Source organism: Kogia breviceps, chromosome 11 (assembly GCF_026419965.1).
Source record: "Kogia breviceps isolate mKogBre1 chromosome 11, mKogBre1 haplotype 1, whole genome shotgun sequence".
NCBI lineage: Eukaryota > Metazoa > Chordata > Mammalia > Artiodactyla > Physeteridae > Kogia > Kogia breviceps.
Genome location: NC_081320.1, coordinates 39,704,896 through 39,849,074, shown reverse-complemented (window position 1 = coordinate 39,849,074; position 144,179 = coordinate 39,704,896).

The following is a 144,179-nucleotide window of genomic DNA, read 5'->3' as shown; positions in this document are numbered from 1 at the left end:
CCCCCTCCTAGCCATTCTCTTACACTAGCCAGTATGGTGTCTGAAAAAGGCATCTCTCCCAACCCCACTTCTCTCTTTATACCCTGCAATGGCTTCCCACCAAGTTTAGGATCAATCCCAAACAGATGATGGACTGCAGGCTGAAAGACAACAAGGAGGTAGGGAGGGTGTCAGGTTAGAAAGAGGGATGAAGGGTCTGGACGAACAGCGAAAAGGGCTGAAAAGAAAATGATCAGCACTTGCACAACAGTCCTGATGCAGGCAGGAAAAATGCAGCAATAGTGAAGGCATACCAATAGCCTCTTTTGATTTCTGCAATGCCCTTTGCAGTTCCCCACGTGCTTCATTGATAACTGTGATTCTCAAACCTAGCTGTACATTAGAATCATCTGGGGACATTTGAAAAACTACCAATGGCCAGGCCTCACCCTAAGCCAATTACATCACAATATACAGTTCACTGGGGCAGGAATTTTGTCGGTGTCGTTCACTGGACATATGAAAAGTAAGTGGCACATACATGCTGCTCAGAAAATAGTTCCTGAATGAATGAAGGAAGGAAGGAAGGAAGGAATGCACCACTATCACCTGAGATCCAAGGAAGAATTCTTTTCAAACCTTAGGGAGTCACCAGGCAAGGACAGTTACCATGGCAGCCGTGGGAAACACAATACCAAGTGACACTAACACTCCCAGGAGCCCACACTGGTTTCCACAGTAAGTAAACCTTTCTCGTTTCTAAAGGACTATACTGGGAAATACGCATCTCAGTAACAGCTAGAGGTTACTCAATGTCTGCTGGGAGCAGGAGGAAAAGACAAGGGCCTTACACACTATCGAAAGCCACGACAGGAAGAAACTAGGGGCCACGGGCAGAGACAGACAGGCTCCGACAGGCTCCAATCCCTGTGACATTCCTAGGTGATCCCATTGGAAGGGCTCGAGCACGAGAAAGCAGCCACTAACCAGCTACCCTGTCTCAGATATTTGGAGAAAGTCAATGCAAATACATACCTATGCATTATTCCTTTCTGATCATTCTTTCAGTGTATCCTTTCGGGCTTTGTGCAAAGCGATTCTTTGTTTGGTACCTGAAAAAGGAGTGGCACGTGCCAACGGATGAAACATGTCAGAGCAGACCTCCAAGGAGCTCTGCAGCTCAAGAACGAGGAGCTCCGAGTCCTGGGAAAGAATCGTGAAAGTAGTGTAGAATCACAAGATCTTAGAGCATCCTTTATATCAGCCCCCCCCCATCATATCACCAATCAGTGGGCATCAGCCTATACAGGAACTCTTGAACTCTGCAGTGACAGACAACCCAGCACTCTCTAGACAGGTCAAGGCATTGCTCGTTGCTACAGCAGTCTATATCAAATTCACAATCTGACTCCCCGGCACGCATCACTCCCAGGCTGCCTTCTGGAATGGGACACCCCAGGGCACACCTCATCTCTTTTCCATCTGGCACATTTCCCAAACACATGAGGACAATGTTGTTCTTCCTAAAGTTCTCTTTAGGAAGAGAACGTTAGGGCTCCCACGTCACCCTCCTAAATCACTCCTTCCTGTGTTTAGGACTTTCAGGAGCCCCCAAGGGTTTCGCACCCCAAGGACATGACAAGCATTGGCATCAACGTGCCTGCTACAGATTCTGGGAAAGGGGCAGGGCCACACAACAGTCTGGCAAATGTGACTGACTACCTGACGTGAGAGTACATCGGACAACCTCAGCCTCTCTTCAGTCCTCAGCCTCTATCCAAGGTTTCTCCATAGCACACTATTGACATTTTGGGCCAGCTCATTCTTTTGGGGTGGTGGGGAAAGGCTGTCCTGTGCCTTGTACGATATGTGGTACCATCCTGGCTTCTACTCACTAGATGCCTGCAGCACCGCCCCGACCAGATGTGAACCAAGGAAAATGTCTCCAGCCATTGTCAAACGTGCTGGGGGATGGGTGAGGGCAAAATCACCCTCACTCAAGAGCCACTGCTCTATCCCATGGCGCTGTTCACCCATGAGTACTCAAAACGCTCTCCTCTGCTGGCTTAACAGCTAACCCTCCAGAAAGTCTATCGTGTATCAAAATGCTATAGGAAATTGAATAGTATTTATCTCTATAACGGTATCTCCTGACACCAAAGGAATACTCTTTCTCCAGAGGTTAAGAACCTCCCAGGTGCTTAATCCGCATTTACCTTATCTCCTACCCCAGGCACTGGAAATGACAGAAATGATCTGACACCCATTTTCGGGATCCGTTCAAGAAGTACCAGTAGTGTAAGGCTTTCTGGCAACCTGAACAACCGAACTCACGTAGAATATCCTGCCTGACCCTGGCTTTGTGAGACAAGCCGCAAACCTGTAGCAGGACCCTCCTCGCTGCTATTTACGGAATCGAGGTAGCTGACTGGAAAGCCGGTGGAGGTGAACAAGCCAAGAAAGCAGTGGGCTCAGCATGAGAAGCTGGAAAGGGTGACAAGGGAGGGGAGAATGAGCCTCAGCTGAAAAGAAAGGGGAAAAGTACCAAGCGATGAGTTCTCTTGACTGAAGAGAAGATACGCTGAAGGCCATCAGCTTGCCCTCGGGGACGCCCTCAGCTCTCTGGGGAGCTCTAAGGGAAGGGTGAGCCTGGATCTAGGACTCCGGACTCCTGGTGTCGGCCCCCAGGCCTGACCATTCACTCAGACTCTCAATAAATAACTTGTATTCAAAGACCTTGCACGGGGACCCCATCTGGGAAAACATCGCCACACCCTCATAAGTTACAGGGGGAGACCCGAACTGGCCAAGCCATGACAGGAGCTGTGAGGGTGACAAAAGAGCATTGCAGGGATCCGACATCGGATCACCACAAGCCCTCCGCCCTCCTGGCTCCTAATGCCAGGGCCCCATCACCGCGTATCCTCAGACCCCCGTCCTGCCTCCATCGCGCAACCCTTCCCCAAGGTTGGCCGGGGCCTGGAGTCACCAGCCCCTGTTCGGAACTACCCACCTCGCCGCTGCTGAGCTCTACACATCCCGCTCCTTCCACACGCTTCGCCAATTCCGCGGCCCTGACTGAGCCGCGCCAGCCACCGACCGCCAGAACTTGGCGCGCCCGTGAAGTCACTGTCGTGTGCCTCTCCCGCAGCAAGGGGAATAGGGCTCTGGCACCCCGGCTGCGGCTCTTGTCGCTCGTGGCTCGGTTGCTTCTGGCGCTTCGCCGGGACCTCACGGTCCGCGGTCCCAACGAGCCCCGGCCCGTGGTGCGCATCCCGCGGGCTCTACAGTGGCGGCAGGAAGAGCGGCAGAGCGGGCAGCGGAGCCCCCCGCGACCGGTGCTGGTGCGACCCGGGCCGCTGCTGATCTCCGCGTGGTGGCCCGAGTTGAACCAGCCGGTACGCCTCATGCTGGGCCCTTGTCAGCCCGCGCCACTGGCTTCGCGCGGCTGGAAGAATCGCCGCGCCCACGAGGACCAATTCTCAACATGTAGAAAACAAAAATAAAGCCTTGATCTTCCCTCCTAAGCCTTGTCCTCTGTCTCCAATTAGGGATTCAACAGACACTTACTGAGCCCCTAAGATATGCCAAGCACTGGCAGGCACTGGAGATAAAATGATGAGGCAGGAGGGAAAGGATTAGTAGAACAGAGGGTTATAAAAAGGGAACTTACAAATGTCTGTGAAATTAAAACTGTGTATGGTGCTCGGAAGGAGCAGTTACGTAAGGCCGTGGGAGTCTGTGTCAGCAGGGAAGAGACTGGTGGGGCTTGAGGAGGGCCTCCCTTAAGAAATAATCTCTGGGGACTTCCCTGGTGGTGCAGTGGTTCAGAATCCGCCTGCCAGCACAATTTACAGTAGCCAGGACCGGGAAGCAACCTAAGTGTCCATCGACAGACGAATAGATAAAGAAGATGTGACACATACATACCATAGAATATGACTCAGCCATAAAAGAAATGAAACTGAGCTATTTGTAGTGAGGTGGATAGACCTCGAGTCTGTCATACAGACTGAAGTCAGTCAGGAAGAGAAAAAACAAATATCGCATGCTACCACATATATATATATATATATATATATATATATATATATATATATATATATATATGTATATAAATGTTCTCATGAACCTAAGGGCAGGGCAGGAATAAAGATGCAGATAGAAAATGAACTTGAGGACACGGGGAGGGGGAAGGGTAAGCTGGGACGAAAGAACAGTAGCATTGACATATATACAATACCAAATGTAAAATACCTAGCTAGCGGGAAGCAGCTGCACAGCACAGGGAGTTCAGCTCAGTGCCTTACGACCACCTAGAGGGTTGGGCACAGGAGGGTGAGAGAGAGAGACGCAGGAGGGAGGGGATATGGGGATATAGGCATGCATAGAGCTGATTCACTTTGTTACACAGCAGAAACTGACACACCAGGGTAAAGCAATTACACTCCAACAAAGATGTTTAAAAACAAAAACAAAAACAAACAATCCGCCTGCCAAGGCAGGGGACACGGGTTTGCACCCTGGTCCGGGAAGGCCCCACATGCCGCGGAGCCAGTAAGCCTGCGCGCCACCTCTACCGAGCCCACGCGCCAGAACTACTGAGGACCGCGTGCATCATAGAGCCCATGCTCCGCAACATGAGAAGCCACTGCACTGAGAAGCCCAGGCACCGCAACGAAGAGTAGCCCCTGCTCGCCGCAACTACCGAAAGCCCACGCGCGGCAATGAAGAACCAATGCGACCCAAAATTCATTCATTCATTCATTCATTAACCAATTAATCAAAACTTATATTAAAAAAAGAAAGAAACGAAAAGTAAAAATCTCTGCTGGGAATTCCCCGGTGGTCCAGTGGTTAGGACCCCGTGCCTCCACTTCAGGGGGCCCGGGTTCAATCCCTGGTTGGGGAACTGAGATCCTGCTAGCTGGCATCGCAGCCCAATTTAAAATGCAATAAAATAAAATATAACTAAATAAAACAAGAAAACATCTCTGATTCAAGGTCTAAAGGGTGAGAAGGTGTTTATCGGGCCAGTATGTGGGCAGAAAACGTTTCCCATTTCAGTAAGTAGCACCTCCATTTACCCAATTACACACCCTTGACCCACATTCCCCACATCCAATTCATCACTAACTCCTATTCACCTCCAAGCCATCACTAACCTTCCAAATAGGACTCTAACCTGCCTGCTTTACTCCACCTCCAAGGCCACCACTGTGCACAAAGCCAGTCTCCTAATGAGTCTCCCCAAATCTACTCCTGCCCTCTCCTAGCCATTCTCTTACAGTAGCCAGTGCGGTGTCTGAAAAAGGCATCTCTGCCAAAACCACTTCTCTCTTTATAACCTGCAATGGCTTCCCACCAAGTGTAGGATCAATCCCAAACTGATGATGGACTGGAGGCTGAAAGACAAGAAGGAGGTAGGGAGGGTGTCAGGTTCGAAAGAGGGATGAACGGTCGAGGCAAACAGCGAAAAGGGCTGAAAAGAAAATGATCAGCACTTGCACAACAGTCCTGATGCAGGCAGGAAAGAAAATGCAGGAAGAGTGAAGGAATACCAATAGCCACTTTTTATTTCTGCAATGCCTTTGCAATTCCCAAAGTGCTTCATCGATAACTGTGATTCTCAATCCTCGCTGTACATGAGAATCATCTGGAGAGATTTTAAACGCTACCAATGGCCAGGCCTCACCCCAAGCCAATTAAATCAGCATAGACATTTCACTGTATTACATTTTATTCCCTGCCCCCAAACATCCATTTAGACCCAGGAGAAGGAAAAGGGGATGTGACTAGCAATAGCGAGAAATTTTCTGCACAACAATGGCCATGGCAAGCTTAGGCGCTTTGGGTGAAATCTCTCTGGGAAGTACTGGCAGTGGAAGAAAAAGCCAAACTGACACACAAGTATTGCCTGGTGTGCATTTCCAGCCTCTGCCTTCTTTCTCATCTCTTGGTGGCAGGTGGAGGAAGTGGAGAAAAGGTGAAACTTCTTTATAAACCGGCAGAAGGTTATAGCATCCTCTCACTATCTCTGCATAGGTTCTAGTCTCTGCAGCACTACAGAAGCTTTGCCCAAAGTAATGAACAGTTGAAAGTCAAATGTAATACTTCATCAGACGACTTAAAAATGCTTGCACACTGGAAAGAATTGCAGAGAACACAAATGGACCCAGAGCAACCTTTGCCAAAAGAGAATAGTGTGCTCAATGTACAGCCATAGCTCTTTTCCACATGAGCAAACAGTCAGGAGGATAAAAGAACTTGGTCAAACTCACACAAGTAAGTAGGACAGAATCTGGTCTGTCTGTCCTAAGCGTTGTGTTCTTTAACCACCAGGCTAGCTTTTCTCAGATCTGATTCATGCATACTGTAACCATATACCTCTGTTTGCCTCGAATCTTCCCTGTTTATACGTATGCCTGCTGCCGTTTTAAGTACGGCCCACTTGGACTCCCCAAAGCAACCGAGAAGACACAATCATTTGGTCACTCTATACATGGACCACTGTGGTGGGGCTGCCCAGGAAGCTTATTTAAAAAGTGCAGCTTAGGGCTTCCCTGGTGGCGCAGTGGTTCAGAGTCTGCCTGCCGATGCAGGGCACACGGGTTCATGCCCCGGTCCGGGAAGATCCCACATGCCGCGGAGCAGCTGGCTCCGTGGGCCATGGCCGCTGAGCCTGCACTCCGCAACACACACACACACACACAAGTTGCAGCTTCCTGAGCCCTACTCCACATCTAGATAAGTTTTCTGAGGGTTATCTCAAGAATCCAGGTACAAGTCTTTTTAAGTGCTTTTGTGGAACTCCCCAGGTGAGTCTCTCACTCTCCTAAGTTAAGAAACCGTTTATTCGGCCTCCCCCAGATGCCCAGCCAGGTCCTGTTAAGGTTGGAGTCCCCGCACCACATCACAGGGATGCTCCCAGCCAAGTCATCTCTGGAGCCTTGGAGAAGCTGAATGGTCTCATGCTGGCCCACCTGCCACGACAAACCTCCTCCAGAGCATTCCCCTTCACACTTCACCTTCTACCACTCCCAAAGGCAGTCTGCTCCAATGAGGCCTGACTTCGTCTGTCCTAACGGGTACCCGCTGATTCAAGCACTTTAGGAGAACAAGGTGCTGTGCTTCTCAACCAGGGTGGCCCAACCTCTAAAATGGTAGTCCAAGCAGTCTCTACCTCCTGGGCACATCCCCTCTGCAACAGCCCAAGTACACGAATGTCCCATCTTTGCTTTCTCAAGGTCGGCAACAGGGAGTCCCCTCCTAAAGAAGGTTCTCTCTCATTGCCACACTATCCAAGGCTGCCCTAAATGTGCTTCCTCCCTGTGGGCCTGCTCAGGCTAAGGGCAGAGTCATCTCTTTCGTCTCTGAGTCGGACCAAATCGTCTTAGTAACACCTCTTCACGGTGTTGACCATGTCTTTCATGGGGGCTGCTGCTGAGCCTTTCTCTCATCCTTTCATGGTGGAGAGAGAGAGGGGATTCTAATGATTCTTACCTCTAGGGGAGAGGGCGAGTGTCATGATTATGTGATCATTCGGTACGATGTCCTTTCGACAGGAATTTGTTTTGACTTTCACGTTCAAGTGGGCCCACCATTCCCACTTTGTGAGGTCATTCAGCACCCTCATTTTGCACCTTTAACATCTCTCTCAGTATCACCTTGGAAATGTTTGAAACGGCATGAGTTTGTCCTCACGTTCCTATCAGCTGGGAATCCGGGGCCCCAACATGAACCTAACCATTGAGCGCAACACCTCTCCACGACCTGTGTAACACTGGGTAGGCCCCTTCACCTCTCGGGTTTTTGAAGCCCTCGGGTGTAAAAATGGGAGGGTTCTATGAATCTATATTTGGGGCAGGACAAGGTCGAGAAGAGTGTGTCTCTGCTTTTATTCTTCCAAAATGCAATGTCTGCCCTCTCTTCCCCATGGGTCCACATGTCACTTGTCTTTCAGGCCCACTGCCAAGGAGCCTTCCCTGATTCCCCAGTCCACACAAATCTCTGCCTCTTAGGGTCAGGGCCGTACAACATAGCTGCCTCCTAACGTTCATCTTGCCTCTCAAGCCGATCTCAGGATGTGGGTCTCTCTTGCCCTCCTGTGGCCCCTGGGGCTGTGCCAGCCCACCGGCACGCCCCACGTGGGGTGTCTACTAGACTAGGGCATGGGTGGGGAGGCCCCGGTGTGAGGGCCCAGGCAGAGTACCTCTGCCTCCACCCTGCTCTCCTCCACAGAACTGCCCCTCCTCCTCAAGCCTGACCCCCAAGTCACAGGTTCCATACGATGACCTCACTGGCTAGTGAGCACCTCACCGGCATTCCACAGTTTCCATGGCAGTGTAACTGTGCAAACAAAGTTTGCTGCCCTCAGAGAAACTTCCCTACTGGTTCTCCACCAGAGACCAATCTCTTTGGTTGTCTGAGACAGAATGTGTGACCGGATCCTCTACACATATTCCAACCTGTGCTCTGTTCCCTGGCTGGGCGGTGCAGGAGGAACAGCGAGACCGGGCATCTGCGGAACAGGCGTGGGGTACACACAACCTCACCTGGCTGCCACGTGTTTCTGTGGCTCTTGCCCACTACGTACACCCGAGTCCTTTCCCAGATGTAAGTAATACCAGTGACCCGGGACACCTTCAGGGTCCCACAGTGCTCACTGCTGAGGACAAGTGAAAGGTCAGCCCCGGACTAGTGTGCAGGAAGCTTCTGATCTTTATAAATATAGCCTTCCGCTTTGGGCTACAGGATGCTTCCATTCAGACCCTTTCCTGATGGGCCTCTTAGCAAAAGACAAGTGCGTTGTTGTGGGAAAGTGGTAAATGGAGCAGTTTGAGGAAGAGGGCCACTCCTGAACCACACCTTCAAACCCAGGCACCTCTGTGCTGGCACGGAGACATCGAGATCGGTCCCCTCAGACACATCCCATACTGAGCTGCTGAGTACTAGGGGAGAGGGTGGTGCCATAGTCATGGGAAGGACGGAAGAACCAAGGGGCGGGGGGTGATGAAGTGCTAGTGAGACCGGAGGGCTGAGGAGATGGTGCCCCAGGAGGCTGGGTTGATGTGAGCCTAGATATGGTACCCAGAAGCCGGGTTCTGAGTCTCCTGTTCACTCTGCCTCAGTAGTGGACCTCGTGCTACTCTAGAGACAAGGATCCCAGGGCGAGAGTTCAGTGTGTTTGAAACAGGCAGTATACATGGGGCCCAAGAGGGGTGGCCAAGGTGGGAGTGGTCCTGAACCAAGTTATATTAGATGATTGTTTTCGAAATCTTGAAAGGCATTTCCATGAAAGCCTCAGAAATGACAGACAGCAAGAAATGGTTGGTTTCTCTGTTGTGGAAGGGACAGATGGAGAGGATCATGAGTGCAATGACTTTCGGGTTCTACTGTTTTCCCTGGAAACGGTGAAGACACTTCCTCATGTGCTGCAGCCGTAGGCTCCAGGAATTGCCTTTGCAGCCAGTTTCCCTTCTCCAGGGACTCAGAGAGGTGATGGGCCAAGGCTGTGTTTTGGATGTCCAGTAGATGAAAGGTCTTCGGCCAGAAACTGGGAGAGACTTGAGAGAGGGAAATCCTGCCAGGAGACTGTGTACAGCCGAAGGGACTGATCACTTCTGATTTTCTTTGCAGCAGCAGCGGCTCCCGTTTCTCCTCCGACACCTGGTCACTACCACGTCCTCTACCGGGGATGTGAAGAAACGCAGTTGGGCTGGCACGGGGAGACCTACTGCCTGGCCGGTGGCTACCGGGCCTACGGGGACGTTCCTTTGGCCACACCAGCAAAGGTGGAAGCCGAGAAGCCAGTCCCCAGACGAGCTCTGAAGAGAAAGCGTGCTCCGGAGGAGTTGGACGAAGATCTCCGCTGCTCCAGACCAAAAATCCGGCGATTGCAGGAGTCAAGCAGCTTACTAGGATTACGAGGTGCTGTGATTCTCAAGCAGAGTGGCCCCACCTCTGGGCACATCCCCTCTGCAACAGCCCAAGTACACGAATGTCCCATTTTGGCTTTTGCAAGGTTGGCAACAGGGAGTCCCTTCCTAAAGAAGGTTCTCTCTCATTGCCACACTATCCAAGGCTGCCCCAATTGTGCTTCCTTCCTGTGGGCCTGCTCAGGCTAAGGGCAGACTCATCTCTTTCCTTCTCTGAGTCGGACCAAATCGTCTTAGTAACACCTCTTCACGGTGTTGACCATGTCTTTCACGGGGGCTGCTGCTGAGCCTTTCTCTCATCCTTTCATGGTGGAGAGAGGGAGAGAGAGGATTCTAATGATATTTACCTCTAGGGGAGAGGGCGAGTGTCATGATTATGTGATCATTCGGTATGATGTCCTTTCGACAGGAATTTGTTTGGACTTTCACGTTAAAGTGGGCCCACCATTCCCACTTGGTGGGGTCATTCAGCACCCTCATTTTGCACCTTTAACATCTCTCTCAGTATCACCTTGGAAATGTTTGAAATGGCATGAGCTCTTCCTCACGTTCCTATCAGCTGTGAATCCGGGGGCCCAACATGAACCTAACCATTGAGTGCAACACCTCTCCACGACCTGTGTTAACACTGGGGAGGCCCCTTCACCTCTAGGGTTTTTGAAGCCCTCGGGTGTTAAAATGGGAGAGTTCTATGAATTTATATTTGGGGCAGGACAAGGTCGAGAAGAGTGTGTCTCTGCTATACTTCTTCCAAAATGGAATGTCTGCCCTCTCTTCCCCATGGGTTCACATGTCACTTGTCCTTCAGGCCCACTGCCAAGGAGCCTTCCCTGATTCCCCAGTCCACACAAATCTCTGCCTCTTAGGGTCAGGGCCGTACAACCTAGCTGCCTCCTAACGTTCATCTTGCCTCTCAAGCCGATCTCAGGATGTGGGTCTCTCTTGCCCTCCTGTGGCCCCTGGGGCTGTGCCAGCCCACTGGCACGCCCCACGTGGGGTGTCTACTAGACTAGGGCATGGGTGGGGAGGCCCCGGTGTGAGGGCCCAGGCAGAGTACCACTGCCTCCACCCTGCTCTCCTCCACAGAACTGCCCCTCCTCCTGAAGCCTGCCCCTCAACTCACACGTTCCTTATAGGACCTCACTGGCTAGTGATGACCTCACAGGCCTTCTCACAGTTTCCATGGCAGGGTAACGATGCAAACGTGCTGCTGCCCTCAGAGATACTTCCCTACCGGTTCTCCACCAGAGACCGATCTCTTTGGTTGTCTGAGAGAGAATCCCTCACCAGACCTTCTGCATTTACTCTAACCTGTCCTACGTTCCCTGAGAGGGCAGTGCACGAGGTACACCGAGACCGGGCATCTGTCCAAGAGGCATGCTGTACGCACAACTTCCCCTGGCTGCCACATGTTCCCTGGGGCTTGCCCAGCACATACACCTGAGCACTTTCCCAGCTGTAACGAATACCAGTGACCCGCGGCACCTTCAAGGACCCACAGTGCTCACTGCTGAGGACAAGTGAAAGGTCATCCCTGGACAAGTGTGCGGGAAGGTTCTGATCTTTATCAAAGGAGCCTTCCCCTTTGGGCTACAGGATGCTTCCATTCAGACCCTTTCCTGATGGGCCTCTTAGCAAAAGACAAGTGCGTTGTTGTTGGCGAATGGTCAATGGAGCAGTTTGAGGAAGAGGGCCACCCTTGAACCGCACCTTCAAACCCAGGCACCTCTGTGCTGTCGTGTAGACATCTAGATCGGTCCCGTCAGACACATCCCATACTGAGCGGCTGAGTACTAGGGCCCACGGTGGTGCCCTATTGATGGCAGGAGCGGAAGAACCAAGGGGGTGTGATGAAGTGCTAGTGAGACCGGAGGGCTGAGGAGATGGTGTCCCAGGAGGCTGGGATGATGTGAGCCTAGACATGGTACTCAGAACCCGGTTCTGAGTCTCCCGATCACTCTGCCTCAGTATGTGGCCTGTTCTAATCGAGATAAAAGGATCAGAGGACTAGAGTTCCGTGTGGTTGAAACAGGCACTGTAAAAATGGGACCCAAGAGGGGTTGCCAAGGTGGGAGGGGTTCTGAACCAACTTATATTAGATTACCTTTTTCCAAAACTTGAACGGTATTTCCATTAAAGCCTCACAAGTGACAGACTGCAAGAAATGTTTTCTCTGTTGTGGAAGGGAGAGATGGAGAGGATCATGCTTGCAATGACTTTCGGGTTCTACTGTTTTCCCTGGAAACGGTGAAGGGACTCCCTCATCTGCTGCAGCCGTAGGCCCTAGGAATCGCTTTTGCAGCCAGGGTCCCTTCTCCAGGGACTCAGAGAGGTGATGGGCCAAGGCTGTGTTTTGGATGTCCAGTAGATGAAAGGTCTCTGGCCAGAAACTGGGAGAGACATGAGAGAGGGAGATTCGGCCAGGAGACTGTGCACAGCAGAAGGGACTGATCACTTTTGATTTTCTTTGCAGCAGCAGCGGCTCCCGTTTCTCCTCGTACAGCTGGTCACTGCCACGTCCTCAACCGAGGGTGTGGGGAAACGCAGTTGGGCTGCCATGGGGAGACATACTGCCAGGCTGGTGGCTACCGGGCCTACGGGGATGTTCCTTCGGCCACGCCAGCAAAGGTGGAAGTGGAGCAGGAGCCAGTCGCCAGACGTGCGCCCAAGAGAAAGCGCGCTCCGCAAGAGTCAGACGAAGATCTTTGCTCCCGACCCCAAATCCGGCGATTGTAGCATGGTGCCAGGAGGCGGACTCCACAGAATCTTGCTGGCTGAGCCATTCTCAAGAGAGGGCCATGGCAAAGCTCACAAGGTTCCCACCCGACCCCCCGCCACAGCCCCCCATTCCCTGCTCCCCGAAGCAAGAACAGGATGGAGAGTCAAGCAGCACGCACCCTGCCCCGAGGTTCACATGCTCCTTTATTCCCAGCCCCTTCTGTCCCCAGTGGCGTTCCCTACTGCTCGGCAAAGTGTTTTTCTGTTACAGATTTCTAAAGGTCGCCACAGCTCAGACTTAGGTCACTACCCATGTGCTAGGCACTCCTGCCACCCGGGAAAGGTTCCAAAGGTGGAGCAGCTCCAGGGGGTGCCAGGGATCAGAGCAAAAACTTGAGAGGCTGGGGATGAAGGAGTTTGGGCACAGTCCCTAAAGCATCTCAGTGGTTGAGCTTCTGTGAGAAGGCACATCCCCACTGTGTGGGGAGGTGGTGGGGGGAAGGGGTCCCTAGAGGAGGCAGCTAGGGGGAGGGCCTGAGGCTGGAAATGGGGAATGGCGTGCGGCCTCTGAGCGAGCACAGGCACTTAGCCCTTGAGGTTTCTGGGAAAGCTAGAGCCACAAGGGCCACGACAGAAGGCAAGTGGAGCAGCAGAAGCCAGGTGCCAGATCTCTCCTCAGAACCTATACTTCTCCACGAGGCCGGGCCTTCCACACTGAGGTAGGAGCGATCCTGGCCAGAAGGACAGCCAGCGGCAGCTCTGGGAGGAAGGGTGCTGAACTGGGGGCTCTGCTGCCATGGAAATGACTTCATTTCCTTCCACTCAAATACCGTATGGACTGGGTTCCTGCTCTGGTGAGTACAAGGGTCGCTGACTCTCCCCAGAAGGTTGTTCAGTTCACATCCCCAAAGTCCCTCTATTCGGGCCCTGGGGGGCGTGTAGCAACTCCTGAGGGCGCTCTTTCCTGAGGCTGGCTGACCGAAGTGGGGGAGGTTCCTGATAGGTCCCAGGTGCTGGTTGAAGTCCCCAGAGAATGGTCATGAAGGCTGGAGAGTCAAGTAGGTGGAGAGAGAAGGCCGGGGGCAGAGGGCCCCTACCTGAATCCAGAGCTCACAAGGTTATTACCCCCCACCATTTCCAGAAACTATCTCTTCCCCCATAGCAGACCCAATGGCCCGGTACCGGGAAACCGGGAGCCCAGAGCACTTGTGGCCACAGAGACACTCGCACGCAGCCCTCGGCGTGGGCTGGGCCTGCTGCAGGCGGATGGGGATGAGGTGTGCTCCCGGGAGGCCTCAGGCTGAAGGTGGCCCCCTGAGAGAAGCACCCCAGCTTGGACAGGAAGTTTAGAGGCGGGGGAGAGCAACCTAGGGCGCCCCCTCAGAGCAGTGGGAGTGGGAAGAGGGCCGGGGGCAGAGGGCACCCGCGATGGGAGGCCAGTGGGCTCTCAGGAGAGGCCAGCTGAGCCCGCGGGACCTGCCTCTGAGCAGCGGCCGGGAGGGCAGTGCTGCCCTGTGGCTTCCGGGCTTCGTGGATCACGGCTCTCCGCACACAGGTCGTAGGGTCCTCTGACCCTGTATTGCCTCCCTCACCGAGGGCCCCTCACGAGGCCGCGCCGCCGGGTGGCCTGCGTCGACGGGCACAACCCCATCACCCGCCCCTCTCAGACCCGCCGCCTCTGCCCGCCTGCCTGGCCCTGTGCAGCTTGCGACCCGGGGGGCCTCGAGGGTCCCCGCGCACTCAGCCAGCGAACTCTGCTGGGTCTGCTGCTGCGGCCGGTAGCCCGTGTGCACACCACGCCGGCCACCTCCAGCACGCCAAGTCCGCGGGAGCGCACGCGGGCCCTGATGCGGGACTTCCCGCTTGTGGACGGGTGGCTGCAGTGTGTGAGGGCTGCTTGGGGCCGTTGGGGGCCCAGCCTGGCCCTGGGCAGCAGAGGAGGTCCGGAAGTGCCCACACAAGCGTGGTGTGAGGCTACCTCAGGCTGCCCCAGGCCAGGCAATGTATCCTGCCTGATCCCAAGACCTAAGGGGCCCACCCACTTGCCTTGACCTCCCTCCAGCCACAACGAAATGCCCCTGATCCTGAGCCAGTTGCACCACAATGGGCTCCAGGCTGTTAATCTGCGCAAGTTCAGCCACGGCCACACCAGCTTGGACGGGCTGAAAGACGGTCTCGTGGGTGCACAGGCACCAAGGGGACACACAAGGTGTCCCCGTGGCTGCTGGGGAATAGTGGGGTAGTTTGGGGGCCTCCGAGACCACAGGTTAGTCACATTGGAACTATGTTACCATAGTGACCTAGAAAGTGCCATGCCATGGATGCTGGGGGCTACAGGGGTCACTGTGAGCCACCCTGACGGGCATCCAAGTACCACAGACAAAAACAATGCGTTACAGGTGACTTCTGGGCACAGTGAGCGCTGTGCCAGCTGAGGAGGCGATGAGAAGCCCAAGGAGTTCCAAGCCCCAAACCAAGCCCTGGCCTTCCCTCACTTCTGGTCAGCCTACGTCCCACGCCAGACCCACCAACGGGATGCCGTGTGCCTCACCCCGGAGCAAATCGACCTCATCCGCCTCACGTGTGTCTCCTGTTCTGCGCTGGAGCTTGTGACCTCAGTTAAAGGTACACGGGGGACTTCCCTGGTAGTCCAGAGGTTAGGACTCCACGCTTCCACTGCAGGGGGCTCGGGTTGGATCCCCGCTCACCGGGGAAGAGGCTCAGGTTCAAGGGCTCCTGCTTTGAACCATCTTCTACTCAACATGTAGAAAACAAAGCCTTGATCTGCCCTCCTAAGCCTTGTCCTCTCTCTCCAATTATGGAGTCAACAGACACTTACTGAGCCCCTAAGATATGTCAAGCACTGGTAGGCACTGGACATAACCTGATGAGACAGGAGGGAAAGGTTCAGTAGAACACAGGGTTATAGAAAAGGCACTTAAAAATATGTGAGAAATTCAAACTGTGTATGGTGCTATGAAGGAGCAGTTATGTAAGGCTGTGGGAGTCTACATCAGCAGGAAAGAGATGGATGCGGCTTGAGGAGGGCTTCCCTTAAGAAATAAACTCTGGGGACTACCCTGGTGGTGCAGTGGTACAGAATCCGCCTGCCAACACTATTTACGGTGGCCAGGACAGGGAAGCAACTGAAGTGTCCATCGAGAGACGAACAGATAAAGAAGATGTGGCACATATATACAATGGACTCTTACTCCGCCATAAAAGGAAATGAAACTGAGTTATTTGTAGTGAGGTGGATAGACCCAGAGTCTGTCATACAGAGTGAAGTAAGTCACAAAGAGGAAATCAAATACCGTATGCTAATACATATATATGGAATCTAAAAAAAAAAAAAAAAGGTTCTAATGAACCTAGGGGCAGGGCAAGAATAAAGACGCAGACATAGAGAATGGACTTGAGGACTCGGGGAAGGGGAAGGGTAAGCTGGGAGGCAGTAAGAGAGTAGCATTGACAAATATACAATATCAAATGTAAAATACCTGGCTAGTGGGAAGCAGCTGCACAGCACAGGAAGATCAGCTCAGTGCCTTGCAACCACCTAGAGGGGTGGGATCAGGAGGGTGGGAGGGAGATGCAGGAGGGAGGGGATGTGGGGATATATGTATGCATGCAGCTGATTCCCTTTGTTATACAGCAGAAACTGACACACCAGCGTAGAGCAATTATACTCCAACAAAGACATTTAAAAACAAAAACAAAAAAACAATCCGCCTGCCAAGGCAGGGGACACGGGTCGGCTCCCTGGTCCAGGAAGCTCCCACATGCCGCGGAGCCAGTAAGCCCGCGAGCCACCACTACCGAGTCCACGTGCCACAATTAGTGAAGACCGCGTGCTCAGAGCCCGTGCTCCGCAACATGAGAAGCCACTGCACTGAGAAGCCCGTGCACCGCAAAGAAGAGTAGCCCCGGCTCGCCGCAACTACAGAAAGCCCGCGCCCGGCAACGAAAACCCAACGCAACGAAAAATAAATAAATAAATAAATTCATTCATTAAACAAATAATCAAAAGTTATATTAAAAGAAAGAAAGAGACGAAAAGCAAAAATCTCTGCTGGGAATTTCCCGGTGCTCCGGTGGTCTAGTGGTTAGGACCCCTGGCCTCCACTTCAGGGGGCCCGGGTTCAATCCCTGGTTGGGGAACTGAGATCCTGCAAGCTGGCATCGCAGCCCAATTAAAAATGCAATAAAATAAAATATAACTAAATAAAACAAGAAAGCATCTCTGATTCAAGGTCTAAAGGGTGAGAAGGTGTTTATCGGGCCAGTATGTGGGCAGAAAACGTTTCCCATTTCAGTAAGTAGCACCTCCATTTACCCAATTACACACCCTTAACCCACATTCCCCCCATCCAATTCATCACTAACTCCTATTCACCTCCAAGCCATCACTAACCTTCCAAATAGGACTCTAACCTGCCTGCTTTACTCCACCTCCAAGGCCACCACTGTGCACAAAGCCAGTCTCCTAATGAGTCTCCCCAAATCCAGTCCTGCCCCCTCCTAGCCATTCTCTTACACTAGCCAGTATGGTGTCTGAAAAAGGCATCTCTCCCAACCCCACTTCTCTCTTTATACCCTGCAATGGCTTCCCACCAAGTTTAGGATCAATCCCAAACAGATGATGGACTGCAGGCTGAAAGACAACAAGGAGGTAGGGAGGGTGTCAGGTTAGAAAGAGGGATGAAGGGTCTGGACGAACAGCGAAAAGGGCTGAAAAGAAAATGATCAGCACTTGCACAACAGTCCTGATGCAGGCAGGAAAAATGCAGCAATAGTGAAGGCATACCAATAGCCTCTTTTGATTTCTGCAATGCCCTTTGCAGTTCCCCACGTGCTTCATTGATAACTGTGATTCTCAAACCTAGCTGTACATTAGAATCATCTGGGGACATTTGAAAAACTACCAATGGCCAGGCCTCACCCTAAGCCAATTACATCACAATATACAGTTCACTGGGGCAGGAATTTTGTCGGTGTCGTTCACTGGACATATGAAAAGTAAGTGGCACATACATGCTGCTCAGAAAATAGTTCCTGAATGAATGAAGGAAGGAAGGAAGGAAGGAATGCACCACTATCACCTGAGATCCAAGGAAGAATTCTTTTCAAACCTTAGGGAGTCACCAGTCAAGGACAGTTACCATGGCAGCCGTGGGAAACACAATACCAAGTGACACTAACACTCCCAGGAGCCCACACTGGTTTCCACAGTAAGTAAACCTTTCTCGTTTCTAAAGGACTATACTGGGAAATACGCATCTCAGTAACAGCTAGAGGTTACTCAATGTCTGCTGGGAGCAGGAGGAAAAGACAAGGGCCTTACACACTATCGAAAGCCACGACAGGAAGAAACTAGGGGCCACGGGCAGAGACAGACAGGCTCCGACAGGCTCCAATCCCTGTGACATTCCTAGGTGATCCCATTGGAAGGGCTCGAGCACGAGAAAGCAGCCACTAACCAGCTACCCTGTCTCAGATATTTGGAGAAAGTCAATGCAAATACATACCTATGCATTATTCCTTTCTGATCATTCTTTCAGTGTATCCTTTCGGGCTTTGTGCAAAGCGATTCTTTGTTTGGTACCTGAAAAAGGAGTGGCACGTGCCAACGGATGAAACATGTCAGAGCAGACCTCCAAGGAGCTCTGCAGCTCAAGAACGAGGAGCTCCGAGTCCTGGGAAAGAATCGTGAAAGTAGTGTAGAATCACAAGATCTTAGAGCATCCTTTATATCAGCCCCCCCCCATCATATCACCAATCAGTGGGCATCAGCCTATACAGGAACTCTTGAACTCTGCAGTGACAGACAACCCAGCACTCTCTAGACAGGTCAAGGCATTGCTCGTTGCTACAGCAGTCTATATCAAATTCACAATCTGACTCCCTGGCACGCATCACTCCCAGGCTGCCTTCTGGAATGGGACACCCCAGGGCACACCTCATCTCTTTTCCATCTGGCACATTTCCCAAACACATGAGGACAATGTTGTTCTTCCTAAAGTTCTCTTTAGGAAGAGAACGTTAGGGCTCCCACGTCACCCTCCTAAATCACTCCTTCCTGTGTTTAGGACTTTCAGGAGCCCCCAAGGGTTTCGCACCCCAAGGACATGACAAGCATTGGCATCAACGTGCCTGCTACAGATTCTGGGAAAGGGGCAGGGCCACACAACAGTCTGGCAAATGTGACTGACTACCTGACGTGAGAGTACATTGGACAACCTCAGCCTCTCTTCAGTCCTCAGCCTCTATCCAAGGTTTCTCCATAGCACACTATTGACATTTTGGGCCAGCTCATTCTTTTGGGGTGGTGGGGAAAGGCTGTCCTGTGCCTTGTACGATATGTGGTACCATCCTGGCTTCTACCCACTAGATGCCTGCAGCACCGCCCCGACCAGATGTGAACCAAGGAAAATGTCTCCAGCCATTGTCAAACGTGCTGGGGGATGGGTGAGGGCAAAATCACCCTCACTCAAGAGCCACTGCTCTATCCCATGGCGCTGTTCACCCATGAGTACTCAAAACGCTCTCCTCTGCTGGCTTAACAGCTAACCCTCCAGAAAGTCTATCGTGTATCAAAATGCTATAGGAAATTGAATAGTATTTATCTCTATAACGGTATCTCCTGACACCAAAGGAATACTCTTTCTCCAGAGGTTAAGAACCTCCCAGGTGCTTAATCCGCATTTACCTTATCTCCTACCCCAGGCACTGGAAATGACAGAAATGATCTGACACCCATTTTCGGGATCCGTTCAAGAAGTACCAGTAGTGTAAGGCTTTCTGGCAACCTGAACAACCGAACTCACGTAGAATATCCTGCCTGACCCTGGCTTTGTGAGACAAGCCGCAAACCTGTAGCAGGACCCTCCTCGCTGCTATTTACGGAATCGAGGTAGCTGACTGGAAAGCCGGTGGAGGTGAACAAGCCAAGAAAGCAGTGGGCTCAGCATGAGAAGCTGGAAAGGGTGACAAGGGAGGGGAGAATGAGCCTCAGCTGAAAAGAAAGGGGAAAAGTACCAAGCGATGAGTTCTCTTGACTGAAGAGAAGATACGCTGAAGGCCATCAGCTTGCCCTCGGGGACGCCCTCAGCTCTCTGGGGAGCTCTAAGGGAAGGGTGAGCCTGGATCTAGGACTCCGGACTCCTGGTGTCGGCCCCCAGGCCTGACCATTCACTCAGACTCTCAATAAATAACTTGTATTCAAAGACCTTGCACGGGGACCCCATCTGGGAAAACATCGCCACACCCTCATAAGTTACAGGGGGAGACCCGAACTGGCCAAGCCATGACAGGAGCTGTGAGGGTGACAAAAGAGCATTGCAGGGATCCGACATCGGATCACCACAAGCCCTCCGCCCTCCTGGCTCCTAATGCCAGGGCCCCATCACCGCGTATCCTCAGACCCCCGTCCTGCCTCCATCGCGCAACCCTTCCCCAAGGTTGGCCGGGGCCTGGAGTCACCAGCCCCTGTTCGGAACTACCCACCTCGCCGCTGCTGAGCTCTACACATCCCGCTCCTTCCACACGCTTCGCCAATTCCGCGGCCCTGACTGAGCCGCGCCAGCCACCGACCGCCAGAACTTGGCGCGCCCGTGAAGTCACTGTCGTGCGCCTCTCCCGCAGCAAGGGGAATAGGGCTCTGGCACCCCGGCTGCGGCTCTTGTCGCTCGTGGCTCGGTTGCTTCTGGCGCTTCGCCGGGACCTCACGGTCCGCGGTCCCAACGAGCCCCGGCCCGTGGTGCGCATCCCGCGGGCTCTACAGTGGCGCCAGGAAGAGCGGCAGAGCGGGCAGCGGAGCCCCCCGCGACCGGTGCTGGTGCGACCCGGGCCGCTGCTGATCTCCGCGTGGTGGCCCGAGTTGAACCAGCCGGTACGCCTCATGCTGGGCCCTTGTCAGCCCGCGCCACTGGCTTCGCGCGGCTGGAAGAATCGCCGCGCCCACGAGGACCAATTCTCAACATGTAGAAAACAAAAATAAAGCCTTGATCTTCCCTCCTAAGCCTTGTCCTCTGTCTCCAATTAGGGATTCAACAGACACTTACTGAGCCCCTAAGATATGCCAAGCACTGGCAGGCACTGGAGATAAAATGATGAGGCAGGAGGGAAAGGATTAGTAGAACAGAGGGTTATAAAAAGGGAACTTACAAATGTCTGTGAAATTAAAACTGTGTATGGTGCTCGGAAGGAGCAGTTACGTAAGGCCGTGGGAGTCTGTGTCAGCAGGGAAGAGACTGGTGGGGCTTGAGGAGGGCCTCCCTTAAGAAATAATCTCTGGGGACTTCCCTGGTGGTGCAGTGGTTCAGAATCCGCCTGCCAGCACAATTTACAGTAGCCAGGACCGGGAAGCAACCTAAGTGTCCATCGACAGACGAATAGATAAAGAAGATGTGACACATACATACCATAGAATATGACTCAGCCATAAAAGAAATGAAACTGAGCTATTTGTAGTGAGGTGGATAGACCTCGAGTCTGTCATACAGACTGAAGTCAGTCAGGAAGAGAAAAAACAAATATCGCATGCTACCACATATATATATATATATATATATATGTATATAAATGTTCTCATGAACCTAAGGGCAGGGCAGGAATAAAGATGCAGATAGAAAATGAACTTGAGGACACGGGGAGGGGGAAGGGTAAGCTGGGACGAAAGAACAGTAGCATTGACATATATACAATACCAAATGTAAAATACCTAGCTAGCGGGAAGCAGCTGCACAGCACAGGGAGTTCAGCTCAGTGCCTTACGACCACCTAGAGGGTTGGGCACAGGAGGGTGAGAGAGAGAGACGCAGGAGGGAGGGGATATGGGGATATCGGCATGCATAGAGCTGATTCACTTTGTTACACAGCAGAAACTGACACACCAGGGTAAAGCAATTACACTCCAACAAAGATGTTTAAAAACAAAAACAAAAACAAACAATCCGCCTGCCAAGGCAGGGGACACGGGTTTGCACCCTGGTCTGGGAAGGCCCCACATGCCGCGGAGCCAGTAAGCCTGCGCGCCACCTCTACCGAGCCCACGCGCCAGAACTACTGAGGACCGCGTGCATCATAGAGCCCATGCTCTGCAACATGAGAAGCCACTGCACTGAGAAGCCCGGGCACCGCAACGAAGAGTAGCCCCTGCTCGCCGCAACTACCGAAAGCCCACGCGCGGCAATGAAGAACCAATGCGACCCAAAATTCATTCATTCATTCATTCATTAACCAATTAATCAAAACTTATATTAAAAAAAGAAAGAAACGAAAAGTAAAAATCTCTGCTGGGAATTCCCCGGTGGTCCAGTGGTTAGGACCCCGTGCCTCCACTTCAGGGGGCCCGGGTTCAATCCCTGGTTGGGGAACTGAGATCCTGCTAGCTGGCATCGCAGCCCAATTAAAAATGCAATAAAATAAAATATAACTAAATAAAACAAGAAAGCATCTCTGATTCAAGGTCTAAAGGGTGAGAAGGTGTTTATCGGGCCAGTATGTGGGCAGAAAACGTTTCCCATTTCAGTAAGTAGCACCTCCATTTACCCAATTACACACCCTTGACCCACATTCCCCACATCCAATTCATCACTAACTCCTATTCACCTCCAAGCCATCACTAACCTTCCAAATAGGACTCTAACCTGCCTGCTTTACTCCACCTCCAAGGCCACCACTGTGCACAAAGCCAGTCTCCTAATGAGTCTCCCCAAATCTACTCCTGCCCTCTCCTAGCCATTCTCTTACAGTAGCCAGTGCGGTGTCTGAAAAAGGCATCTCTGCCAAAACCACTTCTCTCTTTATAACCTGCAATGGCTTCCCACCAAGTGTAGGATCAATCCCAAACTGATGATGGACTGGAGGCTGAAAGACAAGAAGGAGGTAGGGAGGGTGTCAGGTTCGAAAGAGGGATGAACGGTCGAGGCAAACAGCGAAAAGGGCTGAAAAGAAAATGATCAGCACTTGCACAACAGTCCTGATGCAGGCAGGAAAGAAAATGCAGGAAGAGTGAAGGAATACCAATAGCCACTTTTTATTTCTGCAATGCCTTTGCACTTCCCAAAGTGCTTCATCGATAACTGTGATTCTCAAACCTCGCTGTACATGAGAATCATCTGGAGAGATTTTAAACGCTACCAATGGCCAGGCCTCACCCCAAGCCAATTAAATCAGCATAGACATTTCACTGTATTACATTTTATTCCCTGCCCCCAAACATCCATTTAGACCCAGGAGAAGGAAAAGGGGATGTGACTAGCAATAGCGAGAAATTTTCTGCACAACAATGGCCATGGCAAGCTTAGGCGCTTTGGGTGAAATCTCTCTGGGAAGTACTGGCAGTGGAAGAAAAAGCCAAACTGACACACAAGTATTGCCTGGTGTGCATTTCCAGCCTCTGCCTTCTTTCTCATCTCTTGGTGGCAGGTGGAGGAAGTGGAGAAAAGGTGAAACTTCTTTATAAACCGGCAGAAGGTTATAGCATCCTCTCACTATCTCTGCATAGGTTCTAGTCTCTGCAGCACTACAGATGCTTTGCCCAAAGTAATGAACAGTTGAAAGTCAAATGTAATACTTCATCAGACGACTTAAAAATGCTTGCACACTGGAAAGAATTGCAGAGAACACAAATGGACCCAGAGCAACCTTTGCCAAAAGAGAATAGTGTGCTCAATGTACAGCCATAGCTCTTTTCCACATGAGCAAACAGTCAGGAGGATAAAAGAACTTGGTCAAACTCACACAAGTAAGTAGGACAGAATCTGGTCTGTCTGTCCTAAGCGTTGTGTTCTTTAACCACCAGGCTAGCTTTTCTCAGATCTGATTCATGCATACTGTAACCATATACCTCTGTTTGCCTCGAATCTTCCCTGTTTATACGTATGCCTGCTGCCGTTTTAAGTACGGCCCACTTGGACTCCCCAAAGCAACCGAGAAGACACAATCATTTGGTCACTCTATACATGGACCACTGTGGTGGGGCTGCCCAGGAAGCTTATTTAAAAAGTGCAGCTTAGGGCTTCCCTGGTGGCGCAGTGGTTCAGAGTCTGCCTGCCGATGCAGGGCACACGGGTTCATGCCCCGGTCCGGGAAGATCCCACATGCCGCGGAGCAGCTGGCTCCGTGGGCCATGGCCGCTGAGCCTGCACTCCGCAACACACACACACACACACAAGTTGCAGCTTCCTGAGCCCTACTCCACATCTAGATAAGTTTTCTGAGGGTTATCTCAAGAATCCAGGTACAAGTCTTTTTAAGTGCTTTTGTGGAACTCCCCAGGTGAGTCTCTCACTCTCCTAAGTTAAGAAACCGTTTATTCGGCCTCCCCCAGATGCCCAGCCAGGTCCTGTTAAGGTTGGAGTCCCCGCACCACATCACAGGGATGCTCCCAGCCAAGTCATCTCTGGAGCCTTGGAGAAGCTGAATGGTCTCATGCTGGCCCACCTGCCACGACAAACCTCCTCCAGAGCATTCCCCTTCACACTTCACCTTCTACCACTCCCAAAGGCAGTCTGCTCCAATGAGGCCTGACTTCGTCTGTCCTAACGGGTACCCGCTGATTCAAGCACTTTAGGAGAACAAGGTGCTGTGCTTCTCAACCAGGGTGGCCCAACCTCTAAAATGGTAGTCCAAGCAGTCTCTACCTCCTGGGCACATCCCCTATGCAACAGCCCAAGTACACGAATGTCCCATCTTTGCTTTCTCAAGGTCGGCAACAGGGAGTCCCCTCCTAAAGAAGGTTCTCTCTCATTGCCACACTATCCAAGGCTGCCCTAAATGTGCTTCCTCCCTGTGGGCCTGCTCAGGCTAAGGGCAGAGTCATCTCTTTCGTCTCTGAGTCGGACCAAATCGTCTTAGTAACACCTCTTCACGGTGTTGACCATGTCTTTCATGGGGGCTGCTGCTGAGCCTTTCTCTCATCCTTTCATGGTGGAGAGAGAGAGGGGATTCTAATGATTCTTACCTCTAGGGGAGAGGGCGAGTGTCATGATTATGTGATCATTCGGTACGATGTCCTTTCGACAGGAATTTGTTTTGACTTTCACGTTCAAGTGGGCCCACCATTCCCACTTTGTGAGGTCATTCAGCACCCTCATTTTGCACCTTTAACATCTCTCTCAGTATCACCTTGGAAATGTTTGAAACGGCATGAGTTTGTCCTCACGTTCCTATCAGCTGGGAATCCGGGGCCCCAACATGAACCTAACCATTGAGCGCAACACCTCTCCACGACCTGTGTAACACTGGGTAGGCCCCTTCACCTCTCGGGTTTTTGAAGCCCTCGGGTGTAAAAATGGGAGGGTTCTATGAATCTATATTTGGGGCAGGACAAGGTCGAGAAGAGTGTGTCTCTGCTTTTATTCTTCCAAAATGCAATGTCTGCCCTCTCTTCCCCATGGGTCCACATGTCACTTGTCTTTCAGGCCCACTGCCAAGGAGCCTTCCCTGATTCCCCAGTCCACACAAATCTCTGCCTCTTAGGGTCAGGGCCGTACAACCTAGCTGCCTCCTAACGTTCATCTTGCCTCTCAAGCCGATCTCAGGATGTGGGTCTCTCTTGCCCTCCTGTGGCCCCTGGGGCTGTGCCAGCCCACCGGCACGCCCCACGTGGGGTGTCTACTAGACTAGGGCATGGGTGGGGAGGCCCCGGTGTGAGGGCCCAGGCAGAGTACCTCTGCCTCCACCCTGCTCTCCTCCACAGAACTGCCCCTCCTCCTCAAGCCTGACCCCCAAGTCACAGGTTCCATACGATGACCTCACTGGCTAGTGAGCACCTCACCGGCATTCCACAGTTTCCATGGCAGTGTAACTGTGCAAACAAAGTTTGCTGCCCTCAGAGAAACTTCCCTACTGGTTCTCCACCAGAGACCAATCTCTTTGGTTGTCTGAGAGAGAATGTGTGACCGGATCCTCTACACATATTCCAACCTGTGCTCTGTTCCCTGGCTGGGCGGTGCAGGAGGAACAGCGAGACCGGGCATCTGCGGAACAGGCCTGGGGTACACACAACCTCACCTGGCTGCCACGTGTTTCTGTGGCTCTTGCCCACTACGTACACCCGAGTCCTTTCCCAGATGTAAGTAATACCAGTGACCTGGGACACCTTCAGGGTCCCACAGTGCTCACTGCTGAGGACAAGTGAAAGGTCAGCCCCGGACTAGTGTGCAGGAAGCTTCTGATCTTTATAAATATAGCCTTCCGCTTTGGGCTACAGGATGCTTCCATTCAGACCCTTTCCTGATGGGCCTCTTAGCAAAAGACAAGTGCGTTGTTGTGGGAAAGTGGTAAATGGAGCAGTTTGAGGAAGAGGGCCACTCCTGAACCACACCTTCATACCCAGGCACCTCTGAGCTGGCACGGAGACATCGAGATCGGTCCCCTCAGACACATCCCATACTGAGCTGCTGAGTACTAGGGGAGAGGGTGGTGCCATAGTCATGGGAAGAACGGAAGAACCAAGGGGCGGGGGGTGATGAAGTGCTAGTGAGACCGGAGGGCTGAGGAGATGGTGCCCCAGGAGGCTGGGTTGATGTGAGCCTAGATATGGTACCCAGAAGCCGGGTTCTGAGTCTCCTGTTCACTCTGCCTCAGTAGTGGACCTCGTGCTACTCTAGAGACAAGGATCCCAGGGCGAGAGTTCAGTGTGTTTGAAACAGGCAGTATACATGGGGCCCAAGAGGGGTGGCCAAGGTGGGAGTGGTCCTGAACCAAGTTATATTAGATGATTGTTTTCGAAATCTTGAAAGGCATTTCCATGAAAGCCTCAGAAATGACAGACAGCAAGAAATGGTTGGTTTCTCTGTTGTGGAAGGGACAGATGGAGAGGATCATGAGTGCAATGACTTTCGGGTTCTACTGTTTTCCCTGGAAACGGTGAAGACACTTCCTCATGTGCTGCAGCCGTAGGCTCCAGGAATTGCCTTTGCAGCCAGTTTCCCTTCTCCAGGGACTCAGAGAGGTGATGGGCCAAGGCTGTGTTTTGGATGTCCAGTAGATGAAAGGTCTTCGGCCAGAAACTGGGAGAGACTTGAGAGAGGGAAATCCTGCCAGGAGACTGTGTACAGCCGAAGGGACTGATCACTTCTGATTTTCTTTGCAGCAGCAGCGGCTCCCGTTTCTCCTCCGACACCTGGTCACTACCACGTCCTCTACCGGGGATGTGAAGAAACGCAGTTGGGCTGGCACGGGGAGACCTACTGCCTGGCCGGTGGCTACCGGGCCTACGGGGACGTTCCTTTGGCCACACCAGCAAAGGTGGAAGCCGAGAAGCCAGTCCCCAGACGAGCTCTGAAGAGAAAGCGTGCTCCGGAGGAGTTGGACGAAGATCTCCGCTGCTCCAGACCAAAAATCCGGCGATTGCAGGAGTCAAGCAGCTTACTAGGATTACAAGGTGCTGTGATTCTCAAGCAGAGTGGCCCCACCTCTGGGCACATCCCCTCTGCAACAGCCCAAGTACACGAATGTCCCATTTTGGCTTTTGCAAGGTCGGCAACAGGGAGTCCCTTCCTAAAGAAGGTTCTCTCTCATTGCCACACTATCCAAGGCTGCCCCAATTGTGCTTCCTTCCTGTGGGCCTGCTCAGGCTAAGGGCAGACTCATCTCTTTCCTTCTCTGAGTCGGACCAAATCGTCTTAGTAACACCTCTTCACGGTGTTGACCATGTCTTTCACGGGGGCTGCTGCTGAGCCTTTCTCTCATCCTTTCATGGTGGAGAGAGGGAGAGAGAGGATTCTAATGATATTTACCTCTAGGGGAGAGGGCGAGTGTCATGATTATGTGATCATTCGGTATGATGTCCTTTCGACAGGAATTTGTTTGGACTTTCACGTTAAAGTGGGCCCACCATTCCCACTTGGTGGGGTCATTCAGCACCCTCATTTTGCACCTTTAACATCTCTCTCAGTATCACCTTGGAAATGTTTGAAATGGCATGAGCTCTTCCTCACGTTCCTATCAGCTGTGAATCCGGGGGCCCAACATGAACCTAACCATTGAGTGCAACACCTCTCCACGACCTGTGTTAACACTGGGGAGGCCCCTTCACCTCTAGGGTTTTTGAAGCCCTCGGGTGTTAAAATGGGAGAGTTCTATGAATTTATATTTGGGGCAGGACAAGGTCGAGAAGAGTGTGTCTCTGCTATACTTCTTCCAAAATGGAATGTCTGCCCTCTCTTCCCCATGGGTTCACATGTCACTTGTCCTTCAGGCCCACTGCCAAGGAGCCTTCCCTGATTCCCCAGTCCACACAAATCTCTGCCTCTTAGGGTCAGGGCCGTACAACCTAGCTGCCTCCTAACGTTCATCTTGCCTCTCAAGCCGATCTCAGGATGTGGGTCTCTCTTGCCCTCCTGTGGCCCCTGGGGCTGTGCCAGCCCACTGGCACGCCCCACGTGGGGTGTCTACTAGACTAGGGCATGGGTGGGGAGGCCCCGGTGTGAGGGCCCAGGCAGAGTACCACTGCCTCCACCCTGCTCTCCTCCACAGAACTGCCCCTCCTCCTGAAGCCTGCCCCTCAACTCACACGTTCCTTATAGGACCTCACTGGCTAGTGATGACCTCACAGGCCTTCTCACAGTTTCCATGGCAGGGTAACGATGCAAACGTGCTGCTGCCCTCAGAGATACTTCCCTACCGGTTCTCCACCAGAGACCGATCTCTTTGGTTGTCTGAGAGAGAATCCCTCACCAGACCTTCTGCATTTACTCTAACCTGTCCTACGTTCCCTGAGAGGGCAGTGCACGAGGTACACCGAGACCGGGCATCTGTCCAAGAGGCATGCTGTACGCACAACTTCCCCTGGCTGCCACATGTTCCCTGGGGCTTGCCCAGCACATACACCTGAGCACTTTCCCAGCTGTAACGAATACCAGTGACCCGCGGCACCTTCAAGGACCCACAGTGCTCACTGCTGAGGACAAGTGAAAGGTCATCCCTGGACAAGTGTGCGGGAAGGTTCTGATCTTTATCAAAGGAGCCTTCCCCTTTGGGCTACAGGATGCTTCCATTCAGACCCTTTCCTGATGGGCCTCTTAGCAAAAGACAAGTGCGTTGTTGTTGGCGAATGGTCAATGGAGCAGTTTGAGGAAGAGGGCCACCCTTGAACCGCACCTTCAAACCCAGGCACCTCTGTGCTGTCGTGTAGACATCTAGATCGGTCCCGTCAGACACATCCCATACTGAGCGGCTGAGTACTAGGGCCCACGGTGGTGCCCTATTGATGGCAGGAGCGGAAGAACCAAGGGGGCGTGATGAAGTGCTAGTGAGACCGGAGGGCTGAGGAGATGGTGTCCCAGGAGGCTGGGATGATGTGAGCCTAGACATGGTACTCAGAACCCGGTTCTGAGTCTCCCGATCACTCTGCCTCAGTATGTGGCCTGTTCTAATCGAGATAAAAGGATCAGAGGACTAGAGTTCCGTGTGGTTGAAACAGGCACTGTAAAAATGGGACCCAAGAGGGGTTGCCAAGGTGGGAGGGGTTCTGAACCAACTTATATTAGATTACCTTTTTCCAAAACTTGAACGATATTTCCATTAAAGCCTCACAAGTGACAGACTGCAAGAAATGTTTTCTCTGTTGTGGAAGGGCGAGATGGAGAGGATCATGCTTGCAATGACTTTCGGGTTCTACTGTTTTCCCTGGAAACGGTGAAGGGACTCCCTCATCTGCTGCAGCCGTAGGCCCTAGGAATCGCTTTTGCAGCCAGGGTCCCTTCTCCAGGGACTCAGAGAGGTGATGGGCCAAGGCTGTGTTTTGGATGTCCAGTAGATGAAAGGTCTCTGGCCAGAAACTGGGAGAGACATGAGAGAGGGAGATTCGGCCAGGAGACTGTGCACAGCAGAAGGGACTGATCACTTTTGATTTTCTTTGCAGCAGCAGCGGCTCCCGTTTCTCCTCGTACAGCTGGTCACTGCCACGTCCTCAACCGAGGGTGTGGGGAAACGCAGTTGGGCTGCCATGGGGAGACATACTGCCAGGCTGGTGGCTACCGGGCCTACGGGGATGTTCCTTCGGCCACGCCAGCAAAGGTGGAAGTGGAGCAGGAGCCAGTCGCCAGACGTGCGCCCAAGAGAAAGCGCGCTCCGCAAGAGTCGGACGAAGATCTTTGCTCCCGACCCCAAATCCGGCGATTGTAGCATGGTGCCAGGAGGCGGACTCCACAGAATCTTGCTGGCTGAGCCATTCTCAAGAGAGGGCCATGGCAAAGCTCACAAGGTTCCCACCCGACCCCCCCCACAACCCCCCATTTCCTGCTCCCCGAAGCAAGAACAGGATGGAGAGTCAAGCAGCACGCACCCTGCCCCGAGGTTCACATGCTCCTTTATTCCCAGCCCCTTCTGTCCCCAGTGGTGTTCCCTACTGCTCGGCAAAGTGTTTTTCTGTTACAGATTTCTAAAGGTCGCCACAGCTCAGACTTAGGTCACTACCCCTGTGCTAGGCACTCCTGCCACCCGGGAAAGGTTCCAAAGGTGGAGCAGCTCCAGGGGGTGCCAGGGATCAGAGCAAAAACTTGAGAGGCTGGGGATGAAGGAGTTTGGGCACAGTCCCTAAAGCATCTCAGTGGTTGAGCTTCTGTGAGAAGGCACATCCCCACTGTGTGGGGAGGTGGTGGGGGGAAGGGGTCCCTAGAGGAGGCAGCTAGGGGGAGGGCCTGAGGCTGGAAATGGGGAATGGCGTGCGGCCTCTGAGCGAGCACAGGCACTTAGCCCTTGAGGTTTCTGGGAAAGCTAGAGCCACAAGGGCCACGACAGAAGGCAAGTGGAGCAGCAGAAGCCAGGTGCCAGATCTCTCCTCAGAACCTATACTTCTCCACGAGGCCGGGCCTTCCACACTGAGGTAGGAGCGATCCTGGCCAGAAGGACAGCCAGCGGCAGCTCTGGGAGGAAGGGTGCTGCACTGGGGGCTCTGCTGCCATGGAAATGACTTCATTTCCTTCCACTCAAATACCGTATGGACTGGGTTCCTGCTCTGGTGAGTAAAAGGGTCGCTGACTCTCCCCAGAAGGTTGTTCAGTTCACATCCCCAAAGTCCCTCTATTCGGGCCCTGGGGGGCGTGTAGCAACTCCTGAGGGCGCTCTTTCCTGAGGCTGGCTGACCGAAGTGGGGGAGGTTCCTGATAGGTCCCAGGTGCTGGTTGAAGTCCCCAGAGAATGGTCATGAAGGCTGGAGAGTCAAGTAGGTGGAGAGAGAAGGCCGGGGGCAGAGGGCCCCTACCTGAATCCAGAGCTCACAAGGTTATTACCCCCCACCATTTCCAGAAACTATCTCTTCCCCCATACCAGCCCCAATGGCCCGGTACCGGGAAACCGGGAGCCCAGAGCACTTGTGGCCACAGAGACACTCGCACGCAGCCCTCGGCGTGGGCTGGGCCTGCTGCAGGCGGATGGGGACGAGGTGTGCTCCCGGGAGGCCTCGGGCTGAAGGTGGGCCCCTGAGAGAAGCACCCCAGCTTGGACAGGAAGTTTAGAGGCGGGGGAGAGCAACCTAGGGCGCCCCCTCAGAGCAGTGGGAGTGGGAAGAGGGCCGGGGGCAGAGGGCACCCGCGATGGGAGGCCAGTGGGCTCTCAGGAGAGGCCAGCTGAGCCCGCGGGACCAGCCTCTGAGCAGGGGCCGGGAGGGCAGTGCTGCCCTGTGGCTTCCGGGCTTCGTGGATCACGGCTCTCCGCACACGGGTCGTAGGGTCCTCTGACCCTGTATTGCCTCCCTCACCGAGGGCCCCTCACAAGGCCGCGCCGCCGGGTGGCCTGCGTCGACGGGCACAACCCCATCACCCGCCCCTCTCAGACCCGCCGCCTCTGCCCGCCTGCCTGGCCCTGTGCAGCTTGCGACCCGGGGGGCCTCGAGGGTCCCCGCGCACTCAGCCAGCGGCCTCTGCTGGGTCTGCTGCTGCAGCCGGTAGCCCGTGTGCACACCACGCCGGCCACCTCCAGCACGCCAAGTCCGCGGGAGCGCACGCGGGCCCTGATGCGGGACTTCCCGCTTGTGGACGGGTGGCTGCAGTGTGTGAGGGCTGCTTGGGGCCGTTGGGGGCCCAGCCTGGCCCTGGGCAGCAGAGGAGGTCCGGAAGTGCCCACACAAGCGTGGTGTGAGGCTACCTCAGGCTGCCCCAGGCCAGGCAATGTATCCTGCCTGATCGCAAGACCTAAGGGGCCCACCCACTTGCCTTGACCTCCCTCCAGCCACAACGAAATGCCCCTGATCCTGAGCCAGTTGCACCACAATGGGCTCCAGGCTGTTAATCTGCGCAAGTTCAGCCACGGCCACACCAGCTTGGACGGGCTGAAAGACGGTCTCGTGGGTGCGCAGGCACCAAGGGGACACACAAGGTGTCCCCGTGGCTGCTGGGGAATAGTGGGGTAGTTTGGGGGCCTCCGAGACCACAGGTTAGTCACATTGGAACTATGTTACCATAGTGACCTAGAAAGTGCCATGCCATGGATGCTGGGGGCTACAGGGGTCACCGTGAGCCACCCTGACGGGCATCCAAGTACCACAGACAAACACAATGCGTTACAGGTGACTTCTGGGCACAGTGAGCGCTGTGCCAGCTGAGGAGGCGATGAGAAGCCCAAGGAGTTCCAAGCCCCAAACCAAGCCCTGGCCTTCCCTCACTTCTGGTCAGCCTACGTCCCACGCCAGACCCACCAACGGGATGCCGTGCGCCTCACCCCGGAGCAAATCGACCTCATCCGCCTCACGTGTGTCTCCTGTTCTGCGCTGGAGCTTGTGACCTCAGTTAAAGGTACACGGGGGACTTCCCTGGTAGTCCAGAGGTTAGGACTCCACGCTTCCACTGCAGGGGGCTCGGGTTGGATCCCCGCTCACCGGGGAAGAGGCTCAGGTTCAAGGGCTCCTGCTTTGAACCATCTTCTACTCAACATGTAGAAAACAAAGCCTTGATCTGCCCTCCTAAGCCTTGTCCTCTCTCTCCAATTATGGAGTCAACAGACACTTACTGAGCCCCTAAGATATGTCAAGCACTGGTAGGCACTGGACATAACCTGATGAGACAGGAGGGAAAGGTTCAGTAGAACACAGGGTTATAGAAAAGGCACTAAAAAATATGTGAGAAATTCAAACTGTGTATGGTGCTATGAAGGAGCCGTTATGTAAGGCTGTGGGAGTCTACATCAGCAGGAAAGACATGGATGCGGCTTGAGGAGGGCTTCCCTTAAGAAATAAACTCTGGGGACTACCCTGGTGGTGCAGTGGTACAGAATCCGCCTGCCAACACTATTTACGGTGGCCAGGACAGGGAAGCAACTGAAGTGTCCATCGAGAGACGAACAGATAAAGAAGATGTGGCACATATATACAATGGACTCTTACTCCGCCATAAAAGGAAATGAAACTGAGTTATTTGTAGTGAGGTGGATAGACCCAGAGTCTGTCATACAGAGTGAAGTAAGTCACAAGAGGAAATCAAATACCGTATGCTAATACATATATATGGAATCTAAAAAAAAAAAAAAAAGGTTCTAATGAACCTAGGGGCAGGGCAAGAATAAAGACGCAGACATAGAGAATGGACTTGAGGACTCGGGGAAGGGGAAGGGTAAGCTGGGAGGCAGTAAGAGAGTAGCATTGACAAATATACAATACCAAATGTAAAATACCTGGCTAGTGGGAAGCAGCTGCACAGCACAGGAAGATCAGCTCAGTGCCTTGCAACCACCTAGAGGGGTGGGATCAGGAGGGTGGGAGGGAGATGCAGGAGGGAGGGGATGTGGGGATATATGTATGCATGCAGCTGATTCCCTTTGTTATACAGCAGAAACTGACACACCAGCGTAGAGCAATTATACTCCAACAAAGACATTTAAAAACAAAAACAAAAAAACAATCCGCCTGCCAAGGCAGGGGACACGGGTCGGCTCCCTGGTCCAGGAAGCTCCCACATGCCGCGGAGCCAGTAAGCCCGCGAGCCACCACTACCGAGTCCACGTGCCACAATTAGTGAAGACCGCGTGCTCAGAGCCCGTGCTCCGCAACATGAGAAGCCACTGCACTGAGAAGCCCGTGCACCGCAAAGAAGAGTAGCCCCGGCTCGCCGCAACTACAGAAAGCCCGCGCCCGGCAACGAAAACCCAACGCAACGAAAAATAAATAAATAAATAAATTCATTCATTAAACAAATAATCAAAAGTTATATTAAAAGAAAGAAAGAGACGAAAAGCAAAAATCTCTGCTGGGAATTTCCCGGTGCTCCGGTGGTCTAGTGGTTAGGACCCCGGGCCTCCACTTCAGGGGGCCCGGGTTCAATCCCTGGTTGGGGAACTGAGATCCTGCTAGCTGGCATCGCAGCCCAATTAAAAATGCAATAAAATAAAATATAACTAAATAAAACAAGAAAGCATCTCTGATTCAAGGTCTAAAGGGTGAGAAGGTGTTTATCGGGCCAGTATGTGGGCAGAAAACGTTTCCCATTTCAGTAAGTAGCACCTCCATTTACCCAATTACACACCCTTGACCCACATTCCCCCCATCCAATTCATCACTAACTCCTATTCACCTCCAAGCCATCACTAACCTTCCAAATAGGACTCTAACCTGCCTGCTTTACTCCACCTCCAAGGCCACCACTGTGCACAAAGCCAGTCTCCTAATGAGTCTCCCCAAATCCAGTCCTGCCCCCTCCTAGCCATTCTCTTACACTAGCCAGTATGGTGTCTGAAAAAGGCATCTCTCCCAACCCCACTTCTCTCTTTATACCCTGCAATGGCTTCCCACCAAGTTTAGGATCAATCCCAAACAGATGATGGACTGCAGGCTGAAAGACAACAAGGAGGTAGGGAGGGTGTCAGGTTAGAAAGAGGGATGAAGGGTCTGGACGAACAGCGAAAAGGGCTGAAAAGAAAATGATCAGCACTTGCACAACAGTCCTGATGCAGGCAGGAAAAATGCAGCAATAGTGAAGGCATACCAATAGCCTCTTTTGATTTCTGCAATGCCCTTTGCAGTTCCCCACGTGCTTCATTGATAACTGTGATTCTCAAACCTAGCTGTACATTAGAATCATCTGGGGACATTTGAAAAACTACCAATGGCCAGGCCTCACCCTAAGCCAATTACATCACAATATACAGTTCACTGGGGCAGGAATTTTGTCGGTGTCGTTCACTGGACATATGAAAAGTAAGTGGCACATACATGCTGCTCAGAAAATAGTTCCTGAATGAATGAAGGAAGGAAGGAAGGAAGGAATGCACCACTATCACCTGAGATCCAAGGAAGAATTCTTTTCAAACCTTAGGGAGTCACCAGGCAAGGACAGTTACCATGGCAGCCGTGGGAAACACAATACCAAGTGACACTAACACTCCCAGGAGCCCACACTGGTTTCCACAGTAAGTAAACCTTTCTCGTTTCTAAAGGACTATACTGGGAAATACGCATCTCAGTAACAGCTAGAGGTTACTCAATGTCTGCTGGGAGCAGGAGGAAAAGACAAGGGCCTTACACACTATCGAAAGCCACGACAGGAAGAAACTAGGGGCCACGGGCAGAGACAGACAGGCTCCGACAGGCTCCAATCCCTGTGACATTCCTAGGTGATCCCATTGGAAGGGCTCGAGCACGAGAAAGCAGCCACTAACCAGCTACCCTGTCTCAGATATTTGGAGAAAGTCAATGCAAATACATACCTATGCATTATTCCTTTCTGATCATTCTTTCAGTGTATCCTTTCGGGCTTTGTGCAAAGCGATTCTTTGTTTGGTACCTGAAAAAGGAGTGGCACGTGCCAACGGATGAAACATGTCAGAGCAGACCTCCAAGGAGCTCTGCAGCTCAAGAACGAGGAGCTCCGAGTCCTGGGAAAGAATCGTGAAAGTAGTGTAGAATCACAAGATCTTAGAGCATCCTTTATATCAGCCCCCCCCCATCATATCACCAATCAGTGGGCATCAGCCTATACAGGAACTCTTGAACTCTGCAGTGACAGACAACCCAGCACTCTCTAGACAGGTCAAGGCATTGCTCGTTGCTACAGCAGTCTATATCAAATTCACAATCTGACTCCCCGGCACGCATCACTCCCAGGCTGCCTTCTGGAATGGGACACCCCAGGGCACACCTCATCTCTTTTCCATCTGGCACATTTCCCAAACACATGAGGACAATGTTGTTCTTCCTAAAGTTCTCTTTAGGAAGAGAACGTTAGGGCTCCCACGTCACCCTCCTAAATCACTCCTTCCTGTGTTTAGGACTTTCAGGAGCCCCCAAGGGTTTCGCACCCCAAGGACATGACAAGCATTGGCATCAACGTGCCTGCTACAGATTCTGGGAAAGGGGCAGGGCCACACAACAGTCTGGCAAATGTGACTGACTACCTGACGTGAGAGTACATCGGACAACCTCAGCCTCTCTTCAGTCCTCAGCCTCTATCCAAGGTTTCTCCATAGCACACTATTGACATTTTGGGCCAGCTCATTCTTTTGGGGTGGTGGGGAAAGGCTGTCCTGTGCCTTGTACGATATGTGGTACCATCCTGGCTTCTACCCACTAGATGCCTGCAGCACCGCCCCGACCAGATGTGAACCAAGGAAAATGTCTCCAGCCATTGTCAAACGTGCTGGGGGATGGGTGAGGGCAAAATCACCCTCACTCAAGAGCCACTGCTCTATCCCATGGCGCTGTTCACCCATGAGTACTCAAAACGCTCTCCTCTGCTGGCTTAACAGCTAACCCTCCAGAAAGTCTATCGTGTATCAAAATGCTATAGGAAATTGAATAGTATTTATCTCTATAACGGTATCTCCTGACACCAAAGGAATACTCTTTCTCCAGAGGTTAAGAACCTCCCAGGTGCTTAATCCGCATTTACCTTATCTCCTACCCCAGGCACTGGAAATGACAGAAATGATCTGACACCCATTTTCGGGATCCGTTCAAGAAGTACCAGTAGTGTAAGGCTTTCTGGCAACCTGAACAACCGAACTCACGTAGAATATCCTGCCTGACCCTGGCTTTGTGAGACAAGCCGCAAACCTGTAGCAGGACCCTCCTCGCTGCTATTTACGGAATCGAGGTAGCTGACTGGAAAGCCGGTGGAGGTGAACAAGCCAAGAAAGCAGTGGGCTCAGCATGAGAAGCTGGAAAGGGTGACAAGGGAGGGGAGAATGAGCCTCAGCTGAAAAGAAAGGGGAAAAGTACCAAGCGATGAGTTCTCTTGACTGAAGAGAAGATACGCTGAAGGCCATCAGCTTGCCCTCGGGGACGCCCTCAGCTCTCTGGGGAGCTCTAAGGGAAGGGTGAGCCTGGATCTAGGACTCCGGACTCCTGGTGTCGGCCCCCAGGCCTGACCATTCACTCAGACTCTCAATAAATAACTTGTATTCAAAGACCTTGCACGGGGACCCCATCTGGGAAAACATCGCCACACCCTCATAAGTTACAGGGGGAGACCCGAACTGGCCAAGCCATGACAGGAGCTGTGAGGGTGACAAAAGAGCATTGCAGGGATCCGACATCGGATCACCACAAGCCCTCCGCCCTCCTGGCTCCTAATGCCAGGGCCCCATCACCGCGTATCCTCAGACCCCCGTCCTGCCTCCATCGCGCAACCCTTCCCCAAGGTTGGCCGGGGCCTGGAGTCACCAGCCCCTGTTCGGAACTACCCACCTCGCCGCTGCTGAGCTCTACACATCCCGCTCCTTCCACACGCTTCGCCAATTCCGCGGCCCTGACTGAGCCGCGCCAGCCACCGACCGCCAGAACTTGGCGCGCCCGTGAAGTGACTGTCGTGTGCCTCTCCCGCAGCAAGGGGAATAGGGCTCTGGCACCCTGGCTGCGGCTCTTGTCGCTCGTGGCTCGGTTGCTTCTGGCGCTTCGCCGGGACCTCACGGTCCGCGGTCCCAACGAGCCCCGGCCCGTGGTGCGCATCCCGCGGGCTCTACAGTGGCGGCAGGAAGAGCGGCAGAGCGGGCAGCGGAGCCCCCCGCGACCGGTGCTGGTGCGACCCGGGCCGCTGCTGATCTCCGCGTGGTGGCCCGAGTTGAACCAGCCGGTACGCCTCATGCTGGGCCCTTGTCAGCCCGCGCCACTGGCTTCGCGCGGCTGGAAGAATCGCCGCGCCCACGAGGACCAATTCTCAACATGTAGAAAACAAAAATAAAGCCTTGATCTTCCCTCCTAAGCCTTGTCCTCTGTCTCCAATTAGGGATTCAACAGACACTTACTGAGCCCCTAAGATATGCCAAGCACTGGCAGGCACTGGAGATAAAATGATGAGGCAGGAGGGAAAGGATTAGTAGAACAGAGGGTTATAAAAAGGGAACTTACAAATGTCTGTGAAATTAAAACTGTGTATGGTGCTCGGAAGGAGCAGTTACGTAAGGCCGTGGGAGTCTGTGTCAGCAGGGAAGAGACTGGTGGGGCTTGAGGAGGGCCTCCCTTAAGAAATAATCTCTGGGGACTTCCCTGGTGGTGCAGTGGTTCAGAATCCGCCTGCCAGCACAATTTACAGTAGCCAGGACCGGGAAGCAACCTAAGTGTCCATCGACAGACGAATAGATAAAGAAGATGTGACACATACATACCATAGAATATGACTCAGCCATAAAAGAAATGAAACTGAGCTATTTGTAGTGAGGTGGATAGACCTCGAGTCTGTCATACAGACTGAAGTCAGTCAGGAAGAGAAAAAACAAATATCGCATGCTACCACATATATATATATATATATATATATATATATATATATATGTATATAAATGTTCTCATGAACCTAAGGGCAGGGCAGGAATAAAGATGCAGATAGAAAATGAACTTGAGGACACGGGGAGGGGGAAGGGTAAGCTGGGACGAAAGAACAGTAGCATTGACATATATACAATACCAAATGTAAAATACCTAGCTAGCGGGAAGCAGCTGCACAGCACAGGGAGTTCAGCTCAGTGCCTTACGACCACCTAGAGGGTTGGGCACAGGAGGGTGAGAGAGAGAGACGCAGGAGGGAGGGGATATGGGGATATCGGCATGCATAGAGCTGATTCACTTTGTTACACAGCAGAAACTGACACACCAGGGTAAAGCAATTACACTCCAACAAAGATGTTTAAAAACAAAAACAAAAACAAACAATCCGCCTGCCAAGGCAGGGGACACGGGTTTGCACCCTGGTCCGGGAAGGCCCCACATGCCGCGGAGCCAGTAAGCCTGCGCGCCACCTCTACCGAGCCCACGCGCCAGAACTACTGAGGACCGCGTGCATCATAGAGCCCATGCTCCGCAACATGAGAAGCCACTGCACTGAGAAGCCCGGGCACCGCAACGAAGAGTAGCCCCTGCTCGCCACAACTACCGAAAGCCCACGCGCGGCAATGAAGAACCAATGCGACCCAAAATTCATTCATTCATTCATTCATTAACCAATTAATCAAAACTTATATTAAAAAAAGAAAGAAACGAAAAGTAAAAATCTCTGCTGGGAATTCCCCGGTGGTCCAGTGGTTAGGACCCCGTGCCTCCACTTCAGGGGGCCCGGGTTCAATCCCTGGTTGGGGAACTGAGATCCTGCTAGCTGGCATCGCAGCCCAATTAAAAATGCAATAAAATAAAATATAACTAAATAAAACAAGAAAGCATCTCTGATTCAAGGTCTAAAGGGTGAGAAGGTGTTTATCGGGCCAGTATGTGGGCAGAAAACGTTTCCCATTTCAGTAAGTAGCACCTCCATTTACCCAATTACACACCCTTGACCCACATTCCCCCCATCCAATTCATCACTAACTCCTATTCACCTCCAAGCCATCACTAACCTTCCAAATAGGACTCTAACCTGCCTGCTTTACTCCACCTCCAAGGCCACCACTGTGCACAAAGCCAGTCTCCTAATGAGTCTCCCCAAATCTACTCCTGCCCTCTCCTAGCCATTCTCTTACAGTAGCCAGTGCGGTGTCTGAAAAAGGCATCTCTGCCAACACCACTTCTCTCTTTATACCCTGCAATGGCTTCCCACCAAGTGTAGGATCAATCCCAAACTGATGATGGACTGGAGGCTGAAAGACAAGAAGGAGGTAGGGAGGGTGTCAGGTTCGAAAGAGGGATGAACGGTCGAGGCAAACAGCGAAAAGGGCTGAAAAGAAAATGATCAGCACTTGCACAACAGTCCTGATGCAGGCAGGAAAGAAAATGCAGGAAGAGTGAAGGAATACCAATAGCCACTTTTTATTTCTGCAATGCCTTTGCAATTCCCAAAGTGCTTCATCGATAACTGTGATTCTCAATCCTCGCTGTACATGAGAATCATCTGGAGAGATTTTAAACGCTACCAATGGCCAGGCCTCACCCCAAGCCAATTAAATCAGCATAGACATTTCACTGTATTACATTTTATTCCCTGCCCCCAAACATCCATTTAGACCCAGGAGAAGGAAAAGGGGATGTGACTAGCAATAGCGAGAAATTTTCTGCACAACAATGGCCATGGCAAGCTTAGGCGCTTTGGGTGAAATCTCTCTGGGAAGTACTGGCAGTGGAAGAAAAAGCCAAACTGACACACAAGTATTGCCTGGTGTGCATTTCCAGCCTCTGCCTTCTTTCTCATCTCTTGGTGGCAGGTGGAGGAAGTGGAGAAAAGGTGAAACTTCTTTATAAACCGGCAGAAGGTTATAGCATCCTCTCACTATCTCTGCATAGGTTCTAGTCTCTGCAGCACTACAGAAGCTTTGCCCAAAGTAATGAACAGTTGAAAGTCAAATGTAATACTTCATCAGACGACTTAAAAATGCTTGCACACTGGAAAGAATTGCAGAGAACACAAATGGACCCAGAGCAACCTTTGCCAAAAGAGAATAGTGTGCTCAATGTACAGCCATAGCTCTTTTCCACATGAGCAAACAGTCAGGAGGATAAAAGAACTTGGTCAAACTCACACAAGTAAGTAGGACAGAATCTGGTCTGTCTGTCCTAAGCGTTGTGTTCTTTAACCACCAGGCTAGCTTTTCTCAGATCTGATTCATGCATACTGTAACCATATACCTCTGTTTGCCTCGAATCTTCCCTGTTTATACGTATGCCTGCTGCCGTTTTAAGTACGGCCCACTTGGACTCCCCAAAGCAACTGAGAAGACACAATCATTTGGTCACTCTATACATGGACCACTGTGGTGGGGCTGCCCAGGAAGCTTATTTAAAAAGTGCAGCTTAGGGCTTCCCTGGTGGCGCAGTGGTTCAGAGTCTGCCTGCCGATGCAGGGCACACGGGTTCATGCCCCGGTCCGGGAAGATCCCACATGCCGCGGAGCAGCTGGCTCCGTGGGCCATGGCCGCTGAGCCTGCACTCCGCAACACACACACACACACACACACAAGTTGCAGCTTCCTGAGCCCTACTCCACATCTAGATAAGTTTTCTGAGGGTTATCTCAAGAATCCAGGTACAAGTCTTTTTAAGTGCTTTTGTGGAACTCCCCAGGTGAGTCTCTCACTCTCCTAAGTTAAGAAACCGTTTATTCGGCCTCCCCCAGATGCCCAGCCAGGTCCTGTTAAGGTTGGAGTCCCCGCACCACATCACAGGGATGCTCCCAGCCAAGTCATCTCTGGAGCCTTGGAGAAGCTGAATGGTCTCATGCTGGCCCACCTGCCACGACAAACCTCCTCCAGAGCATTCCCCTTCACACTTCACCTTCTACCACTCCCAAAGGCAGTCTGCTCCAATGAGGCCTGACTTCGTCTGTCCTAACGGGTACCCGCTGATTCAAGCACTTTAGGAGAACAAGGTGCTGTGCTTCTCAACCAGGGTGGCCCAACCTCTAAAATGGTAGTCCAAGCAGTCTCTACCTCCTGGGCACATCCCCTCTGCAACAGCCCAAGTACACGAATGTCCCATCTTTGCTTTCTCAAGGTCGGCAACAGGGAGTCCCCTCCTAAAGAAGGTTCTCTCTCATTGCCACACTATCCAAGGCTGCCCCAAATGTGCTTCCTCCCTGTGGGCCTGCTCAGGCTAAGGGCAGAGTCATCTCTTTCGTCTCTGAGTCGGACCAAATCGTCTTAGTAACACCTCTTCACGGTGTTGACCATGTCTTTCACGGGGGCTGCTGCTGAGCCTTTCTCTCATCCTTTCATGGTGGAGAGAGAGAGGGGATTCTAATGATTCTTACCTCTAGGGGAGAGGGCGAGTGTCATGATTATGTGATCATTCGGTACGATGTCCTTTCGACAGGAATTTGTTTGGACTTTCACGTTCAAGTGGGCCCACCATTCCCACTTTGTGAGGTCATTCAGCACCCTCATTTTGCACCTTTAACATCTCTCTCAGTATCACCTTGGAAATGTTTGAAACGGCATGAGTTTGTCCTCACGTTCCTATCAGCTGGGAATCCGGGGCCCCAACATGAACCTAACCATTGAGCGCAACACCTCTCCACGACCTGTGTAACACTGGGTAGGCCCCTTCACCTCTCGGGTTTTTGAAGCCTTCGGGTGTAAAAATGGGAGGGTTCTATGAATCTATATTTGGGGCAGGACAAGGTCGAGAAGAGTGTGTCTCTGCTTTTATTCTTCCAAAATGGAATGTCTGCCCTCTCTTCCCCATGGGTCCACATGTCACTTGTCTTTCAGGCCCACTGCCAAGGAGCCTTCCCTGATTCCCCAGTCCACACAAATCTCTGCCTCTTAGGGTCAGGGCCGTACAACCTAGCTGCCTCCTAACGTTCATCTTGCCTCTCAAGCCGATCTCAGGATGTGGGTCTCTCTTGCCCTCCTGTGGCCCCTGGGGCTGTGCCAGCCCACCGGCACGCCCCACGTGGGGTGTCTACTAGACTAGGGCATGGGTGGCGAGGCCCCGGTGTGAGGGCCCAGGCAGAGTACCTCTGCCTCCACCCTGCTCTCCTCCACAGAACTGCCCCTCCTCCTCAAGCCTGACCCCCAAGTCACAGGTTCCATACGATGACCTCACTGGCTAGTGAGCACCTCACCGGCATTCCACAGTTTCCATGGCAGTGTAACTGTGCAAACAAAGTTTGCTGCCCTCAGAGAAACTTCCCTACTGGTTCTCCACCAGAGACCAATCTCTTTGGTTGTCTGAGAGAGAATGTGTGACCGGATCCTCTACACATATTCCAACCTGTGCTCTGTTCCCTGGCTGGGCGGTGCAGGAGGAACAGCGAGACCGGGGATCTGCGGAACAGGCGTGGGGTACACACAACCTCACCTGGCTGCCACGTGTTTCTGTGGCTCTTGCCCACTACGTACACCCGAGTCCTTTCCCAGATGTAAGTAATACCAGTGACCCGGGACACCTTCAGGGTCCCACAGTGCTCACTGCTGAGGACAAGTGAAAGGTCAGCCCCGGACTAGTGTGCAGGAAGCTTCTGATCTTTATAAATATAGCCTTCCGCTTTGGGCTACAGGATGCTTCCATTCAGACCCTTTCCTGATGGGCCTCTTAGCAAAAGACAAGTGCGTTGTTGTGGGAAAGTGGTAAATGGAGCAGTTTGAGGAAGAGGGCCACTCCTGAACCACACCTTCAAACCCAGGCACCTCTGTGCTGGCACGGAGACATCGAGATCGGTCCCCTCAGACACATCCCATACTGAGCTGCTGAGTACTAGGGGAGAGGGTGGTGCCATAGTCATGGGAAGGACGGAAGAACCAAGGGGCGGGGGGTGATGAAGTGCTAGTGAGACCGGAGGGCTGAGGAGATGGTGCCCCAGGAGGCTGGGTTGATGTGAGCCTAGATATGGTACCCAGAAGCCGGGTTCTGAGTCTCCTGTTCACTCTGCCTCAGTAGTGGACCTCGTGCTACTCTAGAGACAAGGATCCCAGGGCGAGAGTTCAGTGTGTTTGAAACAGGCAGTATACATGGGGCCCAAGAGGGGTGGCCAAGGTGGGAGTGGTCCTGAACCAAGTTATATTAGATGATTGTTTTCGAAATCTTGAAAGGCATTTCCATGAAAGCCTCAGAAATGACAGACAGCAAGAAATGGTTGGTTTCTCTGTTGTGGAAGGGACAGATGGAGAGGATCATGAGTGCAATGACTTTCGGGTTCTACTGTTTTCCCTGGAAACGGTGAAGACACTTCCTCATGTGCTGCAGCCGTAGGCTCCAGGAATTGCCTTTGCAGCCAGTTTCCCTTCTCCAGGGACTCAGAGAGGTGATGGGCCAAGGCTGTGTTTTGGATGTCCAGTAGATGAAAGGTCTTCGGCCAGAAACTGGGAGAGACTTGAGAGAGGGAAATCCTGCCAGGAGACTGTGTACAGCCGAAGGGACTGATCACTTCTGATTTTCTTTGCAGCAGCAGCGGCTCCCGTTTCTCCTCCGACACCTGGTCACTACCACGTCCTCTACCGGGGATGTGAAGAAACGCAGTTGGGCTGGCACGGGGAGACCTACTGCCTGGCCGGTGGCTACCGGGCCTACGGGGACGTTCCTTTGGCCACACCAGCAAAGGTGGAAGCCGAGAAGCCAGTCCCCAGACGAGCTCTGAAGAGAAAGCGTGCTCCGGAGGAGTTGGACGAAGATCTCCGCTGCTCCAGACCAAAAATCCGGCGATTGCAGGAGTCAAGCAGCTTACTAGGATTACGAGGTGCTGTGATTCTCAAGCAGAGTGGCCCCACCTCTGGGCACATCCCCTCTGCAACAGCCCAAGTACACGAATGTCCCATTTTGGCTTTTGCAAGGTCGGCAACAGGGAGTCCCTTCCTAAAGAAGGTTCTCTCTCATTGCCACACTATCCAAGGCTGCCCCAATTGTGCTTCCTTCCTGTGGGCCTGCTCAGGCTAAGGGCAGACTCATCTCTTTCCTTCTCTGAGTCGGACCAAATCGTCTTAGTAACACCGCTTCACGGTGTTGACCATGTCTTTCACGGGGGCTGCTGCTGAGCCTTTCTCTCATCCTTTCATGGTGGAGAGAGGGAGAGAGAGGATTCTAATGATATTTACCTCTAGGGGAGAGGGCGAGTGTCATGATTATGTGATCATTCGGTATGATGTCCTTTCGACAGGAATTTGTTTGGACTTTCACGTTAAAGTGGGCCCACCATTCCCACTTGGTGGGGTCATTCAGCACCCTCATTTTGCACCTTTAACATCTCTCTCAGTATCACCTTGGAAATGTTTGAAATGGCATGAGCTCTTCCTCACGTTCCTATCAGCTGTGAATCCGGGGGCCCAACATGAACCTAACCATTGAGTGCAACACCTCTCCACGACCTGTGTTAACACTGGGGAGGCCCCTTCACCTCTAGGGTTTTTGAAGCCCTCGGGTGTTAAAATGGGAGAGTTCTATGAATTTATATTTGGGGCAGGACAAGGTCGAGAAGAGTGTGTCTCTGCTATACTTCTTCCAAAATGGAATGTCTGCCCTCTCTTCCCCATGGGTTCACATGTCACTTGTCCTTCAGGCCCACTGCCAAGGAGCCTTCCCTGATTCCCCAGTCCACACAAATCTCTGCCTCTTAGGGTCAGGGCCGTACAACCTAGCTGCCTCCTAACGTTCATCTTGCCTCTCAAGCCGATCTCAGGATGTGGGTCTCTCTTGCCCTCCTGTGGCCCCTGGGGCTGTGCCAGCCCACTGGCACGCCCCACGTGGGGTGTCTACTAGACTAGGGCATGGGTGGGGAGGCCCCGGTGTGAGGGCCCAGGCAGAGTACCACTGCCTCCACCCTGCTCTCCTCCACAGAACTGCCCCTCCTCCTGAAGCCTGCCCCTCAACTCACACGTTCCTTATAGCACCTCACTGGCTAGTGATGACCTCACAGGCCTTCTCACAGTTTCCATGGCAGGGTAATGATGCAAACGTGCTGCTGCCCTCAGAGATACTTCCCTACCGGTTCTCCACCAGAGACCGATCTCTTTGGTTGTCTGAGAGAGAATCCCTCACCAGACCTTCTGCATTTACTCTAACCTGTCCTACGTTCCCTGAGAGGGCAGTGCACGAGGTACACCGAGACCGGGCATCTGTCCAAGAGGCATGCTGTACGCACAACTTCCCCTGGCTGCCACATGTTCCCTGGGGCTTGCCCAGCACATACACCTGAGCACTTTCCCAGCTGTAACGAATACCAGTGACCCGCGGCACCTTCAAGGACCCACAGTGCTCACTGCTGAGGACAAGTGAAAGGTCATCCCTGGACAAGTGTGCGGGAAGGTTCTGATCTTTATCAAAGGAGCCTTCCCCTTTGGGCTACAGGATGCTTCCATTCAGACCCTTTCCTGATGGGCCTCTTAGCAAAAGACAAGTGCGTTGTTGTTGGCGAATGGTCAATGGAGCAGTTTGAGGAAGAGGGCCACCCTTGAACCGCACCTTCAAACCCAGGCACCTCTGTGCTGTCGTGTAGACATCTAGATCGGTCCCGTCAGACACATCCCATACTGAGCGGCTGAGTACTAGGGCCCACGGTGGTGCCCTATTGATGGCAGGAGCGGAAGAACCAAGGGGGGCGTGATGAAGTGCTAGTGAGACCGGAGGGCTGAGGAGATGGTGTCCCAGGAGGCTGGGATGATGTGAGCCTAGACATGGTACTCAGAACCCGGTTCTGAGTCTCCCGATCACTCTGCCTCAGTATGTGGCCTGTTCTAATCGAGATAAAAGGATCAGAGGACTAGAGTTCCGTGTGGTTGAAACAGGCACTGTAAAAATGGGACCCAAGAGGGGTTGCCAAGGTGGGAGGGGTTCTGAACCAACTTATATTAGATTACCTTTTTCCAAAACTTGAACGGTATTTCCATTAAAGCCTCACAAGTGACAGACTGCAAGAAATGTTTTCTCTGTTGTGGAAGGGAGAGATGGAGAGGATCATGCTTGCAATGACTTTCGGGTTCTACTGTTTTCCCTGGAAACGGTGAAGGGACTCCCTCATCTGCTGCAGCCGTAGGCCCTAGGAATCGCTTTTGCAGCCAGGGTCCCTTCTCCAGGGACTCAGAGAGGTGATGGGCCAAGGCTGTGTTTTGGATGTCCAGTAGATGAAAGGTCTCTGGCCAGAAACTGGGAGAGACATGAGAGAGGGAGATTCGGCCAGGAGACTGTGCACAGCAGAAGGGACTGATCACTTTTGATTTTCTTTGCAGCAGCAGCGGCTCCCGTTTCTCCTCGTACAGCTGGTCACTGCCACGTCCTCAACCGAGGGTGTGGGGAAACGCAGTTGGGCTGCCATGGGGAGACATACTGCCAGGCTGGTGGCTACCGGGCCTACGGGGATGTTCCTTCGGCCACGCCAGCAAAGGTGGAAGTGGAGCAGGAGCCAGTCGCCAGACGTGCGCCCAAGAGAAAGCGCGCTCCGCAAGAGTCGGACGAAGATCTTTGCTCCCGACCCCAAATCCGGCGATTGTAGCATGGTGCCAGGAGGCGGACTCCACAGAATCTTGCTGGCTGAGCCATTCTCAAGAGAGGGCCATGGCAAAGCTCACAAGGTTCCCACCCGACCCCCCGCCACAACCCCCCATTCCCTGCTCCCCGAAGCAAGAACAGGATGGAGAGTCAAGCAGCACGCACCCTGCCCCGAGGTTCACATGCTCCTTTATTCCCAGCCCCTTCTGTCCCCAGTGGCGTTCCCTACTGCTCGGCAAAGTGTTTTTCTGTTACAGATTTCTAAAGGTCGCCACAGCTCAGACTTAGGTCACTACCCCTGTGCTAGGCACTCCTGCCACCCGGGAAAGGTTCCAAAGGTGGAGCAGCTCCAGGGGGTGCCAGGGATCAGAGCAAAAACTTGAGAGGCTGGGGATGAAGGAGTTTGGGCACAGTCCCTAAAGCATCTCAGTGGTTGAGCTTCTGTGAGAAGGCACATCCCCACTGTGTGGGGAGGTGGTGGGGGGAAGGGGTCCCTAGAGGAGGCAGCTAGGGGGAGGGCCTGAGGCTGGAAATGGGGAATGGCGTGCGGCCTCTGAGCGAGCACAGGCACTTAGCCCTTGAGGTTTCTGGGAAAGCTAGAGCCACAAGGGCCACGAGAGAAGGCAAGTGGAGCAGCAGAAGCCAGGTGCCAGATCTCTCCTCAGAACCTATACTTTTCCACGAGGCCGGGCCTTCCACACTGAGGTAGGAGCGATCCTGGCCAGAAGGACAGCCAGCGGCAGCTCTGGGAGGAAGGGTGCTGCACTGGGGGCTCTGCTGCCATGGAAATGACTTCATTTCCTTCCACTCAAATACCGTATGGACTGGGTTCCTGCTCTGGTGAGTACAAGGGTCGCTGACTCTCCCCAGAAGGTTGTTCAGTTCACATCCCCAAAGTCCCTCTATTCGGGCCCTGGGGGGCGTGTAGCAACTCCTGAGGGCGCTCTTTCCTGAGGCTGGCTGACCGAAGTGGGGGAGGTTCCTGATAGGTCCCAGGTGCTGGTTGAAGTCCCCAGAGAATGGTCATGAAGGCTGGAGAGTCAAGTAGGTGGAGAGAGAAGGCCGGGGGCAGAGGGCCCCTACCTGAATCCAGAGCTCACAAGGTTATTACCCCCCACCATTTCCAGAAACTATCTCTTCCCCCATAGCAGACCCAATGGCCCGGTACCGGGAAACCGGGAGCCCAGAGCACTTGTGGCCACAGAGACACTCGCACGCAGCCCTCGGCGTGGGCTGGGCCTGCTGCAGGCGGATGGGGATGAGGTGTGCTCCCGGGAGGCCTCAGGCTGAAGGTGGCCCCCTGAGAGAAGCACCCCAGCTTGGACAGGAAGTTTAGAGGCGGGGGAGAGCAACCTAGGGCGCCCCCTCAGAGCAGTGGGAGTGGGAAGAGGGCCGGGGGCAGAGGGCACCCGCGATGGGAGGCCAGTGGGCTCTCAGGAGAGGCCAGCTGAGCCCGCGGGACCAGCCTCTGAGCAGGGGTCGGGTGGGCAGTGCTGCCCTGTGGCTTCCGGGCTTCGTGGATCACGGCTCTCCGCACACAGGTCGTAGGGTCCTCTGACCCTGTATTGCCTCCCTCACCGAGGGCCCCTCACGAGGCCGCGCCGCCGGGTGGCCTGCGTCGACGGGCACAACCCCATCACCCGCCCCTCTCAGACCCGCCGCCTCTGCCCGCCTGCCTGGCCCTGTGCAGCTTGCGACCCGGGGGGCCTCGAGGGTCCCCGCGCACTCAGCCAGCGGCCTCTGCTGGGTCTGCTGCTGCGGCCGGTAGCCCGTGTGCACACCACGCCGGCCACCTCCAGCACGCCAAGTCCGCGGGAGCGCACGCGGGCCCTGATGCGGGACTTCCCGCTTGTGGACGGGTGGCTGCAGTGTGTGAGGGCTGCTTGGGGCCGTTGGGGGCCCAGCCTGGCCCTGGGCAGCAGAGGAGGTCCGGAAGTGCCCACACAAGCGTGGTGTGAGGCTACCTCAGGCTGCCCCAGGCCAGGCAATGTATCCTGCCTGATCCCAAGACCTAAGGGGCCCACCCACTTGCCTTGACCTCCCTCCAGCCACAACGAAATGCCCCTGATCCTGAGCCAGTTGCACCACAATGGGCTCCAGGCTGTTAATCTGCGCAAGTTCAGCCACGGCCACACCAGCTTGGACGGGCTGAAAGACGGTCTCGTGGGTGCGCAGGCACCAAGGGGACACACAAGGTGTCCCCGTGGCTGCTGGGGAATAGTGGGGTAGTTTGGGGGCCTCCGAGACCACAGGTTAGTCACATTGGAACTATGTTACCATAGTGACCTAGAAAGTGCCATGCCATGGATGCTGGGGGCTACAGGGGTCACCGTGAGCCACCCTGACGGGCATCCAAGTACCACAGACAAAAACAATGCGTTACAGGTGACTTCTGGGCACAGTGAGCTCTGTGCCAGCTGAGGAGGCGATGAGAAGCCCAAGGAGTTCCAAGCCCCAAACCAAGCCCTGGCCTTCCCTCACTTCTGGTCAGCCTACGTCCCACGCCAGACCCACCAACGGGATGCCGTGTGCCTCACCCCGGAGCAAATCGACCTCATCCGCCTCACGTGTGTCTCCTGTTCTGCGCTGGAGCTTGTGACCTCAGTTAAAGGTACACGGGGGACTTCCCTGGTAGTCCAGAGGTTAGGACTCCACGCTTCCACTGCAGGGGGCTCGGGTTGGATCCCCGCTCACCGGGGAAGAGGCTCGGGTTCAAGGGCTCCTGCTTTGAACCATCTTCTACTCAACATGTAGAAAACAAAGCCTTGATCTGCCCTCCTAAGCCTTGTCCTCTCTCTCCAATTATGGAGTCAACAGACACTTACTGAGCCCCTAAGATATGTCAAGCACTGGTAGGCACTGGACATAACCTGATGAGACAGGAGGGAAAGGTTCAGTAGAACACAGGGTTATAGAAAAGGCACTTAAAAATATGTGAGAAATTCAAACTGTGTATGGTGCTATGAAGGAGCAGTTATGTAAGGCTGTGGGAGTCTACATCAGCAGGAAAGAGATGGATGCGGCTTGAGGAGGGCTTCCCTTAAGAAATAAACTCTGGGGACTACCCTGGTGGTGCAGTGGTACAGAATCCGCCTGCCAACACTATTTACGGTGGCCAGGACAGGGAAGCAACCGAAGTGTCCATCGAGAGACGAACAGATAAAGAAGATGTGGCACATATATACAATGGACTCTTACTCCGCCATAAAAGGAAATGAAACTGAGTTATTTGTAGTGAGGTGGATAGACCCAGAGTCTGTCATACAGAGTGAAGTAAGTCACAAAGAGGAAATCAAATACCGTATGCTAATACATATATATGGAATCTAAAAAAAAAAAAAAAAGGTTCTAATGAACCTAGGGGCAGGGCAAGAATAAAGACGCAGACATAGAGAATGGACTTGAGGACTCGGGGAAGGGGAAGGGTAAGCTGGGAGGCAGTAAGAGAGTAGCATTGACAAATATACAATACCAAATGTAAAATACCTGGCTAGTGGGAAGCAGCTGCACAGCACAGGAAGATCAGCTCAGTGCCTTGCAACCACCTAGAGGGGTGGGATCAGGAGGGTGGGAGGGAGATGCAGGAGGGAGGGGATGTGGGGATATATGTATGCATGCAGCTGATTCCCTTTGTTATACAGCAGAAACTGACACACCAGCGTAGAGCAATTATACTCCAACAAAGACATTTAAAAACAAAAACAAAAAAACAATCCGCCTGCCAAGGCAGGGGACACGGGTCGGCTCCCTGGTCCAGGAAGCTCCCACATGCCGCGGAGCCAGTAAGCCCGCGAGCCACCACTACCGAGTCCACGTGCCACAATTAGTGAAGACCGCGTGCTCAGAGCCCGTGCTCCGCAACATGAGAAGCCACTGCACTGAGAAGCCCGTGCACCGCAAAGAAGAGTAGCCCCGGCTCGCCGCAACTACAGAAAGCCCGCGCCCGGCAACGAAAACCCAACGCAACGAAAAATAAATAAATAAATAAATTCATTCATTAAACAAATAATCAAAAGTTATATTAAAAGAAAGAAAGAGACGAAAAGCAAAAATCTCTGCTGGGAATTTCCCGGTGCTCCGGTGGTCTAGTGGTTAGGACCCCGGGCCTCCACTTCAGGGGGCCCGGGTTCAATCCCTGGTTGGGGAACTGAGATCCTGCAAGCTGGCATCGCAGCCCAATTAAAAATGCAATAAAATAAAATATAACTAAATAAAACAAGAAAGCATCTCTGATTCAAGGTCTAAAGGGTGAGAAGGTGTTTATCGGGCCAGTATGTGGGCAGAAAACGTTTCCCATTTCAGTAAGTAGCACCTCCATTTACCCAATTACACACCCTTGACCCACATTCCCCCCATCCAATTCATCACTAACTCCTATTCACCTCCAAGCCATCACTAACCTTCCAAATAGGACTCTAACCTGCCTGCTTTACTCCACCTCCAAGGCCACCACTGTGCACAAAGCCAGTCTCCTAATGAGTCTCCCCAAATCCAGTCCTGCCCCCTCCTAGCCATTCTCTTACACTAGCCAGTATGGTGTCTGAAAAAGGCATCTCTCCCAACCCCACTTCTCTCTTTATACCCTGCAATGGCTTCCCACCAAGTTTAGGATCAATCCCAAACAGATGATGGACTGCAGGCTGAAAGACAACAAGGAGGTAGGGAGGGTGTCAGGTTAGAAAGAGGGATGAAGGGTCTGGACGAACAGCGAAAAGGGCTGAAAAGAAAATGATCAGCACTTGCACAACAGTCCTGATGCAGGCAGGAAAAATGCAGCAATAGTGAAGGCATACCAATAGCCTCTTTTGATTTCTGCAATGCCCTTTGCAGTTCCCCACGTGCTTCATTGATAACTGTGATTCTCAAACCTAGCTGTACATTAGAATCATCTGGGGACATTTGAAAAACTACCAATGGCCAGGCCTCACCCTAAGCCAATTACATCACAATATACAGTTCACTGGGGCAGGAATTTTGTCGGTGTCGTTCACTGGACATATGAAAAGTAAGTGGCACATACATGCTGCTCAGAAAATAGTTCCTGAATGAATGAAGGAAGGAAGGAAGGAAGGAATGCACCACTATCACCTGAGATCCAAGGAAGAATTCTTTTCAAACCTTAGGGAGTCACCAGGCAAGGACAGTTACCATGGCAGCCGTGGGAAACACAATACCAAGTGACACTAACACTCCCAGGAGCCCACACTGGTTTCCACAGTAAGTAAACCTTTCTCGTTTCTAAAGGACTATACGGGGAAATACGCATCTCAGTAACAGCTAGAGGTTACTCAATGTCTGCTGGGAGCAGGAGGAAAAGACAAGGGCCTTACACACTATCGAAAGCCACGACAGGAAGAAACTAGGGGCCACGGGCAGAGACAGACAGGCTCCGACAGGCTCCAATCCCTGTGACATTCCGAGGTGATCCCATTGGAAGGGCTCGAGCACGAGAAAGCAGCCACTAACCAGCTACCCTGTCTCAGATATTTGGAGAAAGTCAATGCAAATACATACCTATGCATTATTCCTTTCTGATCATTCTTTCAGTGTATCCTTTCGGGCTTTGTGCAAAGCGATTCTTTGTTTGGTACCTGAAAAAGGAGTGGCACGTGCCAACGGATGAAACATGTGAGAGCAGACCTCCAAGGAGCTCTGCAGCTCAAGAACGAGGAGCTCCGAGTCCTGGGAAAGAATCGTGAAAGTAGTGTAGAATCACAAGATCTTAGAGCATCCTTTATATCAGCCCCCCCCCCATCATATCACCAATCAGTGGGCATCAGCCTATACAGGAACTCTTGAACTCTGCAGTGACAGACAACCCAGCACTCTCTAGACAGGTCAAGGCATTGCTCGTTGCTACAGCAGTCTATATCAAATTCACAATCTGACTCCCCGGCACGCATCACTCCCAGGCTGCCTTCTGGAATGGGACACCCCAGGGCACACCTCATCTCTTTTCCATCTGGCACATTTCCCAAACACATGAGGACAATGTTGTTCTTCCTAAAGTTCTCTTTAGGAAGAGAACGTTAGGGCTCCCACGTCACCCTCCTAAATCACTCCTTCCTGTGTTTAGGACTTTCAGGAGCCCCCAAGGGTTTCGCACCCCAAGGACATGACAAGCATTGGCATCAACGTGCCTGCTACAGATTCTGGGAAAGGGGCAGGGCCACACAACAGTCTGGCAAATGTGACTGACTACCTGACGTGAGAGTACATCGGACAACCTCAGCCTCTCTTCAGTCCTCAGCCTCTATCCAAGGTTTCTCCATAGCACACTATTGACATTTTGGGCCAGCTCATTCTTTTGGGGTGGTGGGGAAAGGCTGTCCTGTGCCTTGTACGATATGTGGTACCATCCTGGCTTCTACCCACTAGATGCCTGCAGCACCGCCCCGACCAGATGTGAACCAAGGAAAATGTCTCCAGCCATTGTCAAACGTGCTGGGGGATGGGTGAGGGCAAAATCACCCTCACTCAAGAGCCACTGCTCTATCCCATGGCGCTGTTCACCCATGAGTACTCAAAACGCTCTCCTCTGCTGGCTTAACAGCTAACCCTCCAGAAAGTCTATCGTGTATCAAAATGCTATAGGAAATTGAATAGTATTTATCTCTATAACGGTATCTCCTGACACCAAAGGAATACTCTTTCTCCAGAGGTTAAGAACCTCCCAGGTGCTTAATCCGCATTTACCTTATCTCCTACCCCAGGCACTGGAAATGACAGAAATGATCTGACACCCATTTTCGGGATCCGTTCAAGAAGTACCAGTAGTGTAAGGCTTTCTGGCAACCTGAACAACCGAACTCACGTAGAATATCCTGCCTGACCCTGGCTTTGTGAGACAAGCCGCAAACCTGTAGCAGGACCCTCCTCGCTGCTATTTACGGAATCGAGGTAGCTGACTGGAAAGCCGGTGGAGGTGAACAAGCCAAGAAAGCAGTGGGCTCAGCATGAGAAGCTGGAAAGGGTGACAAGGGAGGGGAGAATGAGCCTCAGCTGAAAAGAAAGGGGAAAAGTACCAAGCGATGAGTTCTCTTGACTGAAGAGAAGATACGCTGAAGGCCATCAGCTTGCCCTCGGGGACGCCCTCAGCTCTCTGGGGAGCTCTAAGGGAAGGGTGAGCCTGGATCTAGGACTCCGGACTCCTGGTGTCGGCCCCCAGGCCTGACCATTCACTCAGACTCTCAATAAATAACTTGTATTCAAAGACCTTGCACGGGGACCCCATCTGGGAAAACATCGCCACACCCTCATAAGTTACAGGGGGAGACCCGAACTGGCCAAGCCATGACAGGAGCTGTGAGGGTGACAAAAGAGCATTGCAGGGATCCGACATCGGATCACCACAAGCCCTCCGCCCTCCTGGCTCCTAATGCCAGGGCCCCATCACCGCGTATCCTCAGACCCCCGTCCTGCCTCCATCGCGCAACCCTTCCCCAAGGTTGGCCGGGGCCTGGAGTCACCAGCCCCTGTTCGGAACTACCCACCTCGCCGCTGCTGAGCTCTACACATCCCGCTCCTTCCACACGCTTCGCCAATTCCGCGGCCCTGACTGAGCCGCGCCAGCCACCGACCGCCAGAACTTGGCGCGCCCGTGAAGTGACTGTCGTGTGCCTCTCCCGCAGCAAGGGGAATAGGGCTCTGGCACCCTGGCTGCGGCTCTTGTCGCTCGTGGCTCGGTTGCTTCTGGCGCTTCGCCGGGACCTCACGGTCCGCGGTCCCAACGAGCCCCGGCCCGTGGTGCGCATCCCGCGGGCTCTACAGTGGCGGCAGGAAGAGCGGCAGAGCGGGCAGCGGAGCCCCCCGCGACCGGTGCTGGTGCGACCCGGGCCGCTGCTGATCTCCGCGTGGTGGCCCGAGTTGAACCAGCCGGTACGCCTCATGCTGGGCCCTTGTCAGCCCGCGCCACTGGCTTCGCGCGGCTGGAAGAATCGCCGCGCCCACGAGGACCAATTCTCAACATGTAGAAAACAAAAATAAAGCCTTGATCTTCCCTCCTAAGCCTTGTCCTCTGTCTCCAATTAGGGATTCAACAGACACTTACTGAGCCCCTAAGATATGCCAAGCACTGGCAGGCACTGGAGATAAAATGATGAGGCAGGAGGGAAAGGATTAGTAGAACAGAGGGTTATAAAAAGGGAACTTACAAATGTCTGTGAAATTAAAACTGTGTATGGTGCTCGGAAGGAGCAGTTACGTAAGGCCGTGGGAGTCTGTGTCAGCAGGGAAGAGACTGGTGGGGCTTGAGGAGGGCCTCCCTTAAGAAATAATCTCTGGGGACTTCCCTGGTGGTGCAGTGGTTCAGAATCCGCCTGCCAGCACAATTTACAGTAGCCAGGACCGGGAAGCAACCTAAGTGTCCATCGACAGACGAATAGATAAAGAAGATGTGACACATACATACCATAGAATATGACTCAGCCATAAAAGAAATGAAACTGAGCTATTTGTAGTGAGGTGGATAGACCTCGAGTCTGTCATACAGACTGAAGTCAGTCAGGAAGAGAAAAAACAAATATCGCATGCTACCACATATATATATATATATATATATATATATATATATATATATGTATATAAATGTTCTCATGAACCTAAGGGCAGGGCAGGAATAAAGATGCAGATAGAAAATGAACTTGAGGACACGGGGAGGGGGAAGGGTAAGCTGGGACGAAAGAACAGTAGCATTGACATATATACAATACCAAATGTAAAATACCTAGCTAGCGGGAAGCAGCTGCACAGCACAGGGAGTTCAGCTCAGTGCCTTACGACCACCTAGAGGGTTGGGCACAGGAGGGTGAGAGAGAGAGACGCAGGAGGGAGGGGATATGGGGATATCGGCATGCATAGAGCTGATTCACTTTGTTACACAGCAGAAACTGACACACCAGGGTAAAGCAATTACACTCCAACAAAGATGTTTAAAAACAAAAACAAAAACAAACAATCCGCCTGCCAAGGCAGGGGACACGGGTTTGCACCCTGGTCCGGGAAGGCCCCACATGCCGCGGAGCCAGTAAGCCTGCGCGCCACCTCTACCGAGCCCACGCGCCAGAACTACTGAGGACCGCGTGCATCATAGAGCCCATGCTCCGCAACATGAGAAGCCACTGCACTGAGAAGCCCGGGCACCGCAACGAAGAGTAGCCCCTGCTCGCCACAACTACCGAAAGCCCACGCGCGGCAATGAAGAACCAATGCGACCCAAAATTCATTCATTCATTCATTCATTAACCAATTAATCAAAACTTATATTAAAAAAAGAAAGAAACGAAAAGTAAAAATCTCTGCTGGGAATTCCCCGGTGGTCCAGTGGTTAGGACCCCGTGCCTCCACTTCAGGGGGCCCGGGTTCAATCCCTGGTTGGGGAACTGAGATCCTGCTAGCTGGCATCGCAGCCCAATTAAAAATGCAATAAAATAAAATATAACTAAATAAAACAAGAAAGCATCTCTGATTCAAGGTCTAAAGGGTGAGAAGGTGTTTATCGGGCCAGTATGTGGGCAGAAAACGTTTCCCATTTCAGTAAGTAGCACCTCCATTTACCCAATTACACACCCTTGACCCACATTCCCCCCATCCAATTCATCACTAACTCCTATTCACCTCCAAGCCATCACTAACCTTCCAAATAGGACTCTAACCTGCCTGCTTTACTCCACCTCCAAGGCCACCACTGTGCACAAAGCCAGTCTCCTAATGAGTCTCCCCAAATCTACTCCTGCCCTCTCCTAGCCATTCTCTTACAGTAGCCAGTGCGGTGTCTGAAAAAGGCATCTCTGCCAACACCACTTCTCTCTTTATACCCTGCAATGGCTTCCCACCAAGTGTAGGATCAATCCCAAACTGATGATGGACTGGAGGCTGAAAGACAAGAAGGAGGTAGGGAGGGTGTCAGGTTCGAAAGAGGGATGAACGGTCGAGGCAAACAGCGAAAAGGGCTGAAAAGAAAATGATCAGCACTTGCACAACAGTCCTGATGCAGGCAGGAAAGAAAATGCAGGAAGAGTGAAGGAATACCAATAGCCACTTTTTATTTCTGCAATGCCTTTGCAATTCCCAAAGTGCTTCATCGATAACTGTGATTCTCAATCCTCGCTGTACATGAGAATCATCTGGAGAGATTTTAAACGCTACCAATGGCCAGGCCTCACCCCAAGCCAATTAAATCAGCATAGACATTTCACTGTATTACATTTTATTCCCTGCCCCCAAACATCCATTTAGACCCAGGAGAAGGAAAAGGGGATGTGACTAGCAATAGCGAGAAATTTTCTGCACAACAATGGCCATGGCAAGCTTAGGCGCTTTGGGTGAAATCTCTCTGGGAAGTACTGGCAGTGGAAGAAAAAGCCAAACTGACACACAAGTATTGCCTGGTGTGCATTTCCAGCCTCTGCCTTCTTTCTCATCTCTTGGTGGCAGGTGGAGGAAGTGGAGAAAAGGTGAAACTTCTTTATAAACCGGCAGAAGGTTATAGCATCCTCTCACTATCTCTGCATAGGTTCTAGTCTCTGCAGCACTACAGAAGCTTTGCCCAAAGTAATGAACAGTTGAAAGTCAAATGTAATACTTCATCAGACGACTTAAAAATGCTTGCACACTGGAAAGAATTGCAGAGAACACAAATGGACCCAGAGCAACCTTTGCCAAAAGAGAATAGTGTGCTCAATGTACAGCCATAGCTCTTTTCCACATGAGCAAACAGTCAGGAGGATAAAAGAACTTGGTCAAACTCACACAAGTAAGTAGGACAGAATCTGGTCTGTCTGTCCTAAGCGTTGTGTTCTTTAACCACCAGGCTAGCTTTTCTCAGATCTGATTCATGCATACTGTAACCATATACCTCTGTTTGCCTCGAATCTTCCCTGTTTATACGTATGCCTGCTGCCGTTTTAAGTACGGCCCACTTGGACTCCCCAAAGCAACTGAGAAGACACAATCATTTGGTCACTCTATACATGGACCACTGTGGTGGGGCTGCCCAGGAAGCTTATTTAAAAAGTGCAGCTTAGGGCTTCCCTGGTGGCGCAGTGGTTCAGAGTCTGCCTGCCGATGCAGGGCACACGGGTTCATGCCCCGGTCCGGGAAGATCCCACATGCCGCGGAGCAGCTGGCTCCGTGGGCCATGGCCGCTGAGCCTGCACTCCGCAACACACACACACACACACACACAAGTTGCAGCTTCCTGAGCCCTACTCCACATCTAGATAAGTTTTCTGAGGGTTATCTCAAGAATCCAGGTACAAGTCTTTTTAAGTGCTTTTGTGGAACTCCCCAGGTGAGTCTCTCACTCTCCTAAGTTAAGAAACCGTTTATTCGGCCTCCCCCAGATGCCCAGCCAGGTCCTGTTAAGGTTGGAGTCCCCGCACCACATCACAGGGATGCTCCCAGCCAAGTCATCTCTGGAGCCTTGGAGAAGCTGAATGGTCTCATGCTGGCCCACCTGCCACGACAAACCTCCTCCAGAGCATTCCCCTTCACACTTCACCTTCTACCACTCCCAAAGGCAGTCTGCTCCAATGAGGCCTGACTTCGTCTGTCCTAACGGGTACCCGCTGATTCAAGCACTTTAGGAGAACAAGGTGCTGTGCTTCTCAACCAGGGTGGCCCAACCTCTAAAATGGTAGTCCAAGCAGTCTCTACCTCCTGGGCACATCCCCTCTGCAACAGCCCAAGTACACGAATGTCCCATCTTTGCTTTCTCAAGGTCGGCAACAGGGAGTCCCCTCCTAAAGAAGGTTCTCTCTCATTGCCACACTATCCAAGGCTGCCCCAAATGTGCTTCCTCCCTGTGGGCCTGCTCAGGCTAAGGGCAGAGTCATCTCTTTCGTCTCTGAGTCGGACCAAATCGTCTTAGTAACACCTCTTCACGGTGTTGACCATGTCTTTCACGGGGGCTGCTGCTGAGCCTTTCTCTCATCCTTTCATGGTGGAGAGAGAGAGGGGATTCTAATGATTCTTACCTCTAGGGGAGAGGGCGAGTGTCATGATTATGTGATCATTCGGTACGATGTCCTTTCGACAGGAATTTGTTTGGACTTTCACGTTCAAGTGGGCCCACCATTCCCACTTTGTGAGGTCATTCAGCACCCTCATTTTGCACCTTTAACATCTCTCTCAGTATCACCTTGGAAATGTTTGAAACGGCATGAGTTTGTCCTCACGTTCCTATCAGCTGGGAATCCGGGGCCCCAACATGAACCTAACCATTGAGCGCAACACCTCTCCACGACCTGTGTAACACTGGGTAGGCCCCTTCACCTCTCGGGTTTTTGAAGCCTTCGGGTGTAAAAATGGGAGGGTTCTATGAATCTATATTTGGGGCAGGACAAGGTCGAGAAGAGTGTGTCTCTGCTTTTATTCTTCCAAAATGGAATGTCTGCCCTCTCTTCCCCATGGGTCCACATGTCACTTGTCTTTCAGGCCCACTGCCAAGGAGCCTTCCCTGATTCCCCAGTCCACACAAATCTCTGCCTCTTAGGGTCAGGGCCGTACAACCTAGCTGCCTCCTAACGTTCATCTTGCCTCTCAAGCCGATCTCAGGATGTGGGTCTCTCTTGCCCTCCTGTGGCCCCTGGGGCTGTGCCAGCCCACCGGCACGCCCCACGTGGGGTGTCTACTAGACTAGGGCATGGGTGGCGAGGCCCCGGTGTGAGGGCCCAGGCAGAGTACCTCTGCCTCCACCCTGCTCTCCTCCACAGAACTGCCCCTCCTCCTCAAGCCTGACCCCCAAGTCACAGGTTCCATACGATGACCTCACTGGCTAGTGAGCACCTCACCGGCATTCCACAGTTTCCATGGCAGTGTAACTGTGCAAACAAAGTTTGCTGCCCTCAGAGAAACTTCCCTACTGGTTCTCCACCAGAGACCAATCTCTTTGGTTGTCTGAGAGAGAATGTGTGACCGGATCCTCTACACATATTCCAACCTGTGCTCTGTTCCCTGGCTGGGCGGTGCAGGAGGAACAGCGAGACCGGGGATCTGCGGAACAGGCGTGGGGTACACACAACCTCACCTGGCTGCCACGTGTTTCTGTGGCTCTTGCCCACTACGTACACCCGAGTCCTTTCCCAGATGTAAGTAATACCAGTGACCCGGGACACCTTCAGGGTCCCACAGTGCTCACTGCTGAGGACAAGTGAAAGGTCAGCCCCGGACTAGTGTGCAGGAAGCTTCTGATCTTTATAAATATAGCCTTCCGCTTTGGGCTACAGGATGCTTCCATTCAGACCCTTTCCTGATGGGCCTCTTAGCAAAAGACAAGTGCGTTGTTGTGGGAAAGTGGTAAATGGAGCAGTTTGAGGAAGAGGGCCACTCCTGAACCACACCTTCAAACCCAGGCACCTCTGTGCTGGCACGGAGACATCGAGATCGGTCCCCTCAGACACATCCCATACTGAGCTGCTGAGTACTAGGGGAGAGGGTGGTGCCATAGTCATGGGAAGGACGGAAGAACCAAGGGGCGGGGGGTGATGAAGTGCTAGTGAGACCGGAGGGCTGAGGAGATGGTGCCCCAGGAGGCTGGGTTGATGTGAGCCTAGATATGGTACCCAGAAGCCGGGTTCTGAGTCTCCTGTTCACTCTGCCTCAGTAGTGGACCTCGTGCTACTCTAGAGACAAGGATCCCAGGGCGAGAGTTCAGTGTGTTTGAAACAGGCAGTATACATGGGGCCCAAGAGGGGTGGCCAAGGTGGGAGTGGTCCTGAACCAAGTTATATTAGATGATTGTTTTCGAAATCTTGAAAGGCATTTCCATGAAAGCCTCAGAAATGACAGACAGCAAGAAATGGTTGGTTTCTCTGTTGTGGAAGGGACAGATGGAGAGGATCATGAGTGCAATGACTTTCGGGTTCTACTGTTTTCCCTGGAAACGGTGAAGACACTTCCTCATGTGCTGCAGCCGTAGGCTCCAGGAATTGCCTTTGCAGCCAGTTTCCCTTCTCCAGGGACTCAGAGAGGTGATGGGCCAAGGCTGTGTTTTGGATGTCCAGTAGATGAAAGGTCTTCGGCCAGAAACTGGGAGAGACTTGAGAGAGGGAAATCCTGCCAGGAGACTGTGTACAGCCGAAGGGACTGATCACTTCTGATTTTCTTTGCAGCAGCAGCGGCTCCCGTTTCTCCTCCGACACCTGGTCACTACCACGTCCTCTACCGGGGATGTGAAGAAACGCAGTTGGGCTGGCACGGGGAGACCTACTGCCTGGCCGGTGGCTACCGGGCCTACGGGGACGTTCCTTTGGCCACACCAGCAAAGGTGGAAGCCGAGAAGCCAGTCCCCAGACGAGCTCTGAAGAGAAAGCGTGCTCCGGAGGAGTTGGACGAAGATCTCCGCTGCTCCAGACCAAAAATCCGGCGATTGCAGGAGTCAAGCAGCTTACTAGGATTACGAGGTGCTGTGATTCTCAAGCAGAGTGGCCCCACCTCTGGGCACATCCCCTCTGCAACAGCCCAAGTACACGAATGTCCCATTTTGGCTTTTGCAAGGTCGGCAACAGGGAGTCCCTTCCTAAAGAAGGTTCTCTCTCATTGCCACACTATCCAAGGCTGCCCCAATTGTGCTTCCTTCCTGTGGGCCTGCTCAGGCTAAGGGCAGACTCATCTCTTTCCTTCTCTGAGTCGGACCAAATCGTCTTAGTAACACCGCTTCACGGTGTTGACCATGTCTTTCACGGGGGCTGCTGCTGAGCCTTTCTCTCATCCTTTCATGGTGGAGAGAGGGAGAGAGAGGATTCTAATGATATTTACCTCTAGGGGAGAGGGCGAGTGTCATGATTATGTGATCATTCGGTATGATGTCCTTTCGACAGGAATTTGTTTGGACTTTCACGTTAAAGTGGGCCCACCATTCCCACTTGGTGGGGTCATTCAGCACCCTCATTTTGCACCTTTAACATCTCTCTCAGTATCACCTTGGAAATGTTTGAAATGGCATGAGCTCTTCCTCACGTTCCTATCAGCTGTGAATCCGGGGGCCCAACATGAACCTAACCATTGAGTGCAACACCTCTCCACGACCTGTGTTAACACTGGGGAGGCCCCTTCACCTCTAGGGTTTTTGAAGCCCTCGGGTGTTAAAATGGGAGAGTTCTATGAATTTATATTTGGGGCAGGACAAGGTCGAGAAGAGTGTGTCTCTGCTATACTTCTTCCAAAATGGAATGTCTGCCCTCTCTTCCCCATGGGTTCACATGTCACTTGTCCTTCAGGCCCACTGCCAAGGAGCCTTCCCTGATTCCCCAGTCCACACAAATCTCTGCCTCTTAGGGTCAGGGCCGTACAACCTAGCTGCCTCCTAACGTTCATCTTGCCTCTCAAGCCGATCTCAGGATGTGGGTCTCTCTTGCCCTCCTGTGGCCCCTGGGGCTGTGCCAGCCCACTGGCACGCCCCACGTGGGGTGTCTACTAGACTAGGGCATGGGTGGGGAGGCCCCGGTGTGAGGGCCCAGGCAGAGTACCACTGCCTCCACCCTGCTCTCCTCCACAGAACTGCCCCTCCTCCTGAAGCCTGCCCCTCAACTCACACGTTCCTTATAGGACCTCACTGGCTAGTGATGACCTCACAGGCCTTCTCACAGTTTCCATGGCAGGGTAACGATGCAAACGTGCTGCTGCCCTCAGAGATACTTCCCTACCGGTTCTCCACCAGAGACCGATCTCTTTGGTTGTCTGAGAGAGAATCCCTCACCAGACCTTCTGCATTTACTCTAACCTGTCCTACGTTCCCTGAGAGGGCAGTGCACGAGGTACACCGAGACCGGGCATCTGTCCAAGAGGCATGCTGTACGCACAACTTCCCCTGGCTGCCACATGTTCCCTGGGGCTTGCCCAGCACATACACCTGAGCACTTTCCCAGCTGTAACGAATACCAGTGACCCGCGGCACCTTCAAGGACCCACAGTGCTCACTGCTGAGGACAAGTGAAAGGTCATCCCTGGACAAGTGTGCGGGAAGGTTCTGATCTTTATCAAAGGAGCCTTCCCCTTTGGGCTACAGGATGCTTCCATTCAGACCCTTTCCTGATGGGCCTCTTAGCAAAAGACAAGTGCGTTGTTGTTGGCGAATGGTCAATGGAGCAGTTTGAGGAAGAGGGCCACCCTTGAACCGCACCTTCAAACCCAGGCACCTCTGTGCTGTCGTGTAGACATCTAGATCGGTCCCGTCAGACACATCCCATACTGAGCGGCTGAGTACTAGGGCCCACGGTGGTGCCCTATTGATGGCAGGAGCGGAAGAACCAAGGGGGGCGTGATGAAGTGCTAGTGAGACCGGAGGGCTGAGGAGATGGTGTCCCAGGAGGCTGGGATGATGTGAGCCTAGACATGGTACTCAGAACCCGGTTCTGAGTCTCCCGATCACTCTGCCTCAGTATGTGGCCTGTTCTAATCGAGATAAAAGGATCAGAGGACTAGAGTTCCGTGTGGTTGAAACAGGCACTGTAAAAATGGGACCCAAGAGGGGTTGCCAAGGTGGGAGGGGTTCTGAACCAACTTATATTAGATTACCTTTTTCCAAAACTTGAACGGTATTTCCATTAAAGCCTCACAAGTGACAGACTGCAAGAAATGTTTTCTCTGTTGTGGAAGGGAGAGATGGAGAGGATCATGCTTGCAATGACTTTCGGGTTCTACTGTTTTCCCTGGAAACGGTGAAGGGACTCCCTCATCTGCTGCAGCCGTAGGCCCTAGGAATCGCTTTTGCAGCCAGGGTCCCTTCTCCAGGGACTCAGAGAGGTGATGGGCCAAGGCTGTGTTTTGGATGTCCAGTAGATGAAAGGTCTCTGGCCAGAAACTGGGAGAGACATGAGAGAGGGAGATTCGGCCAGGAGACTGTGCACAGCAGAAGGGACTGATCACTTTTGATTTTCTTTGCAGCAGCAGCGGCTCCCGTTTCTCCTCGTACAGCTGGTCACTGCCACGTCCTCAACCGAGGGTGTGGGGAAACGCAGTTGGGCTGCCATGGGGAGACATACTGCCAGGCTGGTGGCTACCGGGCCTACGGGGATGTTCCTTCGGCCACGCCAGCAAAGGTGGAAGTGGAGCAGGAGCCAGTCGCCAGACGTGCGCCCAAGAGAAAGCGCGCTCCGCAAGAGTCGGACGAAGATCTTTGCTCCCGACCCCAAATCCGGCGATTGTAGCATGGTGCCAGGAGGCGGACTCCACAGAATCTTGCTGGCTGAGCCATTCTCAAGAGAGGGCCATGGCAAAGCTCACAAGGTTCCCACCCGACCCCCCGCCACAACCCCCCATTCCCTGCTCCCCGAAGCAAGAACAGGATGGAGAGTCAAGCAGCACGCACCCTGCCCCGAGGTTCACATGCTCCTTTATTCCCAGCCCCTTCTGTCCCCAGTGGCGTTCCCTACTGCTCGGCAAAGTGTTTTTCTGTTACAGATTTCTAAAGGTCGCCACAGCTCAGACTTAGGTCACTACCCCTGTGCTAGGCACTCCTGCCACCCGGGAAAGGTTCCAAAGGTGGAGCAGCTCCAGGGGGTGCCAGGGATCAGAGCAAAAACTTGAGAGGCTGGGGATGAAGGAGTTTGGGCACAGTCCCTAAAGCATCTCAGTGGTTGAGCTTCTGTGAGAAGGCACATCCCCACTGTGTGGGGAGGTGGTGGGGGGAAGGGGTCCCTAGAGGAGGCAGCTAGGGGGAGGGCCTGAGGCTGGAAATGGGGAATGGCGTGCGGCCTCTGAGCGAGCACAGGCACTTAGCCCTTGAGGTTTCTGGGAAAGCTAGAGCCACAAGGGCCACGAGAGAAGGCAAGTGGAGCAGCAGAAGCCAGGTGCCAGATCTCTCCTCAGAACCTATACTTTTCCACGAGGCCGGGCCTTCCACACTGAGGTAGGAGCGATCCTGGCCAGAAGGACAGCCAGCGGCAGCTCTGGGAGGAAGGGTGCTGCACTGGGGGCTCTGCTGCCATGGAAATGACTTCATTTCCTTCCACTCAAATACCGTATGGACTGGGTTCCTGCTCTGGTGAGTACAAGGGTCGCTGACTCTCCCCAGAAGGTTGTTCAGTTCACATCCCCAAAGTCCCTCTATTCGGGCCCTGGGGGGCGTGTAGCAACTCCTGAGGGCGCTCTTTCCTGAGGCTGGCTGACCGAAGTGGGGGAGGTTCCTGATAGGTCCCAGGTGCTGGTTGAAGTCCCCAGAGAATGGTCATGAAGGCTGGAGAGTCAAGTAGGTGGAGAGAGAAGGCCGGGGGCAGAGGGCCCCTACCTGAATCCAGAGCTCACAAGGTTATTACCCCCCACCATTTCCAGAAACTATCTCTTCCCCCATAGCAGACCCAATGGCCCGGTACCGGGAAACCGGGAGCCCAGAGCACTTGTGGCCACAGAGACACTCGCACGCAGCCCTCGGCGTGGGCTGGGCCTGCTGCAGGCGGATGGGGATGAGGTGTGCTCCCGGGAGGCCTCAGGCTGAAGGTGGCCCCCTGAGAGAAGCACCCCAGCTTGGACAGGAAGTTTAGAGGCGGGGGAGAGCAACCTAGGGCGCCCCCTCAGAGCAGTGGGAGTGGGAAGAGGGCCGGGGGCAGAGGGCACCCGCGATGGGAGGCCAGTGGGCTCTCAGGAGAGGCCAGCTGAGCCCGCGGGACCAGCCTCTGAGCAGGGGTCGGGTGGGCAGTGCTGCCCTGTGGCTTCCGGGCTTCGTGGATCACGGCTCTCCGCACACAGGTCGTAGGGTCCTCTGACCCTGTATTGCCTCCCTCACCGAGGGCCCCTCACGAGGCCGCGCCGCCGGGTGGCCTGCGTCGACGGGCACAACCCCATCACCCGCCCCTCTCAGACCCGCCGCCTCTGCCCGCCTGCCTGGCCCTGTGCAGCTTGCGACCCGGGGGGCCTCGAGGGTCCCCGCGCACTCAGCCAGCGGCCTCTGCTGGGTCTGCTGCTGCGGCCGGTAGCCCGTGTGCACACCACGCCGGCCACCTCCAGCACGCCAAGTCCGCGGGAGCGCACGCGGGCCCTGATGCGGGACTTCCCGCTTGTGGACGGGTGGCTGCAGTGTGTGAGGGCTGCTTGGGGCCGTTGGGGGCCCAGCCTGGCCCTGGGCAGCAGAGGAGGTCCGGAAGTGCCCACACAAGCGTGGTGTGAGGCTACCTCAGGCTGCCCCAGGCCAGGCAATGTATCCTGCCTGATCCCAAGACCTAAGGGGCCCACCCACTTGCCTTGACCTCCCTCCAGCCACAACGAAATGCCCCTGATCCTGAGCCAGTTGCACCACAATGGGCTCCAGGCTGTTAATCTGCGCAAGTTCAGCCACGGCCACACCAGCTTGGACGGGCTGAAAGACGGTCTCGTGGGTGCGCAGGCACCAAGGGGACACACAAGGTGTCCCCGTGGCTGCTGGGGAATAGTGGGGTAGTTTGGGGGCCTCCGAGACCACAGGTTAGTCACATTGGAACTATGTTACCATAGTGACCTAGAAAGTGCCATGCCATGGATGCTGGGGGCTACAGGGGTCACCGTGAGCCACCCTGACGGGCATCCAAGTACCACAGACAAAAACAATGCGTTACAGGTGACTTCTGGGCACAGTGAGCTCTGTGCCAGCTGAGGAGGCGATGAGAAGCCCAAGGAGTTCCAAGCCCCAAACCAAGCCCTGGCCTTCCCTCACTTCTGGTCAGCCTACGTCCCACGCCAGACCCACCAACGGGATGCCGTGTGCCTCACCCCGGAGCAAATCGACCTCATCCGCCTCACGTGTGTCTCCTGTTCTGCGCTGGAGCTTGTGACCTCAGTTAAAGGTACACGGGGGACTTCCCTGGTAGTCCAGAGGTTAGGACTCCACGCTTCCACTGCAGGGGGCTCGGGTTGGATCCCCGCTCACCGGGGAAGAGGCTCGGGTTCAAGGGCTCCTGCTTTGAACCATCTTCTACTCAACATGTAGAAAACAAAGCCTTGATCTGCCCTCCTAAGCCTTGTCCTCTCTCTCCAATTATGGAGTCAACAGACACTTACTGAGCCCCTAAGATATGTCAAGCACTGGTAGGCACTGGACATAACCTGATGAGACAGGAGGGAAAGGTTCAGTAGAACACAGGGTTATAGAAAAGGCACTTAAAAATATGTGAGAAATTCAAACTGTGTATGGTGCTATGAAGGAGCAGTTATGTAAGGCTGTGGGAGTCTACATCAGCAGGAAAGAGATGGATGCGGCTTGAGGAGGGCTTCCCTTAAGAAATAAACTCTGGGGACTACCCTGGTGGTGCAGTGGTACAGAATCCGCCTGCCAACACTATTTACGGTGGCCAGGACAGGGAAGCAACCGAAGTGTCCATCGAGAGACGAACAGATAAAGAAGATGTGGCACATATATACAATGGACTCTTACTCCGCCATAAAAGGAAATGAAACTGAGTTATTTGTAGTGAGGTGGATAGACCCAGAGTCTGTCATACAGAGTGAAGTAAGTCACAAAGAGGAAATCAAATACCGTATGCTAATACATATATATGGAATCTAAAAAAAAAAAAAAAAGGTTCTAATGAACCTAGGGGCAGGGCAAGAATAAAGACGCAGACATAGAGAATGGACTTGAGGACTCGGGGAAGGGGAAGGGTAAGCTGGGAGGCAGTAAGAGAGTAGCATTGACAAATATACAATACCAAATGTAAAATACCTGGCTAGTGGGAAGCAGCTGCACAGCACAGGAAGATCAGCTCAGTGCCTTGCAACCACCTAGAGGGGTGGGATCAGGAGGGTGGGAGGGAGATGCAGGAGGGAGGGGATGTGGGGATATATGTATGCATGCAGCTGATTCCCTTTGTTATACAGCAGAAACTGACACACCAGCGTAGAGCAATTATACTCCAACAAAGACATTTAAAAACAAAAACAAAAAAACAATCCGCCTGCCAAGGCAGGGGACACGGGTCGGCTCCCTGGTCCAGGAAGCTCCCACATGCCGCGGAGCCAGTAAGCCCGCGAGCCACCACTACCGAGTCCACGTGCCACAATTAGTGAAGACCGCGTGCTCAGAGCCCGTGCTCCGCAACATGAGAAGCCACTGCACTGAGAAGCCCGTGCACCGCAAAGAAGAGTAGCCCCGGCTCGCCGCAACTACAGAAAGCCCGCGCCCGGCAACGAAAACCCAACGCAACGAAAAATAAATAAATAAATAAATTCATTCATTAAACAAATAATCAAAAGTTATATTAAAAGAAAGAAAGAGACGAAAAGCAAAAATCTCTGCTGGGAATTTCCCGGTGCTCCGGTGGTCTAGTGGTTAGGACCCCGGGCCTCCACTTCAGGGGGCCCGGGTTCAATCCCTGGTTGGGGAACTGAGATCCTGCAAGCTGGCATCGCAGCCCAATTAAAAATGCAATAAAATAAAATATAACTAAATAAAACAAGAAAGCATCTCTGATTCAAGGTCTAAAGGGTGAGAAGGTGTTTATCGGGCCAGTATGTGGGCAGAAAACGTTTCCCATTTCAGTAAGTAGCACCTCCATTTACCCAATTACACACCCTTGACCCACATTCCCCCCATCCAATTCATCACTAACTCCTATTCACCTCCAAGCCATCACTAACCTTCCAAATAGGACTCTAACCTGCCTGCTTTACTCCACCTCCAAGGCCACCACTGTGCACAAAGCCAGTCTCCTAATGAGTCTCCCCAAATCCAGTCCTGCCCCCTCCTAGCCATTCTCTTACACTAGCCAGTATGGTGTCTGAAAAAGGCATCTCTCCCAACCCCACTTCTCTCTTTATACCCTGCAATGGCTTCCCACCAAGTTTAGGATCAATCCCAAACAGATGATGGACTGCAGGCTGAAAGACAACAAGGAGGTAGGGAGGGTGTCAGGTTAGAAAGAGGGATGAAGGGTCTGGACGAACAGCGAAAAGGGCTGAAAAGAAAATGATCAGCACTTGCACAACAGTCCTGATGCAGGCAGGAAAAATGCAGCAATAGTGAAGGCATACCAATAGCCTCTTTTGATTTCTGCAATGCCCTTTGCAGTTCCCCACGTGCTTCATTGATAACTGTGATTCTCAAACCTAGCTGTACATTAGAATCATCTGGGGACATTTGAAAAACTACCAATGGCCAGGCCTCACCCTAAGCCAATTACATCACAATATACAGTTCACTGGGGCAGGAATTTTGTCGGTGTCGTTCACTGGACATATGAAAAGTAAGTGGCACATACATGCTGCTCAGAAAATAGTTCCTGAATGAATGAAGGAAGGAAGGAAGGAAGGAATGCACCACTATCACCTGAGATCCAAGGAAGAATTCTTTTCAAACCTTAGGGAGTCACCAGGCAAGGACAGTTACCATGGCAGCCGTGGGAAACACAATACCAAGTGACACTAACACTCCCAGGAGCCCACACTGGTTTCCACAGTAAGTAAACCTTTCTCGTTTCTAAAGGACTATACTGGGAAATACGCATCTCAGTAACAGCTAGAGGTTACTCAATGTCTGCTGGGAGCAGGAGGAAAAGACAAGGGCCTTACACACTATCGAAAGCCACGACAGGAAGAAACTAGGGGCCACGGGCAGAGACAGACAGGCTCCGACAGGCTCCAATCCCTGTGACATTCCTAGGTGATCCCATTGGAAGGGCTCGAGCACGAGAAAGCAGCCACTAACCAGCTACCCTGTCTCAGATATTTGGAGAAAGTCAATGCAAATACATACCTATGCATTATTCCTTTCTGATCATTCTTTCAGTGTATCCTTTCGGGCTTTGTGCAAAGCGATTCTTTGTTTGGTACCTGAAAAAGGAGTGGCACGTGCCAACGGATGAAACATGTCAGAGCAGACCTCCAAGGAGCTCTGCAGCTCAAGAACGAGGAGCTCCGAGTCCTGGGAAAGAATCGTGAAAGTAGTGTAGAATCACAAGATCTTAGAGCATCCTTTATATCAGCCCCCCCCCCATCATATCACCAATCAGTGGGCATCAGCCTATACAGGAACTCTTGAACTCTGCAGTGACAGACAACCCAGCACTCTCTAGACAGGTCAAGGCATTGCTCGTTGCTACAGCAGTCTATATCAAATTCACAATCTGACTCCCTGGCACGCATCACTCCCAGGCTGCCTTCTGGAATGGGACACCCCAGGGCACACCTCATCTCTTTTCCATCTGGCACATTTCCCAAACACATGAGGACAATGTTGTTCTTCCTAAAGTTCTCTTTAGGAAGAGAACGTTAGGGCTCCCACGTCACCCTCCTAAATCACTCCTTCCTGTGTTTAGGACTTTCAGGAGCCCCCAAGGGTTTCGCACCCCAAGGACATGACAAGCATTGGCATCAACGTGCCTGCTACAGATTCTGGGAAAGGGGCAGGGCCACACAACAGTCTGGCAAATGTGACTGACTACCTGACGTGAGAGTACATCGGACAACCTCAGCCTCTCTTCAGTCCTCAGCCTCTATCCAAGGTTTCTCCATAGCACACTATTGACATTTTGGGCCAGCTCATTCTTTTGGGGTGGTGGGGAAAGGCTGTCCTGTGCCTTGTACGATATGTGGTACCATCCTGGCTTCTACCCACTAGATGCCTGCAGCACCGCCCCGACCAGATGTGAACCAAGGAAAATGTCTCCAGCCATTGTCAAACGTGCTGGGGGATGGGTGAGGGCAAAATCACCCTCACTCAAGAGCCACTGCTCTATCCCATGGCTCTGTTCACCCATGAGTACTCAAAACGCTCTCCTCTGCTGGCTTAACAGCTAACCCTCCAGAAAGTCTATCGTGTATCAAAATGCTATAGGAAATTGAATAGTATTTATCTCTATAACGGTATCTCCTGACACCAAAGGAATACTCTTTCTCCAGAGGTTAAGAACCTCCCAGGTGCTTAATCCGCATTTACCTTATCTCCTACCCCAGGCACTGGAAATGACAGAAATGATCTGACACCCATTTTCGGGATCCGTTCAAGAAGTACCAGTAGTGTAAGGCTTTCTGGCAACCTGAACAACCGAACTCACGTAGAATATCCTGCCTGACCCTGGCTTTGTGAGACAAGCCGCAAACCTGTAGCAGGACCCTCCTCGCTGCTATTTACGGAATCGAGGTAGCTGACTGGAAAGCCGGTGGAGGTGAACAAGCCAAGAAAGCAGTGGGCTCAGCATGAGAAGCTGGAAAGGGTGACAAGGGAGGGGAGAATGAGCCTCAGCTGAAAAGAAAGGGGAAAAGTACCAAGCGATGAGTTCTCTTGACTGAAGAGAAGATACGCTGAAGGCCATCAGCTTGCCCTCGGGGACGCCCTCAGCTCTCTGGGGAGCTCTAAGGGAAGGGTGAGCCTGGATCTAGGACTCCGGACTCCTGGTGTCGGCCCCCAGGCCTGACCATTCACTCAGACTCTCAATAAATAACTTGTATTCAAAGACCTTGCACGGGGACCCCATCTGGGAAAACATCGCCACACCCTCATAAGTTACAGGGGGAGACCCGAACTGGCCAAGCCATGACAGGAGCTGTGAGGGTGACAAAAGAGCATTGCAGGGATCCGACATCGGATCACCACAAGCCCTCCGCCCTCCTGGCTCCTAATGCCAGGGCCCCATCACCGCGTATCCTCAGACCCCCGTCCTGCCTCCATCGCGCAACCCTTCCCCAAGGTTGGCCGGGGCCTGGAGTCACCAGCCCCTGTTCGGAACTACCCACCTCGCCGCTGCTGAGCTCTACACATCCCGCTCCTTCCACACGCTTCGCCAATTCCGCGGCCCTGACTGAGCCGCGCCAGCCACCGACCGCCAGAACTTGGCGCGCCCGTGAAGTGACTGTCGTGTGCCTCTCCCGCAGCAAGGGGAATAGGGCTCTGGCACCCCGGCTGCGGCTCTTGTCGCTCGTGGCTCGGTTGCTTCTGGCGCTTCGCCGGGACCTCACGGTCCGCGGTCCCAACGAGCCCCGGCCCGTGGTGCGCATCCCGCGGGCTCTACAGTGGCGGCAGGAAGAGCGGCAGAGCGGGCAGCGGAGCCCCCCGCGACCGGTGCTGGTGCGACCCGGGCCGCTGCTGATCTCCGCGTGGTGGCCCGAGTTGAACCAGCCGGTACGCCTCATGCTGGGCCCTTGTCAGCCCGCGCCACTGGCTTCGCGCGGCTGGAAGAATCGCCGCGCCCACGAGGACCAATTCTCAACATGTAGAAAACAAAAATAAAGCCTTGATCTTCCCTCCTAAGCCTTGTCCTCTGTCTCCAATTAGGGATTCAACAGACACTTACTGAGCCCCTAAGATATGCCAAGCACTGGCAGGCACTGGAGATAAAATGATGAGGCAGGAGGGAAAGGATTAGTAGAACAGAGGGTTATAAAAAGGGAACTTACAAATGTCTGTGAAATTAAAACTGTGTATGGTGCTCGGAAGGAGCAGTTACGTAAGGCCGTGGGAGTCTGTGTCAGCAGGGAAGAGACTGGTGGGGCTTGAGGAGGGCCTCCCTTAAGAAATAATCTCTGGGGACTTCCCTGGTGGTGCAGTGGTTCAGAATCCGCCTGCCAGCACAATTTACAGTAGCCAGGACCGGGAAGCAACCTAAGTGTCCATCGACAGACGAATAGATAAAGAAGATGTGACACATACATACCATAGAATATGACTCAGCCATAAAAGAAATGAAACTGAGCTATTTGTAGTGAGGTGGATAGACCTCGAGTCTGTCATACAGACTGAAGTCAGTCAGGAAGAGAAAAAACAAATATCGCATGCTACCACATATATATATATATATATATATATATATATATATATATATATATATATATATATATATATATATATATATGTATATAAATGTTCTCATGAACCTAAGGGCAGGGCAGGAATAAAGATGCAGATAGAAAATGAACTTGAGGACACGGGGAGGGGGAAGGGTAAGCTGGGACGAAAGAACAGTAGCATTGACATATATACAATACCAAATGTAAAATACCTAGCTAGCGGGAAGCAGCTGCACAGCACAGGGAGTTCAGCTCAGTGCCTTACGACCACCTAGAGGGTTGGGCACAGGAGGGTGAGAGAGAGAGACGCAGGAGGGAGGGGATATGGGGATATAGGCATGCATAGAGCTGATTCACTTTGTTACACAGCAGAAACTGACACACCAGGGTAAAGCAATTACACTCCAACAAAGATGTTTAAAAACAAAAACAAAAACAAACAATCCGCCTGCCAAGGCAGGGGACACGGGTTTGCACCCTGGTCCGGGAAGGCCCCACATGCCGCGGAGCCAGTAAGCCTGCGCGCCACCTCTACCGAGCCCACGCGCCAGAACTACTGAGGACCGCGTGCATCATAGAGCCCATGCTCCGCAACATGAGAAGCCACTGCACTGAGAAGCCCGGGCACCGCAACGAAGAGTAGCCCCTGCTCGCCGCAACTACCGAAAGCCCACGCGCGGCAATGAAGAACCAATGCGACCCAAAATTCATTCATTCATTCATTCATTAACCAATTAATCAAAACTTATATTAAAAAAAGAAAGAAACGAAAAGTAAAAATCTCTGCTGGGAATTCCCCGGTGGTCCAGTGGTTAGGACCCCGTGCCTCCACTTCAGGGGGCCCGGGTTCAATCCCTGGTTGGGGAACTGAGATCCTGCTAGCTGGCATCGCAGCCCAATTAAAAATGCAATAAAATAAAATATAACTAAATAAAACAAGAAAGCATCTCTGATTCAAGGTCTAAAGGGTGAGAAGGTGTTTATCGGGCCAGTATGTGGGCAGAAAACGTTTCCCATTTCAGTAAGTAGCACCTCCATTTACCCAATTACACACCCTTGACCCACATTCCCCCCATCCAATTCATCACTAACTCCTATTCACCTCCAAGCCATCACTAACCTTCCAAATAGGACTCTAACCTGCCTGCTTTACTCCACCTCCAAGGCCACCACCGTGCACAAAGCCAGTCTCCTAATGAGTCTCCCCAAATCTACTCCTGCCCTCTCCTAGCCATTCTCTTACAGTAGCCAGTGCGGTGTCTGAAAAAGGCATCTCTGCCAAAACCACTTCTCTCTTTATACCCTGCAATGGCTTCCCACCAAGTGTAGGATCAATCCCAAACTGATGATGGACTGGAGGCTGAAAGACAAGAAGGAGGTAGGGAGGGTGTCAGGTTCGAAAGAGGGATGAACGGTCAAGGCAAACAGCGAAAAGGGCTGAAAAGAAAATGATCAGCACTTGCACAACAGTCCTGATGCAGGCAGGAAAGAAAATGCAGGAAGAGTGAAGGAATACCAATAGCCACTTTTTATTTCTGCAATGCCTTTGCAATTCCCAAAGTGCTTCATCGATAACTGTGATTCTCAAACCTCGCTGTGCATGAGAATCATCTGGAGAGATTTTAAACGCTACCAATGGCCAGGCCTCACCCCAAGCCAATTAAATCAGCATAGACATTTCACTGTATTACATTTTATTCCCTGCCCCCAAACATCCATTTAGACCCAGGAGAAGGAAAAGGGGATGTGACTAGCAATAGCGAGAAATTTTCTGCACAACAATGGCCATGGCAAGCTTAGGCGCTTTGGGTGAAATCTCTCTGGGAAGTACTGGCAGTGGAAGAAAAAGCCAAACTGACACACAAGTATTGCCTGGTGTGCATTTCCAGCCTCTGCCTTCTTTCTCATCTCTTGGTGGCAGGTGGAGGAAGTGGAGAAAAGGTGAAACTTCTTTATAAACCGGCAGAAGGTTATAGCATCCTCTCACTATCTCTGCATAGGTTCTAGTCTCTGCAGCACTACAGAAGCTTTGCCCAAAGTAATGAACAGTTGAAAGTCAAATGTAATACTTCATCAGACGACTTAAAAATGCTTGCACACTGGAAAGAATTGCAGAGAACACAAATGGACCCAGAGCAACCTTTGCCAAAAGAGAATAGTGTGCTCAATGTACAGCCATAGCTCTTTTCCACATGAGCAAACAGTCAGGAGGATAAAAGAACTTGGTCAAACTCACACAAGTAAGTAGGACAGAATCTGGTCTGTCTGTCCTAAGCGTTGTGTTCTTTAACCACCAGGCTAGCTTTTCTCAGATCTGATTCATGCATACTGTAACCATATACCTCTGTTTGCCTCGAATCTTCCCTGTTTATACGTATGCCTGCTGCCATTTTAAATACGGCCCACTTGGACTCCCCAAAGCAACCGAGAAGACACAATCATTTGGTCACTCTATACATGGACCACTGTGGTGGGGCTGCCCAGGAAGCTTATTTAAAAAGTGCAGCTTAGGGCTTCCCTGGTGGCGCAGTGGTTCAGAGTCTGCCTGCCGATGCAGGGCACACGGGTTCATGCCCCGGTCCGGGAAGATCCCACATGCCGCGGAGCAGCTGGCTCCGTGGGCCATGGCCGCTGAGCCTGCACTCCGCAACACACACACACACACACACACACACACACACACACACACACACACACACACACACAAGTTGCAGCTTCCTGAGCCCTACTCCACATCTAGATAAGTTTTCTGAGGGTTATCTCAAGAATCCAGGTACAAGTCTTTTTAAGTGCTTTTGTGGAACTCCCCAGGTGAGTCTCTCACTCTCCTAAGTTAAGAAACCGTTTATTCGGCCTCCCCCAGATGCCCAGCCAGGTCCTGTTAAGGTTGGAGTCCCCGCACCACATCACAGGGATGCTCCCAGCCAAGTCATCTCTGGAGCCTTGGAGAATCTGAATGGTCTCATGCTGGCCCACCTGCCACGACAAACCTCCTCCAGAGCATTCCCCTTCACACTTCACCTTCTACCACTCCCAAAGGCAGTCTGCTCCAATGAGGCCTGACTTCGTCTGTCCTAACGGGTACCCGCTGATTCAAGCACTTTAGGAGAACAAGGTGCTGTGCTCCTCAACCAGGGTGGCCCAACCTCTAAAATGGTAGTCCAAGCAGTCTCTACCTCCTGGGCACATCCCCTCTGCAACAGCCCAAGTACACGAATGTCCCATCTTTGCTTTCTCAAGGTCGGCAACAGGGAGTCCCCTCCTAAAGAAGGTTCTCTCTCATTGCCACACTATCCAAGGCTGCCCTAAATGTGCTTCCTCCCTGTGGGCCTGCTCAGGCTAAGGGCAGAGTCATCTCTTTCGTCTCTGAGTCGGACCAAATCGTCTTAGTAACACCTCTTCACGGTGTTGACCATGTCTTTCACGGGGGCTGCTGCTGAGCCTTTCTCTCATCCTTTCATGGTGGAGAGAGAGAGGGGATTCTAATGATTCTTACCTCTAGGGGAGAGGGCGAGTGTCATGATTATGTGATCATTCGGTACGATGTCCTTTCGACAGGAATTTGTTTTGACTTTCACGTTCAAGTGGGCCCACCATTCCCACTTTGTGAGGTCATTCAGCACCCTCATTTTGCACCTTTAACATCTCTCTCAGTATCACCTTGGAAATGTTTGAAACGGCATGAGTTTGTCCTCACGTTCCTATCAGCTGGGAATCCGGGGCCCCAACATGAACCTAACCATTGAGCGCAACACCTCTCCACGACCTGTGTAACACTGGGTAGGCCCCTTCACCTCTCGGGTTTTTGAAGCCCTCGGGTGTAAAAATGGGAGGGTTCTATGAATCTATATTTGGGGCAGGACAAGGTCGAGAAGAGTGTGTCTCTGCTTTTATTCTTCCAAAATGGAATGTCTGCCCTCTCTTCCCCATGGGTCCACATGTCACTTGTCTTTCAGGCCCACTGCCAAGGAGCCTTCCCTGATTCCCCAGTCCACACAAATCTCTGCCTCTTAGGGTCAGGGCCGTACAACCTAGCTGCCTCCTAACGTTCATCTTGCCTCTCAAGCCGATCTCAGGATGTGGGTCTCTCTTGCCCTCCTGTGGCCCCTGGGGCTGTGCCAGCCCACCGGCACGCCCCACGTGGGGTGTCTACTAGACTAGGGCATGGGTGGGGAGGCCCCGGTGTGAGGGCCCAGGCAGAGTACCTCTGCCTCCACCCTGCTCTCCTCCACAGAACTGCCCCTCCTCCTCAAGCCTGACCCCCAAGTCACAGGTTCCATACGATGACCTCACTGGCTAGTGAGCACCTCACCGGCATTCCACAGTTTCCATGGCAGTGTAACTGTGCAAACAAAGTTTGCTGCCCTCAGAGAAACTTCCCTACTGGTTCTCCACCAGAGACCAATCTCTTTGGTTGTCTGAGAGAGAATGTGTGACCGGATCCTCTACACATATTCCAACCTGTGCTCTGTTCCCTGGCTGGGCGGTGCAGGAGGAACAGCGAGACCGGGCATCTGCGGAACAGGCGTGGGGTACACACAACCTCACCTGGCTGCCACGTGTTTCTGTGGCTCTTGCCCACTACGTACACCCGAGTCCTTTCCCAGATGTAAGTAATACCAGTGACCCGGGACACCTTCAGGGTCCCACAGTGCTCACTGCTGAGGACAAGTGAAAGGTCAGCCCCGGACTAGTGTGCAGGAAGCTTCTGATCTTTATAAATATAGCCTTCCGCTTTGGGCTACAGGATGCTTCCATTCAGACCCTTTCCTGATGGGCCTCTTAGCAAAAGACAAGTGCGTTGTTGTGGGAAAGTGGTAAATGGAGCAGTTTGAGGAAGAGGGCCACTCCTGAACCACACCTTCAAACCCAGGCACCTCTGTGCTGGCACGGAGACATCGAGATCGGTCCCCTCAGACACATCCCATACTGAGCTGCTGAGTACTAGGGGAGAGGGTGGTGCCATAGTCATGGGAAGGACGGAAGAACCAAGGGGCGGGGGGTGATGAAGTGCTAGTGAGACCGGAGGGCTGAGGAGATGGTGCCCCAGGAGGCTGGGTTGATGTGAGCCTAGATATGGTACCCAGAAGCCGGGTTCTGAGTCTCCTGTTCACTCTGCCTCAGTAGTGGACCTCGTGCTACTCTAGAGACAAGGATCCCAGGGCGAGAGTTCAGTGTGTTTGAAACAGGCAGTATACATGGGGCCCAAGAGGGGTGCCCAAGGTGGGAGTGGTCCTGAACCAAGTTATATTAGATGATTGTTTTCGAAATCTTGAAAGGCATTTCCATGAAAGCCTCAGAAATGACAGACAGCAAGAAATGGTTGGTTTCTCTGTTGTGGAAGGGACAGATGGAGAGGATCATGAGTGCAATGACTTTCGGGTTCTACTGTTTTCCCTGGAAACGGTGAAGACACTTCCTCATGTGCTGCAGCCGTAGGCTCCAGGAATTGCCTTTGCAGCCAGTTTCCCTTCTCCAGGGACTCAGAGAGGTGATGGGCCAAGGCTGTGTTTTGGATGTCCAGTAGATGAAAGGTCTTCGGCCAGAAACTGGGAGAGACTTGAGAGAGGGAAATCCTGCCAGGAGACTGTGTACAGCCGAAGGGACTGATCACTTCTGATTTTCTTTGCAGCAGCAGCGGCTCCCGTTTCTCCTCCGACACCTGGTCACTACCACGTCCTCTACCGGGGATGTGAAGAAACGCAGTTGGGCTGGCACGGGGAGACCTACTGCCTGGCCGGTGGCTACCGGGCCTACGGGGACGTTCCTTTGGCCACACCAGCAAAGGTGGAAGCCGAGAAGCCAGTCCCCAGACGAGCTCTGAAGAGAAAGCGTGCTCCGGAGGAGTTGGACGAAGATCTCCGCTGCTCCAGACCAAAAATCCGGCGATTGCAGGAGTCAAGCAGCTTACTAGGATTACGAGGTGCTGTGATTCTCAAGCAGAGTGGCCCCACCTCTGGGCACATCCCCTCTGCAACAGCCCAAGTACACGAATGTCCCATTTTGGCTTTTGCAAGGTCGGCAACAGGGAGTCCCTTCCTAAAGAAGGTTCTCTCTCATTGCCACACTATCCAAGGCTGCCCCAATTGTGCTTCCTTCCTGTGGGCCTGCTCAGGCTAAGGGCAGACTCATCTCTTTCCTTCTCTGAGTCGGACCAAATCGTCTTAGTAACACCTCTTCACGGTGTTGACCATGTCTTTCACGGGGGCTGCTGCTGAGCCTTTCTCTCATCCTTTCATGGTGGAGAGAGGGAGAGAGAGGATTCTAATGATATTTACCTCTAGGGGAGAGGGCGAGTGTCATGATTATGTGATCATTCGGTATGATGTCCTTTCGACAGGAATTTGTTTGGACTTTCACGTTAAAGTGGGCCCACCATTCCCACTTGGTGGGGTCATTCAGCACCCTCATTTTGCACCTTTAACATCTCTCTCAGTATCACCTTGGAAATGTTTGAAATGGCATGAGCTCTTCCTCACGTTCCTATCAGCTGTGAATCCGGGGGCCCAACATGAACCTAACCATTGAGTGCAACACCTCTCCACGACCTGTGTTAACACTGGGGAGGCCCCTTCACCTCTAGGGTTTTTGAAGCCCTCGGGTGTTAAAATGGGAGAGTTCTATGAATTTATATTTGGGGCAGGACAAGGTCGAGAAGAGTGTGTCTCTGCTATACTTCTTCCAAAATGGAATGTCTGCCCTCTCTTCCCCATGGGTTCACATGTCACTTGTCCTTCAGGCCCACTGCCAAGGACCCTTCCCTGATTCCCCAGTCCACACAAATCTCTGCCTCTTAGGGTCAGGGCCGTACAACCTAGCTGCCTCCTAACGTTCATCTTGCCTCTCAAGCCGATCTCAGGATGTGGGTCTCTCTTGCCCTCCTGTGGCCCCTGGGGCTGTGCCAGCCCACTGGCACGCCCCACGTGGGGTGTCTACTAGACTAGGGCATGGGTGGGGAGGCCCCGGTGTGAGGGCCCAGGCAGAGTACCACTGCCTCCACCCTGCTCTCCTCCACAGAACTGCCCCTCCTCCTGAAGCCTGCCCCTCAACTCACACGTTCCTTATAGCACCTCACTGGCTAGTGATGACCTCACAGGCCTTCTCACAGTTTCCATGGCAGGGTAACGATGCAAACGTGCTGCTGCCCTCAGAGATACTTCCCTACCGGTTCTCCACCAGAGACCGATCTCTTTGGTTGTCTGAGAGAGAATCCCTCACCAGACCTTCTGCATTTACTCTAACCTGTCCTACGTTCCCTGAGAGGGCAGTGCACGAGGTACACCGAGACCGGGCATCTGTCCAAGAGGCATGCTGTACGCACAACTTCCCCTGGCTGCCACATGTTCCCTGGGGCTTGCCCAGCACATACACCTGAGCACTTTCCCAGCTGTAACGAATACCAGTGACCCGCGGCACCTTCAAGGACCCACAGTGCTCACTGCTGAGGACAAGTGAAAGGTCATCCCTGGACAAGTGTGCGGGAAGGTTCTGATCTTTATCAAAGGAGCCTTCCCCTTTGGGCTACAGGATGCTTCCATTCAGACCCTTTCCTGATGGGCCTCTTAGCAAAAGACAAGTGCGTTGTTGTTGGCGAATGGTCAATGGAGCAGTTTGAGGAAGAGGGCCACCCTTGAACCGCACCTTCAAACCCAGGCACCTCTGTGCTGTCGTGTAGACATCTAGATCGGTCCCGTCAGACACATCCCATACTGAGCGGCTGAGTACTAGGGCCCACGGTGGTGCCCTATTGATGGCAGGAGCGGAAGAACCAAGGGGGCGTGATGAAGTGCTAGTGAGACCGGAGGGCTGAGGAGATGGTGTCCCAGGAGGCTGGGATGATGTGAGCCTAGACATGGTACTCAGAACCCGGTTCTGAGTCTCCCGATCACTCTGCCTCAGTATGTGGCCTGTTCTAATCGAGATAAAAGGATCAGAGGACTAGAGTTCCGTGTGGTTGAAACAGGCACTGTAAAAATGGGACCCAAGAGGGGTTGCCAAGGTGGGAGGGGTTCTGAACCAACTTATATTAGATTACCTTTTTCCAAAACTTGAACGGTATTTCCATTAAAGCCTCACAAGTGACAGACTGCAAGAAATGTTTTCTCTGTTGTGGAAGGGAGAGATGGAGAGGATCATGCTTGCAATGACTTTCGGGTTCTACTGTTTTCCCTGGAAACGGTGAAGGGACTCCCTCATCTGCTGCAGCCGTAGGCCCTAGGAATCGCTTTTGCAGCCAGGGTCCCTTCTCCAGGGACTCAGAGAGGTGATGGGCCAAGGCTGTGTTTTGGATGTCCAGTAGATGAAAGGCCTCTGGCCAGAAACTGGGAGAGACATGAGAGAGGGAGATTCGGCCAGGAGACTGTGCACAGCAGAAGGGACTGATCACTTTTGATTTTCTTTGCAGCAGCAGCGGCTCCCGTTTCTCCTCGTACAGCTGGTCACTGCCACGTCCTCAACCGAGGGTGTGGGGAAACGCAGTTGGGCTGCCATGGGGAGACATACTGCCAGGCTGGTGGCTACCGGGCCTACGGGGATGTTCCTTCGGCCACGCCAGCAAAGGTGGAAGTGGAGCAGGAGCCAGTCGCCAGACGTGCGCCCAAGAGAAAGCGCGCTCCGCAAGAGTCGGACGAAGATCTTTGCTCCCGACCCCAAATCCGGCGATTGTAGCATGGTGCCAGGAGGCGGACTCCACAGAATCTTGCTGGCTGAGCCATTCTCAAGAGAGGGCCATGGCAAAGCTCACAAGGTTCCCACCCGACCCCCCCCACAACCCCCCATTCCCTGTTCCCCGAAGCAAGAACAGGATGGAGAGTCAAGCAGCACGCACCCTGCCCCGAGGTTCACATGCTCCTTTATTCCCAGCCCCTTCTGTCCCCAGTGGCGTTGCCTACTGCTCGGCAAAGTGTTTTTCTGTTACAGATTTCTAAAGGTCGCCACAGCTCAGACTTAGGTCACTACCCCTGTGCTAGGCACTCCTGCCACCCGGGAAAGGTTCCAAAGGTGGAGCAGCTCCAGGGGGTGCCAGGGATCAGAGCAAAAACTTGAGAGGCTGGGGATGAAGGAGTTTGGGCACAGTCCCTAAAGCATCTCAGTGGTTGAGCTTCTGTGAGAAGGCACATCCCCACTGTGTGGGGAGGTGGTGGGGGGAAGGGGTCCCTAGAGGAGGCAGCTAGGGGGAGGGCCTGAGGCTGGAAATGGGGAATGGCGTGCGGCCTCTGAGCGAGCACAGGCACTTAGCCCTTGAGGTTTCTGGGAAAGCTAGAGCCACAAGGGCCACGAGAGAAGGCAAGTGGAGCAGCAGAAGCCAGGTGCCAGATCTCTCCTCAGAACCTATACTTTTCCACGAGGCCGGGCCTTCCACACTGAGGTAGGAGCGATCCTGGCCAGAAGGACAGCCAGCGGCAGCTCTGGGAGGAAGGGTGCTGCACTGGGGGCTCTGCTGCCATGGAAATGACTTCATTTCCTTCCACTCAAATACCGTATGGACTGGGTTCCTGCTCTGGTGAGTACAAGGGTCGCTGACTCTCCCCAGAAGGTTGTTCAGTTCACATCCCCAAAGTCCCTCTATTCGGGCCCTGGGGGGCGTGTAGCAACTCCTGAGGGCGCTCTTTCCTGAGGCTGGCTGACCGAAGTGGGGGAGGTTCCTGATAGGTCCCAGGTGCTGGTTGAAGTCCCCAGAGAATGGTCATGAAGGCTGGAGAGTCAAGTAGGTGGAGAGAGAAGGCCGGGGGCAGAGGGCCCCTACCTGAATCCAGAGCTCACAAGGTTATTACCCCCCACCATTTCCAGAAACTATCTCTTCCCCCATAGCAGACCCAATGGCCCGGTACCGGGAAACCGGGAGCCCAGAGCACTTGTGGCCACAGAGACACTCGCACGCAGCCCTCGGCGTGGGCTGGGCCTGCTGCAGGCGGATGGGGATGAGGTGTGCTCCCGGGAGGCCTCAGGCTGAAGGTGGCCCCCTGAGAGAAGCACCCCAGCTTGGACAGGAAGTTTAGAGGCGGGGGAGAGCAACCTAGGGCGCCCCCTCAGAGCAGTGGGAGTGGGAAGAGGGCCGGGGGCAGAGGGCACCCGCGATGGGAGGCCAGTGGGCTCTCAGGAGAGGCCAGCTGAGCCCGCGGGACCAGCCTCTGAGCAGGGGCCGGGTGGGCAGTGCTGCCCTGTGGCTTCCGGGCTTCGTGGATCACGGCTCTCCGCACACAGGTCGTAGGGTCCTCTGACCCTGTATTGCCTCCCTCACCGAGGGCCCCTCACGAGGCCGCGCCGCCGGGTGGCCTGCGTCGACGTGCACAACCCCATCACCCGCCCCTCTCAGACCCGCCGCCTCTGCCCGCCTGCCTGGCCCTGTGCAGCTTGCGACCCGGGGGGCCTCGAGGGTCCCCGCGCACTCAGCCAGCGGCCTCTGCTGGGTCTGCTGCTGCGGCCGGTAGCCCGTGTGCACACCACGCCGGCCACCTCCAGCACGCCAAGTCCGCGGGAGCGCACGCGGGCCCTGATGCGGGACTTCCCGCTTGTGGACGGGTGGCTGCAGTGTGTGAGGGCTGCTTGGGGCCGTTGGGGGCCCAGCCTGGCCCTGGGCAGCAGAGGAGGTCCGGAAGTGCCCACACAAGCGTGGTGTGAGGCTACCTCAGGCTGCCCCAGGCCAGGCAATGTATCCTGCCTGATCCCAAGACCTAAGGGGCCCACCCACTTGCCTTGACCTCCCTCCAGCCACAACGAAATGCCCCTGATCCTGAGCCAGTTGCACCACAATGGGCTCCAGGCTGTTAATCTGCGCAAGTTCAGCCACGGCCACACCAGCTTGGACGGGCTGAAAGACGGTCTCGTGGGTGCGCAGGCACCAAGGGGACACACAAGGTGTCCCCGTGGCTGCTGGGGAATAGTGGGGTAGTTTGGGGGCCTCCGAGACCACAGGTTAGTCACATTGGAACTATGTTACCATAGTGACCTAGAAAGTGCCATGCCATGGATGCTGGGGGCTACAGGGGTCACCGTGAGCCACCCTGACGGGCATCCAAGTACCACAGTCAAAAACAATGCGTTACAGGTGACTTCTGGGCACAGTGAGCGCTGTGCCAGCTGAGGAGGCGATGAGAAGCCCAAGGAGTTCCAAGCCCCAAACCAAGCCCTGGCCTTCCCTCACTTCTGGTCAGCCTACGTCCCACGCCAGACCCACCAACGGGATGCCGTGTGCCTCACCCCGGAGCAAATCGACCTCATCCGCCTCACGTGTGTCTCCTGTTCTGCGCTGGAGCTTGTGACCTCAGTTAAAGGTACACGGGGGACTTCCCTGGTAGTCCAGAGGTTAGGACTCCACGCTTCCACTGCAGGGGGCTCGGGTTGGATCCCCGCTCACCGGGGAAGAGGCTCAGGTTCAAGGGCTCCTGCTTTGAACCATCTTCTACTCAACATGTAGAAAACAAAGCCTTGATCTGCCCTCCTAAGCCTTGTCCTCTCTCTCCAATTATGGAGTCAACAGACACTTACTGAGCCCCTAAGATATGTCAAGCACTGGTAGGCACTGGACATAACCTGATGAGACAGGAGGGAAAGGTTCAGTAGAACACAGGGTTATAGAAAAGGCACTTAAAAATATGTGAGAAATTCAAACTGTGTATGGTGCTATGAAGGAGCAGTTATGTAAGGCTGTGGGAGTCTACATCAGCAGGAAAGAGATGGATGCGGCTTGAGGAGGGCTTCCCTTAAGAAATAAACTCTGGGGACTACCCTGGTGGTGCAGTGGTACAGAATCCGCCTGCCAACACTATTTACGGTGGCCAGGACAGGGAAGCAACCGAAGTGTCCATCGAGAGACGAACAGATAAAGAAGATGTGGCACATATATACAATGGACTCTTACTCCGCCATAAAAGGAAATGAAACTGAGTTATTTGTAGTGAGGTGGATAGACCCAGAGTCTGTCATACAGAGTGAAGTAAGTCACAAAGAGGAAATCAAATACCGTATGCTAATACATATATATGGAATCTAAAAAAAAAAAAAAAAGGTTCTAATGAACCTAGGGGCAGGGCAAGAATAAAGACGCAGACATAGAGAATGGACTTGAGGACTCGGGGAAGGGGAAGGGTAAGCTGGGAGGCAGTAAGAGAGTAGCATTGACAAATATACAATACCAAATGTAAAATACCTGGCTAGTGGGAAGCAGCTGCACAGCACAGGAAGATCAGCTCAGTGCCTTGCAACCACCTAGAGGGGTGGGATCAGGAGGGTGGGAGGGAGATGCAGGAGGGAGGGGATGTGGGGATATATGTATGCATGCAGCTGATTCCCTTTGTTATACAGCAGAAACTGACACACCAGCGTAGAGCAATTATACTCCAACAAAGACATTTAAAAACAAAAACAAAAAAACAATCCGCCTGCCAAGGCAGGGGACACGGGTCGGCTCCCTGGTCCAGGAAGCTCCCACATGCCGCGGAGCCAGTAAGCCCGCGAGCCACCACTACCGAGTCCACGTGCCACAATTAGTGAAGACCGCGTGCTCAGAGCCCGTGCTCCGCAACATGAGAAGCCACTGCACTGAGAAGCCCGTGCACCGCAAAGAAGAGTAGCCCCGGCTCGCCGCAACTACAGAAAGCCCGCGCCCGGCAACGAAAACCCAACGCAACGAAAAATAAATAAATAAATAAATTCATTCATTAAACAAATAATCAAAAGTTATATTAAAAGAAAGAAAGAGACGAAAAGCAAAAATCTCTGCTGGGAATTTCCCGGTGCTCCGGTGGTCTAGTGGTTAGGACCCCGGGCCTCCACTTCAGGGGGCCCGGGTTCAATCCCTGGTTGGGGAACTGAGATCCTGCAAGCTGGCATCGCAGCCCAATTAAAAATGCAATAAAATAAAATATAACTAAATAAAACAAGAAAGCATCTCTGATTCAAGGTCTAAAGGGTGAGAAGGTGTTTATCGGGCCAGTATGTGGGCAGAAAACGTTTCCCATTTCAGTAAGTAGCACCTCCATTTACCCAATTACACACCCTTGACCCACATTCCCCACATCCAATTCATCACTAACTCCTATTCACCTCCAAGCCATCACTAACCTTCCAAATAGGACTCTAACCTGCCTGCTTTACTCCACCTCCAAGGCCACCACTGTGCACAAAGCCAGTCTCCTAATGAGTCTCCCCAAATCCAGTCCTGCCCCCTCCTAGCCATTCTCTTACACTAGCCAGTATGGTGTCTGAAAAAGGCATCTCTCCCAACCCCACTTCTCTCTTTATACCCTGCAATGGCTTCCCACCAAGTTTAGGATCAATCCCAAACAGATGATGGACTGCAGGCTGAAAGACAACAAGGAGGTAGGGAGGGTGTCAGGTTAGAAAGAGGGATGAAGGGTCTGGACGAACAGCGAAAAGGGCTGAAAAGAAAATGATCAGCACTTGCACAACAGTCCTGATGCAGGCAGGAAAAATGCAGCAATAGTGAAGGCATACCAATAGCCTCTTTTGATTTCTGCAATGCCCTTTGCAGTTCCCCACGTGCTTCATTGATAACTGTGATTCTCAAACCTAGCTGTACATTAGAATCATCTGGGGACATTTGAAAAACTACCAATGGCCAGGCCTCACCCTAAGCCAATTACATCACAATATACAGTTCACTGGGGCAGGAATTTTGTCGGTGTCGTTCACTGGACATATGAAAAGTAAGTGGCACATACATGCTGCTCAGAAAATAGTTCCTGAATGAATGAAGGAAGGAAGGAAGGAAGGAATGCACCACTATCACCTGAGATCCAAGGAAGAATTCTTTTCAAACCTTAGGGAGTCACCAGGCAAGGACAGTTACCATGGCAGCCGTGGGAAACACAATACCAAGTGACACTAACACTCCCAGGAGCCCACACTGGTTTCCACAGTAAGTAAACCTTTCTCGTTTCTAAAGGACTATACGGGGAAATACGCATCTCAGTAACAGCTAGAGGTTACTCAATGTCTGCTGGGAGCAGGAGGAAAAGACAAGGGCCTTACACACTATCGAAAGCCACGACAGGAAGAAACTAGGGGCCACGGGCAGAGACAGACAGGCTCCGACAGGCTCCAATCCCTGTGACATTCCTAGGTGATCCCATTGGAAGGGCTCGAGCACGAGAAAGCAGCCACTAACCAGCTACCCTGTCTCAGATATTTGGAGAAAGTCAATGCAAATACATACCTATGCATTATTCCTTTCTGATCATTCTTTCAGTGTATCCTTTCGGGCTTTGTGCAAAGCGATTCTTTGTTTGGTACCTGAAAAAGGAGTGGCACGTGCCAACGGATGAAACATGTCAGAGCAGACCTCCAAGGAGCTCTGCAGCTCAAGAACGAGGAGCTCCGAGTCCTGGGAAAGAATCGTGAAAGTAGTGTAGAATCACAAGATCTTAGAGCATCCTTTATATCAGCCCCCCCCCATCATATCACCAATCAGTGGGCATCAGCCTATACAGGAACTCTTGAACTCTGCAGTGACAGACAACCCAGCACTCTCTAGACAGGTCAAGGCATTGCTCGTTGCTACAGCAGTCTATATCAAATTCACAATCTGACTCCCCGGCACGCATCACTCCCAGGCTGCCTTCTGGAATGGGACACCCCAGGGCACACCTCATCTCTTTTCCATCTGGCACATTTCCCAAACACATGAGGACAATGTTGTTCTTCCTAAAGTTCTCTTTAGGAAGAGAACGTTAGGGCTCCCACGTCACCCTCCTAAATCACTCCTTCCTGTGTTTAGGACTTTCAGGAGCCCCCAAGGGTTTCGCACCCCAAGGACATGACAAGCATTGGCATCAACGTGCCTGCTACAGATTCTGGGAAAGGGGCAGGGCCACACAACAGTCTGGCAAATGTGACTGACTACCTGACGTGAGAGTACATCGGACAACCTCAGCCTCTCTTCAGTCCTCAGCCTCTATCCAAGGTTTCTCCATAGCACACTATTGACATTTTGGGCCAGCTCATTCTTTTGGGGTGGTGGGGAAAGGCTGTCCTGTGCCTTGTACGATATGTGGTACCATCCTGGCTTCTACCCACTAGATGCCTGCAGCACCGCCCCGACCAGATGTGAACCAAGGAAAATGTCTCCAGCCATTGTCAAACGTGCTGGGGGATGGGTGAGGGCAAAATCACCCTCACTCAAGAGCCACTGCTCTATCCCATGGCTCTGTTCACCCATGAGTACTCAAAACGCTCTCCTCTGCTGGCTTAACAGCTAACCCTCCAGAAAGTCTATCGTGTATCAAAATGCTATAGGAAATTGAATAGTATTTATCTCTATAACAGTATCTCCTGACACCAAAGGAATACTCTTTCTCCAGAGGTTAAGAACCTCCCAGGTGCTTAATCCGCATTTACCTTATCTCCTACCCCAGGCACTGGAAATGACAGAAATGATCTGACACCCATTTTCGGGATCCGTTCAAGAAGTACCAGTAGTGTAAGGCTTTCTGGCAACCTGAACAACCGAACTCACGTAGAATATCCTGCCTGACCCTGGCTTTGTGAGACAAGCCGCAAACCTGTAGCAGGACCCTCCTCGCTGCTATTTACGGAATCGAGGTAGCTGACTGGAAAGCCGGTGGAGGTGAACAAGCCAAGAAAGCAGTGGGCTCAGCATGAGAAGCTGGAAAGGGTGACAAGGGAGGGGAGAATGAGCCTCAGCTGAAAAGAAAGGGGAAAAGTACCAAGCGATGAGTTCTCTTGACTGAAGAGAAGATACGCTGAAGGCCATCAGCTTGCCCTCGGGGACGCCCTCAGCTCTCTGGGGAGCTCTAAGGGAAGGGTGAGCCTGGATCTAGGACTCCGGACTCCTGGTGTCGGCCCCCAGGCCTGACCATTCACTCAGACTCTCAATAAATAACTTGTATTCAAAGACCTTGCACGGGGACCCCATCTGGGAAAACATCGCCACACCCTCATAAGTTACAGGGGGAGACCCGAACTGGCCAAGCCATGACAGGAGCTGTGAGGGTGACAAAAGAGCATTGCAGGGATCCGACATCGGATCACCACAAGCCCTCCGCCCTCCTGGCTCCTAATGCCAGGGCCCCATCACCGCGTATCCTCAGACCCCCGTCCTGCCTCCATCGCGCAACCCTTCCCCAAGGTTGGCCGGGGCCTGGAGTCACCAGCCCCTGTTCGGAACTACCCACCTCGCCGCTGCTGAGCTCTACACATCCCGCTCCTTCCACACGCTTCGCCAATTCCGCGGCCCTGACTGAGCCGCGCCAGCCACCGACCGCCAGAACTTGGCGCGCCCGTGAAGTGACTGTCGTGTGCCTCTCCCGCAGCAAGGGGAATAGGGCTCTGGCACCCCGGCTGCGGCTCTTGTCGCTCGTGGCTCGGTTGCTTCTGGCGCTTCGCCGGGACCTCACGGTCCGCGGTCCCAACGAGCCCCGGCCCGTGGTGTGCATCCCGCGGGCTCTCCAGTGGCGGCAGGAAGAGCGGCAGAGCGGGCAGCGGAGCCCCCCGCGACCGGTGCTGGTGCGACCCGGGCCGCTGCTGATCTCCGCGTGGTGGCCCGAGTTGAACCAGCCGGTACGCCTCATGCTGGGCCCTTGTCAGCCCGCGCCACTGGCTTCGCGCGGCTGGAAGAATCGCCGCGCCCACGAGGACCAATTCTCAACATGTAGAAAACAAAAATAAAGCCTTGATCTTCCCTCCTAAGCCTTGTCCTCTGTCTCCAATTAGGGATTCAACAGACACTTACTGAGCCCCTAAGATATGCCAAGCACTGGCAGGCACTGGAGATAAAATGATGAGGCAGGAGGGAAAGGATTAGTAGAACAGAGGGTTATAAAAAGGGAACTTACAAATGTCTGTGAAATTAAAACTGTGTATGGTGCTCGGAAGGAGCAGTTACGTAAGGCCGTGGGAGTCTGTGTCAGCAGGGAAGAGACTGCTGGGGCTTGAGGAGGGCCTCCCTTAAGAAATAATCTCTGGGGACTTCCCTGGTGGTGCAGTGGTTCAGAATCCGCCTGCCAGCACAATTTACAGTAGCCAGGACCGGGAAGCAACCTAAGTGTCCATCGACAGACGAATAGATAAAGAAGATGTGACACATACATACCATAGAATATGACTCAGCCATAAAAGAAATGAAACTGAGCTATTTGTAGTGAGGTGGATAGACCTCGAGTCTGTCATACAGACTGAAGTCAGTCAGGAAGAGAAAAAACAAATATCGCATGCTACCACATATATATATATATATATATATATATATATATATATATATATATATATATATATATGTATATAAATGTTTTCATGAACCTAAGGGCAGGGCAGGAATAAAGATGCAGATAGAAAATGAACTTGAGGACACGGGGAGGGGGAAGGGTAAGCTGGGACGAAAGAACAGTAGCATTGACATATATACAATACCAAATGTAAAATACCTAGCTAGCGGGAAGCAGCTGCACAGCACAGGGAGTTCAGCTCAGTGCCTTACGACCACCTAGAGGGTTGGGCACAGGAGGGTGAGAGAGAGAGACGCAGGAGGGAGGGGATATGGGGATATAGGCATGCATAGAGCTGATTCACTTTGTTACACAGCAGAAACTGACACACCAGGGTAAAGCAATTACACTCCAACAAAGATGTTTAAAAACAAAAACAAAAACAAACAATCCGCCTGCCAAGGCAGGGGACACGGGTTTGCACCCTGGTCCGGGAAGGCCCCACATGCCGCGGAGCCAGTAAGCCTGCGCGCCACCTCTACCGAGCCCACGCGCCAGAACTACTGAGGACCGCGTGCATCATAGAGCCCATGCTCCGCAACATGAGAAGCCACTGCACTGAGAAGCCCAGGCACCGCAACGAAGAGTAGCCCCTGCTCGCCGCAACTACCGAAAGCCCACGCGCGGCAATGAAGAACCAATGCGACCCAAAATTCATTCATTCATTCATTCATTAACCAATTAATCAAAACTTATATTAAAAAAAGAAAGAAACGAAAAGTAAAAATCTCTGCTGGGAATTCCCCGGTGGTCCAGTGGTTAGGACCCCGTGCCTCCACTTCAGGGGGCCCGGGTTCAATCCCTGGTTGGGGAACTGAGATCCTGCTAGCTGGCATCGCAGCCCAATTAAAAATGCAATAAAATAAAATATAACTAAATAAAACAAGAAAGCATCTCTGATTCAAGGTCTAAAGGGTGAGAAGGTGTTTATCGGGCCAGTATGTGGGCAGAAAACGTTTCCCATTTCAGTAAGTAGCACCTCCATTTACCCAATTACACACCCTTGACCCACATTCCCCCCATCCAATTCATCACTAACTCCTATTCACCTCCAAGCCATCACTAACCTTCCAAATAGGACTCTAACCTGCCTGCTTTACTCCACCTCCAAGGCCACCACTGTGCACAAAGCCAGTCTCCTAATGAGTCTCCCCAAATCTACTCCTGCCCTCTCCTAGCCATTCTCTTACAGTAGCCAGTGCGGTGTCTGAAAAAGGCATCTCTGCCAACACCACTTCTCTCTTTATACCCTGCAATGGCTTCCCACCAAGTGTAGGATCAATCCCAAACTGATGATGGACTGGAGGCTGAAAGACAAGAAGGAGGTAGGGAGGGTGTCAGGTTCGAAAGAGGGATGAATGGTCGAGGCAAACAGCGAAAAGGGCTGAAAAGAAAATGATCAGCACTTGCACAACAGTCCTGATGCAGGCAGGAAAGAAAATGCAGGAAGAGTGAAGGAATACCAATAGCCACTTTTTATTTCTGCAATGCCTTTGCAATTCCCAAAGTGCTTCATCGATAACTGTGATTCTCAAACCTCGCTGTACATGAGAATCATCTGGAGAGATTTTAAACGCTACCAATGGCCAGGCCTCACCCCAAGCCAATTAAATCAGCATAGACATTTCACTGTATTACATTTTATTCCCTGCCCCCAAACATCCATTTAGACCCAGGAGAAGGAAAAGGGGATGTGACTAGCAATAGAGAGAAATTTTCTGCACAACAATGGCCATGGCAAGCTTAGGCGCTTTGGGTGAAATCTCTCTGGGAAGTACTGGCAGTGGAAGAAAAAGCCAAACTGACACACAAGTATTGCCTGGTGTGCATTTCCAGCCTCTGCCTTCTTTCTCATCTCTTGGTGGCAGGTGGAGGAAGTGGAGAAAAGGTGAAACTTCTTTATAAACCGGCAGAAGGTTATAGCATCCTCTCACTATCTCTGCATAGGTTCTAGTCTCTGCAGCACTACAGAAGCTTTGCCCAAAGTAATGAACAGTTGAAAGTCAAATGTAATACTTCATCAGACGACTTAAAAATGCTTGCACACTGGAAAGAATTGCAGAGAACACAAATGGACCCAGAGCAACCTTTGCCAAAAGAGAATAGTGTGCTCAATGTACAGCCATAGCTCTTTTCCACATGAGCAAACAGTCAGGAGGATAAAAGAACTTGGTCAAACTCACACAAGTAAGTAGGACAGAATCTGGTCTGTCTGTCCTAAGCGTTGTGTTCTTTAACCACCAGGCTAGCTTTTCTCAGATCTGATTCATGCATACTGTAACCATATACCTCTGTTTGCCTCGAATCTTCCCTGTTTATACGTATGCCTGCTGCCGTTTTAAGTACGGCCCACTTGGACTCCCCAAAGCAACCGAGAAGACACAATCATTTGGTCACTCTATACATGGACCACTGTGGTGGGGCTGCCCAGGAAGCTTATTTAAAAAGTGCAGCTTAGGGCTTCCCTGGTGGCGCAGTGGTTCAGAGTCTGCCTGCCGATGCAGGGCACACGGGTTCATGCCCCGGTCCGGGAAGATCCCACATGCCGCGGAGCAGCTGGCTCCGTGGGCCATGGCCGCTGAGCCTGCACTCCGCAACACACACACACACACACAAGTTGCAGCTTCCTGAGCCCTACTCCACATCTAGATAAGTTTTCTGAGGGTTATCTCAAGAATCCAGGTACAAGTCTTTTTAAGTGCTTTTGTGGAACTCCCCAGGTGAGTCTCTCACTCTCCTAAGTTAAGAAACCATTTATTCGGCCTCCCCCAGATGCCCAGCCAGGTCCTGTTAAGGTTGGAGTCCCCGCACCACATCACAGGGATGCTCCCAGCCAAGTCATCTCTGGAGCCTTGGAGAAGCTGAATGGTCTCATGCTGGCCCACCTGCCACGACAAACCTCCTCCAGAGCATTCCCCTTCACACTTCACCTTCTACCACTCCCAAAGGCAGTCTGCTCCAATGAGGCCTGACTTCGTCTGTCCTAACGGGTACCCGCTGATTCAAGCACTTTAGGAGAACAAGGTGCTGTGCTTCTCAACCAGGGTGGCCCAACCTCTAAAATGGTAGTCCAAGCAGTCTCTACCTCCTGGGCACATCCCCTCTGCAACAGCCCAAGTACACGAATGTCCCATCTTTGCTTTCTCAAGGTCGGCAACAGGGAGTCCCCTCCTAAAGAAGGTTCTCTCTCATTGCCACACTATCCAAGGCTGCCCTAAATGTGCTTCCTCCCTGTGGGCCTGCTCAGGCTAAGGGCAGAGTCATCTCTTTCGTCTCTGAGTCGGACCAAATCGTCTTAGTAACACCTCTTCACGGTGTTGACCATGTCTTTCATGGGGGCTGCTGCTGAGCCTTTCTCTCATCCTTTCATGGTGGAGAGAGAGAGGGGATTCTAATGATTCTTACCTCTAGGGGAGAGGGCGAGTGTCATGATTATGTGATCATTCGGTACGATGTCCTTTCGACAGGAATTTGTTTTGACTTTCACGTTCAAGTGGGCCCACCATTCCCACTTTGTGAGGTCATTCAGCACCCTCATTTTGCACCTTTAACATCTCTCTCAGTATCACCTTGGAAATGTTTGAAACGGCATGAGTTTGTCCTCACGTTCCTATCAGCTGGGAATCCGGGGCCCCAACATGAACCTAACCATTGAGCGCAACACCTCTCCACGACCTGTGTAACACTGGGTAGGCCCCTTCACCTCTCGGGTTTTTGAAGCCCTCGGGTGTAAAAATGGGAGGGTTCTATGAATCTATATTTGGGGCAGGACAAGGTCGAGAAGAGTGTGTCTCTGCTTTTATTCTTCCAAAATGGAATGTCTGCCCTCTCTTCCCCATGGGTCCACATGTCACTTGTCTTTCAGGCCCACTGCCAAGGAGCCTTCCCTGATTCCCCAGTCCACACAAATCTCTGCCTCTTAGGGTCAGGGCCGTACAACCTAGCTGCCTCCTAACGTTCATCTTGCCTCTCAAGCCGATCTCAGGATGTGGGTCTCTCTTGCCCTCCTGTGGCCCCTGGGGCTGTGCCAGCCCACCGGCACGCCCCACGTGGGGTGTCTACTAGACTAGGGCATGGGTGGGGAGGCCCCGGTGTGAGGGCCCAGGCAGAGTACCTCTGCCTCCACCCTGCTCTCCTCCACAGAACTGCCCCTCCTCCTCAAGCCTGACCCCCAAGTCACAGGTTCCATACGATGACCTCACTTGCTAGTGAGCACCTCACCGGCATTCCACAGTTTCCATGGCAGTGTAACTGTGCAAACAAAGTTTGCTGCCCTCAGAGAAACTTCCCTACTGGTTCTCCACCAGAGACCAATCTCTTTGGTTGTCTGAGACAGAATGTGTGACCGGATCCTCTACACATATTCCAACCTGTGCTCTGTTCCCTGGCTGGGCGGTGCAGGAGGAACAGCGAGACCGGGGATCTGCGGAACAGGCGTGGGGTACACACAACCTCACCTGGCTGCCACGTGTTTCTGTGGCTCTTGCCCACTACGTACACCCGAGTCCTTTCCCAGATGTAAGTAATACCAGTGACCCGGGACACCTTCAGGGTCCCACAGTGCTCACTGCTGAGGACAAGTGAAAGGTCAGCCCCGGACTAGTGTGCAGGAAGCTTCTGATCTTTATAAATATAGCCTTCCGCTTTGGGCTACAGGATGCTTCCATTCAGACCCTTTCCTGATGGGCCTCTTAGCAAAAGACAAGTGCGTTGTTGTGGGAAAGTGGTAAATGGAGCAGTTTGAGGAAGAGGGCCACTCCTGAACCACACCTTCAAACCCAGGCACCTCTGTGCTGGCACGGAGACATCGAGATCGGTCCCCTCAGACACATCCCATACTGAGCTGCTGAGTACTAGGGGAGAGGGTGGTGCCATAGTCATGGGAAGAACGGAAGAACCAAGGGGCGGGGGGTGATGAAGTGCTAGTGAGACCGGAGGGCTGAGGAGATGGTGCCCCAGGAGGCTGGGTTGATGTGAGCCTAGATATGGTACCCAGAAGCTGGGTTCTGAGTCTCCTGTTCACTCTGCCTCAGTAGTGGACCTCGTGCTACTCTAGAGACAAGGATCCCAGGGCGAGAGTTCAGTGTGTTTGAAACAGGCAGTATACATGGGGCCCAAGAGGGGTGGCCAAGGTGGGAGTGGTCCTGAACCAAGTTATATTAGATGATTGTTTTCGAAATCTTGAAAGGCATTTCCATGAAAGCCTCAGAAATGACAGACAGCAAGAAATGGTTGGTTTCTCTGTTGTGGAAGGGACAGATGGAGAGGATCATGAGTGCAATGACTTTCGGGTTCTACTGTTTTCCCTGGAAACGGTGAAGACACTTCCTCATGTGCTGCAGCCGTAGGCTCCAGGAATTGCCTTTGCAGCCAGTTTCCCTTCTCCAGGGACTCAGAGAGGTGATGGGCCAAGGCTGTGTTTTGGATGTCCAGTAGATGAAAGGTCTTCGGCCAGAAACTGGGAGAGACTTGAGAGAGGGAAATCCTGCCAGGAGACTGTGTACAGCCGAAGGGACTGATCACTTCTGATTTTCTTTGCAGCAGCAGCGGCTCCCGTTTCTCCTCCGACACCTGGTCACTACCACGTCCTCTACCGGGGATGTGAAGAAACGCAGTTGGGCTGGCACGGGGAGACCTACTGCCTGGCCGGTGGCTACCGGGCCTACGGGGACGTTCCTTTGGCCACACCAGCAAAGGTGGAAGCCGAGAAGCCAGTCCCCAGACGAGCTCTGAAGAGAAAGCGTGCTCCGGAGGAGTTGGACGAAGATCTCCGCTGCTCCAGACCAAAAATCCGGCGATTGCAGGAGTCAAGCAGCTTACTAGGATTACGAGGTGCTGTGATTCTCAAGCAGAGTGGCCCCACCTCTGGGCACATCCCCTCTGCAACAGCCCAAGTACACGAATGTCCCATTTTGGCTTTTGCAAGGTCGGCAACAGGGAGTCCCTTCCTAAAGAAGGTTCTCTCTCATTGCCACACTATCCAAGGCTGCCCCAATTGTGCTTCCTTCCTGTGGGCCTGCTCAGGCTAAGGGCAGACTCATCTCTTTCCTTCTCTGAGTCGGACCAAATCGTCTTAGTAACACCGCTTCACGGTGTTGACCATGTCTTTCACGGGGGCTGCTGCTGAGCCTTTCTCTCATCCTTTCATGGTGGAGAGAGGGAGAGAGAGGATTCTAATGATATTTACCTCTAGGGGAGAGGGCGAGTGTCATGATTATGTGATCATTCGGTATGATGTCCTTTCGACAGGAATTTGTTTGGACTTTCACGTTAAAGTGGGCCCACCATTCCCACTTGGTGGGGTCATTCAGCACCCTCATTTTGCACCTTTAACATCTCTCTCAGTATCACCTTGGAAATGTTTGAAATGGCATGAGCTCTTCCTCACGTTCCTATCAGCTGTGAATCCGGGGGCCCAACATGAACCTAACCATTGAGTGCAACACCTCTCCACGACCTGTGTTAACACTGGGGAGGCCCCTTCACCTCTAGGGTTTTTGAAGCCCTCGGGTGTTAAAATGGGAGAGTTCTATGAATTTATATTTGGGGCAGGACAAGGTCGAGAAGAGTGTGTCTCTGCTATACTTCTTCCAAAATGGAATGTCTGCCCTCTCTTCCCCATGGGTTCACATGTCACTTGTCCTTCAGGCCCACTGCCAAGGAGCCTTCCCTGATTCCCCAGTCCACACAAATCTCTGCCTCTTAGGGTCAGGGCCGTACAACCTAGCTGCCTCCTAACGTTCATCTTGCCTCTCAAGCCGATCTCAGGATGTGGGTCTCTCTTGCCCTCCTGTGGCCCCTGGGGCTGTGCCAGCCCACTGGCACGCCCCACGTGGGGTGTCTACTAGACTAGGGCATGGGTGGGGAGGCCCCGGTGTGAGGGCCCAGGCAGAGTACCACTGCCTCCACCCTGCTCTCCTCCACAGAACTGCCCCTCCTCCTGAAGCCTGCCCCTCAACTCACACGTTCCTTATAGGACCTCACTGGCTAGTGATGACCTCACAGGCCTTCTCACAGTTTCCATGGCAGGGTAACGATGCAAACGTGCTGCTGCCCTCAGAGATACTTCCCTACCGGTTCTCCACCAGAGACCGATCTCTTTGGTTGTCTGAGAGAGAATCCCTCACCAGACCTTCTGCATTTACTCTAACCTGTCCTACGTTCCCTGAGAGGGCAGTGCACGAGGTACACCGAGACCGGGCATCTGTCCAAGAGGCATGCTGTACGCACAACTTCCCCTGGCTGCCACATGTTCCCTGGGGCTTGCCCAGCACATACACCTGAGCACTTTCCCAGCTGTAACGAATACCAGTGACCCGCGGCACCTTCAAGGACCCACAGTGCTCACTGCTGAGGACAAGTGAAAGGTCATCCCTGGACAAGTGTGCGGGAAGGTTCTGATCTTTATCAAAGGAGCCTTCCCCTTTGGGCTACAGGATGCTTCCATTCAGACCCTTTCCTGATGGGCCTCTTAGCAAAAGACAAGTGCGTTGTTGTTGGCGAATGGTCAATGGAGCAGTTTGAGGAAGAGGGCCACCCTTGAACCGCACCTTCAAACCCAGGCACCTCTGTGCTGTCGTGTAGACATCTAGATCGGTCCCGTCAGACACATCCCATACTGAGCGGCTGAGTACTAGGGCCCACGGTGGTGCCCTATTGATGGCAGGAGCGGAAGAACCAAGGGGGGCGTGATGAAGTGCTAGTGAGACCGGAGGGCTGAGGAGATGGTGTCCCAGGAGGCTGGGATGATGTGAGCCTAGACATGGTACTCAGAACCCGGTTCTGAGTCTCCCGATCACTCTGCCTCAGTATGTGGCCTGTTCTAATCGAGATAAAAGGATCAGAGGACTAGAGTTCCGTGTGGTTGAAACAGGCACTGTAAAAATGGGACCCAAGAGGGGTTGCCAAGGTGGGAGGGGTTCTGAACCAACTTATATTAGATTACCTTTTTCCAAAACTTGAACGGTATTTCCATTAAAGCCTCACAAGTGACAGACTGCAAGAAATGTTTTCTCTGTTGTGGAAGGGAGAGATGGAGAGGATCATGCTTGCAATGACTTTCGGGTTCTACTGTTTTCCCTGGAAACGGTGAAGGGACTCCCTCATCTGCTGCAGCCGTAGGCCCTAGGAATCGCTTTTGCAGCCAGGGTCCCTTCTCCAGGGACTCAGAGAGGTGATGGGCCAAGGCTGTGTTTTGGATGTCCAGTAGATGAAAGGTCTCTGGCCAGAAACTGGGAGAGACATGAGAGAGGGAGATTCGGCCAGGAGACTGTGCACAGCAGAAGGGACTGATCACTTTTGATTTTCTTTGCAGCAGCAGCGGCTCCCGTTTCTCCTCGTACAGCTGGTCACTGCCACGTCCTCAACCGAGGGTGTGGGGAAACGCAGTTGGGCTGCCATGGGGAGACATACTGCCAGGCTGGTGGCTACCGGGCCTACGGGGATGTTCCTTCGGCCACGCCAGCAAAGGTGGAAGTGGAGCAGGAGCCAGTCGCCAGACGTGCGCCCAAGAGAAAGCGCGCTCCGCAAGAGTCGGACGAAGATCTTTGCTCCCGACCCCAAATCCGGCGATTGTAGCATGGTGCCAGGAGGCGGACTCCACAGAATCTTGCTGGCTGAGCCATTCTCAAGAGAGGGCCATGGCAAAGCTCACAAGGTTCCCACCCGACCCCCCGCCACAACCCCCCATTCCCTGCTCCCCGAAGCAAGAACAGGATGGAGAGTCAAGCAGCACGCACCCTGCCCCGAGGTTCACATGCTCCTTTATTCCCAGCCCCTTCTGTCCCCAGTGGCGTTCCCTACTGCTCGGCAAAGTGTTTTTCTGTTACAGATTTCTAAAGGTCGCCACAGCTCAGACTTAGGTCACTACCCCTGTGCTAGGCACTCCTGCCACCCGGGAAAGGTTCCAAAGGTGGAGCAGCTCCAGGGGGTGCCAGGGATCAGAGCAAAAACTTGAGAGGCTGGGGATGAAGGAGTTTGGGCACAGTCCCTAAAGCATCTCAGTGGTTGAGCTTCTGTGAGAAGGCACATCCCCACTGTGTGGGGAGGTGGTGGGGGGAAGGGGTCCCTAGAGGAGGCAGCTAGGGGGAGGGCCTGAGGCTGGAAATGGGGAATGGCGTGCGGCCTCTGAGCGAGCACAGGCACTTAGCCCTTGAGGTTTCTGGGAAAGCTAGAGCCACAAGGGCCACGAGAGAAGGCAAGTGGAGCAGCAGAAGCCAGGTGCCAGATCTCTCCTCAGAACCTATACTTTTCCACGAGGCCGGGCCTTCCACACTGAGGTAGGAGCGATCCTGGCCAGAAGGACAGCCAGCGGCAGCTCTGGGAGGAAGGGTGCTGCACTGGGGGCTCTGCTGCCATGGAAATGACTTCATTTCCTTCCACTCAAATACCGTATGGACTGGGTTCCTGCTCTGGTGAGTAAAAGGGTCGCTGACTCTCCCCAGAAGGTTGTTCAGTTCACATCCCCAAAGTCCCTCTATTCGGGCCCTGGGGGGCGTGTAGCAACTCCTGAGGGCGCTCTTTCCTGAGGCTGGCTGACCGAAGTGGGGGAGGTTCCTGATAGGTCCCAGGTGCTGGTTGAAGTCCCCAGAGAATGGTCATGAAGGCTGGAGAGTCAAGTAGGTGGAGAGAGAAGGCCGGGGGCAGAGGGCCCCTACCTGAATCCAGAGCTCACAAGGTTATTACCCCCCACCATTTCCAGAAACTATCTCTTCCCCCATAGCAGACCCAATGGCCCGGTACCGGGAAACCGGGAGCCCAGAGCACTTGTGGCCACAGAGACACTCGCACGCAGCCCTCGGCGTGGGCTGGGCCTGCTGCAGGCGGATGGGGATGAGGTGTGCTCCCGGGAGGCCTCAGGCTGAAGGTGGCCCCCTGAGAGAAGCACCCCAGCTTGGACAGGAAGTTTAGAGGCGGGGGAGAGCAACCTAGGGCGCCCCCTCAGAGCAGTGGGAGTGGGAAGAGGGCCGGGGGCAGAGGGCACCCGCGATGGGAGGCCAGTGGGCTCTCAGGAGAGGCCAGCTGAGCCCGCGGGACCAGCCTCTGAGCAGGGGCCGGGTGGGCAGTGCTGCCCTGTGGCTTCCGGGCTTCGTGGATCACGGCTCTCCGCACACAGGTCGTAGGGTCCTCTGACCCTGTATTGCCTCCCTCACCCAGGGCCCCTCACGAGGCCGCGCCGCCGGGTGGCCTGCGTCGACGGGCACAACCCCATCACCCGCCCCTCTCAGACCCGCCGCCTCTGCCCGCCTGCCTGGCCCTGTGCAGCTTGCGACCCGGGGGGCCTCGAGGGTCCCCGCGCACTCAGCCAGCGGCCTCTGCTGGGTCTGCTGCTGCGGCCGGTAGCCCGTGTGCACACCACGCCGGCCACCTCCAGCACGCCAAGTCCGCGGGAGCGCACGCGGGCCCTGATGCGGGACTTCCCGCTTGTGGACGGGTGGCTGCAGTGTGTGAGGGCTGCTTGGGGCCGTTGGGGGCCCAGCCTGGCCCTGGGCAGCAGAGGAGGTCCGGAAGTGCCCACACAAGCATGGTGTGAGGCTACCTCAGGCTGCCCCAGGCCAGGCAATGTATCCTGCCTGATCCCAAGACCTAAGGGGCCCACCCACTTGCCTTGACCTCCCTCCAGCCACAACGAAATGCCCCTGATCCTGAGCCAGTTGCACCACAATGGGCTCCAGGCTGTTAATCTGCGCAAGTTCAGCCACGGCCACACCAGCTTGGACGGGCTGAAAGACGGTCTCGTGGGTGCGCAGGCACCAAGGGGACACACAAGGTGTCCCCGTGGCTGCTGGGGAATAGTGGGGTAGTTTGGGGGCCTCCGAGACCACAGGTTAGTCACATTGGAACTATGTTACCATAGTGACCTAGAAAGTGCCATGCCATGGATGCTGGGGGCTACAGGGGTCACTGTGAGCCACCCTGACGGGCATCCAAGTACCACAGACAAAAACAATGCGTTACAGGTGACTTCTGGGCACAGTGAGCGCTGTGCCAGCTGAGGAGGCGATGAGAAGCCCAAGGAGTTCCAAGCCCCAAACCAAGCCCTGGCCTTCCCTCACTTCTGGTCAGCCTACGTCCCACGCCAGACCCACCAACGGGATGCCGTGTGCCTCACCCCGGAGCAAATCGACCTCATCCGCCTCACGTGTGTCTCCTGTTCTGCGCTGGAGCTTGTGACCTCAGTTAAAGGTACACGGGGGACTTCCCTGGTAGTCCAGAGGTTAGGACTCCACGCTTCCACTGCAGGGGGCTCGGGTTGGATCCCCGCTCACCGGGGAAGAGGCTCAGGTTCAAGGGCTCCTGCTTTGAACCATCTTCTACTCAACATGTAGAAAACAAAGCCTTGATCTGCCCTCCTAAGCCTTGTCCTCTCTCTCCAATTATGGAGTCAACAGACACTTACTGAGCCCCTAAGATATGTCAAGCACTGGTAGGCACTGGACATAACCTGATGAGACAGGAGGGAAAGGTTCAGTAGAACACAGGGTTATAGAAAAGGCACTTAAAAATATGTGAGAAATTCAAACTGTGTATGGTGCTATGAAGGAGCAGTTATGTAAGGCTGTGGGAGTCTACATCAGCAGGAAAGAGATGGATGCGGCTTGAGGAGGGCTTCCCTTAAGAAATAAACTCTGGGGACTACCCTGGTGGTGCAGTGGTACAGAATCCGCCTGCCAACACTATTTACGGTGGCCAGGACAGGGAAGCAACCAAAGTGTCCATCGAGAGACGAACAGATAAAGAAGATGTGGCACATATATACAATGGACTCTTACGCCGCCATAAAAGGAAATGAAACTGAGTTATTTGTAGTGAGGTGGATAGACCCAGAGTCTGTCATACAGAGTGAAGTAAGTCACAAAGAGGAAATCAAATACCGTATGCTAATACATATATATGGAATCTAAAAAAAAAAAAAAAAGGTTCTAATGAACCTAGGGGCAGGGCAAGAATAAAGACGCAGACATAGAGAATGGACTTGAGGACTCGGGGAAGGGGAAGGGTAAGCTGGGAGGCAGTAAGAGAGTAGCATTGACAAATATACAATACCAAATGTAAAATACCTGGCTAGTGGGAAGCAGCTGCACAGCACAGGAAGATCAGCTCAGTGCCTTGCAACCACCTAGAGGGGTGGGATCAGGAGGGTGGGAGGGAGATGCAGGAGGGAGGGGATGTGGGGATATATGTATGCATGCAGCTGATTCCCTTTGTTATACAGCAGAAACTGACACACCAGCGTAGAGCAATTATACTCCAACAAAGACATTTAAAAACAAAAACAAAAAAACAATCCGCCTGCCAAGGCAGGGGACACGGGTCGGCTCCCTGGTCCAGGAAGCTCCCACATGCCGCGGAGCCAGTAAGCCCGCGAGCCACCACTACCGAGTCCACGTGCCACAATTAGTGAAGACCGCGTGCTCAGAGCCCGTGCTCCGCAACATGAGAAGCCACTGCACTGAGAAGCCCGTGCACCGCAAAGAAGAGTAGCCCCGGCTCGCCGCAACTACAGAAAGCCCGCGCCCGGCAACGAAAACCCAACGCAACGAAAAATAAATAAATAAATAAATTCATTCATTAAACAAATAATCAAAAGTTATATTAAAAGAAAGAAAGAGACGAAAAGCAAAAATCTCTGCTGGGAATTTCCCGGTGCTCCGGTGGTCTAGTGGTTAGGACCCCGGGCCTCCACTTCAGGGGGCCCGGGTTCAATCCCTGGTTGGGGAACTGAGATCCTGCAAGCTGGCATCGCAGCCCAATTAAAAATGCAATAAAATAAAATATAACTAAATAAAACAAGAAAGCATCTCTGATTCAAGGTCTAAAGGGTGAGAAGGTGTTTATCGGGCCAGTATGTGGGCAGAAAACGTTTCCCATTTCAGTAAGTAGCACCTCCATTTACCCAATTACACACCCTTGACCCACATTCCCCCCATCCAATTCATCACTAACTCCTATTCACCTCCAAGCCATCACTAACCTTCCAAATAGGACTCTAACCTGCCTGCTTTACTCCACCTCCAAGGCCACCACTGTGCACAAAGCCAGTCTCCTAATGAGTCTCCCCAAATCCAGTCCTGCCCCCTCCTAGCCATTCTCTTACACTAGCCAGTATGGTGTCTGAAAAAGGCATCTCTCCCAACCCCACTTCTCTCTTTATACCCTGCAATGGCTTCCCACCAAGTTTAGGATCAATCCCAAACAGATGATGGACTGCAGGCTGAAAGACAACAAGGAGGTAGGGAGGGTGTCAGGTTAGAAAGAGGGATGAAGGGTCTGGACGAACAGCGAAAAGGGCTGAAAAGAAAATGATCAGCACTTGCACAACAGTCCTGATGCAGGCAGGAAAAATGCAGCAATAGTGAAGGCATACCAATAGCCTCTTTTGATTTCTGCAATGCCCTTTGCAGTTCCCCACGTGCTTCATTGATAACTGTGATTCTCAAACCTAGCTGTACATTAGAATCATCTGGGGACATTTGAAAAACTACCAATGGCCAGGCCTCACCCTAAGCCAATTACATCACAATATACAGTTCACTGGGGCAGGAATTTTGTCGGTGTCGTTCACTGGACATATGAAAAGTAAGTGGCACATACATGCTGCTCAGAAAATAGTTCCTGAATGAATGAAGGAAGGAAGGAAGGAAGGAATGCACCACTATCACCTGAGATCCAAGGAAGAATTCTTTTCAAACCTTAGGGAGTCACCAGGCAAGGACAGTTACCATGGCAGCCGTGGGAAACACAATACCAAGTGACACTAACACTCCCAGGAGCCCACACTGGTTTCCACAGTAAGTAAACCTTTCTCGTTTCTAAAGGACTATACGGGGAAATACGCATCTCAGTAACAGCTAGAGGTTACTCAATGTCTGCTGGGAGCAGGAGGAAAAGACAAGGGCCTTACACACTATCGAAAGCCACGACAGGAAGAAACTAGGGGCCACGGGCAGAGACAGACAGGCTCCGACAGGCTCCAATCCCTGTGACATTCCTAGGTGATCCCATTGGAAGGGCTCGAGCACGAGAAAGCAGCCACTAACCAGCTACCCTGTCTCAGATATTTGGAGAAAGTCAATGCAAATACATACCTATGCATTATTCCTTTCTGATCATTCTTTCAGTGTATCCTTTCGGGCTTTGTGCAAAGCGATTCTTTGTTTGGTACCTGAAAAAGGAGTGGCACGTGCCAACGGATGAAACATGTCAGAGCAGACCTCCAAGGAGCTCTGCAGCTCAAGAACGAGGAGCTCCGAGTCCTGGGAAAGAATCGTGAAAGTAGTGTAGAATCACAAGATCTTAGAGCATCCTTTATATCAGCCCCCCCCCATCATATCACCAATCAGTCGGCATCAGCCTATACAGGAACTCTTGAACTCTGCAGTGACAGACAACCCAGCACTCTCTAGACAGGTCAAGGCATTGCTCGTTGCTACAGCAGTCTATATCAAATTCACAATCTGACTCCCTGGCACGCATCACTCCCAGGCTGCCTTCTGGAATGGGACACCCCAGGGCACACCTCATCTCTTTTCCATCTGGCACATTTCCCAAACCCATGAGGACAATGTTGTTCTTCCTAAAGTTCTCTTTAGGAAGAGAACGTTAGGGCTCCCACGTCACCCTCCTAAATCACTCCTTCCTGTGTTTAGGACTTTCAGGAGCCCCCAAGGGTTTCGCACCCCAAGGACATGACAAGCATTGGCATCAACGTGCCTGCTACAGATTCTGGGAAAGGGGCAGGGCCACACAACAGTCTGGCAAATGTGACTGACTACCTGACGTGAGAGTACATTGGACAACCTCAGCCTCTCTTCAGTCCTCAGCCTCTATCCAAGGTTTCTCCATAGCACACTATTGACATTTTGGGCCAGCTCATTCTTTTGGGGTGGTGGGGAAAGGCTGTCCTGTGCCTTGTACGATATGTGGTACCATCCTGGCTTCTAGCCACTAGATGCCTGCAGCACCGCCCCGACCAGATGTGAACCAAGGAAAATGTCTCCAGCCATTGTCAAACGTGCTGGGGGATGGGTGAGGGCAAAATCACCCTCACTCAAGAGCCACTGCTCTATCCCATGGCGCTGTTCACCCATGAGTACTCAAAACGCTCTCCTCTGCTGGCTTAACAGCTAACCCTCCAGAAAGTCTATCGTGTATCAAAATGCTATAGGAAATTGAATAGTATTTATCTCTATAACGGTATCTCCTGACACCAAAGGAATACTCTTTCTCCAGAGGTTAAGAACCTCCCAGGTGCTTAATCCGCATTTACCTTATCTCCTACCCCAGGCACTGGAAATGACAGAAATGATCTGACACCCATTTTCGGGATCCGTTCAAGAAGTACCAGTAGTGTAAGGCTTTCTGGCAACCTGAACAACCGAACTCACGTAGAATATCCTGCCTGACCCTGGCTTTGTGAGACAAGCCGCAAACCTGTAGCAGGACCCTCCTCGCTGCTATTTACGGAATCGAGGTAGCTGACTGGAAAGCCGGTGGAGGTGAACAAGCCAAGAAAGCAGTGGGCTCAGCATGAGAAGCTGGAAAGGGTGACAAGGGAGGGGAGAATGAGCCTCAGCTGAAAAGAAAGGGGAAAAGTACCAAGCGATGAGTTCTCTTGACTGAAGAGAAGATACGCTGAAGGCCATCAGCTTGCCCTCGGGGACGCCCTCAGCTCTCTGGGGAGCTCTAAGGGAAGGGTGAGCCTGGATCTAGGACTCCGGACTCCTGGTGTCGGCCCCCAGGCCTGACCATTCACTCAGACTCTCAATAAATAACTTGTATTCAAAGACCTTGCACGGGGACCCCATCTGGGAAAACACCGCCACACCCTCATAAGTTACAGGGGGAGACCCGAACTGGCCAAGCCATGACAGGAGCTGTGAGGGTGACAAAAGAGCATTGCAGGGATCCGACATCGGATCACCACAAGCCCTCCGCCCTCCTGGCTCCTAATGCCAGGGCCCCATCACCGCGTATCCTCAGACCCCCGTCCTGCCTCCATCGCGCAACCCTTCCCCAAGGTTGGCCGGGGCCTGGAGTCACCAGCCCCTGTTCGGAACTACCCACCTCGCCGCTGCTGAGCTCTACACATCCCGCTCCTTCCACACGCTTCGCCAATTCCGCGGCCCTGACTGAGCCGCGCCAGCCACCGACCGCCAGAACTTGGCGCGCCCGTGAAGTCACTGTCGTGCGCCTCTCCCGCAGCAAGGGGAATAGGGCTCTGGCACCCCGGCTGCGGCTCTTGTCGCTCGTGGCTCGGTTGCTTCTGGCGCTTCGCCGGGACCTCACGGTCCGCGGTCCCAACGAGCCCCGGCCCGTGGTGCGCATCCCGCGGGCTCTACAGTGGCGGCAGGAAGAGCGGCAGAGCGGGCAGCGGAGCCCCCCGCGACCGGTGCTGGTGCGACCCGGGCCGCTGCTGATCTCCGCGTGGTGGCCCGAGTTGAACCAGCCGGTACGCCTCATGCTGGGCCCTTGTCAGCCCGCGCCACTGGCTTCGCGCGGCTGGAAGAATCGCCGCGCCCACGAGGACCAATTCTCAACATGTAGAAAACAAAAATAAAGCCTTGATCTTCCCTCCTAAGCCTTGTCCTCTGTCTCCAATTAGGGATTCAACAGACACTTACTGAGCCCCTAAGATATGCCAAGCACTGGCAGGCACTGGAGATAAAATGATGAGGCAGGAGGGAAAGGATTAGTAGAACAGAGGGTTATAAAAAGGGAACTTACAAATGTCTGTGAAATTAAAACTGTGTATGGTGCTCGGAAGGAGCAGTTACGTAAGGCCGTGGGAGTCTGTGTCAGCAGGGAAGAGACTGGTGGGGCTTGAGGAGGGCCTCCCTTAAGAAATAATCTCTGGGGACTTCCCTGGTGGTGCAGTGGTTCAGAATCCGCCTGCCAGCACAATTTACAGTAGCCAGGACCGGGAAGCAACCTAAGTGTCCATCGACAGACGAATAGATAAAGAAGATGTGACACATACATACCATAGAATATGACTCAGCCATAAAAGAAATGAAACTGAGCTATTTGTAGTGAGGTGGATAGACCTCGAGTCTGTCATACAGACTGAAGTCAGTCAGGAAGAGAAAAAACAAATATCGCATGCTACCACATATATATATATATATATATATATATATATATATATATATATATATATATGTATATAAATGTTCTCATGAACCTAAGGGCAGGGCAGGAATAAAGATGCAGATAGAAAATGAACTTGAGGACACGGGGAGGGGGAAGGGTAAGCTGGGACGAAAGAACAGTAGCATTGACATATATACAATACCAAATGTAAAATACCTAGCTAGCGGGAAGCAGCTGCACAGCACAGGGAGTTCAGCTCAGTGCCTTACGACCACCTAGAGGGTTGGGCACAGGAGGGTGAGAGAGAGAGACGCAGGAGGGAGGGGATATGGGGATATAGGCATGCATAGAGCTGATTCACTTTGTTACACAGCAGAAACTGACACACCAGGGTAAAGCAATTACACTCCAACAAAGATGTTTAAAAACAAAAACAAAAACAAACAATCCGCCTGCCAAGGCAGGGGACACGGGTTTGCACCCTGGTCCGGGAAGGCCCCACATGCCGCGGAGCCAGTAAGCCTGCGCGCCACCTCTACCGAGCCCACGCGCCAGAACTACTGAGGACCGCGTGCATCATAGAGCCCATGCTCCGCAACATGAGAAGCCACTGCACTGAGAAGCCCGGGCACCGCAACGAAGAGTAGCCCCTGCTCGCCGCAACTACCGAAAGCCCACGCGCGGCAATGAAGAACCAATGCGACCCAAAATTCATTCATTCATTCATTCATTAACCAATTAATCAAAACTTATATTAAAAAAAGAAAGAAACGAAAAGTAAAAATCTCTGCTGGGAATTCCCCGGTGGTCCAGTGGTTAGGACCCCGTGCCTCCACTTCAGGGGGCCCGGGTTCAATCCCTGGTTGGGGAACTGAGATCCTGCTAGCTGGCATCGCAGCCCAATTAAAAATGCAATAAAATAAAATATAACTAAATAAAACAAGAAAGCATCTCTGATTCAAGGTCTAAAGGGTGAGAAGGTGTTTATCGGGCCAGTATGTGGGCAGAAAACGTTTCCCATTTCAGTAAGTAGCACCTCCATTTACCCAATTACACACCCTTGACCCACATTCCCCCCATCCAATTCATCACTAACTCCTATTCACCTCCAAGCCATCACTAACCTTCCAAATAGGACTCTAACCTGCCTGCTTTACTCCACCTCCAAGGCCACCACCGTGCACAAAGCCAGTCTCCTAATGAGTCTCCCCAAATCTACTCCTGCCCTCTCCTAGCCATTCTCTTACAGTAGCCAGTGCGGTGTCTGAAAAAGGCATCTCTGCCAACACCACTTCTCTCTTTATACCCTGCAATGGCTTCCCACCAAGTGTAGGATCAATCCCAAACTGATGATGGACTGGAGGCTGAAAGACAAGAAGGAGGTAGGGAGGGTGTCAGGTTCGAAAGAGGGATGAACGGTCGAGGCAAACAGCGAAAAGGGCTGAAAAGAAAATGATCAGCACTTGCACAACAGTCCTGATGCAGGCAGGAAAGAAAATGCAGGAAGAGTGAAGGAATACCAATAGCCACTTTTTATTTCTGCAATGCCTTTGCAATTCCCAAAGTGCTTCATCGATAACTGTGATTCTCAAACCTCGCTGTACATGAGAATCATCTGGAGAGATTTTAAACGCTACCAATGGCCAGGCCTCACCCCAAGCCAATTAAATCAGCATAGACATTTCACTGTATTACATTTTATTCCCTGCCCCCAAACATCCATTTAGACCCAGGAGAAGGAAAAGGGGATGTGACTAGCAATAGAGAGAAATTTTCTGCACAACAATGGCCATGGCAAGCTTAGGCGCTTTGGGTGAAATCTCTCTGGGAAGTACTGGCAGTGGAAGAAAAAGCCAAACTGACACACAAGTATTGCCTGGTGTGCATTTCCAGCCTCTGCCTTCTTTCTCATCTCTTGGTGGCAGGTGGAGGAAGTGGAGAAAAGGTGAAACTTCTTTATAAACCGGCAGAAGGTTATAGCATCCTCTCACTATCTCTGCATAGGTTCTAGTCTCTGCAGCACTACAGAAGCTTTGCCCAAAGTAATGAACAGTTGAAAGTCAAATGTAATACTTCATCAGACGACTTAAAAATGCTTGCACACTGGAAAGAATTGCAGAGAACACAAATGGACCCAGAGCAACCTTTGCCAAAAGAGAATAGTGTGCTCAATGTACAGCCATAGCTCTTTTCCACATGAGCAAACAGTCAGGAGGATAAAAGAACTTGGTCAAACTCACACAAGTAAGTAGGACAGAATCTGGTCTGTCTGTCCTAAGCGTTGTGTTCTTTAACCACCAGGCTAGCTTTTCTCAGATCTGATTCATGCATACTGTAACCATATACCTCTGTTTGCCTCGAATCTTCCCTGTTTATACGTATGCCTGCTGCCGTTTTAAGTACGGCCCACTTGGACTCCCCAAAGCAACCGAGAAGACACAATCATTTGGTCACTCTATACATGGACCACTGTGGTGGGGCTGCCCAGGAAGCTTATTTAAAAAGTGCAGCTTAGGGCTTCCCTGGTGGCGCAGTGGTTCAGAGTCTGCCTGCCGATGCAGGGCACACGGGTTCATGCCCCGGTCCGGGAAGATCCCACATGCCGCGGAGCAGCTGGCTCCGTGGGCCATGGCCGCTGAGCCTGCACTCCGCAACACACACACACACACACAAGTTGCAGCTTCCTGAGCCCTACTCCACATCTAGATAAGTTTTCTGAGGGTTATCTCAAGAATCCAGGTACAAGTCTTTTTAAGTGCTTTTGTGGAACTCCCCAGGTGAGTCTCTCACTCTCCTAAGTTAAGAAACCGTTTATTCGGCCTCCCCCAGATGCCCAGCCAGGTCCTGTTAAGGTTGGAGTCCCCGCACCACATCACAGGGATGCTCCCAGCCAAGTCATCTCTGGAGCCTTGGAGAAGCTGAATGGTCTCATGCTGGCCCACCTGCCACGACAAACCTCCTCCAGAGCATTCCCCTTCACACTTCACCTTCTACCACTCCCAAAGGCAGTCTGCTCCAATGAGGCCTGACTTCGTCTGTCCTAACGGGTACCCGCTGATTCAAGCACTTTAGGAGAACAAGGTGCTGTGCTTCTCAACCAGGGTGGCCCAACCTCTAAAATGGTAGTCCAAGCAGTCTCTACCTCCTGGGCACATCCCCTCTGCAACAGCCCAAGTACACGAATGTCCCATCTTTGCTTTCTCAAGGTCGGCAACAGGGAGTCCCCTCCTAAAGAAGGTTCTCTCTCATTGCCACACTATCCAAGGCTGCCCTAAATGTGCTTCCTCCCTGTGGGCCTGCTCAGGCTAAGGGCAGAGTCATCTCTTTCGTCTCTGAGTCGGACCAAATCGTCTTAGTAACACCTCTTCACGGTGTTGACCATGTCTTTCATGGGGGCTGCTGCTGAGCCTTTCTCTCATCCTTTCATGGTGGAGAGAGAGAGGGGATTCTAATGATTCTTACCTCTAGGGGAGAGGGCGAGTGTCATGATTATGTGATCATTCGGTACGATGTCCTTTCGACAGGAATTTGTTTTGACTTTCACGTTCAAGTGGGCCCACCATTCCCACTTTGTGAGGTCATTCAGCACCCTCATTTTGCACCTTTAACATCTCTCTCAGTATCACCTTGGAAATGTTTGAAACGGCATGAGTTTGTCCTCACGTTCCTATCAGCTGGGAATCCGGGGCCCCAACATGAACCTAACCATTGAGCGCAACACCTCTCCACGACCTGTGTAACACTGGGTAGGCCCCTTCACCTCTCGGGTTTTTGAAGCCCTCGGGTGTAAAAATGGGAGGGTTCTATGAATCTATATTTGGGGCAGGACAAGGTCGAGAAGAGTGTGTCTCTGCTTTTATTCTTCCAAAATGGAATGTCTGCCCTCTCTTCCCCATGGGTCCACATGTCACTTGTCTTTCAGGCCCACTGCCAAGGAGCCTTCCCTGATTCCCCAGTCCACACAAATCTCTGCCTCTTAGGGTCAGGGCCGTACAACCTAGCTGCCTCCTAACGTTCATCTTGCCTCTCAAGCCGATCTCAGGATGTGGGTCTCTCTTGCCCTCCTGTGGCCCCTGGGGCTGTGCCAGCCCACCGGCACGCCCCACGTGGGGTGTCTACTAGACTAGGGCATGGGTGGGGAGGCCCCGGTGTGAGGGCCCAGGCAGAGTACCTCTGCCTCCACCCTGCTCTCCTCCACAGAACTGCCCCTCCTCCTCAAGCCTGACCCCCAAGTCACAGGTTCCATACGATGACCTCACTTGCTAGTGAGCACCTCACCGGCATTCCACAGTTTCCATGGCAGTGTAACTGTGCAAACAAAGTTTGCTGCCCTCAGAGAAACTTCCCTACTGGTTCTCCACCAGAGACCAATCTCTTTGGTTGTCTGAGACAGAATGTGTGACCGGATCCTCTACACATATTCCAACCTGTGATCTGTTCCCTGGCTGGGCGGTGCAGGAGGAACAGCGAGACCGGGCATCTGCGGAACAGGCGTGGGGTACACACAACCTCACCTGGCTGCCACGTGTTTCTGTGGCTCTTGCCCACTACGTAAACCCGAGTCCTTTCCCAGATGTAAGTAATACCAGTGACCCGGGACACCTTCAGGGTCCCACAGTGCTCACTGCTGAGGACAAGTGAAAGGTCAGCCCCGGACTAGTGTGCAGGAAGCTTCTGATCTTTATAAATATAGCCTTCCGCTTTGGGCTACAGGATGCTTCCATTCAGACCCTTTCCTGATGGGCCTCTTAGCAAAAGACAAGTGCGTTGTTGTGGGAAAGTGGTAAATGGAGCAGTTTGAGGAAGAGGGCCACTCCTGAACCACACCTTCAAACCCAGGCACCTCTGTGCTGGCACGGAGACATCGAGATCGGTCCCCTCAGACACATCCCATACTGAGCTGCTGAGTACTAGGGGAGAGGGTGGTGCCATAGTCATGGGAAGGACGGAAGAACCAAGGGGCGGGGGGTGATGAAGTGCTAGTGAGACCGGAGGGCTGAGGAGATGGTGCCCCAGGAGGCTGGGTTGATGTGAGCCTAGATATGGTACCCAGAAGCCGGGTTCTGAGTCTCCTGTTCACTCTGCCTCAGTAGTGGACCTCGTGCTACTCTAGAGACAAGGATCCCAGGGCGAGAGTTCAGTGTGTTTGAAACAGGCAGTATACATGGGGCCCAAGAGGGGTGGCCAAGGTGGGAGTGGTCCTGAACCAAGTTATATTAGATGATTGTTTTCGAAATCTTGAAAGGCATTTCCATGAAAGCCTCAGAAATGACAGACAGCAAGAAATGGTTGGTTTCTCTGTTGTGGAAGGGACAGATGGAGAGGATCATGAGTGCAATGACTTTCGGGTTCTACTGTTTTCCCTGGAAACGGTGAAGACACTTCCTCATGTGCTGCAGCCGTAGGCTCCAGGAATTGCCTTTGCAGCCAGTTTCCCTTCTCCAGGGACTCAGAGAGGTGATGGGCCAAGGCTGTGTTTTGGATGTCCAGTAGATGAAAGGTCTTCGGCCAGAAACTGGGAGAGACTTGAGAGAGGGAAATCCTGCCAGGAGACTGTGTACAGCCGAAGGGACTGATCACTTCTGATTTTCTTTGCAGCAGCAGCGGCTCCCGTTTCTCCTCCGACACCTGGTCACTACCACGTCCTCTACCGGGGATGTGAAGAAACGCAGTTGGGCTGGCACGGGGAGACCTACTGCCTGGCCGGTGGCTACCGGGCCTACGGGGACGTTCCTTTGGCCACACCAGCAAAGGTGGAAGCCGAGAAGCCAGTCCCCAGACGAGCTCTGAAGAGAAAGCGTGCTCCGGAGGAGTTGGACGAAGATCTCCGCTGCTCCAGACCAAAAATCCGGCGATTGCAGGAGTCAAGCAGCTTACTAGGATTACAAGGTGCTGTGATTCTCAAGCAGAGTGGCCCCACCTCTGGGCACATCCCCTCTGCAACAGCCCAAGTACACGAATGTCCCATTTTGGCTTTTGCAAGGTCGGCAACAGGGAGTCCCTTCCTAAAGAAGGTTCTCTCTCATTGCCACACTATCCAAGGCTGCCCCAATTGTGCTTCCTTCCTGTGGGCCTGCTCAGGCTAAGGGCAGACTCATCTCTTTCCTTCTCTGAGTCGGACCAAATCGTCTTAGTAACACCGCTTCACGGTGTTGACCATGTCTTTCACGGGGGCTGCTGCTGAGCCTTTCTCTCATCCTTTCATGGTGGAGAGAGGGAGAGAGAGGATTCTAATGATATTTACCTCTAGGGGAGAGGGCGAGTGTCATGATTATGTGATCATTCGGTATGATGTCCTTTCGACAGGAATTTGTTTGGACTTTCACGTTAAAGTGGGCCCACCATTCCCACTTGGTGGGGTCATTCAGCACCCTCATTTTGCACCTTTAACATCTCTCTCAGTATCACCTTGGAAATGTTTGAAATGGCATGAGCTCTTCCTCACGTTCCTATCAGCTGTGAATCCGGGGGCCCAACATGAACCTAACCATTGAGTGCAACACCTCTCCACGACCTGTGTTAACACTGGGGAGGCCCCTTCACCTCTAGGGTTTTTGAAGCCCTCGGGTGTTAAAATGGGAGAGTTCTATGAATTTATATTTGGGGCAGGACAAGGTCGAGAAGAGTGTGTCTCTGCTATACTTCTTCCAAAATGGAATGTCTGCCCTCTCTTCCCCATGGGTTCACATGTCACTTGTCCTTCAGGCCCACTGCCAAGGAGCCTTCCCTGATTCCCCAGTCCACACAAATCTCTGCCTCTTAGGGTCAGGGCCGTACAACCTAGCTGCCTCCTAACGTTCATCTTGCCTCTCAAGCCGATCTCAGGATGTGGGTCTCTCTTGCCCTCCTGTGGCCCCTGGGGCTGTGCCAGCCCACTGGCACGCCCCACGTGGGGTGTCTACTAGACTAGGGCATGGGTGGGGAGGCCCCCGTGTGAGGGCCCAGGCAGAGTACCACTGCCTCCACCCTGCTCTCCTCCACAGAACTGCCCCTCCTCCTCAAGCCTGCCCCTCAACTCACACGTTCCTTATAGGACCTCACTGGCTAGTGATGACCTCACAGGCCTTCTCACAGTTTCCATGGCAGGGTAACGATGCAAACGTGCTGCTGCCCTCAGAGATACTTCCCTACCGGTTCTCCACCCGAGACCGATCTCTTTGGTTGTCTGAGAGAGAATCCCTCACCAGACCTTCTGCATTTACTCTAACCTGTCCTACGTTCCCTGAGAGGGCAGTGCACGAGGTACACCGAGACCGGGCATCTGTCCAAGAGGCATGCTGTACGCACAACTTCCCCTGGCTGCCACATGTTCCCTGGGGCTTGCCCAGCACATACACCTGAGCACTTTCCCAGCTGTAACGAATACCAGTGACCCGCGGCACCTTCAAGGACCCACAGTGCTCACTGCTGAGGACAAGTGAAAGGTCATCCCTGGACAAGTGTGCGGGAAGGTTCTGATCTTTATCAAAGGAGCCTTCCCCTTTGGGCTACAGGATGCTTCCATTCAGACCCTTTCCTGATGGGCCTCTTAGCAAAAGACAAGTGCGTTGTTGTTGGCGAATGGTCAATGGAGCAGTTTGAGGAAGAGGGCCACCCTTGAACCGCACCTTCAAACCCAGGCACCTCTGTGCTGTCGTGTAGACATCTAGATCGGTCCCGTCAGACACATCCCATACTGAGCGGCTGAGTACTAGGGCCCACGGTGGTGCCCTATTGATGGCAGGAGCGGAAGAACCAAGGGGGCGTGATGAAGTGCTAGTGAGACCGGAGGGCTGAGGAGATGGTGTCCCAGGAGGCTGGGATGATGTGAGCCTAGACATGGTACTCAGAACCCGGTTCTGAGTCTCCCGATCACTCTGCCTCAGTATGTGGCCTGTTCTAATCGAGATAAAAGGATCAGAGGACTAGAGTTCCGTGTGGTTGAAACAGGCACTGTAAAAATGGGACCCAAGAGGGGTTGCCAAGGTGGGAGGGGTTCTGAACCAACTTATATTAGATTACCTTTTTCCAAAACTTGAACGGTATTTCCATTAAAGCCTCACAAGTGACAGACTGCAAGAAATGTTTTCTCTGTTGTGGAAGGGAGAGATGGAGAGGATCATGCTTGCAATGACTTTCGGGTTCTACTGTTTTCCCTGGAAACGGTGAAGGGACTCCCTCATCTGCTGCAGCCGTAGGCCCTAGGAATCGCTTTTGCAGCCAGGGTCCCTTCTCCAGGGACTCAGAGAGGTGATGGGCCAAGGCTGTGTTTTGGATGTCCAGTAGATGAAAGGTCTCTGGCCAGAAACTGGGAGAGACATGAGAGAGGGAGATTCGGCCAGGAGACTGTGCACAGCAGAAGGGACTGATCACTTTTGATTTTCTTTGCAGCAGCAGCGGCTCCCGTTTCTCCTCGTACAGCTGGTCACTGCCACGTCCTCAACCGAGGGTGTGGGGAAACGCAGTTGGGCTGCCATGGGGAGACATACTGCCAGGCTGGTGGCTACCGGGCCTACGGGGATGTTCCTTCGGCCACGCCAGCAAAGGTGGAAGTGGAGCAGGAGCCAGTCGCCAGACGTGCGCCCAAGAGAAAGCGCGCTCCGCAAGAGTCGGACGAAGATCTTTGCTCCCGACCCCAAATCCGGCGATTGTAGCATGGTGCCAGGAGGCGGACTCCACAGAATCTTGCTGGCTGAGCCATTCTCAAGAGAGGGCCATGGCAAAGCTCACAAGGTTCCCACCCGACCCCCCGCCACAACCCCCCATTCCCTGCTCCCCGAAGCAAGAACAGGATGGAGAGTCAAGCAGCACGCACCCTGCCCCGAGGTTCACATGCTCCTTTATTCCCAGCCCCTTCTGTCCCCAGTGGCGTTCCCTACTGCTCGGCAAAGTGTTTTTCTGTTACAGATTTCTAAAGGTCGCCACAGCTCAGACTTAGGTCACTACCCATGTGCTAGGCACTCCTGCCACCCGGGAAAGGTTCCAAAGGTGGAGCAGCTCCAGGGGGTGCCAGGGATCAGAGCAAAAACTTGAGAGGCTGGGGATGAAGGAGTTTGGGCACAGTCCCTAAAGCATCTCAGTGGTTGAGCTTCTGTGAGAAGGCACATCCCCACTGTGTGGGGAGGTGGTGGGGGGAAGGGGTCCCTAGAGGAGACAGCTAGGGGGAGGGCCTGAGGCTGGAAATGGGGAATGGCGTGCGGCCTCTGAGCGAGCACAGGCACTTAGCCCTTGAGGTTTCTGGGAAAGCTAGAGCCACAAGGGCCACGAGAGAAGGCAAGTGGAGCAGCAGAAGCCAGGTGCCAGATCTCTCCTCAGAACCTATACTTTTCCACGAGGCCGGGCCTTCCACACTGAGGTAGGAGCGATCCTGGCCAGAAGGACAGCCAGCGGCAGCTCTGGGAGGAAGGGTGCTGCACTGGGGGCTCTGCTGCCATGGAAATGACTTCATTTCCTTCCACTCAAATACCGTATGGACTGGGTTCCTGCTCTGGTGAGTAAAAGGGTCGCTGACTCTCCCCAGAAGGTTGTTCAGTTCACATCCCCAAAGTCCCTCTATTCGGGCCCTGGGGGGCGTGTAGCAACTCCTGAGGGCGCTCTTTCCTGAGGCTGGCTGACCGAAGTGGGGGAGGTTCCTGATAGGTCCCAGGTGCTGGTTGAAGTCCCCAGAGAATGGTCATGAAGGCTGGAGAGTCAAGTAGGTGGAGAGAGAAGGCCGGGGGCAGAGGGCCCCTACCTGAATCCAGAGCTCACAAGGTTATTACCCCCCACCATTTCCAGAAACTATCTCTTCCCCCATAGCAGACCCAATGGCCCGGTACCGGGAAACCGGGAGCCCAGAGCACTTGTGGCCACAGAGACACTCGCACGCAGCCCTCGGCGTGGGCTGGGCCTGCTGCAGGCGGATGGGGATGAGGTGTGCTCCCGGGAGGCCTCAGGCTGAAGGTGGCCCCCTGAGAGAAGCACCCCAGCTTGGACAGGAAGTTTAGAGGCGGGGGAGAGCAACCTAGGGCGCCCCCTCAGAGCAGTGGGAGTGGGAAGAGGGCCGGGGGCAGAGGGCACCCGCGATGGGAGGCCAGTGGGCTCTCAGGAGAGGCCAGCTGAGCCCGCGGGACCAGCCTCTGAGCAGGGGTCGGGTGGGCAGTGCTGCCCTGTGGCTTCCGGGCTTCGTGGATCACGGCTCTCCGCACACAGGTCGTAGGGTCCTCTGACCCTGTATTGCCTCCCTCACCGAGGGCCCCTCACGAGGCCGCGCCGCCGGGTGGCCTGCGTCGACGGGCACAACCCCATCACCCGCCCCTCTCAGACCCGCCGCCTCTGCCCGCCTGCCTGGCCCTGTGCAGCTTGCGACCCGGGGGGCCTCGAGGGTCCCCGCGCACTCAGCCAGCGAACTCTGCTGGGTCTGCTGCTGCGGCCGGTAGCCCGTGTGCACACCACGCCGGCCACCTCCAGCACGCCAAGTCCGCGGGAGCGCACGCGGGCCCTGATGCGGGACTTCCCGCTTGTGGACGGGTGGCTGCAGTGTGTGAGGGCTGCTTGGGGCCGTTGGGGGCCCAGCCTGGCCCTGGGCAGCAGAGGAGGTCCGGAAGTGCCCACACAAGCGTGGTGTGAGGCTACCTCAGGCTGCCCCAGGCCAGGCAATGTATCCTGCCTGATCCCAAGACCTAAGGGGCCCACCCACTTGCCTTGACCTCCCTCCAGCCACAACGAAATGCCCCTGATCCTGAGCCAGTTGCACCACAATGGGCTCCAGGCTGTTAATCTGCGCAAGTTCAGCCACGGCCACACCAGCTTGGACGGGCTGAAAGACGGTCTCGTGGGTGCACAGGCACCAAGGGGACACACAAGGTGTCCCCGTGGCTGCTGGGGAATAGTGGGGTAGTTTGGGGGCCTCCGAGACCACAGGTTAGTCACATTGGAACTATGTTACCATAGTGACCTAGAAAGTGCCATGCCATGGATGCTGGGGGCTACAGGGGTCACCGTGAGCCACCCTGACGGGCATCCAAGTACCACAGACAAACACAATGCGTTACAGGTGACTTCTGGGCACAGTGAGCGCTGTGCCAGCTGAGGAGGCGATGAGAAGCCCAAGGAGTTCCAAGCCCCAAACCAAGCCCTGGCCTTCCCTCACTTCTGGTCAGCCTACGTCCCACGCCAGACCCACCAACGGGATGCCGTGTGCCTCACCCCGGAGCAAATCGACCTCATCCGCCTCACGTGTGTCTCCTGTTCTGCGCTGGAGCTTGTGACCTCAGTTAAAGGTACACGGGGGACTTCCCTGGTAGTCCAGAGGTTAGGACTCCACGCTTCCACTGCAGGGGGCTCGGGTTGGATCCCCGCTCACCGGGGAAGAGGCTCAGGTTCAAGGGCTCCTGCTTTGAACCATCTTCTACTCAACATGTAGAAAACAAAGCCTTGATCTGCCCTCCTAAGCCTTGTCCTCTCTCTCCAATTATGGAGTCAACAGACACTTACTGAGCCCCTAAGATATGTCAAGCACTGGTAGGCACTGGACATAACCTGATGAGACAGGAGGGAAAGGTTCAGTAGAACACAGGGTTATAGAAAAGGCACTTAAAAATATGTGAGAAATTCAAACTGTGTATGGTGCTATGAAGGAGCAGTTATGTAAGGCTGTGGGAGTCTACATCAGCAGGAAAGAGATGGATGCGGCTTGAGGAGGGCTTCCCTTAAGAAATAAACTCTGGGGACTACCCTGGTGGTGCAGTGGTACAGAATCCGCCTGCCAACACTATTTACGGTGGCCAGGACAGGGAAGCAACTGAAGTGTCCATCGAGAGACGAACAGATAAAGAAGATGTGGCACATATATACAATGGACTCTTACGCCGCCATAAAAGGAAATGAAACTGAGTTATTTGTAGTGAGGTGGATAGACCCAGAGTCTGTCATACAGAGTGAAGTAAGTCACAAAGAGGAAATCAAATACCGTATGCTAATACATATATATGGAATCTAAAAAAAAAAAAAAAAGGTTCTAATGAACCTAGGGGCAGGGCAAGAATAAAGACGCAGACATAGAGAATGGACTTGAGGACTCGGGGAAGGGGAAGGGTAAGCTGGGAGGCAGTAAGAGAGTAGCATTGACAAATATACAATACCAAATGTAAAATACCTGGCTAGTGGGAAGCAGCTGCACAGCACAGGAAGATCAGCTCAGTGCCTTGCAACCACCTAGAGGGGTGGGATCAGGAGGGTGGGAGGGAGATGCAGGAGGGAGGGGATGTGGGGATATATGTATGCATGCAGCTGATTCCCTTTGTTATACAGCAGAAACTGACACACCAGCGTAGAGCAATTATACTCCAACAAAGACATTTAAAAACAAAAACAAAAAAACAATCCGCCTGCCAAGGCAGGGGACACGGGTCGGCTCCCTGGTCCAGGAAGCTCCCACATGCCGCGGAGCCAGTAAGCCCGCGAGCCACCACTACCGAGTCCACGTGCCACAATTAGTGAAGACCGCGTGCTCAGAGCCCGTGCTCCGCAACATGAGAAGCCACTGCACTGAGAAGCCCGTGCACCGCAAAGAAGAGTAGCCCCGGCTCGCCGCAACTACAGAAAGCCCGCGCCCGGCAACGAAAACCCAACGCAACGAAAAATAAATAAATAAATAAATTCATTCATTAAACAAATAATCAAAAGTTATATTAAAAGAAAGAAAGAGACGAAAAGCAAAAATCTCTGCTGGGAATTTCCCGGTGCTCCGGTGGTCTAGTGGTTAGGACCCCGGGCCTCCACTTCAGGGGGCCCGGGTTCAATCCCTGGTTGGGGAACTGAGATCCTGCAAGCTGGCATCGCAGCCCAATTAAAAATGCAATAAAATAAAATATAACTAAATAAAACAAGAAAGCATCTCTGATTCAAGGTCTAAAGGGTGAGAAGGTGTTTATCGGGCCAGTATGTGGGCAGAAAACGTTTCCCATTTCAGTAAGTAGCACCTCCATTTACCCAATTACACACCCTTGACCCACATTCCCCCCATCCAATTCATCACTAACTCCTATTCACCTCCAAGCCATCACTAACCTTCCAAATAGGACTCTAACCTGCCTGCTTTACTCCACCTCCAAGGCCACCACTGTGCACAAAGCCAGTCTCCTAATGAGTCTCCCCAAATCCAGTCCTGCCCCCTCCTAGCCATTCTCTTACACTAGCCAGTATGGTGTCTGAAAAAGGCATCTCTCCCAACCCCACTTCTCTCTTTATACCCTGCAATGGCTTCCCACCAAGTTTAGGATCAATCCCAAACAGATGATGGACTGCAGGCTGAAAGACAACAAGGAGGTAGGGAGGGTGTCAGGTTAGAAAGAGGGATGAAGGGTCTGGACGAACAGCGAAAAGGGCTGAAAAGAAAATGATCAGCACTTGCACAACAGTCCTGATGCAGGCAGGAAAAATGCAGCAATAGTGAAGGCATACCAATAGCCTCTTTTGATTTCTGCAATGCCCTTTGCAGTTCCCCACGTGCTTCATTGATAACTGTGATTCTCAAACCTAGCTGTACATTAGAATCATCTGGGGACATTTGAAAAACTACCAATGGCCAGGCCTCACCCTAAGCCAATTACATCACAATATACAGTTCACTGGGGCAGGAATTTTGTCGGTGTCGTTCACTGGACATATGAAAAGTAAGTGGCACATACATGCTGCTCAGAAAATAGTTCCTGAATGAATGAAGGAAGGAAGGAAGGAAGGAATGCACCACTATCACCTGAGATCCAAGGAAGAATTCTTTTCAAACCTTAGGGAGTCACCAGGCAAGGACAGTTACCATGGCAGCCGTGGGAAACACAATACCAAGTGACACTAACACTCCCAGGAGCCCACACTGGTTTCCACAGTAAGTAAACCTTTCTCGTTTCTAAAGGACTATACTGGGAAATACGCATCTCAGTAACAGCTAGAGGTTACTCAATGTCTGCTGGGAGCAGGAGGAAAAGACAAGGGCCTTACACACTATCGAAAGCCACGACAGGAAGAAACTAGGGGCCATGGGCAGAGACAGACAGGCTCCGACAGGCTCCAATCCCTGTGACATTCCTAGGTGATCCCATTGGAAGGGCTCGAGCACGAGAAAGCAGCCACTAACCAGCTACCCTGTCTCAGATATTTGGAGAAAGTCAATGCAAATACATACCTATGCATTATTCCTTTCTGATCATTCTTTCAGTGTATCCTTTCGGGCTTTGTGCAAAGCGATTCTTTGTTTGGTACCTGAAAAAGGAGTGGCACGTGCCAACGGATGAAACATGTCAGAGCAGACCTCCAAGGAGCTCTGCAGCTCAAGAACGAGGAGCTCCGAGTCCTGGGAAAGAATCGTGAAAGTAGTGTAGAATCACAAGATCTTAGAGCATCCTTTATATCAGCCCCCCCCCCCCCATCATATCACCAATCAGTCGGCATCAGCCTATACAGGAACTCTTGAACTCTGCAGTGACAGACAACCCAGCACTCTCTAGACAGGTCAAGGCATTGCTCGTTGCTACAGCAGTCTATATCAAATTCACAATCTGACTCCCTGGCACGCATCACTCCCAGGCTGCCTTCTGGAATGGGACACCCCAGGGCACACCTCATCTCTTTTCCATCTGGCACATTTCCCAAACCCATGAGGACAATGTTGTTCTTCCTAAAGTTCTCTTTAGGAAGAGAACGTTAGGGCTCCCACGTCACCCTCCTAAATCACTCCTTCCTGTGTTTAGGACTTTCAGGAGCCCCCAAGGGTTTCGCACCCCAAGGACATGACAAGCATTGGCATCAACGTGCCTGCTACAGATTCTGGGAAAGGGGCAGGGCCACACAACAGTCTGGCAAATGTGACTGACTACCTGACGTGAGAGTACATCGGACAACCTCAGCCTCTCTTCAGTCCTCAGCCTCTATCCAAGGTTTCTCCATAGCACACTATTGACATTTTGGGCCAGCTCATTCTTTTGGGGTGGTGGGGAAAGGCTGTCCTGTGCCTTGTACGATATGTGGTACCATCCTGGCTTCTAGCCACTAGATGCCTGCAGCACCGCCCCGACCAGATGTGAACCAAGGAAAATGTCTCCAGCCATTGTCAAACGTGCTGGGGGATGGGTGAGGGCAAAATCACCCTCACTCAAGAGCCACTGCTCTATCCCATGGCGCTGTTCACCCATGAGTACTCAAAACGCTCTCCTCTGCTGGCTTAACAGCTAACCCTCCAGAAAGTCTATCGTGTATCAAAATGCTATAGGAAATTGAATAGTATTTATCTCTATAACGGTATCTCCTGACACCAAAGGAATACTCTTTCTCCAGAGGTTAAGAACCTCCCAGGTGCTTAATCCGCATTTACCTTATCTCCTACCCCAGGCACTGGAAATGACAGAAATGATCTGACACCCATTTTCGGGATCCGTTCAAGAAGTACCAGTAGTGTAAGGCTTTCTGGCAACCTGAACAACCGAACTCACGTAGAATATCCTGCCTGACCCTGGCTTTGTGAGACAAGCCGCAAACCTGTAGCAGGACCCTCCTCGCTGCTATTTACGGAATCGAGGTAGCTGACTGGAAAGCCGGTGGAGGTGAACAAGCCAAGAAAGCAGTGGGCTCAGCATGAGAAGCTGGAAAGGGTGACAAGGGAGGGGAGAATGAGCCTCAGCTGAAAAGAAAGGGGAAAAGTACCAAGCGATGAGTTCTCTTTTTTTTTTTTTTTTTTTTTTTTTTTTTTTTTTGTTTGTTTTTTTTTGCGGGCCTCTCACTGTTGTGGCCCCTCCCGTTGCGGAGCACAGGCCCGGGACACGCAGGCCTAGCGGCCATGGCTCACGGGCCCAGCCGCTCCGCGGCATGTGGGACCCTCCCGGACCGGGGCACGAACCCGTGTCTCCTGCATCAGCAGGCGGACTCTCAACCACTGCGCCACCAGGGAAGCCCCGAGTTCTCTTGACTGAAGAGAAGATACGCTGAAGGCCATCAGCTTGCCCTCGGGGACGCCCTCAGCTCTCTGGGGAGCTCTAAGGGAAGGGTGAGCCTGGATCTAGGACTCCGGACTCCTGGTGTCGGCCCCCAGGCCTGACCATTCACTCAGACTCTCAATAAATAACTTGTATTCAAAGACCTTGCACGGGGACCCCATCTGGGAAAACACCGCCACACCCTCATAAGTTACAGGGGGAGACCCGAACTGGCCAAGCCATGACAGGAGCTGTGAGGGTGACAAAAGAGCATTGCAGGGATCCGACATCGGATCACCACAAGCCCTCCGCCCTCCTGGCTCCTAATGCCAGGGCCCCATCACCGCGTATCCTCAGACCCCCGTCCTGCCTCCATCGCGCAACCCTTCCCCAAGGTTGGCCGGGGCCTGGAGTCACCAGCCCCTGTTCGGAACTACCCACCTCGCCGCTGCTGAGCTCTACACATCCCGCTCCTTCCACACGCTTCGCCAATTCCGCGGCCCTGACTGAGCCGCGCCAGCCACCGACCGCCAGAACTTGGCGCGCCCGTGAAGTCACTGTCGTGCGCCTCTCCCGCAGCAAGGGGAATAGGGCTCTGGCACCCCGGCTGCGGCTCTTGTCGCTCGTGGCTCGGTTGCTTCTGGCGCTTCGCCGGGACCTCACGGTCCGCGGTCCCAACGAGCCCCGGCCCGTGGTGCGCATCCCGCGGGCTCTACAGTGGCGGCAGGAAGAGCGGCAGAGCGGGCAGCGGAGCCCCCCGCGACCGGTGCTGGTGCGACCCGGGCCGCTGCTGATCTCCGCGTGGTGGCCCGAGTTGAACCAGCCGGTACGCCTCATGCTGGGCCCTTGTCAGCCCGCGCCACTGGCTTCGCGCGGCTGGAAGAATCGCCGCGCCCACGAGGACCAATTCTCAACATGTAGAAAACAAAAATAAAGCCTTGATCTTCCCTCCTAAGCCTTGTCCTCTGTCTCCAATTAGGGATTCAACAGACACTTACTGAGCCCCTAAGATATGCCAAGCACTGGCAGGCACTGGAGATAAAATGATGAGGCAGGAGGGAAAGGATTAGTAGAACAGAGGGTTATAAAAAGGGAACTTACAAATGTCTGTGAAATTAAAACTGTGTATGGTGCTCGGAAGGAGCAGTTACGTAAGGCCGTGGGAGTCTGTGTCAGCAGGGAAGAGACTGGTGGGGCTTGAGGAGGGCCTCCCTTAAGAAATAATCTCTGGGGACTTCCCTGGTGGTGCAGTGGTTCAGAATCCGCCTGCCAGCACAATTTACAGTAGCCAGGACCGGGAAGCAACCTAAGTGTCCATCGACAGACGAATAGATAAAGAAGATGTGACACATACATACCATAGAATATGACTCAGCCATAAAAGAAATGAAACTGAGCTATTTGTAGTGAGGTGGATAGACCTCGAGTCTGTCATACAGACTGAAGTCAGTCAGGAAGAGAAAAAACAAATATCGCATGCTACCACATATATATATATATATATATATATATATATATATATATATATATATGTATATAAATGTTCTCATGAACCTAAGGGCAGGGCAGGAATAAAGATGCAGATAGAAAATGAACTTGAGGACACGGGGAGGGGGAAGGGTAAGCTGGGACGAAAGAACAGTAGCATTGACATATATACAATACCAAATGTAAAATACCTAGCTAGCGGGAAGCAGCTGCACAGCACAGGGAGTTCAGCTCAGTGCCTTACGACCACCTAGAGGGTTGGGCACAGGAGGGTGAGAGAGAGAGACGCAGGAGGGAGGGGATATGGGGATATCGGCATGCATAGAGCTGATTCACTTTGTTACACAGCAGAAACTGACACACCAGGGTAAAGCAATTACACTCCAACAAAGATGTTTAAAAACAAAAACAAAAACAAACAATCCGCCTGCCAAGGCAGGGGACACGGGTTTGCACCCTGGTCCGGGAAGGCCCCACATGCCGCGGAGCCAGTAAGCCTGCGCGCCACCTCTACCGAGCCCACGCGCCAGAACTACTGAGGACCGCGTGCATCATAGAGCCCATGCTCCGCAACATGAGAAGCCACTGCACTGAGAAGCCCGGGCACCGCAACGAAGAGTAGCCCCTGCTCGCCGCAACTACCGAAAGCCCACGCGCGGCAATGAAGAACCAATGCGACCCAAAATTCATTCATTCATTCATTCATTAACCAATTAATCAAAACTTATATTAAAAAAAGAAAGAAACGAAAAGTAAAAATCTCTGCTGGGAATTCCCCGGTGGTCCAGTGGTTAGGACCCCGTGCCTCCACTTCAGGGGGCCCGGGTTCAATCCCTGGTTGGGGAACTGAGATCCTGCTAGCTGGCATCGCAGCCCAATTAAAAATGCAATAAAATAAAATATAACTAAATAAAACAAGAAAGCATCTCTGATTCAAGGTCTAAAGGGTGAGAAGGTGTTTATCGGGCCAGTATGTGGGCAGAAAACGTTTCCCATTTCAGTAAGTAGCACCTCCATTTACCCAATTACACACCCTTGACCCACATTCCCCCCATCCAATTCATCACTAACTCCTATTCACCTCCAAGCCATCACTAACCTTCCAAATAGGACTCTAACCTGCCTGCTTTACTCCACCTCCAAGGCCACCACCGTGCACAAAGCCAGTCTCCTAATGAGTCTCCCCAAATCTACTCCTGCCCTCTCCTAGCCATTCTCTTACAGTAGCCAGTGCGGTGTCTGAAAAAGGCATCTCTGCCAACACCACTTCTCTCTTTATACCCTGCAATGGCTTCCCACCAAGTGTAGGATCAATCCCAAACTGATGATGGACTGGAGGCTGAAAGACAAGAAGGAGGTAGGGAGGGTGTCAGGTTCGAAAGAGGGATGAACGGTCGAGGCAAACAGCGAAAAGGGCTGAAAAGAAAATGATCAGCACTTGCACAACAGTCCTGATGCAGGCAGGAAAGAAAATGCAGGAAGAGTGAAGGAATACCAATAGCCACTTTTTATTTCTGCAATGCCTTTGCACTTCCCAAAGTGCTTCATCGATAACTGTGATTCTCAAACCTCGCTGTACATGAGAATCATCTGGAGAGATTTTAAACGCTACCAATGGCCAGGCCTCACCCCAAGCCAATTAAATCAGCATAGACATTTCACTGTATTACATTTTATTCCCTGCCCCCAAACATCCATTTAGACCCAGGAGAAGGAAAAGGGGATGTGACTAGCAATAGCGAGAAATTTTCTGCACAACAATGGCCATGGCAAGCTTAGGCGCTTTGGGTGAAATCTCTCTGGCAAGTACTGGCAGTGGAAGAAAAAGCCAAACTGACACACAAGTATTGCCTGGTGTGCATTTCCAGCCTCTGCCTTCTTTCTCATCTCTTGGTGGCAGGTGGAGGAAGTGGAGAAAAGGTGAAACTTCTTTATAAACCGGCAGAAGGTTATAGCATCCTCTCACTATCTCTGCATAGGTTCTAGTCTCTGCAGCACTACAGAAGCTTTGCCCAAAGTAATGAACAGTTGAAAGTCAAATGTAATACTTCATCAGACGACTTAAAAATGCTTGCACACTGGAAAGAATTGCAGAGAACACAAATGGACCCAGAGCAACCTTTGCCAAAAGAGAATAGTGTGCTCAATGTACAGCCATAGCTCTTTTCCACATGAGCAAACAGTCAGGAGGATAAAAGAACTTGGTCAAACTCACACAAGTAAGTAGGACAGAATCTGGTCTGTCTGTCCTAAGCGTTGTGTTCTTTAACCACCAGGCTAGCTTTTCTCAGATCTGATTCATGCATACTGTAACCATATACCTCTGTTTGCCTCGAATCTTCCCTGTTTATACGTATGCCTGCTGCCGTTTTAAGTACGGCCCACTTGGACTCCCCAAAGCAACCGAGAAGACACAATCATTTGGTCACTCTATACATGGACCACTGTGGTGGGGCTGCCCAGGAAGCTTATTTAAAAAGTGCAGCTTAGGGCTTCCCTGGTGGCGCAGTGGTTCAGAGTCTGCCTGCCGATGCAGGGCACACGGGTTCATGCCCCGGTCCGGGAAGATCCCACATGCCGCGGAGCAGCTGGCTCCATGGGCCATGGCCGCTGAGCCTGCACTCCGCAACACACACACACACACACAAGTTGCAGCTTCCTGAGCCCTACTCCACATCTAGATAAGTTTTCTGAGGGTTATCTCAAGAATCCAGGTACAAGTCTTTTTAGGTGCTTTTGTGGAACTCCCCAGGTGAGTCTCTCACTCTCCTAAGTTAAGAAACCGTTTATTCGGCCTCCCCCAGATGCCCAGCCAGGTCCTGTTAAGGTTGGAGTCCCCGCACCACATCACAGGGATGCTCCCAGCCAAGTCATCTCTGGAGCCTTGGAGAAGCTGAATGGTCTCATGCTGGCCCACCTGCCACGACAAACCTCCTCCAGAGCATTCCCCTTCACACTTCACCTTCTACCACTCCCAAAGGCAGTCTGCTCCAATGAGGCCTGACTTCGTCTGTCCTAACGGGTACCCGCTGATTCAAGCACTTTAGGAGAACAAGGTGCTGTGCTTCTCAACCAGGGTGGCCCAACCTCTAAAATGGTAGTCCAAGCAGTCTCTACCTCCTGGGCACATCCCCTCTGCAACAGCCCAAGTACACGAATGTCCCATCTTTGCTTTCTCAAGGTCGGCAACAGGGAGTCCCCTCCTAAAGAAGGTTCTCTCTCATTGCCACACTATCCAAGGCTGCCCTAAATGTGCTTCCTCCCTGTGGGCCTGCTCAGGCTAAGGGCAGAGTCATCTCTTTCGTCTCTGAGTCGGACCAAATCGTCTTAGTAACACCTCTTCACGGTGTTGACCATGTCTTTCATGGGGGCTGCTGCTGAGCCTTTCTCTCATCCTTTCATGGTGGAGAGAGAGAGGGGATTCTAATGATTCTTACCTCTAGGGGAGAGGGCGAGTTTCATGATTATGTGATCATTCGGTACGATGTCCTTTCGACAGGAATTTGTTTTGACTTTCACGTTCAAGTGGGCCCACCATTCCCACTTTGTGAGGTCATTCAGCACCCTCATTTTGCACCTTTAACATCTCTCTCAGTATCACCTTGGAAATGTTTGAAACGGCATGAGTTTGTCCTCACGTTCCTATCAGCTGGGAATCCGGGGCCCCAACATGAACCTAACCATTGAGCGCGACACCTCTCCACGACCTGTGTAACACTGGGTAGGCCCCTTCACCTCTCGGGTTTTTGAAGCCCTCGGGTGTAAAAATGGGAGGGTTCTATGAATCTATATTTGGGGCAGGACAAGGTCGAGAAGAGTGTGTCTCTGCTTTTATTCTTCCAAAATGGAATGTCTGCCCTCTCTTCCCCATGGGTCCACATGTCACTTGTCTTTCAGGCCCACTGCCAAGGAGCCTTCCCTGATTCCCCAGTCCACACAAATCTCTGCCTCTTAGGGTCAGGGCCGTACAACCTAGCTGCCTCCTAACGTTCATCTTGCCTCTCAAGCCGATCTCAGGATGTGGGTCTCTCTTGCCCTCCTGTGGCCCCTGGGGCTGTGCCAGCCCACCGGCACGCCCCACGTGGGGTGTCTACTAGACTAGGGCATGGGTGGGGAGGCCCCGGTGTGAGGGCCCAGGCAGAGTACCTCTGCCTCCACCCTGCTCTCCTCCACAGAACTGCCCCTCCTCCTCAAGCCTGACCCCCAAGTCACAGGTTCCATACGATGACCTCACTGGCTAGTGAGCACCTCACCGGCATTCCACAGTTTCCATGGCAGTGTAACTGTGCAAACAAAGTTTGCTGCCCTCAGAGAAACTTCCCTACTGGTTCTCCACCAGAGACCAATCTCTTTGGTTGTCTGAGACAGAATGTGTGACCGGATCCTCTACACATATTCCAACCTGTGCTCTGTTCCCTGGCTGGGCGGTGCAGGAGGAACAGCGAGACCGGGCATCTGCGGAACAGGCGTGGGGTACACACAACCTCACCTGGCTGCCACGTGTTTCTGTGGCTCTTGCCCACTACGTACACCCGAGTCCTTTCCCAGATGTAAGTAATACCAGTGACCTGGGACACCTTCAGGGTCCCACAGTGCTCACTGCTGAGGACAAGTGAAAGGTCAGCCCCGGACTAGTGTGCAGGAAGCTTCTGATCTTTATAAATATAGCCTTCCGCTTTGGGCTACAGGATGCTTCCATTCAGACCCTTTCCTGATGGGCCTCTTAGCAAAAGACAAGTGCGTTGTTGTGGGAAAGTGGTAAATGGAGCAGTTTGAGGAAGAGGGCCACTCCTGAACCACACCTTCAAACCCAGGCACCTCTGTGCTGGCACGGAGACATCGAGATCGGTCCCCTCAGACACATCCCATACTGAGCTGCTGAGTACTAGGGGAGAGGGTGGTGCCATAGTCATGGGAAGAACGGAAGAACCAAGGGGCGGGGGGTGATGAAGTGCTAGTGAGACCGGAGGGCTGAGGAGATGGTGCCCCAGGAGGCTGGGTTGATGTGAGCCTAGATATGGTACCCAGAAGCCGGGTTCTGAGTCTCCTGTTCACTCTGCCTCAGTAGTGGACCTCGTGCTACTCTAGAGACAAGGATCCCAGGGCGAGAGTTCAGTGTGTTTGAAACAGGCAGTATACATGGGGCCCAAGAGGGGTGGCCAAGGTGGGAGTGGTCCTGAACCAAGTTATATTAGATGATTGTTTTCGAAATCTTGAAAGGCATTTCCATGAAAGCCTCAGAAATGACAGACAGCAAGAAATGGTTGGTTTCTCTGTTGTGGAAGGGACAGATGGAGAGGATCATGAGTGCAATGACTTTCGGGTTCTACTGTTTTCCCTGGAAACGGTGAAGACACTTCCTCATGTGCTGCAGCCGTAGGCTCCAGGAATTGCCTTTGCAGCCAGTTTCCCTTCTCCAGGGACTCAGAGAGGTGATGGGCCAAGGCTGTGTTTTGGATGTCCAGTAGATGAAAGGTCTTCGGCCAGAAACTGGGAGAGACTTGAGAGAGGGAAATCCTGCCAGGAGACTGTGTACAGCCGAAGGGACTGATCACTTCTGATTTTCTTTGCAGCAGCAGCGGCTCCCGTTTCTCCTCCGACACCTGGTCACTACCACGTCCTCTACCGGGGATGTGAAGAAATGCAGTTGGGCTGGCACGGGGAGACCTACTGCCTGGCCGGTGGCTACCGGGCCTACGGGGACGTTCCTTTGGCCACACCAGCAAAGGTGGAAGCCGAGAAGCCAGTCCCCAGACGAGCTCTGAAGAGAAAGCGTGCTCCGGAGGAGTTGGACGAAGATCTCCGCTGCTCCAGACCAAAAATCCGGCGATTGCAGGAGTCAAGCAGCTTACTAGGATTACGAGGTGCTGTGATTCTCAAGCAGAGTGGCCCCACCTCTGGGCACATCCCCTCTGCAACAGCCCAAGTACACGAATGTCCCATTTTGGCTTTTGCAAGGTCGGCAACAGGGAGTCCCTTCCTAAAGAAGGTTCTCTCTCATTGCCACACTATCCAAGGCTGCCCCAATTGTGCTTCCTTCCTGTGGGCCTGCTCAGGCTAAGGGCAGACTCATCTCTTTCCTTCTCTGAGTCGGACCAAATCGTCTTAGTAACACCTCTTCACGGTGTTGACCATGTCTTTCACGGGGGCTGCTGCTGAGCCTTTCTCTCATCCTTTCATGGTGGAGAGAGGGAGAGAGAGGATTCTAATGATATTTACCTCTAGGGGAGAGGGCGAGTGTCATGATTATGTGATCATTCGGTATGATGTCCTTTCGACAGGAATTTGTTTGGACTTTCACGTTAAAGTGGGCCCACCATTCCCACTTGGTGGGGTCATTCAGCACCCTCATTTTGCACCTTTAACATCTCTCTCAGTATCACCTTGGAAATGTTTGAAATGGCATGAGCTCTTCCTCACGTTCCTATCAGCTGTGAATCCGGGGGCCCAACATGAACCTAACCATTGAGTGCAACACCTCTCCACGACCTGTGTTAACACTGGGGAGGCCCCTTCACCTCTAGGGTTTTTGAAGCCCTCGGGTGTTAAAATGGGAGAGTTCTATGAATTTATATTTGGGGCAGGACAAGGTCGAGAAGAGTGTGTCTCTGCTATACTTCTTCCAAAATGGAATGTCTGCCCTCTCTTCCCCATGGGTTCACATGTCACTTGTCCTTCAGGCCCACTGCCAAGGAGCCTTCCCTGATTCCCCAGTCCACACAAATCTCTGCCTCTTAGGGTCAGGGCCGTACAACCTAGCTGCCTCCTAACGTTCATCTTGCCTCTCAAGCCGATCTCAGGATGTGTGTCTCTCTTGCCCTCCTGTGGCCCCTGGGGCTGTGCCAGCCCACTGGCACGCCCCACGTGGGGTGTCTACTAGACTAGGGCATGGGTGGGGAGGCCCCGGTGTGAGGGCCCAGGCAGAGTACCACTGCCTCCACCCTGCTCTCCTCCACAGAACTGCCCCTCCTCCTGAAGCCTGCCCCTCAACTCACACGTTCCTTATAGCACCTCACTGGCTAGTGATGACCTCACAGGCCTTCTCACAGTTTCCATGGCAGGGTAACGATGCAAACGTGCTGCTGCCCTCAGAGATACTTCCCTACCGGTTCTCCACCAGAGACCGATCTCTTTGGTTGTCTGAGAGAGAATCCCTCACCAGACCTTCTGCATTTACTCTAACCTGTCCTACGTTCCCTGAGAGGGCAGTGCACGAGGTACACCGAGACCGGGCATCTGTCCAAGAGGCATGCTGTACGCACAACTTCCCCTGGCTGCCACATGTTCCCTGGGGCTTGCCCAGCACATACACCTGAGCACTTTCCCAGCTGTAACGAATACCAGTGACCCGCGGCACCTTCAAGGACCCACAGTGCTCACTGCTGAGGACAAGTGAAAGGTCATCCCTGGACAAGTGTGCGGGAAGGTTCTGATCTTTATCAAAGGAGCCTTCCCCTTTGGGCTACAGGATGCTTCCATTCAGACCCTTTCCTGATGGGCCTCTTAGCAAAAGACAAGTGCGTTGTTGTTGGCGAATGGTCAATGGAGCAGTTTGAGGAAGAGGGCCACCCTTGAACCGCACCTTCAAACCCAGGCACCTCTGTGCTGTCGTGTAGACATCTAGATCGGTCCCGTCAGACACATCCCATACTGAGCGGCTGAGTACTAGGGCCCACGGTGGTGCCCTATTGATGGCAGGAGCGGAAGAACCAAGGGGGCGTGATGAAGTGCTAGTGAGACCGGAGGGCTGAGGAGATGGTGTCCCAGGAGGCTGGGATGATGTGAGCCTAGACATGGTACTCAGAACCCGGTTCTGAGTCTCCCGATCACTCTGCCTCAGTATGTGGCCTGTTCTAATCGAGATAAAAGGATCAGAGGACTAGAGTTCCGTGTGGTTGAAACAGGCACTGTAAAAATGGGACCCAAGAGGGGTTGCCAAGGTGGGAGGGGTTCTGAACCAACTTATATTAGATTACCTTTTTCCAAAACTTGAACGATATTTCCATTAAAGCCTCACAAGTGACAGACTGCAAGAAATGTTTTCTCTGTTGTGGAAGGGAGAGATGGAGAGGATCATGCTTGCAATGACTTTCGGGTTCTACTGTTTTCCCTGGAAACGGTGAAGGGACTCCCTCATCTGCTGCAGCCGTAGGCCCTAGGAATCGCTTTTGCAGCCAGGGTCCCTTCTCCAGGGACTCCGAGAGGTGATGGGCCAAGGCTGTGTTTTGGATGTCCAGTAGATGAAAGGTCTCTGGCCAGAAACTGGGAGAGACATGAGAGAGGGAGATTCGGCCAGGAGACTGTGCACAGCAGAAGGGACTGATCACTTTTGATTTTCTTTGCAGCAGCAGCGGCTCCCGTTTCTCCTCGTACAGCTGGTCACTGCCACGTCCTCAACCGAGGGTGTGGGGAAACGCAGTTGGGCTGCCATGGGGAGACATACTGCCAGGCTGGTGGCTACCGGGCCTACGGGGATGTTCCTTCGGCCACGCCAGCAAAGGTGGAAGTGGAGCAGGAGCCAGTCGCCAGACGTGCGCCCAAGAGAAAGCGCGCTCCGCAAGAGTCGGACGAAGATCTTTGCTCCCGACCCCAAATCCGGCGATTGTAGCATGGTGCCAGGAGGCGGACTCCACAGAATCTTGCTGGCTGAGCCATTCTCAAGAGAGGGCCATGGCAAAGCTCACAAGGTTCCCACCCGACCCCCCCCAAAACCCCCCATTTCCTGCTCCCCGAAGCAAGAACAGGATGGAGAGTCAAGCAGCACGCACCCTGCCCCGAGGTTCACATGCTCCTTTATTCCCAGCCCCTTCTGTCCCCAGTGGCGTTCCCTACTGCTCGGCAAAGTGTTTTTCTGTTACAGATTTCTAAAGGTCGCCACAGCTCAGACTTAGGTCACTACCCCTGTGCTAGGCACTCCTGCCACCCGGGAAAGGTTCCAAAGGTGGAGCAGCTCCAGGGGGTGCCAGGGATCAGAGCAAAAACTTGAGAGGCTGGGGATGAAGGAGTTTGGGCACAGTCCCTAAAGCATCTCAGTGGTTGAGCTTCTGTGAGAAGGCACATCCCCACTGTGTGGGGAGGTGGTGGGGGGAAGGGGTCCCTAGAGGAGGCAGCTAGGGGGAGGGCCTGAGGCTGGAAATGGGGAATGGCGTGCGGCCTCTGAGCGAGCACAGGCACTTAGCCCTTGAGGTTTCTGGGAAAGCTAGAGCCACAAGGGCCACGACAGAAGGCAAGTGGAGCAGCAGAAGCCAGGTGCCAGATCTCTCCTCAGAACCTATACTTCTCCACGAGGCCGGGCCTTCCACACTGAGGTAGGAGCGATCCTGGCCAGAAGGACAGCCAGCGGCAGCTCTGGGAGGAAGGGTGCTGCACTGGGGGCTCTGCTGCCATGGAAATGACTTCATTTCCTTCCACTCAAATACCGTATGGACTGGGTTCCTGCTCTGGTGAGTAAAAGGGTCGCTGACTCTCCCCAGAAGGTTGTTCAGTTCACATCCCCAAAGTCCCTCTATTCGGGCCCTGGGGGGCGTGTAGCAACTCCTGAGGGCGCTCTTTCCTGAGGCTGGCTGACCGAAGTGGGGGAGGTTCCTGATAGGTCCCAGGTGCTGGTTGAAGTCCCCAGAGAATGGTCATGAAGGCTGGAGAGTCAAGTAGGTGGAGAGAGAAGGCCGGGGGCAGAGGGCCCCTACCTGAATCCAGAGCTCACAAGGTTATTACCCCCCACCATTTCCAGAAACTATCTCTTCCCCCATACCAGCCCCAATGGCCCGGTACCGGGAAACCGGGAGCCCAGAGCACTTGTGGCCACAGAGACACTCGCACGCAGCCCTCGGCGTGGGCTGGGCCTGCTGCAGGCAGATGGGGACGAGGTGTGCTCCCGGGAGGCCTCGGGCTGAAGGTGGGCCCCTGAGAGAAGCACCCCAGCTTGGACAGGAAGTTTAGAGGCGGGGGAGAGCAACCTAGGGCGCCCCCTCAGAGCAGTGGGAGTGGGAAGAGGGCCGGGGGCAGAGGGCACCCGCGATGGGAGGCCAGTGGGCTCTCAGGAGAGGCCAGCTGAGCCCGTGGGTCCAGCCTCTGAGCAGGGGCCGGGAGGGCAGTGCTGCCCTGTGGCTTCCGGGCTTCGTGGATCACGGCTCTCCGCACACGGGTCGTAGGGTCCTCTGACCCTGTATTGCCTCCCTCACCCAGGGCCCCTCACGAGGCCGCGCCGCCGGGTGGCCTGCGTCGACGGGCACAACCCCATCACCCGCCCCTCTCAGACCCGCCGCCTCTGCCCGCCTGCCTGGCCCTGTGCAGCTTGCGACCCGGGGGGCCTCGAGGGTCCCCGCGCACTCAGCCAGCAGCCTCTGCTGGGTCTGCTGCTGCGGCCAGTAGCCCGTGTGCACACCACGCCGGCCACCTCCAGCACGCCAAGTCCGCGGGAGCGCACGCGGGCCCTGATGCGGGACTTCCCGCTTGTGGACGGGTGGCTGCAGTGTGTGAGGGCTGCTTGGGGCCGTTGGGGGCCCAGCCTGGCCCTGGGCAGCAGAGGAGGTCCGGAAGTGCCCACACAAGCGTGGTGTGAGGCTACCTCAGGCTGCCCCAGGCCAGGCAATGTATCCTGCCTGATCCCAAGACCTAAGGGGCCCACCCACTTGCCTTGACCTCCCTCCAGCCACAACGAAATGCCCCTGATCCTGAGCCAGTTGCACCACAATGGGCTCCAGGCTGTTAATCTGCGCAAGTTCAGCCACGGCCACACCAGCTTGGACGGGCTGAAAGACGGTCTCGTGGGTGCGCAGGCACCAAGGGGACACACAAGGTGTCCCCGTGGCTGCTGGGGAATAGTGGGGTAGTTTGGGGGCCTCCGAGACCACAGGTTAGTCACATTGGAACTATGTTACCATAGTGACCTAGAAAGTGCCATGCCATGGATGCTGGGGGCTACAGGGGTCACCGTGAGCCACCCTGACGGGCATCCAAGTACCACAGACAAACACAATGCGTTACAGGTGACTTCTGGGCACAGTGAGCGCTGTGCCAGCTGAGGAGGCGATGAGAAGCCCAAGGAGTTCCAAGCCCCAAACCAAGCCCTGGCCTTCCCTCACTTCTGGTCAGCCTACGTCCCACGCCAGACCCACCAACGGGATGCCGTGTGCCTCACCCCGGAGCAAATCGACCTCATCCGCCTCACGTGTGTCTCCTGTTCTGCGCTGGAGCTTGTGACCTCAGTTAAAGGTACACGGGGGACTTCCCTGGTAGTCCAGAGGTTAGGACTCCACGCTTCCACTGCAGGGGGCTCGGGTTGGATCCCCGCTCACCGGGGAAGAGGCTCAGGTTCAAGGGCTCCTGCTTTGAACCATCTTCTACTCAACATGTAGAAAACAAAGCCTTGATCTGCCCTCCTAAGCCTTGTCCTCTCTCTCCAATTATGGAGTCAACAGACACTTACTGAGCCCCTAAGATATGTCAAGCACTGGTAGGCACTGGACATAACCTGATGAGACAGGAGGGAAAGGTTCAGTAGAACACAGGGTTATAGAAAAGGCACTTAAAAATATGTGAGAAATTCAAACTGTGTATGGTGCTATGAAGGAGCAGTTATGTAAGGCTGTGGGAGTCTACATCAGCAGGAAAGAGATGGATGCGGCTTGAGGAGGGCTTCCCTTAAGAAATAAACTCTGGGGACTACCCTGGTGGTGCAGTGGTACAGAATCCGCCTGCCAACACTATTTACGGTGGCCAGGACAGGGAAGCAACCAAAGTGTCCATCGAGAGACGAACAGATAAAGAAGATGTGGCACATATATACAATGGACTCTTACTCCGCCATAAAAGGAAATGAAACTGAGTTATTTGTAGTGAGGTGGATAGACCCAGAGTCTGTCATACAGAGTGAAGTAAGTCACAAAGAGGAAATCAAATACCGTATGCTAATACATATATATGGAATCTAAAAAAAAAAAAAAAAGGTTCTAATGAACCTAGGGGCAGGGCAAGAATAAAGACGCAGACATAGAGAATGGACTTGAGGACTCGGGGAAGGGGAAGGGTAAGCTGGGAGGCAGTAAGAGAGTAGCATTGACAAATATACAATACCAAATGTAAAATACCTGGCTAGTGGGAAGCAGCTGCACAGCACAGGAAGATCAGCTCAGTGCCTTGCAACCACCTAGAGGGGTGGGATCAGGAGGGTGGGAGGGAGATGCAGGAGGGAGGGGATGTGGGGATATATGTATGCATGCAGCTGATTCCCTTTGTTATACAGCAGAAACTGACACACCAGCGTAGAGCAATTATACTCCAACAAAGACATTTAAAAACAAAAACAAAAAAACAATCCGCCTGCCAAGGCAGGGGACACGGGTCGGCTCCCTGGTCCAGGAAGCTCCCACATGCCGCGGAGCCAGTAAGCCCGCGAGCCACCACTACCGAGTCCACGTGCCACAATTAGTGAAGACCGCGTGCTCAGAGCCCGTGCTCCGCAACATGAGAAGCCACTGCACTGAGAAGCCCGTGCACCGCAAAGAAGAGTAGCCCCGGCTCGCCGCAACTACAGAAAGCCCGCGCCCGGCAACGAAAACCCAACGCAACGAAAAATAAATAAATAAATAAATTCATTCATTAAACAAATAATCAAAAGTTATATTAAAAGAAAGAAAGAGACGAAAAGCAAAAATCTCTGCTGGGAATTTCCCGGTGCTCCGGTGGTCTAGTGGTTAGGACCCCGGGCCTCCACTTCAGGGGGCCCGGGTTCAATCCCTGGTTGGGGAACTGAGATCCTGCAAGCTGGCATCGCAGCCCAATTAAAAATGCAATAAAATAAAATATAACTAAATAAAACAAGAAAGCATCTCTGATTCAAGGTCTAAAGGGTGAGAAGGTGTTTATCGGGCCAGTATGTGGGCAGAAAACGTTTCCCATTTCAGTAAGTAGCACCTCCATTTACCCAATTACACACCCTTGACCCACATTCCCCACATCCAATTCATCACTAACTCCTATTCACCTCCAAGCCATCACTAACCTTCCAAATAGGACTCTAACCTGCCTGCTTTACTCCACCTCCAAGGCCACCACTGTGCACAAAGCCAGTCTCCTAATGAGTCTCCCCAAATCCAGTCCTGCCCCCTCCTAGCCATTCTCTTACACTAGCCAGTATGGTGTCTGAAAAAGGCATCTCTCCCAACCCCACTTCTCTCTTTATACCCTGCAATGGCTTCCCACCAAGTTTAGGATCAATCCCAAACAGATGATGGACTGCAGGCTGAAAGACAACAAGGAGGTAGGGAGGGTGTCAGGTTAGAAAGAGGGATGAAGGGTCTGGACGAACAGCGAAAAGGGCTGAAAAGAAAATGATCAGCACTTGCACAACAGTCCTGATGCAGGCAGGAAAAATGCAGCAATAGTGAAGGCATACCAATAGCCTCTTTTGATTTCTGCAATGCCCTTTGCAGTTCCCCACGTGCTTCATTGATAACTGTGATTCTCAAACCTAGCTGTACATTAGAATCATCTGGGGACATTTGAAAAACTACCAATGGCCAGGCCTCACCCTAAGCCAATTACATCACAATATACAGTTCACTGGGGCAGGAATTTTGTCGGTGTCGTTCACTGGACATATGAAAAGTAAGTGGCACATACATGCTGCTCAGAAAATAGTTCCTGAATGAATGAAGGAAGGAAGGAAGGAAGGAATGCACCACTATCACCTGAGATCCAAGGAAGAATTCTTTTCAAACCTTAGGGAGTCACCAGGCAAGGACAGTTACCATGGCAGCCGTGGGAAACACAATACCAAGTGACACTAACACTCCCAGGAGCCCACACTGGTTTCCACAGTAAGTAAACCTTTCTCGTTTCTAAAGGACTATACTGGGAAATACGCATCTCAGTAACAGCTAGAGGTTACTCAATGTCTGCTGGGAGCAGGAGGAAAAGACAAGGGCCTTACACACTATCGAAAGCCACGACAGGAAGAAACTAGGGGCCACGGGCAGAGACAGACAGGCTCCGACAGGCTCCAATCCCTGTGACATTCCGAGGTGATCCCATTGGAAGGGCTCGAGCACGAGAAAGCAGCCACTAACCAGCTACCCTGTCTCAGATATTTGGAGAAAGTCAATGCAAATACATACCTATGCATTATTCCTTTCTGATCATTCTTTCAGTGTATCCTTTCGGGCTTTGTGCAAAGCGATTCTTTGTTTGGTACCTGAAAAAGGAGTGGCACGTGCCAACGGATGAAACATGTCAGAGCAGACCTCCAAGGAGCTCTACAGCTCAAGAACGAGGAGCTCCGAGTCCTGGGAAAGAATCGTGAAAGTAGTGTAGAATCACAAGATCTTAGAGCATCCTTTATATCAGCCCCCCCCCCCCCATCATATCACCAATCAGTGGGCATCAGCCTATACAGGAACTCTTGAACTCTGCAGTGACAGACAACCCAGCACTCTCTAGACAGGTCAAGGCATTGCTCGTTGCTACAGCAGTCTATATCAAATTCACAATCTGACTCCCCGGCACGCATCACTCCCAGGCTGCCTTCTGGAATGGGACACCCCAGGGCACACCTCATCTCTTTTCCATCTGGCACATTTCCCAAACACATGAGGACAATGTTGTTCTTCCTAAAGTTCTCTTTAGGAAGAGAACGTTAGGGCTCCCACGTCACCCTCCTAAATCACTCCTTCCTGTGTTTAGGACTTTCAGGAGCCCCCAAGGGTTTCGCACCCCAAGGACATGACAAGCATTGGCATCAACGTGCCTGCTACAGATTCTGGGAAAGGGGCAGGGCCACACAACAGTCTGGCAAATGTGACTGACTACCTGACGTGAGAGTACATCGGACAACCTCAGCCTCTCTTCAGTCCTCAGCCTCTATCCAAGGTTTCTCCATAGCACACTATTGACATTTTGGGCCAGCTCATTCTTTTGGGGTGGTGGGGAAAGGCTGTCCTGTGCCTTGTACGATATGTGGTACCATCCTGGCTTCTACCCACTAGATGCCTGCAGCACCGCCCCGACCAGATGTGAACCAAGGAAAATGTCTCCAGCCATTGTCAAACGTGCTGGGGGATGGGTGAGGGCAAAATCACCCTCACTCAAGAGCCACTGCTCTATCCCATGGCTCTGTTCACCCATGAGTACTCAAAACGCTCTCCTCTGCTGGCTTAACAGCTAACCCTCCAGAAAGTCTATCGTGTATCAAAATGCTATAGGAAATTGAATAGTATTTATCTCTATAACGGTATCTCCTGACACCAAAGGAATACTCTTTCTCCAGAGGTTAAGAACCTCCCAGGTGCTTAATCCGCATTTACCTTATCTCCTACCCCAGGCACTGGAAATGACAGAAATGATCTGACACCCATTTTCGGGATCCGTTCAAGAAGTACCAGTAGTGTAAGGCTTTCTGGCAACCTGAACAACCGAACTCACGTAGAATATCCTGCCTGACCCTGGCTTTGTGAGACAAGCCGCAAACCTGTAGCAGGACCCTCCTCGCTGCTATTTACGGAATCGAGGTAGCTGACTGGAAAGCCGGTGGAGGTGAACAAGCCAAGAAAGCAGTGGGCTCAGCATGAGAAGCTGGAAAGGGTGACAAGGGAGGGGAGAATGAGCCTCAGCTGAAAAGAAAGGGGAAAAGTACCAAGCGATGAGTTCTCTTGACTGAAGAGAAGATACGCTGAAGGCCATCAGCTTGCCCTCGGGGACGCCCTCAGCTCTCTGGGGAGCTCTAAGGGAAGGGTGAGCCTGGATCTAGGACTCCGGACTCCTGGTGTCGGCCCCCAGGCCTGACCATTCACTCAGACTCTCAATAAATAACTTGTATTCAAAGACCTTGCACGGGGACCCCATCTGGGAAAACATCGCCACACCCTCATAAGTTACAGGGGGAGACCCGAACTGGCCAAGCCATGACAGGAGCTGTGAGGGTGACAAAAGAGCATTGCAGGGATCCGACATCGGATCACCACAAGCCCTCCGCCCTCCTGGCTCCTAATGCCAGGGCCCCATCACCGCGTATCCTCAGACCCCCGTCCTGCCTCCATCGCGCAACCCTTCCCCAAGGTTGGCCGGGGCCTGGAGTCACCAGCCCCTGTTCGGAACTACCCACCTCGCCGCTGCTGAGCTCTACACATCCCGCTCCTTCCACACGCTTCGCCAATTCCGCGGCCCTGACTGAGCCGCGCCAGCCACCGACCGCCAGAACTTGGCGCGCCCGTGAAGTCACTGTCGTGCGCCTCTCCCGCAGCAAGGGGAATAGGGCTCTGGCACCCCGGCTGCGGCTCTTGTCGCTCGTGGCTCGGTTGCTTCTGGCGCTTCGCCGGGACCTCACGGTCCGCGGTCCCAACGAGCCCCGGCCCGTGGTGCACATCCCGCGGGCTCTACAGTGGCGGCAGGAAGAGCGGCAGAGCGGGCAGCGGAGCCCCCCGCGACCGGTGCTGGTGCGACCCGGGCCGCTGCTGATCTCCGCGTGGTGGCCCGAGTTGAACCAGCCGGTACGCCTCATGCTGGGCCCTTGTCAGCCCGCGCCACTGGCTTCGCGCGGCTGGAAGAATCGCCGCGCCCACGAGGACCAATTCTCAACATGTAGAAAACAAAAATAAAGCCTTGATCTTCCCTCCTAAGCCTTGTCCTCTGTCTCCAATTAGGGATTCAACAGACACTTACTGAGCCCCTAAGATATGCCAAGCACTGGCAGGCACTGGAGATAAAATGATGAGGCAGGAGGGAAAGGATTAGTAGAACAGAGGGTTATAAAAAGGGAACTTACAAATGTCTGTGAAATTAAAACTGTGTATGGTGCTCGGAAGGAGCAGTTACGTAAGGCCGTGGGAGTCTGTGTCAGCAGGGAAGAGACTGGTGGGGCTTGAGGAGGGCCTCCCTTAAGAAATAATCTCTGGGGACTTCCCTGGTGGTGCAGTGGTTCAGAATCCGCCTGCCAGCACAATTTACAGTAGCCAGGACCGGGAAGCAACCTAAGTGTCCATCGACAGACGAATAGATAAAGAAGATGTGACACATACATACCATAGAATATGACTCAGCCATAAAAGAAATGAAACTGAGCTATTTGTAGTGAGGTGGATAGACCTCGAGTCTGTCATACAGACTGAAGTCAGTCAGGAAGAGAAAAAACAAATATCGCATGCTACCACATATATATATATATATATATATATATATATATATATATATATATATATATGTATATAAATGTTCTCATGAACCTAAGGGCAGGGCAGGAATAAAGATGCAGATAGAAAATGAACTTGAGGACACGGGGAGGGGGAAGGGTAAGCTGGGACGAAAGAACAGTAGCATTGACATATATACAATACCAAATGTAAAATACCTAGCTAGCGGGAAGCAGCTGCACAGCAAAGGGAGTTCAGCTCAGTGCCTTACGACCACCTAGAGGGTTGGGCACAGGAGGGTGAGAGAGAGAGACGCAGGAGGGAGGGGATATGGGGATATAGGCATGCATAGAGCTGATTCACTTTGTTACACAGCAGAAACTGACACACCAGGGTAAAGCAATTACACTCCAACAAAGATGTTTAAAAACAAAAACAAAAACAAACAATCCGCCTGCCAAGGCAGGGGACACGGGTTTGCACCCTGGTCCGGGAAGGCCCCACATGCCGCGGAGCCAGTAAGCCTGCGCGCCACCTCTACCGAGCCCACGCGCCAGAACTACTGAGGACCGCGTGCATCATAGAGCCCATGCTCCGCAACATGAGAAGCCACTGCACTGAGAAGCCCGGGCACCGCAACGAAGAGTAGCCCCTGCTCGCCGCAACTACCGAAAGCCCACGCGCGGCAATGAAGAACCAATGCGACCCAAAATTCATTCATTCATTCATTCATTAACCAATTAATCAAAACTTATATTAAAAAAAGAAAGAAACGAAAAGTAAAAATCTCTGCTGGGAATTCCCCGGTGGTCCAGTGGTTAGGACCCCGTGCCTCCACTTCAGGGGGCCCGGGTTCAATCCCTGGTTGGGGAACTGAGATCCTGCTAGCTGGCATCGCAGCCCAATTAAAAATGCAATAAAATAAAATATAACTAAATAAAACAAGAAAGCATCTCTGATTCAAGGTCTAAAGGGTGAGAAGGTGTTTATCGGGCCAGTATGTGGGCAGAAAACGTTTCCCATTTCAGTAAGTAGCACCTCCATTTACCCAATTACACACCCTTGACCCACATTCCCCCCATCCAATTCATCACTAACTCCTATTCACCTCCAAGCCATCACTAACCTTCCAAATAGGACTCTAACCTGCCTGCTTTACTCCACCTCCAAGGCCACCACCGTGCACAAAGCCAGTCTCCTAATGAGTCTCCCCAAATCTACTCCTGCCCTCTCCTAGCCATTCTCTTACAGTAGCCAGTGCGGTGTCTGAAAAAGGCATCTCTGCCAACACCACTTCTCTCTTTATACCCTGCAATGGCTTCCCACCAAGTGTAGGATCAATCCCAAACTGATGATGGACTGGAGGCTGAAAGACAAGAAGGAGGTAGGGAGGGTGTCAGGTTCGAAAGAGGGATGAACGGTCGAGGCAAACAGCGAAAAGGGCTGAAAAGAAAATGATCAGCACTTGCACAACAGTCCTGATGCAGGCAGGAAAGAAAATGCAGGAAGAGTGAAGGAATACCAATAGCCACTTTTTATTTCTGCAATGCCTTTGCACTTCCCAAAGTGCTTCATCGATAACTGTGATTCTCAAACCTCGCTGTACATGAGAATCATCTGGAGAGATTTTAAACGCTACCAATGGCCAGGCCTCACCCCAAGCCAATTAAATCAGCATAGACATTTCACTGTATTACATTTTATTCCCTGCCCCCAAACATCCATTTAGACCCAGGAGAAGGAAAAGGGGATGTGACTAGCAATAGCGAGAAATTTTCTGCACAACAATGGCCATGGCAAGCTTAGGCGCTTTGGGTGAAATCTCTCTGGCAAGTACTGGCAGTGGAAGAAAAAGCCAAACTGACACACAAGTATTGCCTGGTGTGCATTTCCAGCCTCTGCCTTCTTTCTCATCTCTTGGTGGCAGGTGGAGGAAGTGGAGAAAAGGTGAAACTTCTTTATAAACCGGCAGAAGGTTATAGCATCCTCTCACTATCTCTGCATAGGTTCTAGTCTCTGCAGCACTACAGAAGCTTTGCCCAAAGTAATGAACAGTTGAAAGTCAAATGTAATACTTCATCAGACGACTTAAAAATGCTTGCACACTGGAAAGAATTGCAGAGAACACAAATGGACCCAGAGCAACCTTTGCCAAAAGAGAATAGTGTGCTCAATGTACAGCCATAGCTCTTTTCCACATGAGCAAACAGTCAGGAGGATAAAAGAACTTGGTCAAACTCACACAAGTAAGTAGGACAGAATCTGGTCTGTCTGTCCTAAGCGTTGTGTTCTTTAACCACCAGGCTAGCTTTTCTCAGATCTGATTCATGCATACTGTAACCATATACCTCTGTTTGCCTCGAATCTTCCCTGTTTATACGTATGCCTGCTGCCGTTTTAAGTACGGCCCACTTGGACTCCCCAAAGCAACCGAGAAGACACAATCATTTGGTCACTCTATACATGGACCACTGTGGTGGGGCTGCCCAGGAAGCTTATTTAAAAAGTGCAGCTTAGGGCTTCCCTGGTGGCACAGTGGTTCAGAGTCTGCCTGCCGATGCAGGGCACACGGGTTCATGCCCCGGTCTGGGAAGATCCCACATGCCGCGGAGCAGCTGGCTCCGTGGGCCATGGCCGCTGAGCCTGCACTCCGCAACACACACACACACACACAAGTTGCAGCTTCCTGAGCCCTACTCCACATCTAGATAAGT